The following is a 142,019-nucleotide window of genomic DNA, read 5'->3' on the forward strand; positions in this document are numbered from 1 at the left end:
GACTGTAATGCCCGTTTATAACAATGTGTAATTAAAGACAGCTGATTCACGGTGACAGGAGGACAGAAACATCTTTCCAGACCTGCATGAGTCACTAGTATCACTACACCAGTATAAAGTCAACTTGAAGTAGTTTCCTAACTGCTCAACCTTTAATAATAATGACATCTGGCTGCATATTTCTAGAAGAGATTTTGTCTCTGTGCCAGTCCAACTACTAATGTCATGTCAGGATATGTGATGTTAGCATGAAGCTACATAGCAGTGCTAGTTCTATGCTCGCACTAGATTAGTTTTGAGATAATGTGGGGAAAGCACATTTATTTAGTTTTCAGTGATGAGTGTATTTAGGAAGTACACAATAATTCCAGTTAATCAAGATTTTTACACTGAAGGTAGAAATAAACTATAAAGATGCTTGATGAGAACCTCAGTATCACGTCAACTGAGCACAAGCTGCTGACTAAGCCAGAAAAACCCCCGACTAAATGTGTAAGTTTCACTTATATAGCTTTCAAACAAAGAACATTCCTCAGTCCTGACACAAGTTTACAGGATGTGTGTGTGTGAGTGCAGTCTCTAGGACAGAGAACCTTATATGGTAAAACGTGGGTGTGTCTCATAAAAATGCTGTTTAGATACTCCTAGAAGCCTGTAAGCCTGTCCGTCCATGGATTCTAAGGCAAAGAGCCATCTGCTTACAGCTGCAATGAAGTACAGTCCTAATCTATGTATTTTTAAGTAAGTCTAATTGTCAAATGTTGAGAATAAGATACGTCATGTTAACTGTATCTGCTCAATGGCCGAGGTCGAATCTAAGCTATGCATGCAGGATGCATGAAGTTGTTGTGTGTAGAGAAAGAAAAAAGCATTTATTCTTGCATGTGTACACATGTTTTTTTTTTGTTTTCTCTTTTTCTCTCTTTTTTAGGTGAATGGAAAACAGTGAAGTTTGTTCTTCTAATTATGAGAGAAGGTGTGTTTCAGTGAAACACCAGCTCACCTTTCATGATTTGTTCAAGTTATTATAAATCCATTCAAGTGAGTGTTTTTTCACTGATTAATACTTTTTAGTTTTATGGGTACAGATAAGACCTGATGCTGTAAGAAAGGGAGTGCCACCCAGCTGGAAAACACAGTTCAAAGTACAAAGAGACACAAAAGAATGTTTTATCTGTATCTGGACGATTTACACATGAACATGGACCTAAATCCTGTCTTATTTCAGGCATTGTAGCAGCAGTTAATACAGACCGTATTTACAGTATTAGTACTTTTGAAGTGCATGAAAGTGGCCTTTAATCACATCCTGAGCTCGCAGCATCCTCAAGGATTCCTCCCACCCTGCCCACAAAAGTTTGCCCTTTTCCCCTCCGGCAGGACTTTTTAGGAGCCTCCGGACAAGGACCACCAGTCTGAGGAACAGCTTTTCCCCCAGAGCTGTTTCCTTTCTGAACTCTGCCCCCTCCCCTGCTGACCCCCCTTGTCCCTACACGTCTCTAAACACGTCACCTCACCACCCAGCGACCCTCTAGTAAACTACATGTTTCTCACCTATCTGTATGTCCAAAGCTTTAAATCCTGTTAGGATGTTCTTGGTCACCTCCCTGACTCGGGCCCTTCTCCTCCGATTGCTCAGCTTTGGCAGCCGGCCAGCTCTGGTGGTTCCGAACTTCTTCCATTTACAGATGATGAAGGCCACTGTGCTCATTGGGACCTTCAAGGCAGCAGATATTTTTCTGTACCCTTCCCCAGATTTGTGCCTCGAGACAATCCTGTCTCGGAGGTCTACAGACAATTCCTTTGACTTCATGCCTGGTTTGTGCTCTACCATGCCCTGTCAAGTGTGGGACCTTTTATATAGACAGGTGTGTGCCTTTCCAAATCATGTCCAATCAACTGAATTTACCACAGGTGGAGTCCAATTAAGCTGTAGGAACATCTCAAAGATGATCAGTTGAAACAGGATTCACCTGAGCTCACTTTTGAGCTTCATGGCAAAGGATGTGAAGACTTATGTACATGGGATTTCTTACTGTTTCATTTTTAATACATTTACAAATGTCTGAAAAATCTTTTCACGTTGTCATTATGGGGTGTTGTGTGTAGAATTTTGAGGACAAAATTGAATTTATTCCATTTTGGAAGAAGGCTGTAACATGACAAAACGTGTAAAAAGTGAATCACTGTGAACACTTTCCGGATGCACTGTAGTATAATCTGCACCTGATGCATATCTGTGTTTTCTCACATTTCTACATACACTGTACATAATGTAGATTTGCATCCACTTATTGCACTGGTTAGATGCTAAACTGCATTGTGTTACTCTGTACCTGAACATGTGTAATCACAATAAAGTCTAAAAATAAATTAATCTAATCTAATACAATCTAATCTTAACTGTCTTTTCCACAAGTAAAAATCTAGCTTTAGATTTCTAATTTAATGCAAAATTGGGAAGTTTTATAAGATTTCATGCAGCTTTCAGTCTTTATGGAATGGTTTATACTTCCACTGCACATTGCATACACATCTTTTTACCTTTTCTTCTTCTTCTTCTTCTTTCGGTTCTAATCTCGGAGGGCTTTTAAGTAAACAAAGCCAGGAAAAAACTGGGAGCTACCGACATTTTAAAGAGGGCCGTTTAGTTTGGGCTCAAAGCTCAATCAGAAGATCAGTAACCAAGAATAAACAAGGAAGGAAGAACCACTGAATGAGCCTTCACATGTGCAATAACCTGACATTATGAAGCTATTTCTCACTTTTATATCACTTCACACATGGATTATGTGAAAGCTCTTTGTTTTCTAGTCACTGTAACCATCTGCACTTCATGGGATAATAATGCTTTTTTAAAATGTTTTTTTTTTATTATGAATTGTCCTTCAAGGAGCCTGAAGAATTGTAAAATCTCTGTTTTTACATTATAGTTACATTTACATTTGCACATATTCTAATAAATTTCCTGTTTTCCTGCTAATTTAAGTGAGGGGTGGCCGAGGAGTACGCCACAGTACGGTGAGCGGAAAGAGCCGGAGCGTTTCTGGAGCTGCAGCTTCAGTCCAGGGGAGCTCATTCCTCACAAACCATAAAAACAGGATCTGCTATTATCCAAACGCGTGCAATGGGAAAAAGCCCAGGAAGCAACAGGAAGCAACATCAGGAAACCCCTGCTTTCAGCTAAAAGTCATTCACTAATTAACCTCGTCCACTTCCTGACTCCGGAAATCTGTCTGTTGCAGTGTGGAGGAGGGAACTATGCTAAAAAAGGATTAAAATCGAGCCCTGTCTGCTTTATAACTGCTGGACAAATACAGTGATGGAGTGAAAACAGACAGAAAATCTGGTTTTAATGCAGAAGCCACATAATTAAAAAATGCTGCTCACTAAATTATTTATCTGTCTTCTACACACACAAATATACTGGTAACCAGTTATGCATCGTTTTATGTATATTATGTAACAGTAGTGTAACTGCTTATGTGTGATCAGCTTTAATGATCTTTTGTAAAGCACTTATGTGTTTTTGCTTGCAGACAGAACACCAGAAAAAACGGGATATTTTTTTTCAGAGGGGTATAAAATGTTTTAAATGAAAATGTATTCTTTAAAAATTTGCTTTGTGAATGATTTGCTATGTAAACACTTAGTTCGGACTAACACTAATAAATTTTAACAGGATATTACAGGTGAATTTGGCAGATTTTGGGTTTAGATGTGTTGATCATTCCACAGAGACACGATCCTGAGTTAGACCTGGTTTCCAAAGGTCCTACCATGAACAAAGCAACACCAGCTGGTATTATTAGAGGAATAATCCACTAACAGAAATTTCCTGACTTTTTAAGGCGATGTGTTGCACAGAGAAAGTATGGTTGTTGAACAGAAAACAGTCACAATGAGAAAAGAAAGTGTTAAGTTTTGCTACGAGGAATGGACAAGGCTGTAGCTTGGAAGTGGTTTCAGATGTTGAACCTCCTCTGCTCGTATAAAGTGGTAACAGCTTTTGTTTTGTTCAATTACATTTCTTGGCGCAGTTTTACTATTTTGGCGCTTCGGTGACTTAATTTAGCTTTTTAAAGTTTTTAATTAGTATTTTATTATATTTTATGCTTTGTTAAATTTCACATTAATTTTGTCTGCTGCATTTTATTATTCTTCGTTTTATTTTCCTGTTTTAGTCTGTTTATTATGTCCTTTTGTCTTTTTTATCTCATCTCTGGTGTTTTTCGTGCTTCCTTGGTTCAGTTTTATACTGTGGTATTTAAATCAGATGATATCTGTGTGTAAATGAAATGGTACATGGTCAGTACTTATATAGCACTTTTATCCAAAGTGCTTTACATGTACGTCACATTCACACACTGATGGCGGAAGCTGCCATGCAAGGCGTTCACCACGACCCATCAGGTGCAGTTAGGGGTTCGGTGTCTTGCTCAGGGACACTTCGACATAAGCTCTCCAGGCCGGGACCGGCAACCCTTGGGCGACAGGGCGACCACTGATCCATGCCGCCCCAGTGTGTGAGGATGTGATTATGTGTGTGTGAAAGATAGTTATTTCTGTGAAGACTCAGGAAAAGAAATTGGACTCTTCCTGAAAGAAAGGAGGCCTCGCGATGAAACCCAGCTCTCCTCAGCTGAATCTCAGTCTTTATGGCGGCTCATAAATCTGCTGCAGTTCAAACAGCTGCTTCACTTCTCATTTTATCATTTACAGTCATTTCATTTTAAATTCTCACCAGTCTACATGGAAAATGCATTCTGCAGAGGTTTCAATATAAATTCTGCTTTAGACATGCAGAACTTTTAATTTCTGAGCAAAGCTAGAACCTGTGATCACATCCAGAGTCAGACCAACGTATGCAAACTGCTGCTCTGCATGAGCTCGTTCTTTACAAGCAGATATTTACATAAAGTCGAAGCTGCAGGATGAACACGAAAAGATGGACGTGAAAGTCATGGAAAACAACCTGCAGTGGACATTAAAAACACACCCTGCTACTGGAGGCTGGTGTGTTTTAATCAGACAGAGCTGGCGTCAGAACAAAGGCTGAGATCAGGTTTCTGTTTGAGGACAAAAGTCAGTTCTGAGCTTTGCATGAAGGATGTTTAGGACACACCGGTATTTACATAAAGAAACACACACATAAAGCACTTCCCCTGTAAACACTAATGTACACATGTAGTTTTCTTCCTCAACTTTTTCATCAGTAGTTTGATTTATTGTCTTTCTTTGGAGCGGAACATGAAATATTCCTGTTTTATTTATATACACTCTACATACTTTAGTCTTTTATTTTTTCCCAATTCCTGAATTAAAAAGTAAAAAAAAAACAAAGTTGCTATCAGCTATAAAACTGCTGGACAAATACAATAATAGTTTACCTTTATGTTAGAATTCTGTATTTTTATTATTCTGGATGTCATTAAATTAAAAACTAATTTAAATTAATAACAAAAAAAGAAACAATCATCAGGGGCCTTAATTATAAAGCTGGCGTACGTACAAAAACCGGCGTACGCCAAATATATTCAACATTTTGGATTTATAAAAACCAATCTCTACTTCCACGGCAGGCATACGCACAAAATCTAGAGAAACGGGAAACAGCGACACCAACAGTACAAAATAAAATCAAGGATCAAGGAAATGATGTGAAATGTGAGACATTTCTGCACAATCCACTATTAACTTTCACACCACGTGTTAGATATTAAAGCTGTTTGCAGAAATTAATAAAGATGCACGTTCAATATTAATTTTCCTAAGAGCCACTCTGAGGGGAAAAAACACAGGATTTCCAGGAAAAAGGGAGATGATATTAATAAGAACCTCAACCAGTAAAATATGTTCTGTCATTGTGAAACAAAACTTCATGTTATAAAATCCATCCAGATAAATAAGGAGCCAGTCTGCTGCCAGCATGTAGCCGTCAGTGTGGAAAGTAGCTTTGGTCCTTCATTCCAGCAGAGCGGGACCAGACTGGAGGCTGGAGGTCTAGAAGTGATGCTACGCTAACGAAACACACAAGAGGAGGATTTCCTTTATTTATTCTTACACAATGTTTTTTATTGTCCTAATTTCTGTCCAGATGGTCTTAATTTCCTGCAACTCCTTGTCCACCTGGTTAATAGCAGTGATGGTGTCCCTCTGCACCGCCCACCCAGCTGGAGCACCGCCCACCCAGCTGGAGCTCCCAACAACTATAAAGAAATATTATTTAACACTAAATAAAGTGCAACCAATCTCAGATGTATCTGTACATGTTTATTTTATACATTAAAACAAATGACTAAATTACCGATACCCTTGCTGTCATTTGGTAGATGCACTTTCCAAAGCAATTCACCTTGCGGGGAATCGAACTTCTGTCTCCAGCATGTCAGACGGATGCTCTACCGACTGAGATATCCAACAGCAACATCTGATGCCTCTGGCATGTCTTCCCTTCTGACACTGCGATAACAGCATCTGCCCCCTGCTACCACTATTCTGCCTTTCTGACACAAGTAACACCCACGCCGTGCCCCCCAATTAAACATTTTTACGTTTGTCAACGTGGTCCATCAGGATCTGTCTTACACCACTAAAATTACACTTCTTAACTCCTTTTCCCTCCCGAGCTATCGTGCAAATGATGTGATGTATTACAGGCGTCCACCTGACCATTTATAGCCACCATGTGGGCGTAGGAAGGCGTTCACTCACGTTTAGAGTTGATTCTGATTTATGAACAGAAACAGGTCGCGCGTGCACAGCCTTTGATAAATCTAAAGTAGAACTGCGCAGCAGAAGCCACCTATAGTTCCCTTTGCTACGCACGGTTTAGTAAGGCCCTTGGTCCTTACTAAGTTTTAAAATGAGATGAATCCAACTTCAGATGAACAACGTGACATATCACATTTACTAAACAAAAGTGAAGCCACAGTATTGGAATCAATGTTAGAAAAACTTCAGTCTAATTCAGCTTTATTTGTACTGCACCAGTTTACAACGACATCATCTCATGAAGCTTTACAATCAGTTCATCGTCATTCAGTCTGTATTTATACAAGTTAATTCATAATAACAACCTAGTGAAGGAAAACCTACAGATTCCACCCTGAGCTGCATTAGTGGAAAAAATTTCCTCAAGTCCAGGATCTAGCAGCTTCTAGAAGCTCCTCAGGCAGCAGGAAGGGGCAGTAATGTTTCCTGGATGATGTTATCAGTCTGCGTCGTGGTTGTGGAGGAACACTGGTCCCCTCTTCTTTCCAACGTTGCTTCAGTGTTTCTGCAGCTCTCTGAAGGTCCCCCACAGAGTCCCAGTCAGGTTAAGGTCTGAGTGAATCTTGAGACTATTGTCCTCCGGCGGTCTCTTTGGCTGTGAAACACCAAAAACATGAATATTTGTTAGAATTCTCTGATCCTACATCTTAGAGATTATTCTTACTGAAGAGGTCAGAAAAAGCTGAATAGATGATCCAACTAATCACAGGCCTGTTAGATATTTGTAAGAAGTTCGGATAGTTTGCTGATAAGCTTATTAAAAGTAGGGCTCCGTTCACACTGCTGGTCTCAATGCAACCACTCGCTCCTAGGGAGTGAACAGTTAATCTAACATGCATGTGTTCGGACTGTAGGAGAAAGACAAGAAGCACCCATAGAAAACCTATGCATACACCATGAGAACATGCAAATGCCACACAAAAATGCTGCTGTTCAAACCCCGCACCTCTTCAGCGGCTTGAACCAGTGACCTTTCTTTTGTGAGGTCGTGCTGCTGACCACCACACCACAGTGCAGCCAAAATCAGATCACCTTGTGGTAAAACATGGTTCAAAAACATGTAGTACAATCTGATAATTGCCTTCTGCCCCCTGGTGGACAGACTGTGCACTACAATTATCGTCACAAATGACAAATATTTGCAAAATTCTTTTGTTTGTTTACATTTTGTTAAAGAGTCACATTAAGACTTTGGATTTTTAAATTTTCTGCCAATAAATATTTGGCTTTAAATGGTTAAAGTCTTCATTTATTAGGATTCATTTTATATTTCAACATATTGATTTTATATGAATATTTGATAAAACTGTCATAACACATTAGTTTGGATTTTGAAGAAAACATCAGTAGCCTATCTCACATCCTGTGTCAGAATGGGTAAGAGAAAAATCTCGTCTAATCTGACCTTTAGACCAACTCAGCAAACCTCAGATGCCAAAGTGCAAGTGAACCCAGCACGAAATGTACTTCCTCTTTTTTTTAACTCAGTTTTAATTTGTCCCTTGCTTTGCCTGCATGCTAGTTTTTATGCCCCCTGTTATGCTCTTAATTCTGTTCCAACTTGTTTTTCTCTACATAAGTTTATGTTTTAAGCACTTTGAAGTACTATTACCTAAAAAGTGTTATATAAGTAAAGGTCGATTTGATTTTGTTGCTAGGTACACAGTAGAGGAAAGTGTAAATGGAAAGTGTATTTTCAGTATGAGAATGAAAATAAAAGAATAAAATTAAGTTTAAATTGAGTGTGTGACGTTTATGATATGGAATATTAGGATTTCTAAGTAGCTCTATAAAATGTGACATTGCTGGAGGACTTAAAATCAGGAAGAAAAAGTGAGAAGCTGCTTGCAGCTGCATTTCTGGCTGCATGTGAACGCATCCTGTCAGTGTCACCATGCAGTCACAAAGAATTTCATCTTTATTTCTAGAGAAAGGGTGGCACATGTAAGTGAGACCTTTATTATAACTGAAGTGGTCACCTCGTGTAAAAAGTAAAGCAAAATTTGTAAAGGTGAACAATTTTTTTTCTTTTTTATTTCAAAATTTGTCAACTTAAGATCTTGTTTGCTTAAATGAAGAAAAACAACAAAATATGTCATAATTATGCAGATGACACACAAATCTACATAACCATCTCACCAGGAGACTATAGTCTGACCCAAACACTCATCATTAACTGTAAAAACTCAAACTTTTATTTCTTGCATTTTATTTCACGTACCATTTAAGTTTGTTTTATTCCTTCCTTTCGTTTTTCTGTTTGTTTTTAATGTACTTTTTCATGCTGCTTCTGCTCCGCTGTAATACTTGAATTGTCTTGTACATGGAAAGTGTTGTATACAAATGAACTTGCCTTGGCTAAGATGTGTATGTCCTTAATCACTGCTGTCCAGTTAACAACATGAAGACTTATTTTGAGAAAAACTTTGAGCCAAATCAGTTTTTATCAGTGTTTCTTCGGCATTATTGGCTGTAACTTCAGTTGTTTGTAACGTTTACATCCTTTTTATTTGTGTAAACAGTTTGGACAGTTGGTGAGATGATGCATTATGAATGTTGCATAATAAACAGGAACCTGGTGATGCGGAAGAAGTCAAGAGGAACAAGTACTCATGCTGCATTCACGTGCATTTGGACAGCTGAGGTTCATCCAGGTTAAGATCAGTTTACATTGAATATTTGTTAGAATTTGTCTATTTTTTTCTTAGTGGCTGGTCAAGACTTTAGTGGAGGCCATCTGGCCCTATTCTTTTACTTATTTTATAAAGGCTAAAAAATTAAATTTTTAAACAATTAACATAATAAATTTCACTTATAAATACATTTTTGTCATGATAAAACAAACAAAGGATAAAATTACCACAACTTTTTCATAAAAAACTGCCGCAAAATCCTGGAAGGCTTAATAAATGAGTCTGTGTTTACGAACGGATCAACTGGTGTGTTGTGGAAATTCTGGCCCAGCTGGCTTACCGTAGTTTTTTTTTTTTTTTTAATTAAAAACAAAAACCCCTCTCTCAGCGGTCCGTGGGCTGAGTGGGGTCATATTTTACCGAGTGCCTCCGCCTGCTGGTTGCAGTTAATCTCTGTCAGTGTCTCCACCGCCACCTTCACGGCTCCCGCCTCCGTAAAAGTGGACACCAACACGTCCACGACGTCCAGGCGGCATTTCCCCTCCACCCTGCTGCGTCTCACGCGCGGCGTCTCTGCGCGGTTCACAAGCTCGTGACAAAACAACTCAAAGCTCTCCTTCGGCAGGTCTTCCAGGGTGTTCAAAAGAGCCTCCTTTATTTTCAGGGAGGACATTTTTCTTCATCTATCAGCAGCTGAGAACAAAGTTTGAATTCGCACCCTCACTCTGATTCCCAACTCCTCAATAACAAAGGTCGCTATTGGCTGTCCCAAAGTCTCTAAATGACGTCATCATCAATTTGCGTAATAACCTGAAAGAGGAATAATGTGTTGCAAAAAGTAAAGAAAAGACACCCTGAAGTATCTTATTCTCAACATTTTATAATTAGAATGACTTAAAAATGCACAGATTAGGACTAAACTTCATTGTAGCTGTAAGCAGACGGCTGTTTACTTTAGAATCCATGTATTAACAGGGTTCTAGGGGTATAGCATTGTGTAAGACACACAGTAGATTGTTTCCTGACAAGGGTCTGTCTTAAAGGACTGTCACTCTGCAACTTAGAGAAGTTCCAGAGACGATCAGCTTTGCACCATAACCCCAATGTTTCAGAACAACGAGGGTTTTCTTTAATGGTAGCCATCTTCTTGAAAATTAGAGGATTTGGGAAAGTGTCTTCTAACTGGTTGAATTCCTGGAAGATTGCAGAGGAGGGCATGATGGAGACTTGTGACTGTGCACAGGAAGCTACATGAATAAAAACAAAAACCTTTGGAATGTTTTTTGTTTATTCCGTCACCTAAAAATCCATCTGTACAGTCAAACCAGTTTATTTATCTGCTGATGCTGGAAGTTAGCTAAATTTGAAATTCAATATCTCAAACATTTTAATGATTGCATCATTGTCAGCTGATAAATTGTTTATTGATCCTTTAGATTTTTATATAAACAAATCAATTAATTAATCATAATAATAAAAGAAACGCTCAACTGATGTTTAAATACAGTTTATTTACACAACATGGTCATCATAAATCAATAAAGGCTTTTCTGGGAGGGCCATAAAGCTATTAGTTTGTCATTCTCAGAAGCAATGGAGGTAGACCTGAGTTTTGTATAAAAACAATAATATAAATGCACAAAACTCTACAAATGGTTCATATTAACACTATTTACATCCATCAAGTTAAAACTGGCTCATGCTGTAAAAAGAATCCAACTGTAGTGCTTAAAACGTCTCTGGCTGCTTTTTGTGCTGCACTCGTAGCCCTGAGCAAAGACATGATCACCTGTCATCTATTATTTAGGGAACATGTAACCTGTCTGTAAAGACCGACCACAGGCTCTGAGGTTGTGTAGTCCATTCAGGGTCTGCAGCTCGCTCCCCACCCAGCCTACCGGCAGCTGTTCCCTACTGTGGCGGCCATGTTTCGCTGCCATGTTCTGATGCCGGCACGCCGGGGCACCTCCACGACTCTGTGTTTATGGGCAAGACGTTCAGACTGCTCAGGACCTCCTGCGCCGTCTTTCCCAGCATGCCCTGCATGTCGCAGACGAAGCGGTAGACGTAGCGTTTGCCTGCCGTCTTGTGGATGATGTTCTTGTGGTAGTAGTAGCGCAGGCCACGACTCAGCTTCTCATAATTCATCTTTGGCTTGTTTTTGCACTGACCCCAACGCTTGGCCACCTGCGAGACGAGCAAAAAAGAAATAAACATACTGCAAAGCATTTAGTTATTTAAGACATGATGAGGTTAGGCTGAAGTGTTCAGAGAGGGTTGGTTGAATTTGACCAAATATGTTTTTTTCTTAGTCTCTCTTAGATCTACAGTGTTGCAGCTCTTTATTCGCCTTTATATAGTAGTATACCCCAGGGGCGTTGCTAGGCATAAAGCTCTATTGGGGCACTGGCTCCCTACTACATATACCCCATCTCCCATTCACATACACACACACACACACACACACACACACACACACACACACACACACACACACACATACACACACACACATACACACACACACACATACACACACACACACACATACACACACACACATACACACACACACACACACACACACACACACACACACACACACACACACACATACACACACACACATACATACACACACACTACCCTGTGCCACGGCCACATTCCTACCAAAAGTACTAATTGTGATATTAGAGAGTGTAAGAACATATTTAACAAACATGAACACTTTCAACATGGCAGCAAAAGCATAAATACCATAACAAACGATGGCACGTCTGAACTCTCTTCATACACATTCCACAGTTACGGTTATTACCAGCTTTTCAGGGTGATAGTTCAACTCATTCTGAACAGTTTGTTTAATTTTCGAGCATTAAAGTGTAGGCTACTGCCTATTTTTCAGTGACTTGGTTTAGAAGATATTTTTTTCTTAAGAAATTGTTAAATTCTCAATTAAAATTTGAAGCAATCCAAAAGATTTGACACCCTGCATGAGAGCATAAAAATATGTGTCATTTGTCTCTGTTTACATCAGAAGTCTGTTTTTTTTTAGTATGAAAAAATGTTTTATGTCCTTTAAGCGAATTTCTGTTTCATTTGTCATTTGTTGATGGTCCCTAAACGAGACGCCGGTAGCTCCAGCAAATATCTGTTGAATATCCAACCTAAAACTGATTCATCGCGGTCTTAACTCCCTCTTTCTCATCCACTTTGGTTTCATTAATATGTATATATATATATATATATAAATAATTGAAATCTAAATCTTCAAATCTAAATGTTACAAGATGATGAGATGGAGGCAGATGGAGGTCAAATCTCCATCAACCCATGTTGGATATGGTGTTAAATTATTAATCTTAACATAAAACATTCAACCAGCAGCATTTTCAGGAAGTTAAGCAGGAATTGTGATAATTGGATTGTTTTGGTGCGATATGGTCTGTGTTCTATATCCTACTGGAGCAGAAACCAGAGGTCCGTTTTTACACCATCATGGGAGGATTGAAGAAACAATTAAGACATTAAAAAAAAAATCTTTGCCTTTTTGTGGCAAACTGATTTTATCCTTGACAAATGTCTCCATGCAGGCTGGTTTAGTTTTACCTACCATGTGCTTGTAAAACACAACAGTAATATCTCCAGGTGACCCCTGAAGACCTAAACTCAGACGAAGACCCCGACAAAGGCGGGTTTTTATACTTATACTACGGTTTGGTTCCGTACCTCTGTGGGGTCGGACATCTTAAACTCCCAGCCGTCTCCAGTCCAGGAGATGAAGGTGCTGCAGGCAGAGTCAAGAAGAAGTTCCAGTAAAAACTGCCACAACTGGATCGGACCAGAACCTGAATAAAATAAAATATACTGATTAGTTGAGCTACAGAAGTTTTAATGATGTAATATAATGGGTGATGGTTAAAATATTCAGAAGTTGATTTTTCATTATTAATATTATTTTTTTCCATGTCCTATAATAAAATCAGAGAGCTCTGACCTGGATAAGTGGACATCCCTGTCATCTGGCCTTCCCGTTCCGGTCTCTGGGTGTGTGTGTTTTTCCGTTTGGCCACACGGGGGCAGTACTGCTCTGAGGACTGAGGGTTGTGGGTTGAGGGGCAGGAGGCTGGAGGTGGTGGTGGGGCAGTGAAGCTGGGAGAGGAGTATTCCGACCAGAAGGATGAGGACTGTCTCTGTCCGTCTGACTTGTAGAAGCTCTGATCCGCTTCACCTGCGACACAAACAGCGATGCCCACCTGAGCTGCAGAGACAGGGAGCAGGAAGGAGTCTGATCTGAATCTCAACTTACTTTGCAATGTGTTGGGTGCTTTTCCAGTTAGGAAGGGGCTGTGGCTGCCCTCCAGGGCTGGACTGAACTGCCCGTTCTGGGGAACCAGGTTCTGATACGTCTGTGAAGTCTCCAAGTATCCAGTTTGTGACTGGTCTGCCAGTCCATCTGTTAGAGAAAAGGTAGGAAGAAAATGAGACACAAGATAAGACCACTTAACCCTTAAAGCCCAACTAGGCCCTATAAGAACCACCTGCTATTAAAAAACAATAAACCAGGACTATCTATCTATCTATCTATCTATCTATCTATCTATCTATCTATCTATCTATCTATCTATCTATCTATCTATCTATCTATCTATCTATCTATCTATCTATCTATCTATCTATCTATCTATCTATCTATGCTGATGTCACTTAAAACAAAAGACTTAAAAAGTAATTTAACTACATAAAATAACATAATGTACGTTTGATCTCTATTTTTCTTTGTTTTAAAATGCATTAAAATAAGTAAAAAGTTCTAAATTGTTTATCATATTGTGTCACAGTTACAGATTACACACCTGATTGGACCTAAGAAAAGTTTTATTTTCAGCTGTTCCTCAAAGTTTAGACCTTAATTTTTGAGAAACCCGACTCAAAGTGTGCTTTAGTGTAAATATTAATGTTTAGAAATCATGCTTATGCTGATTAATGACATCTGTGTTCATGAATCCTTAGCAGCAGGGTCTTTTCCTCTGTCAGAAAGAGGACAGAAAGCTCACATTTATCCTTTGTTTTATCACAGTTTACTCACTTTGAAATCCTAGATGTCATCAAGAACATGAACATAAAACTAATTATGGAGGAGCAATCTTTCATTTACTTCAGGTATGTCTTTTTAAGTGTTATTTTCTGAAAATATGACCAAGGGTGACAAGGTTGTAGCTACTGCACAGTGCCTGAGGCTCACCATGAGGATATGAAGCCCACCAGTTAAACTCCTGGTAGGAGTCGAGGTTGAAGAGAGCTGCATCGTTACTGCCCACTGAGGAGAAACCAGCAAGAACTGTGAGATGGGTCATAGCAGACAGCAGATGTCTCTCATTAGGATCCAATAAATACCATAAATATACCTTTAGTGTCATAAGGATGAGAAGCTTTTAGTGACTCAGGGTAGCTGCTTTCTGTCGTATACTGCTGCTGTCCAGGTGCTTTGCTGTCTAACAGAAAAGACAGGTCTTCACCAGGGTAGTCTGGAGGTTAAACATAACGTAGACAGATGGGGTCAGTCAAGGAAGGTGAAGGGAGAAGCGGCTCATGCTTGTTATGGGCCAAACCAATGGTTTACCATAGTTCCATCCATAAACCAACACATTTTGTTTCAGTGTGTTGCAGCAAAGTAAGAAAACACGCCCTGTTTAAAGGGACAAAAAGGCTCATTTCTGATGCATCGTTGTTATAGGAAAACTGTGAATGATTCTTCAAACATGCTGAATACTACAGATATCTGACAGCTTAGTTGTAAAACTTTAACAGGAAGCATTGAAAGTTCAGACTAATTAAGATGAAGTCTTAACAAACGAGGTAATGAATGCAAAATCATTGGCTTGGAAGTTAGTAAAAGCTCAGCACAGAGACATGATGATGGGAACATGAAAAACGCGCTGATTGCAGCCCAATCCCAGATTTCTTCCCCCTCCACATGAATGGATGGAGCTATGAGGAAACAGGGCAGGGAGGAGGAGGAAGAGCAGGAGGAAACGCCAGCGGAGGGAGTGTGACAGAGCAGTGATGGAGGGATGGGGAGGGGAACTCTAAATCTGTTGGAGGAGGAAGTCTGGAGGAAAGGATTAGGGAAGACAGAGAGGGGAGTGCAGCATGGAGTGTGTCTTTAACCCGACCACCCAGCTTCTCCCCGGCCTCAGCTGCCGACCTCAGCCTTTTCAGACCTTATCACGCGCAGCAGCACCCCGTCATCCTGACGCAGCCCGCTGGGTTGGAGTGTCAAGGTCTCATTTGAGTAAGCGATGATTCTGCCTGCCAAAATATTTCCTCTGTCCTTCAGCTGCTCGAGTCCAGAGGAAACAGATCGCACAAACATGCAAAGGCGGTGTCCGCCCCCCTCCCCGGTCTGTCCGAGCGGCTGAGACCTCTGTGGTCAGGACAGAGTCGCGACGGAGCCCAGTCATCCTATAAACTCACCATAAGATGCAAAGTCGAAGCCCGCGGGCACTTCCTGTGTCCTGAAGTCTTCAGTGTAGTATCCATTGTGGCAAATCTCCATCTGAGTTCACACAGTCACGTTATTCCAACTTTTCATGAGGACAGAAACTACAAAACTCACTCAACTCATCTTTATTATCACAAACTATTAACTATCAATTAATAACTATCAGGCTTACAGAGCAGAATGCTCATGTTTGTTAATATGAACCAAACTACGTCAATAAATATGATTTTATGAATGAAATTCGTCATTTTTTTCGTTTAAAAACTATTTGAAAAAAAAAAAAGAAAAGAAAAAAAAGCCCACCTTCATGTGTGAATCTTTGCTGTTCGTCTTTCTGGCTCCAGGAACAAGTAGCTCCTCCTCAGACGTTCTTATCAGGACTTTTCAGACCGGGTCGCCGTTCAGAGCTCGGATCCCCGGCCTGTCCGGTCCCGTTATAAGTGCAGGGGAGCGGTGGGCGGGGCGCGTGCGTCGTGACCCGCTGCACCGTGACGTCACACCCCCTCCTCCCCGACCAAACATTCATTCATGAAAGACCCCCCCCAAGAGAAGGTCCGAGTCCAGATTTTAAATTGAAGGTGATGAGCTTCAGAGTTATTTATTTATTTTTTATTTAGCCTTTAGTACCCAAGTTAGTCCCTCTGAGATCAAAGATCTCCTCCTCTTCTTCTTCTTCTTCTTCTTCTTCTTCTTCTTCTTCTTCTTCTTCTTCTTATTATTATTATTATTATTATTATTATTATTATTATATCATTTAAAAGAAGAACAGATAAAAACAAGCTATTTGATTACTTCATTTATTTAAAATCAATCAAAAAACCTTCAGGTTGTGAAAAGTGAAAGAACAAGAACAAGAGTGGGAGGTTTTAGAAATTCTGGTTAAAAACGATGAACTGAGTCTGTTTACTCATCTGAAATGAAGGTGAATTGTGGGTATTCACAAAATTTTAGTTATGTTAACTGATAAGTGAGACTTCTGTTGTCATAAAAGGAAGAAAAATACAAGTAGGTTAAATATTTGGAGGTTAGTTCACAAAGCTGAAGAGTCACATTTTAACATTATTAATAAATAATTTTACAGTCTAATTTCAAATAGTCAATATTTGACCCTCAGAAACAGATTTGAGGTAGCAGTGCAGGGTGTTGTCATTTTATTTAATCGTTCATTTTTAATCATTAGATATTAAAAGACTGGAATGTATGAGATGTGGAATTACTGAGGGGAGGTTTTATTCATTACGTTTTCAGATATTAATCTTATTAAAGTGGGATGCTGCTTGTTGTAAATGGCCAAACCTGGTATAATAATGTGCAAATAAAAATAAACGTTGAAACATAAAATTGTTCAAACTTATGTTAAAGTGGAAATGAAGAACTAAACTGTAAAAAGGACCGCGTGTGAGAAGGTGGAGGAAATGGACTTTTTCTTCTGATTAGAAGTAAAATAATAAAAATTTGTTTTTTTTTAATTACAAATTAAATAAAAAACTTGTTCCTTGATTAAACGTTATTATTTTCTCGCCTTTGTTCCATTTTGTAGGAAAACATCAGATTTTAAAACCTCTGGAAACATAAAGCCCTGATTTATTTCTCTTTTCCTTTCAGCTGCTGCTGCCTCACATCTTTCACTTTCTCTGATCAGCTCATCGCTAGCTGACGCACACACGCACGCACACACACACACACACACACACACACACACACACACACACACACACACACACACACACACACACACACACACACACACAGAGAGAGAGAGAGAAACAACATGAAACAAAAACCCCCAAAACAGAAATAAAAACATTTAAACTGAATGATAAGATTATGTTTTCGTAAGGTCGCGTTTTGGGGCGTTAAAGAGTTTTTATGAGAAAAGAATAAACTAAAAGCAGTTTTCTAATTATCTTTTATTAATTGATGAGCACAAAAATCTGAAGTTTCACATCAGCCGATCAGTGCTGATAAACAATGAATATAAATAATATATATAACCCCAGTAATCAGATCTTTTAGCTTCTTTAAACAACATAAAAACCGAAGCTGGAAACTTGTAATAATGTTAATAATAAACGTGATTTGAAGCAGCGGAATCTTCTCGTGTTGACAGGCGGGACCACATGAGCCAGTTTGGGTGGAGATGAAGTGCAGCCTTTTGAAATCAGAGCGTTTTACTAGTCGGCTTTTAATGAGGTGGGAGGCAGAAAAGGAAAAAGAAAAAAATCTGTGTATCTTTAGAAACCATTCGACAAAACAATGGCCCGTAAAAAACACACAAGTGGTCGCTGAAGAAAGTCTGAAATCACAGCGTGAGTGGCTGCAGGAGATAAGGCAGAGCCCAGAGCCTTCTATAAACAAACATCACACACACACACACACACACACACACACACACACACACACACACACACACACACACACACACACACACACACACACACAAAGAGGCCGACTCCATCTGGAAAAGTGCAGCCGGGTGAAATCGTGCGCGCAGACGGGAGTCGTGATTGGGAGCCCCACCTCGAGACAAGGACACAACCGGGATGAAGTTACACAACACAGTGATTAACAACCACGAAGTGTCAGCTCTGGGGCCAGCTGCTTTCCACGGCTGAGTCACGGAGCAGGAGAAGAACACCTGAAGTCACAGTAGGAAAAATCTCTCCTTTAAAATTCTTATTTTCGGGAAGACAGTTTTATAAGTGGGCTCTAAAGCCAGAGACGACGGGAGTATAAATCACGCGCTGCAGATCATCTTCAGACCAGGTCTGATTAACCACCTGCGACCCGATCATCAGGTTTTTGTCCTGCAGGGAAACTTTGGATCAGACAATGTGCGGGATTCCCCAGAAGCCCCCAGTCCAGCCCCCCCGAGTTCCCGTGTGCATTCCCCGACTTTGTGAAGAAGAAAACCACGTAGTACATGAATCTGTGCACGTTGACGTTTTATAGATGACATAAAACACACTGACGCTCCGTTATTGTTCTTTTAAACAAAGTTTTCTACATGGAGAAAAAAAAATGAAAACAGTTTCCAGTTATTTTCACAACAATCCTAAAAAATGAAACCAGATTTTCACACTGAAACTGGGTTTTTATTCATCTGCAGCACAAACATTCACTTTTAAACTCAAGCTTTTCTTTAAAGTCTGTGATTTTAGGATTTTATTCCCTCCGAAACCATCTATTTATATTTTATTTAAGCAGCATCAACTTTTTAATAATTCTGCTTTGGTGACATCAACAGAAACAACTACAAACCGAGAGGGAAATAGTTTAAACTGTCATGAAATAAATATCCTGATTCTCCATCAAATAATCTAAAAACATTGGTGGATCGAATCTGGACCTCAAACACAAACATTAGGCCCCAAAAGGCCCTGACGTCTGAGGCTGTCAACAACAATACAAATACTGGTGATAAACTAAACCTTTCACATGTAATAAATGAATAAATAAACTCAAGCAGTTTAATGGGGAAACTGATTAGTGAGCATCTGCACTTCAGAGCAGTTTGAGCAACATTTCCTCACATTAACACGGTTGTTATAAAAACTCTGATTTCAGGTTGTTCCTCTCTGCTGCTTCTAAAAACGCCCATTCTAACAATTAATCATCTTTTTCTCATCCAGCACCGAACCAGACCAAACATTTCTCCGGTTTAACTGAAACTAAATAAAAATAATTAGCAATAAGAATAAACAACAGAACTGTAACCCTAGTTCTCCAAACATCCACAAAAATAATCACATTTCTAAAAAGAGTTGGGAAATTTTCTAAAATGCAACAAAAACTTTAATCAGTCATTTTTTTCTAAGCTTTAATTTTTTTGTGAACAAAGAAAAAGACCTGATTTTTAGCATCTTCACTGTTTTTAGAAATCAGAAACAAATAGAATCTGCTGCTTCAACTCAGGAAAGATGGATAGTTTTCAGGTTCCATCAGCTTCTTTTTTAATGAACAGAGGATCTGAATCCAAGATTTCAACCCGTCTGATTCTCCTCCTCATGATGCTCCAGCATTTTCAGGAGACTGGTGGACAGCAGGGAGGACAGTCAAACACTCTGTGCGTGTTAAGCCTCTGCTGGAGGTCCTGCAGAAGGAGGTCTGACTTCGTTCAGCTGAAATAACCACAAACCTCCTTGAAGGTGGCCTGTGTCTCTAAATTTCCAGCCTCCACCTCTGGAACAACAGATGAAGTCTTCCATGCCCCGGACACATGCTCCCTGGTACCATCACAGCTTTCTGATAACAGACATCATCCTTTTTGTCTGTCTGAGCCGCTTTGAGACATCTGCACGGTTTCTGTGAGATTCGGCTTTTTGAGGGGCTTCAGAATGAAGCTAAAATGCATCAAAACCTTCACAGGTGAATTCAATTTGACTTGTCCTAAACTTCTAAATCAGGGGTTCTGGGACTTATTTTTAAAGATCCATATCTACTTTCCAGGCCAGAGGTCCCGAATAATGTGCAAATAGACATTTATTGATCAAACTTTTTCACTGTATTTTCTTTCATGTATAAACAGCATACAAAACTTTGACAATAAAAATAACGACAATATTTTTGTTGTTATATTGTTCCTCTAAACTCCCTGTTTTCTTGATAGTCTTTGACAGGACGGACATCCTTTCTCATCCAAACTGACGCGTCTATCAGAAGCTTTCGAGTTCTGGTTTAGAGTTTTTTCTAGCGGAGTTGTTACAAATCCCGCCCCACTCTGCTTCTGATTGGCTCTAACGTCACAAATCCCCGTGCACTGATAGGCTACTGGTTCCTGTCATTTATAGCAGCCTCTGCTCATGTCCTGCCTGTTTCCCAGAGGGCAGGTTGGTTGTCATCATACGGTCTAGGTGTCGCAGACGGTCGAGACACACCGATTTATGGACGAGACGGCAAAACCTGGTGAACATAAAGAGATCCCCCCACTAGATCCCCTTTAATAATATTCAGGGACACTTTATTTAGTATTATAAAGTTATTTATATATGGAAAATTAATTTAGAAAAAGACTTAGGATAATAGAGTTTGTAACTCAAAACATAAGTTGGGCTGGGGCCGGACCGGAGCCGGACTTTGAGGATCCCTGCTGTAAATGCATGTTAATCATCTTGTGAGAGAAAAGCATATTCACAGATATTTAGACATTATGTCTAAATATCTATGAATATGCTATTCTCTCAATTAACCACAAGAAATCCCCCCAAAGCATCTAAACCATGAACAGAATGTTTTGGTTCATCAGCAGCTTGTGTCTCCTGCATCATGCAGTTCACATGTAGACATGGTCATACCAAGATCACACATAACACAGGACAAGCTGACACACTGACATTTTATGTTCTTGTTTAATTCCTTATCAAGCGGGGTCATTTTGGCAAAAAGGCCTGTAATATGACCTCCAAATTAGAATTACTGCTGTTATTGAACCCTCTGAATTATAAGTACAGGCTTGGGTTCTTTGTAAAGGTAACACTCTGTAGTTTCACCCACAGCAATCAGAATCACTGTAAGTAGTACTAATAAAAAGTTATACACTTTAGAACACAGAAAAAAATATTTTTTTGTCCTCGCCTAACCTGTACGGACAGAATAAGACCAATCTTGATGGGAAATATTGATGTTTGACCTATAGAGAGCCCTCAGAGGTAAGGAAAGTCAACATTTAAACTTTCTGCTTTTCTGTAAAAAGGCTTTAGTGTTTGTGCTGTGGTTGCTGCGTGTCAAAATGGTTTATATAATCGGAAAGACGAGACTTTGAGCTTTCATTTGATGTGTATATTGTGGGCATTCATGACGGAGGGGCTTGCACACATGGCTGCAATGTTGTTGATTAGTAGTCATGTACCGGGACCGGTACGTCTGCATCGTAAGAGGCTAACTTTTTATATTTTTTTGAGGATTCCACCTGAAAGCTGGAACCACAGAAATCCCCGATGCTCTATATAGTGCATGTCTTCCTCCCTGTGTGATCCAGTTTCTGGTTCCATGTCTGGATGCAGATGTGGACTGTGTTAAATAAAGAGTGTCTTCCAAAAATCTTCTTGAGTCCTGAGTTTTTTTATTATTATGTTTGCAGTTCTGCCAGAGGGCTTGAAGGTACCAGTCATCCATCAGTGGTTTCCATTCTTGGCTTCTCCACCCTGAGATTTCTCCAGACTCTCAAAGTTCTTCACAATCTGTCATTGAGAATTTTTTGTTGAACTTATTGATGATTCTCTGATGGAGTTTGGACCACAGTGCTGAGCCAAGACCCATCCTGATGGGAAGGACTAAACCCTTGGTGGATGCTGCTTTTATACCCAGGCCTGACACCCTCACCTGTTACCAAGCTAATCTGCTGGTTGAATAATCTTCCAGAACCAAGTTACTGATATTCCAGAAACTTCTCTTTTATTTTGTATTTACCTGAAAATAGTTTATATTTAATAAATAAAATGAAGTTTGTTAGTGAGAAGCATTTCCCCTGACTTAAAATTAGATAAAATGTGGGAATTATGATTTTGTAAGAAAAAAACTAAAGAGAAGATGTAATAAAAAAAAGCAAACGGGATGGAAAACATCACTGAAGCTTGAGAAACAAGATTTATATGAATGATACAACCTGTAAATACTGAGTAATTGTCTGAGTATACAACATTTTAACCTTTGGCTGCTCCAAATCATCTAAAAATGAACACGTGAGCAGTCTGATGTCCACCTCACTCCCACACAGTGTGCGTAATGTCTCCAAAATGTCTCACAAGATTTACATTGTTATTCAGAGAGCACTTCTACTAAAACCACCACAACAAATCAAATTAAATGTAAAACAACAAAACAGCGAAGTGTTTGGTTGTGACCTGCTGTGAATGAAAAGTAGCGTTTTGTTGGCGTGCAGGAGGTGTTGGTTTCATGAGAAATGGCTTCGAAGTGACTTCACTTCCCAATTTACAGGGCGAGAGAGAGAGAGAGAGTGAGAGAGAGAGAGAGAGTGCGAGAGCGAGGAGGGGGGTAAGAAAAAAAACTTGTCATCCGGTTATGGTCTGTGAGCAAAAATTGTAACTGCAATGGTTTGCGCCATCGAGCCAATGCGCGTCTGCATGAATTGAAGAGCTTAGAGGCCTAAATTAACAGCCACTTTTACAAATCGACTAAATGACAAAGAGCGCGAGGCTGCTGCAATGGACTGTTCGATAAAGGTAGGAGTTTGGTATGCTTTTTACGCGGCTGTGGAGATGACAGGCGGCCACCCACACCAGCCTCTGTGTCTGCTCAGTGAGAGAGTCGAGGCGGTGATGCGAGCTCCCCACTCTTTCCTTCTTGTACAAAATTTCCTCTTCCTTCCCGTTCGTGGTTGTATGTCGGCTCTATAATAACACAACTAACCACTACATCTTTACACTCAGATAAAAACACTTATTGGTGGCCTCGCTACACGCGTAAAAGAGGAATTTCCAAACGTTTCGGTTTTTTTTCTTCTAATTGCTGCGTTTAATCGAGCTCGTCGCGGGCAACCACGGAGCCACTATTAAAACTTGGAGGGTGAAATTACTCAACATTCATCGGGGCTGATAAACAGTTTTGATTTCTGTAGCGGAGAATGAGTTAATGAGAAGGATGCAGGACTTTGCAGGTGTCCCTCAAGGCGTCATGGATCAAACTGGAGCAGGAGGATCGAATTTCCAGCAGATGACTGGTATTTGACATTTCATACTGTTCCACCTGTTCTTCAGCTACAAAACCAGAACAACGCAGATGTTTCACCTGCGCAGAAAACGGAGAAATTAAATGTATTTAGCACTAAAATCAAACTGCACAACAATCCAAGATTTTTTTTATACATATTTATTTTTAACAAATGTTTTAAAACAAATCATAGAATTATATGCAACGCTGGTTTCTGACTTTCATTTTCTTCAAGATTATTTATTAATGTATTTATTTTATGAGTTGCTAGTTACCTAATTTCGGGCTGGAACTTGTACCAGTTACCTGATGGGCCTTTTGAAAAGCTGAATTCTTGTATTAAAGTCAGATTTTTGTAAAATTTTGTAAAATGCTGCGGATTAATACACTTTGATTTGTTTAACCTTTTAAAGAATGTGTTTTGATCCATTCTGTGACCTGAGTAAAGTTGTTTTCGTTTTTTTTTTTTTATGAAAAAGAGAGAATAGGCTCATTTAAGGGCCCGTGCATGAAACATGGATTAAACATTTAACCCCTTTTATCACATTTAGGTTACGTGCTGATGTGGATGTGAGTTATTATTTATCCAGATGCTTGTTCATTGGAGTTTGCGCTGCAGATTGCGTTTGAGGTTATTTTAAGAATAATTTATTGCTGCAAACGGGAGCACTTGTCAGGTGTCGTTATCTGAACTCAGCAGGCTTCCTGTCTCAAACCTCAGACTTTCCGCGCACATTTCCGCTCTCTGGACCCGACTGAAAAAATGTGAAACGCCAACAAAGCCTCGCCAGAGAGAAACGCTGTGGACAGATGGTCGGGGACTTGCATTGTTTCACGTCCACGCTGCGCGCGCTCTCTCAAGCTGGAGGCCCCGGCTCTGCTGCAGCGCGCGGCCTGGAGGGGCCCTGCTGTTGCCGGGCTCCGAGCTGTGAAAACCGCACCGTTGTTTATGCAGCAGAAAACGCAGCTGCTAGGGCCTTTGCAAAATCAGCTCAACTTAACTTTTACTTCTCTTTTCTTGGCTCAAAGACGGCGAGCACGCGCGCTTCGCCTTTTTAAAAATGCTTTGCACAACTCCACCCGAGGCCTGGAGGCTGCAGCTGAGCGTGTCTGCGTGAGAGTCTCGATCCAGTTTAATATCCTCAATCAGGAGCTGAGACCAGAACGTCTATTGAGCTAGAAAAAATACAAAACGAACAACCTACTAAAAAAAAAACAAAAAAACGAAAACTGAATTTAAACAGGGGCTCAGAGAAAAACACTTTCAGTTTCTAGAAATACAGATTGGTGAGCGCACCAGGAAACCCACAAATAATCAAAAAAGTTACTCGTTAAAAATCCTCATTTAAGAACCATAAGTAAAAATACTTAAAGTCGAACATGTAAACAACCCAAAACACTATAATTTACTTTATTTTACTGAAATCAACAGAATCATCATTTAAAAAGCAGATTTTATAGGTGAAGTGAAGACGTGATGATTTTCTGCCAAACAACTGAGAAAACTGATGGTGAGCCTAACTGTGGTTCAGTTTCATCCCACTCCTTTCCCGTTTTGGGAAGTTTGTTTCTGACCTTTAAGAAATGCAATAATTTCAGTTGTATTTACTCTGTTTCACCAAAAATAGTTTTTATACCTTGGCTTTATTTCAGACACAGAAATCCATGAAAATATCCAATAATTTAGAATAAAAGAGCAAAAACTGGCATAGAAGTATATGGAAATATGAGAAGAAAGAAGATAAATATTCTTGTTTTCGTCACCATTCCTAAAATTTAAATACAGTTCAATCAATTTCCTAAATAAAAAAGGGAAACATTACAAAAACCCCAAAGCTGAGTGCTCCTTTTTGTGTCCTGTGTTGCATCATGTGGCTTTTAGTGCCCATTTTTCTAGTTTTACAAAATAAAGATCAAATATTTAGTAGATCAACAAAATGGAAAACAAAGAGAAGTGAAAATAAATGGCTGCAGACGTTGTTCAAAAAGCAAAATAAAGACAGATAACATGTAGTAATTATGTTTTAGGTCATAAGTCTTGTTTTGTTTATTAAAACTATCAATTCAAACATTTATCTGACCACAAATTTGCTGTGAAATGTGTGTTTTTATGATTCTGGAGAAATAATTTATTTTTTATCATTTTAGGCAGGCATCGTGTGACTACTTATTATCTGATTCGGGGACGTGTTGTAATATCCTTTCTGGTAAAAAAGATAAAAAAAAGACAAAAAAAAAGACTTTTGGTTAAAGTGAGTTAAAGCCTTAAATGATTCCAAGTCCAAAGCAAACCTGGTTAGATGTGGTTAAACTGCTAGTCAACAAGGCTGAACATCTGTGATGTAAACAGCCTGACATCCCGCTCTGAGCTGCCGGCTTGGGCAAGACTGCATGATGCAACCCGCAAAGCTGCTGACAGAGAACCATGTCAAAAGTTTCCATGCAGGACTTGGTGTTTATACTCTTGCAGCAGGTGAAATAAAAGTGTCCGCCATCACGGCGAGGGCGAGGGGACACTGGGGCAGTGCTGGCTTTCAAGAAGGTCATGTTTTTAAAAGCTGTTTTGTGTCACTGAGCAACAGGCTGAAACACACTGAACAGGAAGTCAGTTGTGGCATCAGCGGTCAGGCCACATTTTGGTATATTTGTATCAGTGTGCAGAGACGACACAAAGACGGAGAGCGAGCAAGAAGATAAAGACAGAGCGGGAGAGTGTGTTCATGAGCTTGTCACTCAATTTATTGTCCTAAACAGTAAAAAGAAAAAAAAGGAGCAACTGCAAGTCAGATCGTATCAGTGCTGGGAGCCAAAAAATATGAGAAAAAAACACTTTATCAAGGGCTTACTGGAACACGTTTTAGTAAGAATATGCTGTCAGCAGCCTGTTATCCCGCCTTCAGGCCTCTGTTTCACTTCTGCACAGAGTTAGGAGCTCTGCAGTGTGACAACACAAGTTAAACGGTGAAATCAGCTGAGGAAGAAAGCATTCAGTGCAACACATTTCACATAAAAAAGGCTTTTCTGCTTTTATACGAGGAATGGTTTCTTTAATCAGTGCTGATAACATCAGGGTGAAGTCAGTAACTAACCATAAAAAATGCTTTAACCTCTCAAACGTTTAACACAGCTTGACTTCATGTTTAGCTTAAAGTTAAACGTGTTGCAGGGAAACTCCCGTGATTTTAAACATCACTGTGCAGAGGATTGCAAAGTGTGGGTTTCTGGCTGCATGAGGGTTGATAAGTTGTTTCACACAAAGCTGACAACTAGCAGAAAATCTCAGGTTATGAGGTAAAATAAATCAGTTACAGCTCAGGGCTACTTAAGCTTCTATGGATTTCTTTAGTGGCATAAAAAAGTGTTGATGGAAAGATGTTCGTGGCTTCGTTCCATCAGCCCTGATTTGCTTTTAACTGGTTCAGATATTTGCACAGAATTCCAGAATTTTAAAGTTAAAAAGTTTTAGTAAACAATATTGTGCAAAAGTCCAGATTTCCTTAGATTTTTCTTCTCTGGTTGTGATCAATAGTTCTCCAGCTTTCTGAAGGTCTTATTTTCTGCTTTTTGTTTTTGCATATTTTCAATCTAGTCTTTCTACTTGACAAATTTTACCATTTATGCATAAAAAAGGCCCCTATGAAGGGATGAAGCAGAGTTAAACACTAGTATAGCAAAGAAGTTGTTTTTAACTGCTTGTTTAGGCTCTTTGTTTCCAGCAGCCTGTCACAAAGAGACAAACCCAACCAACCAACCAACCAACCAACCAACCAACCAACCAACCAAACAAACAAACAAACAAACAAACAAACAAAAAAGAAAAAAAAACCAAACAGATCAGACAGTTTGACAGAAAACAGGATTTTAGCAGCTGATTTTCAAAGAGCTGGAAACGTGGCTTAACACAGCATGGAGGCAGAAACTAGACCCATGGAGGACAAAAGAAGAAGAGTAAGGACTAAACAACTATTTACAGCCGATGAACAGGATCTGAAATTCAGAAAAGACCTGAACCAGGACCTGAAAGGTGCATTTGGACCTTCATTTGATCCATCAGGAAGAAAAGGCTGAGGTAGGTCACATGACACAAGAAGTGGACTGAAGATCAGTGGAAACAGGTCTGATGGTGGGATGGATCCTCCCCAGAACCCGGACCTCAACAGGTCTGATGGAGGGATGGATCCTCCCCAGAACCCGGACCTCAACAGGTCTGATGGAGGGATGGATCCTCCCCAGAACCCGGACCTCAACAGGTCTGGTGGATCCTCCCCAGAACCCGGACCTCAACAGGTCTGATGGATCCTCCCCAGAACCCGGACCTCAACAGGTCTGATGGAGGGATGGATCCTCCCCAGAACCCGGTCCTCAACAGGTGTGATGGATCCTCCCCAGAACCCGGACCTCAACAGGTCTGATGGAGGGATGGGTCCTCCCCAGAACCCGGACCTCAACAGGTCTGATGGATCCTCCCCAGAACCCGGACCTCAACAGGTCTGATGGAGGGATGGATCCTCCCCAGAACCCGGACCTCAACAGGTCTGATGGAGGGATGGATCCTCCCCAGAACCCGGACCTCAACAGGTGTGGTGGATCCTCCCCAGAACCCGGACCTCAACAGGTGTGATGGAGGGATGGATCCTCCCCAGAACCCGGACCTCAACAGGTCTGATGGAGGGATGGATCCTCCCCAGAACCCGGACCTCAACAGGTCTGGTGGATCCTCCCCAGAACCCGGACCTCAACAGGTCTGATGGATCCTCCCCAGAACCCGGACCTCAACAGGTCTGATGGAGGGATGGATCCTCCCCAGAACCCGGACCTCAACAGGTCTGATGGAGGGATGGATCCTCCCCAGAACCCGGACCTCAACAGGTCTGGTGGATCCTCCCCAGAACCCGGACCTCAACAGGTCTGATGGATCCTCCCCAGAACCCGGACCTCAACAGGTCTGATGGAGGGATGGATCCTCCCCAGAACCCGGTCCTCAACAGGTGTGATGGATCCTCCCCAGAACCCGGACCTCAACAGGTCTGATGGAGGGATGGGTCCTCCCCAGAACCCGGACCTCAACAGGTCTGATGGATCCTCCCCAGAACCCGGACCTCAACAGGTCTGATGGAGGGATGGATCCTCCCCAGAACCCGGACCTCAACAGGTCTGATGGAGGGATGGATCCTCCCCAGAACCCGGACCTCAACAGGTGTGGTGGATCCTCCCCAGAACCCGGACCTCAACAGGTGTGATGGAGGGATGGATCCTCCCCAGAACCCGGACCTCAACAGGTCTGATGGAGGGATGGATCCTCCCCAGAACCTGGTCCTCAACAGGTGTGATGGATCCTCCCCAGAACCCGGACCTCAACAGGTCTGATGGATCCTCCCCAGAACCTGGACCTCAACAGGTCTGATGGAGGGATGGATCCTCCCCTGAACCCAGACCTCAACAGGTCTGATGGAGGGATGGATCCTCCCCAGAACCCGGACCTCAACAGGTCTGATGGAGGGATGGATCCTCCCCAGAACCCAGACCTCAACAGGTCTGATGGAGGGATGGATCCTCCCCAGAACCCTTTCCTCAACAGGTCTGATGGAGGGATGGATCCTCCCCAGAACCCGGTCCTCAACAGGTCTGATGGAGGGATGGATCCTCCCCAGAACCCGGACCTCAACGTTATTAAAGCAGTGTGGAATCAGCTGCAGAGAAAAGATAATGAAATAAAAGGCAGAAACATCCAAAGAAAAGCTTTGGAAAGTCCTTTAAGACGTTTTGAGACCTATTCCTGAAGACCACTTAAAGACATGACAGGAAGCTTCTAGAGGGTTCAGACTGATGAAGGAAAAAGCTGCTCAGACCAAATATTCACTTTGAATCTCATTAGAATTTGGCAAACTCAGTTTTATTAATCTTTACACATTTCAAGACACGATTGCACAAGTTTGCTCAGTAATACGAGCAGCAATGAGGGTTTTAGACGCCATCATCTGTGTATTTAAATGAAGTGTGAAGCAGGTTAGACGGAAATTTAGCTTTTTAAAACAAACAAACAAACAAAACCATTTAGTTGTGCACGTTTCTAAAAATGAACCTCTTACACTTCAGCAAACGCTTGATGCAGCAGCAGGCTGCTAAAATCCCACGCAGTGTTGACTGTCAGCTCGTCTGCAGCGTTGAGGAAATGCCAAACTGTGTGCCATGCATTAAGATGTGGTTCACAATGCACGAGCAGCCACTAAGCTAAAAAAACAACACAAAGAAAGAACAATGTGATGGCGGCACTTCAATCAAGTCTGCACTCTGTCCAGTAAACCAGACCCCCTCAATGCAGCTCTATAGGGTTGTTTTCCAGCATTAAAGTGACCCACATTTGAACAGTGTACCCCCCCACTCCCCCACCATTTCCTCTCCCTTGGCCTGTGCCAAAAGGTTCCTGTGCACATGGCGGCCTGGTTTCCTGTAGGCCACTGAAAAAGCACAGTACTGACGTACGAGGCCCAAAGACAATGCTCAGCTCCTCTAAACAAACATGCATTGCACCCGCTTGGACCGCGGTGGGCGCTTTGCACATGCACACACTTCATTTAACCAGCAGACAGTACAACAGGTCCATGTTGGCCCTCCTCAGTGCGTGGGATGATTGTGCCATCTTAGGGTGTTTTTGGGCATCAGTGCAGAACACAGGAAGCTGGAGTTAAATCTCAATTAGACTCCACCTTCAGCTGACAACCCTCCCAACTGCAACCCCGAGCCTAACGACAGCATAAAAGTGTGGTTAAGGTTACTGATGTTGTTTGTGATTACACAGCCTCCTGGCTGCCTTCACACCATTTGTGAGCGGTTGATTTTTCACTTCGCTCCTCAGTGTTTTTCATAGTGGTTTCATATCCTGCGACTCTCGTTTGCCTTCAGCATGCATTAAGGTTTGAATCACTCAAAGGATTCATGTTGAGTTCAAAGCATTTACAAACAATTATTTTTAGAAAGTTAAAAACGATTTACAGTTTAAATCTAGAAAGAAGTGAAACTGAGATAAAGGTACCTTTAATTAATTAATTTGAATAAAAACAAAGGGTCATATCCATCTTGCAGTCATACATTTATTCATGATTCAGCTCATATGCTATGAAAATGTACACAGCTCCAAGTTTATTTTATGTCACGGAGTGGAAGAGAAATATGTTCCTTATAATTCCTGTTTTCTTCTGCGTTTATTGCTGCAAACAATTTTACTGATGAATAACCAAAATTCATAAAAGAGTTTATAAAAACGGTTATAAATCCGACTTCACATGACAAAAATCTTCATTAAACTTCAAACATGCTCAGATATGCCCCATATCAGCATTTCTGACCCAACATGTGACAGTTTCTTCAAAAACAGACAAAAGTCTGTCCTGGGGTCAGATCAGTTCCCAGATTTAACACCCAACCACCGCCTTCAGGTTTTATTTCCGTTCACTGCTTAGGTTTAGTTTTTCAAACAGATTGGTGAGGTTTAGGAAAGGATAATTATTTATGCTAAAATGCTAGAAGACAAACAGTCTAATCTAAAATGAGAGTAATGGAAACTAAATCAGATTGAAGTACATGCCGATAATATCAGAGATTTAATCAACTGATTTAAACATCAGTTTTATGTGGAACATAGAAGTTTCTAGGACATGGCCCAATCCCTCTTCCTCATTTTAACCCTAATCCCACATGTTAGAGAAGATAATGAACAACTAGCCATCAAAATGTTCCCCAAATGAAAGAATCATCTTTTTCCCTACAGAGGGTGGAGGAACGGGACCTAGACGAGGAATTGTGACTGAGCCGTATAAACCTGTTTGTACTGTTGTGATAATCTGGCACAAATATGTAACAAAGAAAACAAATCCAGAGCCCTGTGGTCTTTGTTGAGATCTAGGTTTATATATCTATGTCTGGTAAAGTAAAATATGTATGTGGTTAATGTTTTAAGATTGAAGCCGTTTACATATCAAAATCAGATATGAGGGAGTAATCAGATTACTGTAATAACCCGATCTGACTCATCTACATGCACTTCTGACATACGGTTTTTATAACACCCGTGTCTACGTTTTCCAGTCTTTTATTGGATTTCTTTGGGAATGAGTTCACAGTAAAAACGTGCCATTTTCAAAACATCCAGTCTCAGTGGTTCCCACGGTGGTGGCTGCTGATGGGAGTGGTACCTAGTGGTTACAGAGTTGGGCCTGGGTCTGGAGGACCCGGGTTGAAGTTGCCAACAGAGGTGCCAACAGAGGTGAACAAGGCCCTTAACCCCCCAACTGCTCCCGATATGTGGCAGCCCACTGTATCTGTATCTACTACAGATGGATAAAATGCATTAACCTTAATTCTCAATTAAAAAGACTGTGGGAGCTAATAAGCAGCAAAATGAACCAAATATGTTTATACTTCGAAGTCCCGCTGCTGCACGCCGTCGTCTTTGCCCCTGCGGTGACTTTTTAATGGAAGACAGCACAAACACAGAAGCAACGCCGTGTTTGCACATGTGTAGATGGAAAAAATACACAGATAAAGTATTTAGAGAAGCGGTGTTAATCTGATTTCTCATAACTGGATCATGGTAGTTATCTAATGAAGGAAATCAGATTATCCTGTTTACATGATCATTTGAATTATCTGAAAACTCCAGAAATCAGGTAATGATCGGATTTTTGGTGTCCGCATAAACAGGATAAACCAACACACTGCAGACAATCTTCTTCTTTGTTTTCCCTTTTTTCAATGATTAGATTTAATTTTTTTTTCTAGGGGAACAAAAAGTGCTTTGGTCAATAAAACTTTGTCCACATGAACACATAATTTTAACATATTTATTTATGATTGTTAGAAACAAGAAGTTTTAATTTAATACAGCTCAGCTTTACTCACAACAAATATATGAGTCAATTAATTGAGATCCAAATAAAAGAAATCCACATTTGTCCAGTTTATGATAACTGCATTCATACAAGCATACAATTAATTAAAAAAGCTTAGCTAAGGAAAACCGGTGGATTACATTGAATCTTCAACAAAGTCCCCCATCCTGAGCATGGATAGGGCAGTGGAAAGGAACAACAGGTTTACAGTGCATCTTTATATTTAAACATGAGTAAACTTGCAGGAACAAATTCTTTCCCATCACAAAAAATAAGATCTTTTACTGAATGTTGTGAGAGGTTGAGAACCAAACCCACAAACCTCCAACCAGACAAGCCCAAAAGCCCAACTTTATCCATCGGCCCCACACAGTGAGACTGAGACTGAGCTTCCAGTTCCCTCACAGGTCTCGTTTTCCCATCAGAGCCCATCAGGGTCAGAGCTGATAAATGCTCATGTCTGCAGGGCTGTTTGATAGTTAAACACCTAAAATCCAGATGTTGCTGCTGCTGCTTTGTTTTGGACCAGTCTCAAAGCGGGCTTTAAATCTACATTGTTTGCCGCTTTGCTGGTCCTCATTTTCGTCGTCAGTAGAAGCAACATGTTTTTAAATGCAGGTCTCATAATAACTGTCTGGTTATTTATTTATTTACTTTTTTAGTTTAGTCTCCCCCAACGTATTTTTCCTCTCCACCGCAGAGCTCTATTGTTGTCTAAAAGCATTAAAAACATAAACAGAGCCACATTCCTGAACTGGTCCTGTATTTCCATACACACTGTAATCTATTTAGACTGAACCCCACATTCATCTTCCTGTTACTGTAACTGCACACTTTTATTCATCCACAGATGTAAACAGACCCAAACAAATGCACAATTTTCTATGACAATATTTATTAAAAGAAAAAAAAAGTTTAATAATTTAAAGAAAACAAAAGAAAACAAAAAATCCTATTTTCCATCTTCGGTAGAGACAAAAATATGTCCCGACATTTTGTCCATTTTTCTTCTTCACTCAGACTTTTAGAAAAAAATGGAAATCTGTTTCTGAGGAATTATGCTGCCAGGTTTGATTTCAGATCTTGAATAAAAAGTTTGATTTTGCAGACTTGTCATTCCTAGCTGCTCATGTGCAGGACTTTCCAGGGTTGCAGCTCATTAATGGCCCCCAGTGACGGCTGTCTCTTTGTTGGACAGGAAGCCTTGTCTGTGGTGAGTGAGGATCAGCCCATTTTCGAGCCGTCCTACACCGCAGCCCCGGCCATGCACATGAAGACAGAGATGACGTCACCTGGCGGGTTCAGCCAGACCTCCAAACAGAGTCCCGAGCCCACAGAGCCGGAGTGGGTGGGGTCAGTGGCCCAAAACCATGGGAAGAGAGGCGAACACGTCAATGGGACCAGGTGAGTCATGACCAGAGACAAGGACAAAGAGAGAAACAAAGAGGGGGGTAGAAGGATTCCTGGACGATGTAACTTCCATGGTCTGTGTCGACACTCTGGGTTTTTCCCAAAACTGTTTACTTATTGTCCATTGTTGTGTTTTGCTCATTTAATCTTTTTAAATCCCCACGTATTATCCTGATGGTTTAGTTCTTTTCTAACCTTGGAAAACCTGAGGTCCCCCAAATGGAGGACGCTGAGAGGAGATGGCCAAACTGTGCCAAAATAGCCATTTTGGAAACCTCGTCTTTAAAGGAAAACTAGAATCCATTAGATTCTCTAAGTTTGTCCTGCTTCACTTCATCAGTTTGTCTTTACAGAAATAATAATTACATATTGTTCTAGGACCTGACAGGCGACCTTTGAGCAGAGGTCTTAAATAGGTACACATGCCTGCACAAACTAGAAAACATTCAGCTCATGTGCACCTGCTACATGCACACTAATGCATTTAGAATTAAACCACATTTTTACATCACAATGACTATTTTGATTCTTTTAGACTTTCCAATGCACATTTGTAGCAAATGTTCATGTAATACCTGCCAAAAATGTAATGACTTTGGCCATTTTAAACGTACTAAAGTAAAAAATGTATGTATTGTAGTGTTAGCTGAATATTATTTAGCTTTATTTAGAAAATGTAATAACAGCAGTTGATAATATAATAATAAATAGGACTTTGTTTCTTGGACATAAAATATTTTGTGCAAGTTGCTCATGAAAAAAGAAAAAGAAGGAACGGCAGAGCATGCCACTCAGCTTTCTCCCTTTGATTATCGTTTTGATAAATCCTGAACTACTGGCTGTACATAATGTTTTTGCTTAGATATAAATTCATAATGCCATGTCCATGTGTCTGTTGGATGAAATAAATTTACCACATTTTTTAAGTTTCTCAAGTTTATTGCTAAAACGATTCAGACCTCATTTAAAATGGTAACTAACTGGAGTTGCTTTTTAAATTTAGAAATATTTAAAGAAAAAGAAAAAAGAAATGGCAAGTTGTATTTTCTACACATTTACTCAGATTGTATTTTAACCCTGCAAGGTGAACATGTTTCCTTTTCTATGCATGGTGTAACAGTATTTGTTGTGGTGCAAACTATTTTAATTTAGTGCAGCATGAAGTTAAACTTGCAGTTCTTCACAAAAACTACTTTCATGTACTTTTGCAACTGTTTTCCACTAAAAATCTTCAATTTATCTCCTGCTTAAAGAAAACACTGCAAAACTAACTTTGCAGGTAAAACTGAATCTGTCAGAAAACAGAGCCTACAGTAAAGTCTTAACTTTAAATGGCAACTCCTTCCAGTCGCCTAAAACTGAATAATGAAATGTTTAGAAAACATCTAAAAGGGTCAAATTATTTCTCAAAAGCACTTTGACCAAACCCTCTTTGTTCCAGCCGGGAGTCCCCAGTAGACTGCAGCGTCACCAAACGCTCCAGACACATGAGCAACGACGGGGCCTCGATGCCATACCAGGCCTCGTACGCGGAGCCTCGGGTTAGCCCCCAGACCGCCACCCCACCCAGCAACACCACGGAGGAGAAGAGGGTCATCGTTCCAGCAGGTAAGCTGAATCCTGACACCAGACCGTCCTGACCAGGGGACGCTTTCCTAGCAGCTGGTGCACACTGGGCTTGTGTATCATCTGTTCCTGAATCAGAAGACGACATGCGTTTTCTACATGCCATAACACTTCGTTCTACATCCAGCATGCTGCCGTGGCCACCACGCCAAAACAAAACAAGCTCTCTGGTTGCCTGCTTCAGCATGACATCAGGGTTTAAAACGAGCCCTGATGAAAAAAGTGTGAAATCTAAAGTGTAAATTTAGTAGTCAGAACTGTGATGTTAGAAAGAACAAAGAGGAACAGATGTATGGTTAGCAGGCGTGGACATTCTCATTTTTAACCTTCCTACTTCTCTTTTCACTCAGAAGGAGAAAAGACAAATAAAAATAAACCATTTCTGAAATGATCCTGATGTTTCTGGTTCTGATCAGTTAATTAAGCTAAAAGAAAGAAAAACCCGGGATAAGGATGCTGTCCTCTCCTCCCCAACCGGTCCAGGCAGGTGGCCTCCTTCCCTGAGCCGGGTTCTGCCCGTGGTTTTTCCTTCCTGTTAAAAGGGAGTTTTTCCTTCCCACTGTCACCCCTTACATGATCAGGATGGGGGATTGGATGGAAGATAAGCTTCTATACAATCTGTTGGTTTTCCTCAACTAGGCTGTTATTTATTATGAACCGGTTTGAACTGATTTGTCTGTCCTGAGATGACATTGTTGTGAAGTGGTGCTATACAAATAAAGCTGAACTGAAATGAATATGTTTTTGATATTGCCAGCAAATCTAATACCAAGACCACCCTAAAAGAAGTGGGAACTTCACAGTTAAGTCCTTTTATATTTGACTAAATTTTCCCATCAAGCTGTTATAAATCCATGCCAATGTGTATAAATCCAGAGATGAATAGATTCCCTGGAAAGAAATTAACATTTATCTGGTAAAACCATCTTTTTATATGAATTTAATAAAGGTGTATAAAATAAGCTGTATTGTTAAAAATACCCGAGTACAACTTGTTAAAATTAGTTAAAAATAGCTTAAGTTCAGGCATCATCTTCCTGACTGGAAGCACAAAGTAAAGTTGATTTCCCGTTTCTCTGCAGCGGAAAATCACTGATACAAGAGTTGGATTTTACTACTTCACTTCTAGTATCTAACGTAGCCTCTAAACATAGCACATCCTCCTGTCGTCTCCACTTCACAGCTTACACACTGACGCAGGTTATCGTCTCATCGACGAGTTACAATTCACGTAAATTCCAACCAGATTAATCAGTCAGTCACCAGTGGGTTTATTCTGCTGTATAATACCCGGATGCTGCATCAGAGCAACATGTGTTGAACAAGAACAATTGGGCGCTGAGGGTGTGGTGACCACCGTCCAGGGCTGAAGCTGAAGTTAACATCACACACACTCATTGTTCGCTCCTGGAAACCAGCCCCCTGAATCAGAGTTAATGCGTTTCTGTGGATCAGCTCCAACTTAATGATTAAAAACTTACCGTAAAAGAATTTGACTGCATAGTACCGACAGTGTTACTGCCAGTATTTAACGGTTATTTACTGTAATTCATTACAACATTAGTGGAACGTAATCAGAGAACATGACTGAAGACTTTACACAATTTAACTCTTATACAGATGCTGTTATTACCAAATTACTTTTTATATTCTTACAATAAAACAAACCTGAAATATTATATGTTCTCTCATCAGCTTCAGGTATTTCTGTTGGTATACTGTATGTCTATTTTTCCAAATAAGCTGGGAGACTAAAACTTTTACCACTCGTAGTGATGCCATTCCTTCTAACAGCAATTAAAACTGAAGAAGAGTTTGTGGTGTCATTTTCCCTCTTTTATTTCTTGCAAATACACCTTGAAGTTTGGGGCTGTGGTTGTTTCTAAACATCCTCTAACATCCTCTACTGGGGACAGGTCAGGGCTGCAGGCAGTACCCTCCTCTTCCTCAGCCACGCTGCTGTAATGTAGCAGAATGTGCTTCTTCATTGTTACGTTGACAACTACCTGGAAAAGATGTGGTTTTGAAGGCAGCATATGTTGCTGTGAAATCTCTGAGCTTTTCTGTTAGGAATCCTCCTTTTGAAATATGTTTTTTTTAATTCTAAGTTGCTTTTTGTTGGCTTTGTTGCAGATTTTAAATGAAAGATTGGGCTGAAATCAAATCAAAGGAACACAACATGAAGTAACTTGGGTTAACACTGTTAGCATTTTCCCTAATGCCCTGTCTTTTTCCAATTTAAGGGTGTAAAGTCTCAAAAATACATCTAATGTGGTGAAAAACCCATCAGTAACTGAGTGTGTGTCTGCTTTATGCTAATAAAGTGGTGTACTGTTACAAGGTTAGTCAGGTCAGAAGTTAAACTACAATAATAAGATGCTAACTTTTACTAAAGGATTAAAGAAGAACGTTTTAGGAGTGAATAATGGGTAAGGACAGATTTAGGTCAGCTTCACACTGGAAATGCGGCGTGTGTTTTATGCTAAATTGATGTGCCGCAGCTTCATGTCCATAATCAGGTCAACAACTTGTTTTCGGCTGTAGATTCAAAGTTTTGTCTGGTTTGTGGTTGATAAGACCCACAAAGTGAAGAAGCGAAACATAAACAGCTTTAACTTCAGAACAGTCACATTTAGATGCTTAGGTTGACTGAAAATCATTGATTACCACCATTACAGGCAATTATTTTATTTATAACGTCCATCCAGTTTCAGGTTCAGGAAGTAAACCCAGACATTCCTCATCATCACTCTGCAGCTCTTCTTGGAACATCCCAAGGCATTCCCTGACCAGAAGGGATCTATAAACCCTCCACCGTGTTCTGGGTCTGCCATAGGGTATCCTCTTGGGTGGAGATACCTGAAAGACCTCCATAATGCTGCTTATATGAACTCAAACCAAGTTTTGATGCTATATTTGCTAAGAATTGCTTCCCAAAGCAGTAAAAATAGGTCCCTATGTGGCTCAAGACGGGCGTCTCCCACTCTGTTAACAGGGGATGTTGGGGTCTACATAGATGGCCACTTCAGTTTCTTCACCAGAAGAAATTGGAATAGGGTCAAACAGATTTTCCTAGCCTAGAGGACTAATTCTTTCATAAGGACAGTCTACAGCAGGGACGTATAATTTCAGTCCTCTATGCAGGTTTCAGATTTTTAACCTGCACCATCACACCTGATTGAAATGAATGGATCATAGCACTATGTAACTTTCCGACCTTAAGAAATGTGTGCCTGGCTCATTTTGTTGGCACACTGACATTCATTGTGCACAGTTCCTTAGCCGTTGTTGCCCTGCAGTGTCCCAAGGCTGAAAAATCATACTTTACAACTTTGAGTTCCAGCCTGGAGGATCACATTACAGCTGAGTTTAGCTTTGCACACCATGTCACACGCTAGCAACCGGAAATCAACTCACTGGCTGTTTTAAACTCACTGTAGATGATTTGTCGAAGAGACGCAAGACATTTTCAGAGGACAAGGGGAGAAGAAATAAAGGGACAGAGCAAGTAATAAGACAATAGTCAACATTGGACTGACTTTTACTGACTGGAGAGATCTCAGGGAAGAGACAGGATGTAGATGGATGCTGAGTTAGCTGTTGTTAGGGGATGCCTCACTGGGAAAAAAGTTCAGGAGTGTTTATTTAACAAGATTGTGCAAAACTTGACAAACTGTTGAAGAGATCAATTTTATTTGAATTTGGGGCATTGGAACAAGGAAACATTTAAAACCTGCAGTTCAGTGGTCTTTTAGACATCCCTCCTTTACAGTATCAGAAAAAGCTGACTTTCCCCTTTACACAGGATGACCTGTGAATACACAGCAGGCTCTGTGGATATCAGAGGGTAGGAGGGTGCAAGCCAGGTCAATAAATCTGGTCTGTTTTGGAGCATTCAAGGTCTTCAAGAAAACCAGCAAAATTTTAGAGTCAGTTTTAACTCTGTGCAGGAAGTTGAGCAGAGGTTTGATGTATTTTCGTCCCACAGTGAGTTTAGCTGCAGTATGTTAACATGTGTGAGGCATGCAAACTTAACTTGGATAAAAATGTGTAAATCTTGATATTTTGCAAAAGCTGTTTCTTTGCAACAGGAACCTTCTTATTAAACTGAATAACACAATACCTGACCTCACAAAGCCACATGCAGCAGCATGCACCCCCACTCTGCATGTGTAGATAACAAGGCTTTCCTGGAAACGTATTACAATCATAGCTGGCTACTAACAAGAAAGCTTCATAACCAACAGCTGGAAGTTGCTATACCATGAAAAAATTAATACTTCTGTTTTAAATTAGCAGGTTAAGTTAGTATTTGGAGTAATTTTAAATCATGCAGTTAGACATAACATAGATGATACAGTGTCAGAGTTGAACTAAAAATTATTCTTTTAGACTTTAGATAAAAATCTAAAATTGAGACCTTGTAATATTTTGCATACAGCTGCATGTGTCAAACACAATGACACATTTTTTACCTGTGACCAACTTTTCCATTTTTATGATGTGGTTCCACCCATCCGACCACCTACTTCACAATCTAGATCAGAAAAAATGCACATCGAATTCAGGTTTTATTCAGCACTTTCAAGTCACTCAAGCAAATCAGCTGCAGCTCAGTGTCCCTGTATGACGCTCCTCCGATCCACCATCAACCGTTGCCATGTCATTGCTTCATCCAAGAAAGTCAAACATCAAGCATCAAATTAGTCAACATTCCTAAAAGAAACTTTAAAGTTTAACAAAGTTTAAATGCCACACGAGGGACAAAAAAGAATCAATAAAGGTTTCTCGGTCTTCATATTCTGGAGGTTTCCAGTTCCCCCTTTCCCCCACCATCTTCAAACATAATGTGGAATAACTCATCTGAAAGTGTTTTTATTGTTAAACTCTGAATGTTTCAGTTTCTTGAAATGTTTGCACAGGAAATCGATTCTGCTGCTGATCAGCTCAACCGCAGTAATTAGAATAAAACTTCAACTTCCTGTGACTTCTCTTTAAAAAGCATGAAAAGCAGAGCGGCAACAAAGTGTTTGTGCAAGTCAGAAAAACATGCAAATCCAAAAAAGTGTGGTAGTCTGCACTAAGCACATCTGCCTCTCTTTGCTCTCTGATGCCAGATCCCGAGGTCTGGACCCAGGACCATGTGCGGCAGTGGCTGGACTGGGCCATCAAGGAGTACGTCCTGGAGGAGGTAGACGTCATGCTCTTCCAAGCGATGGACGGCAAGGCCCTGTGCAAGATGACCAAAGACGACATGATGCGGCTCACGTCGGCCTACAACGCAGACATCCTGCTCTCGCACCTCAATTACCTCCGGCAGAGTAAGAATCAGCACTTCTGAGATGCCCCTCTGCAGCTCACAACATTGTTTGGCTGCTGGCTCTCATTGTTCTGAGAAAAAGCTACGACCTTCAGTCTCTTTAATTATGCAGACTTCAGTTTTAGTTGCTTCTTTATTTCTTTTTGACAGAAGTAAAATTACACTACGACAGCTCTAAAACATTTCCTGAGAACAATTTCTTTTCTTTCTACCCGAACTAAATGACTGAATTATCAACATTAATGTGAGATAATAAAATGAGACCATCTCAGTGTGAAAGTCGGAGGACATCAGTGTTTTGTTTTGTTTTTAATTTCAAAGACCATGTCGTCATATGAAGCTAAACACTGTTGTGAACCAAATTTCTGGTTTTGAAACTACTGCTCCTTTGCTCAATCATGCTTCCTGTTTGACATAAAACATGCATGTCATTGTGATTATGAGTCTTTGCTGCATCATTGTGTCTTTGAATGAAGACACAGCAGTTTGGCGTCTGGAAATCACTGCTGTCATCTTCTAGTTGGTTTTTAAAGGTTGCGTCACATCATCTCTGCAATTATGTGCCAGTGTTTGGAGGTGTCTACCAGTATTATTGTGATTATGGGATCTCTCTGTATATAAAATATCACAATATCACAATACACAGCTTTAGTCTCTACAGCACAATAACATAACATTTGAACTTAGATTATATGAGTTTAATATATTGTTAGCTTCAGAGCATAAGGCTTAAGCCATATAAGATTAGAGGAGTAATATTAGGAGAGTAGTTAGACAAATATCACAGTTTAGCCAGACTTAGGAAATTATGCTACGATGCCAATAATTAATTAAATCATCAAGACAAAAGGAAAAATTTCCCATGAAATGTTCAGACTGCAGGTCCCTTGAGATTTTAGTAGCATCTCATTTACCTGGATCAACTTAAGGTCTTATTCTTTAACCTTTTCTTCCCCATTTGTTTCAGGTAGCCCCACATTCTCCTACTCCACAACTCCCACCAACAACACACCACCACCACCTCCACAGCCCAGACTACAGGTGAAAGCAGGTAAGACTGTGTCATCAGCTTCTTGTAAACACCAAAAATTTGAACATTTTAATGAGCTTCAGAACTTCTCAGCAAAATGTTTTCTTTGCTCACTTTGTCTCCATGTTACGAAAGCAGCCGAGTTCCTTCAGTGTTCTTGTGTTTTATACTTCTGGTTGCTTCACCTGTGCCTGTGGTCACAGCAGCCTACAGATACGCTGCCATCCCACAATTCTTAACCCTCAACTGTGACACTGTTGGAAATGTACACAAATGTAAAAACTACTAGTTTTCTTGTGAGACTGAGCTGCTTTTCGTCTCGTTATTTGGATATTAAAAAGGTTTGATGTGATAAAGTCAGACAGTACTAGAAGTTGTGAAAATATTGGGTTTGAGACTCTAAATAGCATGAAGGTTTACACCATATCCTGCTTCAATGTCTACAAATACAAATTTATTTTTCAGTTTTCTCTCACATGTGAAAACTTTAAAGCTCCAGAATGTGGTCCAGTCTGTTTTGTTAAAGAAAAACAAAAAACAGATTGTTCTCCACGTCGGAATCAGATTAAACTTTGTCAAAATATGTCAGCAGTGTAAATATATATATATATATATATATATATATATATATATATATATATATATATATATATATATATATATAAAACATTTAGACAATCACCTTCACCCCCTAAACCTAATTTTTATTAGAGTGCAGTTCCACACAGTTGTAACTGCAATCACACACACACACACACACACACACACACACACACACACACACACACACACACACACACACACACACACACACACACACACACACACACACACACACACAGAAAACCTATCCAGTAATGTTTCACATGAAGGCATTTTAAAATGCTTCAAAGTTTAAAGAGATAAAAATCATCCAAATTTCACCCACAAAAACAAAATCTAGAGATTGGAGAAAAGTAAAAAAAAAAAAAAAACAGCTGATGTGTACAAGAAAAACAAAATCTGCAAATAATCTGAAACAACCACAGGATCCATTTTCTGCAGCATTAGTAGTTATTCTAACATTTTCCGCACTTTGTATATCTTTATGTGATCAGTTGAGACTCATTAAAACGCACATAAAGAAAACTATTAAAGAAAAACACGTTTAACTGCCACCGTTTCCTCCGAGTCAGACACTCAGTTCAAGGTCACTAAAGCAAAGTGAGGAGCTGCTTGAATGATTTATTAATGTAAAAGAGATAACGTATTACAGTTTCAGGATCACGTTACATAGTTTCTAAAGTCTAAAAGCTTCCTGAGCACAACATGAACCTCTGTTGACAAAAACTGTGATGAGTCCAAAACTCAACAGCCAGTTTCAGACAGGAAACAGCTGCACCGACAAAGGAAATGGGGGGTATGGGTCCTGCTCCTGGGACACAATTCGCAATCTTGTGGCAACAGTGGTGGCCCAAACAAAAGAATGCTCACCCAAGAAACGGCGGGTCATCTTCAGACCTTCAAACTCTTATCATGTTGGTTCCTTCCTACAATGGCCGACCTGTGTCATTGTCCACTTCAAAGACTCATTGTGGTCATCACCGTCTGGTCTGATTCTTCTTCTGTGCAGAAAGCGGTTTTGATGAGATCAGCCGCAGGAACAGCTGGACAGCAAACACCATGACTGCTGCAGTACCTAAAGGTACGACGGCAACACCAACGTAGATATGAAACTGATAATCATGATAGGCTTTTCATGCATGAACTCCAACTAGTTTTGCATAGAGATGAACTCTGTTTGCACAACTATGTCACAGCTGAAGATCAAACAATCTCAGTAAACTGGTTCTTCCTTTCCAGGTTCTTCCATCGAGCACCAGCACAGCACAAGAGTTACGGAGCCGGCACCGAGAATTGTGCAAGGTATGAAGAACACTGGTGCAAAAGATATGAACTGATGTTCCGCTCAGGTTACAAATTCATAGTGTTGGTAACACTGGAGGGGTAGTACGGTACGCTGGTAGTAACTCTAAAGATTCAGATTGTACTAATGATGGCATTCTTCTATGGGTATTTATTTTACTGTAATAAACTTTACACTCAAGACGAGATGTAAAATGACTACAGAAGATGGAAAATTAAAATTATGTGTACACGTAATCTTTAAGATGAAGGGACTTAGTGCCAAGTGAGGTTGGCTGGAAAAAACAAAGAAAAATTCTAGCTGGAAATAAAACCATCTAACATTTTATCCATTTTTTTTTTTACTATATTTGTTATCATCATAAATAATAATTATATAATTAATAAACCCTTTCATGCATAGTGTCCACTGGAATGGGAAACTATTTACAAGCTGTTGTATGTCCATGAGCATATTTGGAAATTGGTCATCAGTGAATCATTTAATACACCACCACCCAGTAGAAACAATAAATGACCAAGGCTGGCTCAGTGATAAACAGGAAATTTTATAGTATATCTATTGTAAAAATAAACATTAATTTATTCTCTGAACCGCTTAGTCCATTAAGGGTCGCAGGTAAGCTGGAGCCTATCCCAGCATTAACAGGTGAGAGGCAGGTACACCCTGGGAAAAAAAAAACAAAACATTTTTTGTAGAATAGATTAAAATAAATAAGTAAAATATGTATGAGAATAATAGTATCACTTTGTCTGTAGAAGAAAAACTATTAAATGTGATATACAATGTAAAAATCCATTTATGAAAGGGTTCAATTAAAAAATCCTTTTAAATTAAATATTATTGTGAATTTGTTACATGTTTAAACTCTGCAAAGCTTCAAATTTTCTAAAGTTACCAGAAAATTGTTTAATTTCAGCAGATATTTTCAAAATCTGAAGCTATGAAAAGTTTCAAACAGTGTGCTGCAGGAAAGGACACAAATCTACATGTTCTGACCAGCAATGAGAAGATTTGAGCTTTTTTCTTGTCAGATTCAACACTGACTGCATGTTTTTGTTGATTTTGTCAACTGGTAAAATTTAGACATTAACCACCGTTTGGTTAAATTTAGAGCAACATGACTCACCTCAAAAGCAGATCCTTACATCTACTAGAAATGGCCTTTCTCTGGCTTAACAGGTGACAGGTGCCACGCCTTCTGCAAGAGATACAAATAGAAACTTCCACTGAAAAGCAACACTTTAAAAATCATGATGGGTATCCTAGGAAGTAGAATAACTTGTGATCTTCAGCATCAGATGGTCTACTTCATGTTTTAGGGTGGTGACCACAGACACATTAGCCTGACTCATCTTGAATGTCCTGAGATCAAAGTAGTGCAAACAGCTCTAAATAAGAGGTGTGGATGACCAAATTAATAGGTGTGCATGACCACATGCTACTAGCTGATGTACATGTTTATTTGGGTGGGGAAGGGAGTGTGAGATCTGATCAGACGTGAAGCTAAACATAGGTCAGAAGTTTGCACAGTGGGGACATCGTCTATGACCCAAAAGAAGTGTGCTTAAAGTTTTTTTTCTCTTTTTTAATACAAGTAAAAATAAGCAGATTAAATCCTTTCCTAGCCTGTTTACCCTAAATGCTTTGTGGGCTCCTTCAAGCCTGTGAGCTCTAACAGCATGAAGGAATGGCATTCATCATCATGTTGCTTGTTGCAGTGGATCCCAGTTTCAGAAATAATTAGGCTGGTTTATTATTTCTGACTACATCATGGACATCAGCCCATAAAAGTGGCACAATCCATATTATCTGCCAGCTAATTTGCCATCAAGTAGGAAACTTCTGTCAGTGAGTTGTCAGTTTCAGAGCCACCATATAAAACAACACAACTCTAAAACATGTTTTCTTAGTGCATGCACCCAGATGTTGTGTTCCCATCAATGCAGATTAGAGCCAGAGATGATAAATGCACAAAGGGAGACAATTTGATCCATCTTCATGTATAGCTTATGGGTTGAACAGGATTATACAGCAGTTTAATGCAATATTACTGTTGATGTCACCACTTGGGAATCAGCCTTAATCCCCCCCTTTTTTTTTTACCTACCTACATGTTTGTAGTTCATGTAGTTCATGTTTGTGACAAAACCAACTGTTTCACCTTCATTTCAAACTTTCCTTTACATACAAATGAATCATGTGCTTAAAAGATATCCTTTTTCTCCTTTACAGATCCATATCAGACATTGGGGCCCATTAGCAGCCGACTGGCCAATCCAGGTAAGAATCTAAGCCAAAAGATAAGAGACATGAACAACACAAATGAGGCCTTTACACTGTCTGCTTTGGCACCATGAGAGAAAAGCAAGGAAGGGCTGGCGCACACACTCTTTCCAAAATGGCGTAAACATAAAGCAACACTTGTTGTGTCAGCAGAATTGCATCATGCTTATGCTGAGACAAAATCGGGCTTCCGTCTCACCAAAATGACTGTTTGCCCTGCTGTTTCCTCACAGAAGGCCAAGCCCTCAGCTCATCCAAGAACCGAACAGGCAAACAAAGTCCATACAAGCTCCCTGACCCCAGCGCTCACAGGCCTGTGGGTAGGTTTCTGCCCCAATGTCTGTCTCCTCCTCCAAGCCACACAGTGAAAAGGTCACATTTGGTGGGAAAAAAAAACTGACCTGGTTAATGTTTGGTCCTGTAAATGTTAGAAATGTAATGCAGCCACAACCAAACTGAGAACTTTTTCCAGGATCCTGATTAGCTCCAAGAATCACAGTTTGACATTTAAAATGCTCTGCTTTTGGCTTGAGGTTTACACAGAGATTATGTCCTCTAAGTGTTTTACTTCAAAGAGGTTTATGGACAAACTGTCCCTGGTAACTGTAAATTTATTCAATGCTTTAATTCTTCATTTTCTTCCTAGGCTCGGGGCAGATCCAGCTGTGGCAGTTCCTGCTGGAGCTCCTGTCTGACAGCAACAATGCCGGCATCATCACCTGGGAAGGCACCAACGGCGAGTTCAAGATGACCGACCCGGATGAGGTGGCCAAGCGCTGGGGAGAACGCAAGAGCAAGCCCAACATGAACTACGACAAGCTCAGTCGTGCTCTGCGCTACTATTATGACAAGAACATCATGACAAAGGTGCATGGCAAGCGCTATGCCTACAAATTTGACTTCCAGGGAATCTCGCAGGCACATCAGAACCATGCCGCAGAGGGCGGGATCGTTAAGTACCAGACTGAGATGTCTTATGTCCAGCCCTACCACAGTCACCAGCCCAAAATGAACTTCATGGGTGGCCATCCAGCACCTATGCCCGTCTCCCCTGGAAACTTTTTCGGCCCTCCGACGACATACTGGAACTCACCAAACAGCCCCATCTATCCTGGGTCAGCCATGACCAGACACCCCACTCACTCCCACCTGAGCTCGTACTACTGAGGACGTCAGACTCATCTGAACGGGACAACACAGGAGAGGAATCCAAGTGTGCTCCATCCTGGCGGCACCTGAGCTGAACCCCGTCTGAAAGGCGATATGACGCTAAGGTCCATTTTGTAAAAGGCATTATGACTTTGTCTTTAATACATTCCTTCCCAAAGAAACAAATGGGCAAAAAGACACGAGGGTTGCACTTGTCAAACAGTTTATCAGTACACATTGAGCACGCCATTGGGTTCGCTTTGTATACTCTGTTATTCAGCGAAGATTTTTTAACTTGTTTGTAAGTAATTTGTTTAATAGCACCTGCTATAAATACAAAAGCCATAGCTGTGTGAGTAGCATAACCTTTCCTTTCACTTTAAAGGTCACAACTAAAGGTAATACATTTGACCTGATATGATTTTTTTTTTTTTGTAAAACAAAAAATTGTACAGAATGGTTTTCATGTAACAATAAACATTTACACATCATTTAAAGCTAAACATTATGCTTCTGCCTTTTTGTTTTACCTCACAGTAATTTAAGAAGTTCAAACTTAAAAGTTTAGAAAATTCAGGGACAATTTAAGATGAAGATGATCAGTGTTTCAGTGTCGTTATGATTTGACCTCACACAATGTGCCACCATTATTCCTAATTTTATGTTTGACTACCAGCTGGTACACAGACATAAAATCTACTACTCAAAAAACAAACTACTCAATTTAGTCAAGTTACTTTAAAAAAAAACTGTTGCTGAACAACACATTAAACAAGAAAAAGGAAATGTTATTAGGGCAAAAAAAAAAAAAAAAAAAAAAATCTAAAAGTGAAAAACAGGAGCTTTATCATTGAAATACATTCAATTCAAAAAAGAAATAAAAATAAAAACCTGAATTCTTACAATGGATATGAAGTTGAGATAAAACTAGGAATCAATGAGAGGGAAGCCTGGCTAACACCACCATTAGTTGTGTGTGTTATGAAAAAGTCTTTCAAGACAATTTATTAAAAATGTGTTAACGTTGGATAAAAACCAGTTAAAATATCTAACCACCAATTTTTTTGTTTCATGAATTTAGAACAAATATCAAACCAGACTCGTTTTTTTATGCTTTCGCATGTTTAAAGCTGCTCAGACTGACATCAAAGCTCAGCAGGAAATCACCAGTGAGTCCAAAGATTATTTTAGTTTTGTCTCCATTATAAAACCCAAAAATTAAAAGGCCATCCAAACTTTTATGTCTTGTGTTAGTGAAAAAAAAATATGTTGTGCTTCAAAATGTAGGTAAATCTGAGTGTTATCAGCATAACAATGATATGAAATAATATGTTAAGGGAGGAACATGCAGAATGAAAATGGCCCCAGTATAGAACCCTGGGGGACTCCACAAAAGGTCACCCAGGCTAAAACAAAAAGTTTCTGTCAGACGAAGAAGAGCTAAAACACTAAAGTGCAGAGGCTTCAACGCCAACACGATATATATAAAAAAAAACTAGCTAACGAACTCCTGACTATAGTTTGTTTTGAGCAGATTAATATAAAAAAAGTTTTACTTCTCAGTAAAAAAGAAGAAAAAAAAACTGTATTTCCCTAAATATTTTATTTGACTGATACAGACTCAAAGCTGCAGTTGTTTTCATTTGAAACAGGTAATAATGCAGAAATGTGTAAAACCTGTCCTGTAATGAAACCTCCTGCAGTTACGTTACTGTCCACAAACTTTATTCATCAAAACCAAAGACATCTTCAAATATTCTGTGCAGCTCTTTGACCTTCAGCTCCTCCTCTGCCTCCACGGCAGCAGAGCCCTTCATCTGCTTCTCCTCACCTTCCTGCTCACTCCACATCACTCCTCCACCTGTGAATGGCCACTCCAGCTCCGTCACCGTCTTCTCCACCTTACCCATAAGAACCTCTGCTGTCTCTTCAGGCCACGACCTCCACTTCCACTTGCTCAGCTCTGGTTGAGGTGCTTCCCTTATCGTGGTGGTTGTTGTGGTGGAGGCTGTCTTCCTCTGCAGGGTGGGTATGCGGGGTTTCACTTTAGGCTTTATTAACCAAGGTCCACTGCTGAATATCTGAGCCACTGACAAAAATACAAAAAAGTCTTGATATACATTGATATATTACATACAGATGTTGCTGTAAATGGAATAAAAATCTTTAGTTACAAAGTGAATTCCTGTCTAAGAGGAATTCCTAATTTGTAATTCTCACTCTCCCTCTTACATCTTAATCCCTCCCACCCGCAGAGGAAGAGATGAGTCTAGGCAACACAACAAGAAAGTAGTATCCAAAATACAAAACTACAAATACTGAACAGAATGAAGTGTGAGGATAAACATGCTGTATTAAACTTTGGTTACACTGATAAGACTGATCACTGCTGTTTTAAATCTTTTCATTAGTCTTGCTCTTCTTCTGAATAATCAGTCATGTTAAAAACTTACCGTTATGGGAGATGAAAAAGGTGAGAACTCACCTGTGGCTGCAGCAGAGCTACAACTGGAATCACAGCAGTCACACACAGAGTTTAATCCTAACATCTCCACCCATCTGAGAAAAAAGATGCATGAACCTTAAATATTTCATATTTTTACACATCAACTCCAAATAATTTATCAATATGCAGCAACTACTGCAATTCAGGGTGCAAAAATAAATAAAAAGTTCTAAGTAATATGTTTACACTTTGCAATGTTTGATTCCCTCTCCCAACATTTCAAAGTCGTTCTGACATGAAGGATACCAAGTAGGACCAGACGATATGACATAACACTGATATCCCCAAATCATTTGGCTTTATCCCGAAACACAGTATGTATCCCGATGTTTTACAATTTCCTCAAAAGAACTGTAAATATTAAATTCAACATCACCATGCATTAAAAGGCACCAGCAGGATTTAAGTAAGCTCAGCTAAATTTGTGATTTTCCCCTTTCAACAAACTTATTTTGAACCAGAAACCTGCTTCCCCCTCCCAACAGCAACCCCCACCACCCTCAATTAATATTTTAGACATTTTTTCCATCCAATTATTTTATATTAAAATATCTTATTTTATTATTTAGCTTATTTTCATTTTGCACCAGATCACAACAGAAGCCATGTAAGGTCTCCTTTCCTCTAGAGCAGGTTTATATTTTGTCCTTTTATTATAAAAACTAAACGGTCTGATTTTCCTTATCTTATTCTCATGTAGACATGTAGTTACGTCGCGTCATGTCTGTACATTACTGTGGCCGGGAAACACTTTTACAAGTTTACCGAAACACAATTACAAAGATAGGTGTTTCACCAAAATCTGTGATCCATCAGAATTTGTGACCACGGGGGCGGGAGTGTTCATTTCTGCACGTCTTAGAAGACGAGCAAAGTCTTGAACACTTGTATTGAAAATACATTTCTGATAGCTATCAGAATGTGTTACTTTAATGTACCTGCATTATAATGAACTCAGACGTCAATAAAAGTGTTTTCAAGACTTTGCTTGTCTTCTAAGACTTAGAGCAGAGGGCTCCCTGCTGAACCACATGGACCAGGATCAGCTGGAGATGAACGATGGTTCTGGATGCAGCTCCGTCTGAAGGATCAGAGATCACGGTGTCCAAACTTAGACTTGCTCCCTTCTCCTTCATACACTAAAATTCCCTCAGATTTCCTGAACGGTTTGAAGATGTTTTGCACTGTAGAGGAAGAATGTGGAAATCCCTTCCAATCCTTCTTTGAGGAACATTGGTTTTCAATGATTTTGGGACAAACTGGAGATTCTCTGAACATATTTCACGCTTTCATTGACACATTTGTCCCAAATATAATTCTAAATAGCTGGTAACATTTTCATCTTCCCCTCCTCATTTCTACCCCTGACTTACACTAAACGGTCACAGTTTGCTCTAGAATGTAAAACAGGCCTTAAATGCAGGAACAGCTGCTTATGTTTTAGTTTTATTGCCTGAAAATGTCCACCAGTGGGAAAATCTCACCTTTTGGATATTGTATCATAGTTGCAGGACTTGGCTGTCGGTGTGGGCAGCAAACTTCCAGCAGACATGGTGCAGTGCATGTAGAGCTGCTAACGGTGGCAAAAGTAGGGTTTTAATTCTAGTCTTTAAACTATCTATTCACAAGAAAGGAAAGCTAAAACTCACCTGGCCGGTCATCCCTGTGAATAGCAAGGAATCCACAGAGAATCTCACCACGTTGTTTTTGTATGGGATGAATTTAGAGACGCTGTCCTCTGTTTTAACCACACATCTATCATCATTAGGAGAGAAAAAGTGACCATGACACACACCAGTTTAAGAATCTTTGCTTAGGTAAATAAATATCAGTTGCTGATTACCCAAAATTTTTCATGACTGAAACTTGAGGCTTGGAGGTGCGAGACTTCTCTGGAGTCACAAAACACGTGTGGACGTACAGTCTCTGATTGTACGACAAAGCTGGGGCCTCAGCTTCGAAGTAAATGGGCTCCCCGAGCATATAGTGACCGGATGGAGGAAGCTTTTCCCACCGAGCTGAATGACAGAAGGAAGCAGTCAGGCTACAGCAAACAGCAAACAGCACTTTAAAAGATTAAAAGATGATTTCAGCTGGCACATGATTTGGTTTTTAAAGGTAATATTTTGACACTGTTCAGTTAAGTTAGATTAAAACCAGATTTTACAGATTTACTTTACAAACATTTACTATCTAATAAATCATTTCAACAGTAGTGATGGAAAACAGTCATCTATCATTTCCATCTGAATCTGTGCACCGTTGGGTTGTTTTTACCCAGAATAATGTTCTGTAATAACAAAAAAAAACTAAAACAATTTAGCTGCAGATATTTAGAGAACTTAACATACAGCATAAGCATGAACTCATGGCTTCACTAAAGGAAAATTATAATCTGGAAATAATAATAATAATAATAATAATAATAATAATAATAATAATAATAAAAGTAATAATTTAAATGGAATGAATAAACTCTTCATATTTCATATTTTCATATGACATCATTTGACTTCATCTTCAAATGTTTGTGTTGCATAAAATGATTCAACTTTTTACAGAAAAAGAAAAATTTCAAACATTTAGAACAATGGAGATGACAGGGTGTTAAACATTTATGCAGGCTTACCATTTCGTGGAGTCAGGATGAATTTGTCTGCTTCCATCGTTTCTTTGAAGATCTTTTGCATCTGCACCTTTGGTATGTGGCCAACTGTGTACGAGTAAAGGTACCTAAACAGTAAAACACATTTTTCATAAGAATTACAAACAAAATTTCAACATCATAAAAGAAGTTTGTGCAGAATGATCACTGGTCTGGATCCAGTCTCACCTGTTAAAATAACATCCAACAGGCAGGCTGAAGGGTGCAACTCGCCTGATTGGTCCTCGGGATGCTGGTGAGTCATAATGCAGTAAGTTAAAGTAGACCATCCGGTTAGAGATCATCTGTAAATAAGCAATTAGCAGTTTTTCTGTCAGTTTACAGACTGTGTAGTGGCACATTAAATTAAACGATAACAGCTTAAATATCAGTGTTGACAAGTTGGCAGGTTTGTTAACCTAATATCAGTTAATTCCATCTGCAGGTAAACTAGTGCATCACGGAACATACATGCAGCAGAGCAGCTGTGTTATTGGAGAGGCTGAGCAGTGAGAATGGAGAAAGTTGTTGTTTGGAGATACTTTGCAAGGTTGGACATGAAGCAAACTACTATTATCTGAAAATACTGTTGAAATAAAGTTTCTGCCAGAAGCAGCAACATGAATAGTTTTCTGCATCACTTCCGCAACAAACATGCTTTGGGGGACCAAGAAGGCCTTAAACTGGAATCAGCACCTTCCACATCCTGAGGTAAAACTGAAAATACCAGAAGACACTTGAGTCAGATGTCAGCCGTTTGCTAGAAATACTGGCTACGACAGACAGTAAGAGTTAGACAAAGATAACAAACACCATCACGATCAAATCACCTAAGAATTGGTTCTGCCTTCAGTCGCTCTGCTCCCCGGCTCTGGAACTCACTCCCATCCGAGACATCAATTCTCTTCCATCACTCACATCTGCACTCAGAACCCACCTGTTTAAACTGGCTATAAATCATGTAACTGACTGTTTTATGTAATTTTTATCTCAGTCTTTTAATCTGTTTTTAGCTCTTATGTAATTTATTTTTATTTATTTATTTATTTTCCTTTTGTGTACGGTGACCCTGGGTGTAGAAAGGCGCCAAGAAATTAAATAAAATTTATTACAGAATCAGGGTGAAGATTAAGACACTTTGGACAGTGTCTGCCCTGTGGCAGGGCCAGAGGGGTGGCACAGGACATCCCTAAAGTTTGGCTCCCCCTCAAGTGCCACCCAAATAAAAGACAATCAAGTTCTAACAAAAATTTTGTGTAAACTGACCTTTACCTGGGTAAACTTCAGATGGCCAAGAGCAAGTGAATGCAGTATGTAATACTTTTATATGTGTTGATATTCAACATCAGCATGTTCTGGATCATAATGCAGTAGTCACAGCATCATCTCACCAACCGTCTACATGGAAAAAATATGTGTCTCCAGATTGTTAAGACCGTATGAAGAGGATGTAAAGGACATAAGCCCCCCAGTCAATAATGTAGAAGAAACACTGATAAAATGACTGAAAGCTCAAAACAAATCTTTCTCCTTATCAATAAGTGTTTGCGCAGCAGTGATTAAAGTCTTTCAAAGCAGCATCAACAATTCAGATACTGTATTGGATTTTTATCTTTGCAAAGTTCGCTTTACTCTTTACATTAAATGACTACTTTAGTTGTAATAATAACTTCATATTTCCTTAATTTTAGACCCATTATTAAATTAAAAAAGGTCTCATTTACTTTTCCCAGTCTGCTCCCCTGTCTGGCCCCCTGGTCAGAAGTTTTCTAGACTCGCCCCTGGATGATGGTGAAGTGTTGGATATGCGGGACTCACCGTGCGTTTGGTTCCACACATGCTGAGCTCATATTCAAAATAAAGATAATCTTCCGTAGAGTTGCTGACTTGGCACGTCCCCAGTTTTAGATGAGAGTCAGGTTCCCCGGCGCCAAAAATCCTCCTTCCCACCTGCACCTGCATCATGTTGCGCTCACAGGAAGTCTTCACGGTGGCACCAGAGACGCTGCGCGGACTGCTGTTGGCCCGAACCGGGAGCAGCAGCTGTTGGACGGGCTTGAGTAAAGGCTCCTGCCCGGTGCTTCTAGCCGGAGAGAAATATCCATCCTCCTCCAGAGACAGATCCGAGTCCACAAACATGGGGAGTCTGAGATAGTTCAGCCGCAGCACAGTCGGTGTTTGCTTTCGGTAAACTTTCCTCATCAACACCTGGGCTGTTTGATTTAAAGCCTCGGGGGGCAGAGCGCCTCCATCAGGGGGGGCCACCAGGAGAAAGAAGATCAGGTAAACCATGTCCAGAGCTCACATAAAACACGCTGCTGTTAGAAAACTCAGACAAACATTTATTGTATTTACACTGATGATGTTCTCAGTTGGGGTCAAATCAAGCGCACCTGGCGCTGATGCAGACAGACGCAAATTAGCGCCACTTATTGGTGGTTGTGTGAACGACAGACAGCTGGTCCAACACCTGTAATCCTGAAGATTCTTTAAGGGATGAGAGAAAGTTTCTAAGCGGGTTCAGACTGTGTTGAAGCTTCTTAAAACTGGACAAATGGCTCTGTTTTAGATGTTTTATTTCCAGTTATGTTTTACACTAGTTTAATTTTTTTATTTTTGCTGGCAGCATATAAAAATGAGGGATGGCTTTGAACTTTTATCCAGCTCTGTATATAAAATATACAGCATGCTCCATTTGAACCATTATTTTCATTAAAAGGAAAGGTCAGGAAAAGAAATGCGTATATTTCTGTAATGTATTATAACACATTCAACTGACACTCAGATTGTTTACCTGAAATAATTTATGCTAAAACATTTTTATTGAATTTAAAAAATAAAGATTAAAAGCAGAGGAATCTTCTTTTTGGACCCAGCTCTATAAATCCATAAAATCTCATCAAAGTCTACACAAAACAAACCACATGTTTAATTTTACATATTGTGATTTATTGGATCATTTAAAGACTTAGGTAGTGTTGTTAGTTTTCATCTTTCACAGGACAATACAAAGATAAAAGGCTAATTTCACATCATAGAGTTAAAGATTAAACCCAAACAAGATTATTTAAACAACAGCTGAGCATTGTTCCAGCAACTGAGATTGAGCATAAATGAGCCAAATAAAAACGACAAACCTGTGGCATCACTGAACGGCTTAGAAAGTATTGATGGATAGATGCAGTTATTACTTAATGACAGTTCAATTAAATTCCTGATGTTTGGGTCAGTTTGATTCCATTTGTGGCTCATTTGAAACTTGATTTATACAAATGTAGTACAGAAAGGAAGGAAATTTGTGATTATTTCTCTCATCTAATTATAAGTATTGCTGTTGTATTGTACATACATCCTGATGGTTTATAATGCCTAAAATGTAAACATGGCTGATGTGCGTTGTTTTTGTCTTCTTACTGTGGGAGAGTGCAGTCATCCAGTCCACCAAGAAACTCAGAACAAGAGTGAACACCAACAGGAGAATATCAGAGGATTTTTGCACATTTTTTCTGGAAACTAACTCACACATTTAGTTGTGTTGATCATTCAACAGAAACAGAATCCTCACAAGTTATACTGCGTCATAAGGAGAATAATCAGCTTTCCAACGATGTATAACCCCAACCGGTATTATTAAAGGGAAGAAATAATCACATTTCTTTACTTTTTGTGCTAAGTCTAAATCTTCTTTCATAATGACGTATATGTTATAAAGTGTTGAAAATTTGAGGAAATTCATCAAAGAAAGATAAAACCAATAATTAAATGTTAAAAAACCTTTTGAACGTTTGTACTAAGAAAGCAAGAGAAAATGTTTCCTTGCATTTTTTCTGTTTGTTTGGACAATAATAAGAAGAACAAATATTTTAAAGATTTAAATCAGATATGGGATAAAAAGATTTGATTTGGTTACTACATACCCAAAGCAAGTAGATGACTTAGGCAGGTTTACTGCCACAAAATAATAAATTAACAATGAAAATTTTCCACTACCATTAAAGGATTTGATATTTGTATCTGATTAATGTAAAGTTATATATAAAGTCTGAAAACACCTATAAAGGTGCAACATGGAAATTAACCTTTAACGTACACATCAGACCTGTTGGACTTTCTCCTCTGAGTCTGGTGATCTGTTAATTCTAAAATGCCCTGAAAACAATGCGAACAGAATGAGTTAAACTCTCATTGTAGTAGTAAAGTCTTCCACTGAGAATCCCACAGGTTGCTTTCAGATTAGTGTGCTTTTAGGAAGTTCGTGTTTCTGTGTTCACCAAGCTGACCCGACAGCCAGAAGGGTCAGTACTGTAGCCGTCCAGTACGGGGAAGCAGGCGTGGCAGCTCTGTTGCACAGGTGTGTGTTGCAGCACTCATTAGTGAAGGTGAAGTTGAGTCCCATGGTGTATTTTTCCCCCGTGACCCCACACAGGGCGGGCAGGACGCAGCTTTTCTCATACAACACCACGCGGAAGTCTCCTGAAATTTCATCAGAAACATCAGTTGCAGAACAGACACCAAACACACACCGACACACCCCTCTGTGAGCCCGGCACCAGCCTCTCTCACTTCTGTTTCTCAGTTTTGAGTCATTTCTGGCGAGTGGATGCACGCTCACCTCTCTGGCCCACGGCTCGGCTGGACAGGCAGAGCTGCCCGGGGGGGCACTTGAGAGGGAATCTGATGCAGTCCAAAGGTGAGATGGCAGGAAACACACAGGTGTAACAAAAGAGAGAAACTGGAGGGACAGAAAAGGAGGTTTAAAGCCACAAAATGCTTTACAAGAGAAGCTGGAGGAAGTGTCAGGATAATTCACATCATTTTAACCCCTGGAAAGAAATGTTATGTGTTTTCTTTAATTCATATTTATTTATTTTTATACTTTATTAATCCCGAGCTGAAAAATTCTTTCTCTGCATCTAACCCATCCTAGTTGCTAGCGGGTTGCTAGATTCCAGCACCCAGGGAGCAGTTAGGGGTTGAGGGCCTTGCTCAGGGGCCCACAGTGATTTTACCTTAGTTGCCAGCCCAGGGGCTTGAACCCAGGTTCTCCAGACCCAAGCCCATCTCTGTAACCCCTGCCCACCACTAGGCTTCCACTCCCCTGTGGACAGTTACAATAAACTTCTAAAAACTATGTAAGTCAGGTTTTTCCAGGGAGACACTGGATTCCAGGAAATATTGGAGGATATTACATGACTTTTAAATCTTTTTAAACTTTATACATTATTCTAAAATTAAAGTTATACAGCAGTAAGTGGGCATTAGGAACAGTTTTTCATATTTTTATGCTGAATAGACCAATCTCATTAAAGTAGCTGGGATGTAGCCAGATCTTTGAGGATTGGTGTGGGAAACTCATTGTGGTTCTATGATTTCATGGACTAGTATGCAGAGGCATTTTGTGTGACCAATGAAGTGTAATGCCACCACCCACCCCTTCTACCTCCTCAGGGGTAGCACGTAAAATAGTTGTGCAGTATCACATCTGTAACCATTTCACGGAAGACTAAACATGAATTTGCTGCAGATTGTATGCATGCAGTGATTTTGTAGCCTGGCAGTGTTGCAGTTTCATGATGTTTCAACCATCTATGGGGAAACTGTCACTATTACATCTTGATGCAGCAATTTGCACATTATGGCCACATTTGCACACCTTTTTAACCTCATATGTGTATTACTAGTTTCTTTGGTGAATCTCACTGTATGAATTTATTTGTATGGTTATGAAATTCTGCCTGGCAACAATAAAACATCTGAACCTGGTGTTCATTATGTGCTGTGGTGTAGCTAAAGAATTTTAGCATTTTCTGACATTTATTAGGACTCATCCCCCCCCCCCCCCCAAAAAAAAAAACTTCACAAAAATAATTTACTATTTAATGTTTTGTCCACTTACCTGCAGCTGGAAGTAAACACAGCAGAAGCAGAGGGTGAAGAAGCTTCTCCATCATTGCCAGTTGTCTCACTGGTGTTTTCTAAAATGAGTCAGATATTTTCATCTTGAGAGCATGAAACCAGCAGCAGTCTTCGTCTTTGCAACTCAGAATAAACTGTAAATAATCAGCGTCATGCAGGCATCCTCCATCAGCCCGGCTGCAGAGATCTGAAGGGAAATCTCTTCTGCTCTTTCCAAATATCTCCAAGAATCTCCACACCCCTGTGCTTATGATTCAATTATGCTGTTAGTGAGCTGGTTTTAACTGTGAGTTTGCAGAACTGCCAGCATTGACTTTCCTGCAGAGAATAGCTCCATTCAGATGAAGGATAACCAACGAGGCTTTGTTTGAATATTATACCCACTTTAGGTTAAACTCTATATACATAAGCTCTTGTTTGGGTATTTCTCTTTGGAAAAAAATTAATGAAAAGTTGCATATACTGATACAGCCTAAAAATGGGGCAGGTTTATTAAATCATGCCTTATTTCTTAATGAAAGACGTTGAGTGAGGTGGGAGGGCTGTCAAGTGATCTGCAGTCCCATGACTCCAGGAGCAGGAGCCAAGAACAGCGACACTGTTGATGGAAAACATGCAAATTCACTGATTTTTTTTTCTAAAGCTCTTCACAAATAGGCATCCTGTGGATTCACGTTTTAACACAAACACGAATAATTAAGTTTTATGAGTGAATAAATAGATTTTTAATGAGAAATTGTATAATCTGGTTTGGTAAGATACATTACTCAGTCTCAGCCACCTCTTTTTTTCAGTTTCTGTATTTCATGTATTTCTGTTATTATTGAACTTAAAGTGGAAAGAAAAACTTAATTAGATCCCAATGAGATGGTTGAGGTAAAGGCTACTCAATAGTTCAGGGGTTAGAGCTGGACTTGTAACCACAAAAAAAGACCTTTAAAGGGCATTCAAACCATAGAATGAGTGTAAAAAATGGATCTAACCACCTCCTTCAGATAAGAAGTCAATGCAGAAGTGCTTTAAAGTGTGAAATCTCCACCTGTATATACATCAACGTGCCAAAAGCAGGCCAGAGATAAGTGCCAGGACCAAGAACACCTCCAGTGTTCCTTCTGGTGCTTGATCAGGGCCCACTTGGGACTACAAACCTGGGCTTTTAGCCCAATAACTACTCAACAGATAGGGGCTATTCTAATATGAGCTGTCATTATAAAAGATGAGGTTTACCTGTTGGTGGAAACAGAGAGACCATGTGTTTTAGCATTTAGCACCTCACCAACATTAAGTTTCTTTCTAACATGTCATTGAAGAAAAATGCAGTGGACAGGTTGAGCTGAGGAAAGGACACATTCAGATTCACTTAGTGGCTCATTTACAGTTCAGAACAAAGGTCTTCTTTAGATTTTCCTTCCAAAGGAAAGATTTAGACTAATGTGGAAGGTTTAATCAGTTGCTTTCCATCCGTTTTCTATGCCCACTTTATTCTAAATCAGGGTCACATGGGCTGGAGTCTATCCCAGCTGTCACCAGGTTAGAGGAAGGGTATCCATTAACAGGGATAACAGAGTTGCTCATGTTCACACCTAGAAACACCAGTTAACATAACATGCATGTTTCGAATCATTGGAAGGAAGCCAGACAACCCAAAAAGAACCCAAATAACATTCAAACCCCACACAGAAAGGCCCCGGCTGAGGTTTGAACCAGACGTCTTCATGCTGTGGGGTCTGCCGCTGTCCCCATCCTCTCATTCCCCGTTAGGGGTGTGGGAGGGTGGGAACTTTCTGGGGTGGGTGGCGGCTCACTGGCTGCGGTCCCTGAATGGCCCGGTCGTGGGGGGCGGCCTCTCCTGGCCTGTCTTGCCCTGGGGGGCCTCCTGGGGAGCAGGGGTGCCTAATGCCACTAAAGGCTCATCATCCAGAGGGAAGTTTGCTTCCCTCTGGACGTACATCCCCGGACCCCTCTTACTTCCCGCTCTCTCTGTCTCACACACACACACACGTAGGGAGTTGGGAGGCGTGGGGCCATGAGGGGTGGAACGGAGGAGACCATTCAGTGGTCTCCTTGGATGCACCCCGTGGCTGCTCGCCTCTCAGTTTTAATTGCACCAAGACACCAAAACACAAGAAACACAACACACAAACAACACCTGGGGGGCATGGCATGTGGTGCATGGCGGGCGGGGCCACTTAGGTGGCCCGGCTCGCGGCTCATTGCAGTCACTGCCCCTCAATTTTAATTGCACACAACACACACTACATAAACAGTCAGGAGCGGGGAGGGAGAGGGTATTGGGGACCTCTTACGCCCCTGCTCCTCCTGTGTGTGGCTGGGGGCGGGGGGGGGGGGGGGGGGGGGGGGTTGCCCCGGGGCCGGGTCCCGGGATGGCTGCGCTGGTGGGCTGCTGGCTCTATGGGGGTTGGGACCCGCTGTCCGCTGGTCCGCCTGGGGTGTCCCCCACGGGGCATGGTGGGAGGGTTGTGTGTGGCGTGATTGTGTGGTGGTGAGCGATTGTGGGTGCGGCATGGGGGAGGGTGTGAGTGTGGGGTTATATGGGGTGCAGGTTGAAGTAGATGGGGAGTGGGGGGAGGGGGCCGATAGCACCCTGGTTCCCGGGGTGTGCGGCTGGAACATCGGGGTGTGTGCTGGCCTGCGCCAGGTGGCTGTCTGGGGGGGCCTGGTCCTCCTAGGCATGTTGCGGGCCCTCTGCCTTTGGGGGGTGGGGCGGCCGCCTCTGGGCTCCCGGGGTCCTGGGCCCTTCGCTTGGGCTGCCCTGGGTGGGCCGGTCCCTGGCACGGCCGGATGCTGCTGATCTTGGCCCACTGGGGCCTGTGCCCCGGGACCGTGGGGGGCTCTTGCTGGGGCTCTCCTCTGCTGCCCTTCGGGTGGGGCTGGAGTTGTCTTTGTGGTGGGGTGGCATGGGTTGGTGCTCCGGGTCTGCTGCTGAGGGCCCGGCCCAGGCCCTGGTCTGCCTCTGGCCTCCGTGGAGGCGAGGTCGCATTTGCATGATCTCACTCACCACTCTTCATCACTGATCACTCCTTGTTTCTCATGCTCTGCATGCTGACACAGTCACTGAGTTGTCTAGTGGGTTTTTAATATTAAGCGATAATCATTAAAAAAGGAAAAAGAGGAGAAAAAAAAAAAAAATTTTGTATTTTTCCTGTGAGTTAGTATCTGGTTGCTGTTATGTCTTTTTAATTTGATTTGGTTATTATTTAAAAACTCTTAATGACTGGCAGCCCTGTTTTTTTTTTTGTTTTTTTTTTTTGTTTTTTGTTTCGTTGTTTGTTTTTTTTCTGTGTGTGTGTTTCTGCTTTTGTAAAAGTTGTAGGAAATTTTCTGGTGTGTTCATGTACAGGTGTAACAGTTTGTCTGGTGATGGTGTGGATTGTAGGGTCGTTTTCCTTCTGTCTGTGATCTTTTTGTCTCCTTTCTTCTTTCCCTTTTGCTCGTTTTTTGCTATTTTCCATCTTTTTCTGTCCCCTCCGGTCAGGTCCAGCAAGATTACATAGATTCCGTGATTCAAAGTAAATAAATAAATGAATTAATCACATTATCAAGAGGAGCCTTACCCATAGGCCTCCCCTTGGCAGAGCAAATTTGTTCAGCACGATACAGCAACCAGATTATCATTTTGCTTGCTATGATGCTGGACAGGACAAGTTAAAAAAAAAAAACAAAAAAAAAAAACAAACAAAACAAATCTAAAATTTAAGCATGTTGTAGAGGAATATCTAATTATTTCTTAATTATAAAGGTTGCATTGCATGTGGGAACTTTGTGAGCTGTCTTCAATGGTGAGTTCAGGCATGGTCTCTAAGCAAGTCTCTTGGGAAGAGCAGAATGTGTGAGATTATCATGTTTTGAGACTGTACATCCTTTTTTTCTTACTTAGTTACTAAATCTTAAAATTGGGTTAGGGTTACATGCATATCAAGTTAAATAATTTCACTGAGACTGTATGAGATCATACTTTATCTTTCACATGTAAACCTTGTTTCCAGATCTCCCCATTCCAACTTACACAGTGCAAAAAGAACCGTTTTAATTTGAGGTAAAAACATTTCCTGAAATAAGAAAAAAAATATCTAAAGTAGTAAAACACAAATTTCAAGCCCTTTATTAAGTTGAAACAAATGCTTCTTGTCAGCGTTTCTTTCACATTTTGAGAGAAAAGAACATAAAACAAGACAAACTAAACAAGAATTAAAGAACTGGTAGTTCGGTCATTCTGGCCTTTGGTAAAAAACACTTCACCCACTTCCATTCAGTAATGTGTGTCTGGAGAGGTTGTTTGGGTTGTCGGGGTCCTCCCCAGCAACAGGGACTTAAAAAAAATTGTATAGCATTTCTTGAATTAAGAATTTGTTTGGTGTCTCTTGTTTTAAAATCTTTTGTCTCAAAGTGAGAAAGAATAGCCTGAAAAAAGCATTAACAGGTGTTTTTTTTTTTACTTACGTGTTTCACAAATTGTTTTAAGATGTTTCTCACTTGTCTCAAGTCTAGATATTTTTTATTATTTTGGGAAATCTTACCAAGTATAATTATCTTACTGCACTGGCAGATCATTTCACTGACTTTCATCACAGAATCTTCTCAGTTTACGTGTTTTAAAAAAAAAAAAAACTCATTAAGATAGCTCCAGTTCTTCCTGAAGATCTTGGATTAACCTTGAAGTCAGGACTATACAAGTAGTTCAAGTTTTTAGACAGGAGGTTTTATTTTCTATATTGAGGGTAAGATGGGGGATAAACTAAAAGGTATAACACAAACCAGCTCAAAGCAAAACTACACAGCAGTAAATAGAGCCATGTTGGCCTGCAAGTACTACTTTTACCTCATTTTCTTCATCTTTATGTAGCAGTTCTTACACTGGTCTGTTGCCTGTTTCTCACCACAAATTAAACTAATTCCACATCTCTGTGCACATGCTGCAAGTATGGAGAGTTGGCTTCAGTGCGCCCCCTGCTGCAGGAAAGAGGGCACAGCGCGCTTGTCGGCCTGGTGGCGCCTCATGCAGACGACTGCTGCATCCACCTGAGCTGCCGCCCTCTTGCCACGCAGGTTGTCCTGCAGCTGCTGACATGCATGCTGCAGCTTTGCCAGCTCCCCCTCAGAGGACTTCAAACAGCTCTGCAGCACTGCGCTGCCCTGAGACACACACAGGAAACACATTTCAACCTGTGCCGGTTTGTGTGAGATACTAAAACTGCAACAAAATGAGGGGCGAGTGTTAAACCACTGAGGACTTTTTTTAAAAGTGCGAACATCTGCAACTATATGAAAATCAGTAGAGACCAGTGCATGTGTCGCTTACACACGCATCACACAGGCAGCATCCTTTAGAAAATCATAAGTTTGAAATGATACAATCCCATTTCTAAAAAAAGTTGTAATGCTGAGTAAAATATAATTAACCAGAATCATTTATAAATCTCATCAAACTCACCAGTTTTTATGGAACTGACATACCTGAAGGATCAACTGATGCTGCAAACTGTTTATTACGTGATTTTCTGTTTTCTCATGTTTACAGACCTTTTATTTGTGAGGTGGAATAAAGAGTTACAGCTTTTCTTTGGTTTAGTTTTATAATGGTTGAATGCTAAATATTCTCCAAAACAAGGCGATGCTTCATTCTTACTGTGTGCACCTATGTTCCAATCAGCCTGAAAGACAACATGAAGATGTAGTGTTCATGCCATGTTGAAGTAAACATAACTGCTTATGTGCCATGTTGACTATGTAATAACACTTAGGATATTGTTTTTGTGCAAATCCTGCAAGAGGCTCTAAAATCAATGTTGCTATTCTACAAACTTTTTGTCTAATGTAAGTTCCAAGATCTAAGCACAGATGATTACTACAACTTACAACAAGCAGTGACTAAATCTGTAGAAGGAACAGACTGCTGGATGTATCTGGAGAGCCTGTTATTGCTTTATTTTATACATTATGTTAAAAACCAGGGATTAGATTTCGGAACAACATGTGTTTTAAAAACTGATTTGTTTGTTTTAAAATCAGCATTTGGAAGCATGAGTCACCTGGATGAGATGAGCGGCTTCAGGTAATTGTGTCCCCGGGTGTCTCTGATAAACCTGCACCAGAGGCCTGTCGAGCTTCTCTCTGGACAGTACATCACTGCTGCACTCTGGACCCTGGTAACAGATGAACACAAATATATCAACACATTATACTGCAATGGAATAGTTTAGGCTTTATTTGTCGAAAGCTTTGGTATTAGGTTGGGTGTCTCTGCGTCTCCCCCAAGGTTCTATACTGGGGACAGTATAAATTTTTCCTCAGCAACCTCCCCCTTTGGTTCTAGGCTCAAAAAAATATGGTACCTCATTTCATAGTTATGCCGATGACGCTCGGTCTGACCTGTGCTCTGTCATGGCTGTAACGAATGAAGTTAACTTCCCGCTGTTTGTGAAACATGGCTTGCTTGGCAGCTGCAGACATCATCGTCAGGGTTTGCTATAAAAGAATTAAATTAAATTTACATTTCAAACTCACATCAGAAGTTTTTGGTTGCATGTAAAGTTTTTTTTAACCACACTGTTAGTTACCTGCAAATTGACCGTCTCTGCTATCTTCTTGATGAGCCCATCATTGACGGTGCGATGAGCAGTATTCTGCCTGGCAATGGCGCTGGTCAGCATCTGTCTGATGTTTTCCCTCAACAGCTGGGACTGGTTGACTGTTAAAGAGGAAGAATCTAAAACCTGTTTACAGTCTGCAAGAACACAAGAGAACAGAGTTTTCAGAGGGAAACAAAAATTTACAAACCCAGAATCCTGGCTTTTTATTCTAAGAATAGACAGCAGGTCCCTCTAACCCAGGTCAGATGTTTTTATGAGTGAAAGCAGGCGTAAGGACTTGTGTGATTTTAACCCTTTAATGCTGTATGTATCATATTTGATACAAACCGGTTCTGAGATCTTTTGCATCACCTTAAACTTTGCTTAAAACCCTGTTTAACACAGTCCAATACTTGTTTTCTGCCCCTAGTGGATACATTTTGCACTACAATAATTTTGACTTCACAAAGTGATAAATGGTAAATATACAAAAAAAATCTTTTTTTCCCCACAGTCTGTTAAAAGGGCCAAATAAAGACTTCAGATTTAAAAAAATATATATATTTTTTCACAATTTTTTTCTTGGGTTGGGCTTTAAAGGGTTAAACACCTGGAATGAATTTCACTGACATAACATCAAAGCTTCATATTAGCACCATCAGCAGGTACATGTCCTAGTTGTTGCAGTGCTTTGTTACCAAATACTCTTCCTGGTCCAATAAACAGATTTTACTAAGATAAAGTGGAAAAGCCTCCCACTGGATAAGTACAGGAATGATTCATGCTGTAGTTGTCTAACGAGGATGCAGACAGCAGCTTCTTTCCTTAAATCTTGCTGGTCTCTTTTAGTAGAGTTGAATGGCTGGCCTGTATCAAAGTGAAAAAAATAATTATCCTGCATTTTATTCCAATTCTGTGTAAAAGAAAGAAGAAGACATCAGGAGACTTCAACAGAGACCCTTGAATATGACTTCAGGTTGAGACAGAACAGACACTTAATTGTCATCAGTTCATGTCCAACAGTCCACGTCAAAATCCTGCAGACTTTAAGCGTCCCTGTGACTCCCTACAAGCTCACAGTCTAAATGTACCTTATCTAGCTGTTGCTGATCTGAGCATCTTGATCCAAACTTGGAATCCAAAGAGGAATTTAACATACAATCTGAAGAGAACTCACAGTACTGGGACTGAACAGCTGTGGAGCCCTCAGAAAAACGTTCATCAAAGAGGCTGACGTTGAAAAGGTTTTGCTTTGTTGGAAGTATAAAGATTGGACTGATGGGTTGAATCATGCCTTTATTTCTACTGTACAAGCCTTCAAAGGCAGTAGTAATGATCTAGGGTTGCGTTAGCTGGTCAGCATTTTGTATGCAAAATATCCACAACTTTTACATCCTGAACGTTAAATACTGAAGAACCAAAATCATTTCAGCAACAGACATGTGACCTCACAAAGACCTTACTGGAATCTTCTGTGTTCATTAGATGTGAGTAATTTTATGCTCTTTTCTTTAGCTGCTCTTCATCCTGAATGTACCTGGTGTAAAGGGGCTGATGGGGTCGGTTTTGTTGGAGGTCTGAGCTGGGGACTGGTCCCCTCCTGCAGAACTGCTGTGAGGCAGCAGCTCCAGCACAAGAGCCCTCTCACCGGCACAGTCCAGCAGCTGCCTGCTGCTCTCAGCCAGAGCCTGGAGGACACAGAAAGACACTTCTTTAGTTTTTAAAGAACATTTTACATCTCGTCTCTCAAGCTGGTGTGAACTTCCATGTAAGTTCAACAGTTCAGGCATCATTCACACCTTTGAGGGTCGTTGAGGCCACATGTGTGTCACTGGCCTGCGACTTTCCAGTGGCCGGTTTAGGTCGTTGTCATCCCCCCCCCCATCATGGTAAATGGTTAATAGTCCAGACTTTTACGGCACCTTTATCTTTCTCCATGGTGCTTTACGATGTCTTTCTCACACACTCAGACAGCTCTTTATTTATTTAAATCTAAATTCTTCTCCTCACATATAAACCTCTTAGTGGCCGAGCTGCATTGGGTCTTACACGTCTCATTGTTTTACGTTTCCCAACAGAGCACTTGGATCTCAGACTGTGGGTTTACTTGTGGTTCCTAGAGGTTCTAAAAGTCAAATGGGACACAACACCTTCAGTTATCAGAACCTGCTCCTAGTTTGGCTTAAGGAGACCCCCTCTCTACCTTCAGATCATCTTCAAACTTTCCTTCCGGATGAATCTTATAGCAGGTCTGGCTTGGTGACCCTTATCCATCCCTTTAGTTCTACTGCTATAGGCCGAGGCTGCTGGGGGAGGCAGCGGGAATCCCTGGATTAGAGTTCTGCTGCTTGTTGACCCCCTTTTCCCATCTCCACCCCCAACCGGTCCATGCAGATGGCAGTCCCTCCTGGTTTTGCTTCTTGTCCACTCATGCAGCTCAGAACTTACATGAACACAGTTATGATGAACCAGAGTAATGTGGATCATATCTGTTATGATGGATTTATTATTACAATTTTTAATTTTAATTAAGCAGCACATTTCATCTCTGATTCATTCACAAACCGTATGGCAGATGATAATACAGTGTTCATCTTTTGGTAACCACTGAAAACAAAGAACAGAGATTCTGTTGCTTTGTTGACATGAAGCCCACAATCCATTTTTCTTTTTACGTGGTCTAACATAAGGATCATTAGCCTCTACAAGTTGATACACCACTTTACACTCACTTAAATTATTTGCTTCTATTCTAAAGTTTTACAAGTTGTTCCTGTTGTTCAACAGAAAACAGGTTAATGATGCTTGAAGATTGATTCTTCTCTTCACTCTCCCATCCCTTTCAGTCAGCCAGTGAAAACAGAAGAGTAATGCTGTAAATCACCTGCAGCTGGGTCAGCGTGCTCCTCATCGCTGCCTCCAGATCCCGTTTCAACTGGAGAAGCTCTCTTCTCTCCCACAGCAACAAGAAATCCGCACCATCTTTTTCCTGTAGCAGGCAGCACATATTCATATCCTTATTCTGGAAGCGCAGAGATCTTTAAGAACCACGCATGCTTCTACAGATGTTGTAAACTCACCGTCTCGGTGGTGGCTGGTCTCTTTCTCCGCCCCTCTGAGCTCCTCCGGTTCACGGTCAGGTTGCTCGTGATGCTGCGCAGCGTCCTCTCCAGGTGGCTCCGCTCCCGCTCCAGCTTGGTGGCCTCCTCGGTCACCCTGGCGGCCTGTCTCCGGAGCTGGCCCTCCACCTCCCGCACCCTCCGCATGTACTCACGAGCCACGGTGACGCTGGCTGCAGCGCACTGCTCGCGCAAGCTGGTAGGCGGGAATGGGGCCACTGACCCCCGATGGGAGCCAGAAGGGAACTTAAAAACATTAAAATGACGTGTTTAGGTTCCTACTTTATATTCTGAAAAGGTTAACAGCCTAAATTTTTTTTCTGAAATTGTTCCACAATTTTCAGTATTTGTCTCAGCTTGGTGAACCTCGGTCCATCTTTCAATCTGAGACTCTGCTTCTGAAATGCTCCTTTTACTGACCTGTTAGGCTACTAATTAACCTGATTAGTTGTTTTCTTTTAATTGTACCAGTTACTTTACCAGATTTGTTGCTCCTGTTCCAACGTTTAACAGACGTGTTGCTGCATCAGATTCAGCTCATATTTTCTATGAAATGATAAATTGTCTGTTTTAACATCTGATGTTCTTTATGTTCTACTGTGAATAAAACGTGGTTTATGAGATTTGGAAGTCATTGCATTCTGGTTTTATTTACATTTTACACTGCGTCCCAACTTTTTGGGAATTGTGCAGAAACCTGACTTCCTGTCATCTGAAAGTTAAAAAAAACTGGGCTAAATTAATCGTTTTATTTGTTTAGGCCTATATTACGTTAGGAATTCATGTCCAGGTGTTTGATCATCCTGACTACCCAGCTGATGTCTCGGTTTCATCTCACCATGGCTCCTGTCGTCTTGGGCCTCGTGGTTTTGTTTCTGAAGACGGAACTATGTCTTTCCTCTGCTGAGATCTTTTCTCCGTCTGTCTTCGGCGAGCTGTTTATGCGCTTTGGGCTGAAACTGACGGTCCGGGGCCAACTGCAAGCCGCGGACCACCCGGCCCGAGTCTGCCGGATCAGGCGCTCGGTCCGCTGGATGGACCGGACTGTTCCATCCCGCCAGGACTGCGGCCCAATGGTGACAGAGCCGAGAGGAACCAGCTGGACCTGCATTACTTTACACACAATATACTGACTGACAACAAATTAACTGGCTGTGTTTTGAGACCACCGAGAGGTGTCCAGGTGATGGTTTGGTTTAAAGTGTCATCTCCATAGCAACACGTGTAGTAACCAGAAACTCAAAGCTGATTGGACAGGGAGAACAGGGTCATTGTTGCTCAGCACAAGTTTCATTTTCTGGTTTAACGGGATCATTTAACAACAACAAAAAAAAGCAAAAGAAAAAAAGTGTTTTACATACACACACACATTATATATATAGGTATACACACACACACACACACACACACACACACACACACACTTACAGCTTTATTACTGAAAGCCGTCGAACAGTTTCTATAAAAATGGAACTTACTGGTTTAACTGAGAAGTGTTGGACAATGTTGGATTCAAACATAAAAACCTTACCCCACCCATGAAACACGGTGGTGGTAGTGTCATGGTTTGCATCATAGATTGAATAGCAATGGACTGCTGAGCAGCTGAAATCTTCATTTCATTAAGGTAGATAAACACAGGTTCCTCTGAAAAACTAGAACAATCAGTATCCTAAGTTCATTAAAAGGAAGTTGGTGGAACATGATATAAACAACTCCAACTTTTACCGAGTCTGATGCAGCAGATTTTCAGTTTTTATTTTTTCACTATAATGAAGCTGGTCAGTATACTAAAAAAAATTACTTGTTCCTGTTGAACAAGCTTTTGGTTGCACTCATAACAGTTTGTACGTGGTGTGCACAGTTGCAAACTGCCTGTCCTGACGTCTGAAAAAAGAGCCTGAAGGCTGAAGAGTTTTGGGTCAGAGGTTTTTAATTTTCTTGGGCTAAAAATGAGAGAAAATATTTCCAGTAAGAATTCCCAGAAGAACATAAGATATGTTTTTGCTGAAAATAAAGCAAAAACTCTCCATACTAAAATAAACGAGACACATAAAAAGCCGAAAACTGAAGCAGTTAAAAAAGAAAAAATACAAACTTTGGTCGTCAGTTGAATCTTAAACATGTGCTGACACTTTCAAGAGAAAGAAAAATACACCTGCGGAGTCCCCAACAGCTTGTAATAAGAAAACATTTAGCTCTAAAGCAACATCGTACCCGCTCCTGTCCTACAGGACAATCATTATTCACCACCTCCCAATCAGTTAGAAATATTCCCACTGAATGAAATGATTTCACACAAATGAATACAGTAATTTGCAGATCAAGTATTAAACATCCAGCAGAGAGAAATTTGACTTAACATCTCTTCCATATTGAAACAACAAAGTCTTCCAGCTCTCCAAGTCTGAAATTCCTGATTCAATCTGGAGAGTTCAGTAGTAACCATGGAAACGTTCCTTCAGCCCGACACGGCCGGTCTGCAAATACAAGCCTCCTGAATGTGGGAGGTAAATATAGACTCAACAAACACCACAATAAAATATGTTCAGGAGGCTAAATGGTGGTGCAGAAAGTGCAAAGTTCTCCCTCCTCAGCATCTTTGTGCAGAGTGTTCCTGTACGCACAGCGTGTCAGCCCAACTCTTCATCAGAGTGTGTGTTTGATGGCCATCACAGCTTCGGGCTTGTTCTGAAGCTTCTGCTGCAGCTCCTGGAGCAGGTGGTCCCGCTCCTCAGCATCCAGCAGAATTTGCTGCAATGATGAAAAAAACAAAACACTTAAGTTAAGGTTATAAAAAGTTAATCTTCTTTACAGTTTTTTTTCTGTTTTTCTTTCTTTTTTACAATTTAGACCCACTCTTAGTACATCTTCACAGTTATATAGTAGTTAGATAGGCATTTTACAAACATTTTAAATGATTTATTTGGTTTTAAATGCAGTGTATTAACCAAAGAAAATGAAGGTGGAAAACTTGTGACGATGTTGTAGTACCAACTTGTGCCACCAGAGGGAGCCCCTGATACATGAATGAGATGGAATTAGAGGCATGTTTGTCAACCATCATTAAAAGGTGCACAAATCTGGTTCATAGAAAAGGGGAATATCTCTGCAGAGGCCTGGTTGATGAACCATTCAGGATAAAGCTGCTGAGCTTTCAGAGGCTCATACGCAGCTCTTCCACCAGTACTGACGAGCGAGACCTGAGAATCAGGCAGCAGAGAGTCTCACTTACTCAGCAGAATGTATTTATTCCTTTAAACTGATAAATCAACTACTGCTTGTTCATGTTGAAGACTTATATGTGTATCAACATTTCCACAATGCAGTCACTCATTCAAACCTTTAAGTCACAAAATGCTTTAGAAAAATACTATAAAAATTGTGTTTTTATTTTTTATTCATTCCTACATTAAAACAACTACAAGACTTTACAAGACTACTACCCCCCCCCCCCCCCCCCCCCCCCCGCCCCGCCCCATATCTGCGCTACAACAGAGATGGATAAAGCCACTTGGGGAACTGAGATTAAGACCTGGTGTTCATCTGTGATAGCTCTAATTTGTCTGACTTGGATGAAAGCTCTGCACGCATTTCTGATATTACTCCTCTGTTTTCCACCCCTCCTGGAACTTTGAGGGCCATTAATGAGACAGCAGGCAGCAGTTTACCTCTATGAGTTTGTCTCTCCTCTCCAGGCTGTCCCTTAGCTTCCTCTCCTCCCGTTCTCTGTCGTCTCGGGTGTTCTGCCAGGCTCTTTCAGCCTCCTTCTTCTCCTTCTCCTTCTCCCTCAGCTGCTGCCGAGTGTCTCTGAGCTGAGCCGACAGAGAGGACACCGTTTGACTGTGACTCTCCTCCTGAACCTGGAGAAAAAAAAAGTCAGAGACTACTCCTGTAGTTTGGGCAGAAACTACAGAAAACCATCTAAGATGTCATCACTGGGAACTGGGCTGGACAGATTTTGAAGATCCCACCATCTACGGCGTATAATATCAAAAGATTCAGACTATCAGGAGGAATCTCTGTGTGCATGGGACAAGGCAGGATGCTGGTGATCTTCTGCGGTAAAAGCAGACATGATTCTCTACTGGAAACCACTGCATTGAGTCAGGAAAACTTCCAGAAACCACTGTCTATAAACACAGTTCACCCTGGAACCCACACATACAGGTTAAAGCTCCATCATGCAAAGAAGAAGCCAGATGTGAACAGGATCCAGAAACAGCTTCTTCCGTCTTCTCTGGACCAAAGCTCATTTAAAACGGTCTGAGGCAAAGTGGAAACCTGGACGAAGATGTGAACTAGTTTGTGGAAAGCGTGGACGGTGTGTCCTGCAGACTAAAGAGGAGAGGGAGCATCCAGCTTGTTATCAGTGGACAGGTGAAAAGCTGCATCTCTGATGGGATGGGGCTGCATTAGTGCCTATGGCGTGGGCAGCTTCCACATCTGTGAAGCTCCATCAATGCTGAAAAGTACACGGAGGTTTTAGAGCAGGGGTAGCCATCGTCGGTCCTCGAGGGCACCAATCTGGCAGGTTTTCCAGATTTCCGTGCTCCAACACACCTGACTTAAACTAACAAGTCATTGTGGAGATCCTTATAGGCTGTTGGATCCATTTAATTTGAGTCAAGTGTGCTGGAGCAGGGAAATCTGGAAAACCTGCTAGATTGGTGCCCTCGAGAACCGACGTTGGCTACCCCTGGTTTAGAGCAACATCTGCCTCCATTCAGACAACGTCTCTTTCAGGGAAGGCCTTGCAGATTTCAGCAAGACGATGCTGAACCACATGGAAGCAGAAATCCAGCAACCAAGGTCCAGGACTGTAGACCAGAATGGGACAACATTCCTCTCCTAAAACTCCAGCAACTTCACATTTTATCCCAAGCTTTTGGGAATTTGGGTTTAACAAGTTAGTAAGAAAATTTTGCAGTTATTCTTTTATTTTCCCCTTAATTTATTTTTTATTATTTCAATAAATTATTAGTTAACTAAAGATTATTTTAGTATCAAGTTTGATCTAATTTTATAATCATTGTAATTATAGTAATTTTTAAAATAGTTTTATTAGTTTATATGTGCCTTTTATAGTCTAAAATATTATTGGGTGTTTTTTTTTTTTATTCAATCTTGTTTGCACAGCATAATTTTCTTATATGGATGAGGTTAAATATTAACTCAAATATTTACTGTATATAAATTGTCACATTATTTCTAGTTCCTTTTCATTTTCTCATCAGCTTGTAAGACATTTGGCTTTTTTATAATTAATTTATCATCATAAATAAAATGCCAATAAAATGTCTGAAGTTACATCAGAAATGATCGATCAAAATGTGTCTTTAAGTGAAAACCAAAGTGAAACTTTTTTATTTAGTTATTTTCTGTCATGTCTCACCTGGACCATGTCCTGGTACTCCTGCAGGACTGAGGTGAGTTTGGCGACTTCTCGACACAAGGTGGCGCTGTTTTCTTCTTTTTCCTTCAATGACGCTACCAGTTCAGCCCCGCCCCCCGATGAATGCTGGCCAATGACATGGCTGGAGACAGCCTGGAGGAAAATGACACGTCTCTGGTTTTTAAAGTCAATATTTACTGACAAAGCTGAGCTGCAGGTGGACAGAGGAGGCCAGCAGGACTCCGGCTGCAACACAGAGACAGAGAAACCGCTGAAACCTCATTGTAATAGAGCTGAAATGAGCCCGTTTACACTCCAGAAACAACAATTTAAAGATTTAAACTTAATCTGTATGATGGTCATGTTTTAAGCACAAACATGAATTCTTTGCTTTCTTGTTATTTCACAGTGAATCAGTGAGCTAATGGGTCGTATTCACATCATAAAGTAGAACAGTTGGCCTCTTTAGAGAATGAGAATATTTCACTTTAAGACACTTATGTTAATTTTCTTTAAATTACACAAATTGATGCGATGAATTCACCTGTAGGAGAAAAAAAAAAATCAATCATAGCATCAGCTCTCAGAGGCTAACCTGCTCATACATGACTAAATATAGATGCTGCTGGCTTCTCAGCTGAGGATCAGGATACAAATACTGAGGAAAAACAGCCATTTTCTCTCTTTATTTGATGAGATTAGGCCCCACTTGTATGTCTCTTCTACAGGCACGTCCAGTGTTGGTCCTGCAGCGAAGAACCTCCTTACCTCCTGATGGTAATAATTCAACTTTGTTAGATAATTCAGTTTAGGGGATCTTATATATTATTTTTTATATAATGTTTTCTGTTATTTAGCTGAAGTATTTATTTTTTGGTTTAGGTATGAGCCATTTGGGGGTCTCAATGTGTCAGGTATAGGACCAGCATGCACGGGGTAGGAGTATGGTTTTTTACCAGCGAATCAGAAGCAGCAGTGAGGGGAAATGGTTGAATATGAAAGCGAAATAAACCGTCAAACTACTGGATGGCTTTTGTTTGGAAAATGGATTTGTTTTGCATGTGTAAGGAACTTGTCCATGGTGCAATCTTTTTTTGTATTAAAGTTTTTATTGAAGTGCGGCCACATCATGCAGGTTTTAGAGGTTTCTCTGCTCCAGCACACCTCATTCAAATTAAATGGATCTCCTCAACAGCTTGTTGTCAAGTTCTGCACATTAATATGTTTCAGGTGTTTTGAAGCAGGAAACATCTAAAACCTGCAGCACAGCGGCCCTTGAAGACCAGAACTAGACATTCGTGCTCTTGTAGAAACATGCAAGTGAACTGGATTTATTGCATGTTTGATTTACTTTTTTTTTTTTTTGGTCTGTTGAAGAAAAGGCTTTAAGTATTACATTCACACAGCAGCTGCTCAGATATCTGCATTTGCAAAAACATCAGTAAAAGCTACTATTGCCTCTCTTGTAGTCATTTAGATCAGTGGTTCCCAACCTGGGGTCCCTGAGGCTTTGGACATTAGAGCCATTGTGATTAATGTCCACAAATTGTCCCTATTTTAAATGGTAAGGAAAAAAGTAGGGATGTGTGTTATTCATTTAACAGGACTCAACCAGAATATATTATTTATGGAGAGAATCTCACTTTTGAAAGCCTAAAACCAGCATGGTTTCCGCACAGGATGGAGAAGGCGGTCTATGGCATTTTAGCATGAAGGGGGTCCCTGAGGAAAAAAGGTTGGGAATTCTGGCAGCTGGACAGAAGAAGACGAAGTTTATCACCTCTTTGTTTGTCTGATAAACCTCCAGCTGCTGTTTGAAGCTCTGGATCAGAACCTCCTTCTCCTGCAGGACAGCAGTGAGTGCCTCGTCCCTTTGTCTCCACAGTTCTCGCTCCTTCTCCACCTCCTTTAGCAGGCGCTCCTTCTCCCCCACAGCCAATCTCAGGTCCTGGGTGCAAGAGCAAAATGCTTGAAGTCCGCTCAATTTAAAACCCTCATGCGTCAATGCTGCTTCTCCTACTGCCGTTTTTTAAACCTACAACATGATTTTTAACATGCTCTTACACTGATTACATCCTGGTTGCACTGCAGCACCATGTTGAGCATGTCCAGGTCTCTCTCTCGGTCTCGTCCAGCCTTCCTCAATGCCCCGATCTCCTTTTCCATAATCTTCTCTTTCTCAGTCTGTTCAGACCTCAGAGTCTCCAGAGCAGCCTACAGAGCAGAATGACGTTATCACAGTTATAGAGCTGAAAGAATCAGTCTTCAGTGATGTGCTATACACAGAAGAAAGTGCAGCTAGCTAAAGGAGAGAACAAAAAAAGAAAAATATAAACAGCCATTGCAAGACCTCTGGCCTTTAGGGACAAGACTTTTTAATTTGCTGAGTGTCAGCAAAAGTCTGTCTGCTCATGCTGATAACTGCTGTGCTTCAGAAAGCAGCTAACACGTCACCATGAGGCAGTCAAGCTTTGCTGCAAACTCAATAACCAGGATGCAAACAAACGGTTAGCTCTAACCTTGCTGTCAGAGAGGATTTCTTTCAGATTCTCAGCCAGCTTGTTGGCCAACTCGGCCCCAGCTCCCTCCTCAGCACACAGCCTTCTTATCAGACCCACACACTCCTGGAAGACAGAAAATATCTGTCTGCAAACACACTTCAAGGACAGACACTTTATCTAACAGATGACTGGATTTTTATTAGAAGCTTCATCATTTATTTAGAAAATAAAGCAAAACTCTGTACAGAGGTTTTAATAATCAGAGGCAGTGATTTGATATGTAAAACTGTGGTTGTGAGACAGCTGAAGACTATAAAACAGTCCAGAATATGAACCACATGAGTTCAGAAAGGTTTAAGGTGTTCATCATTGGAAAACTAAAGGCAGAGATGCCAATTTACCTGTTTTTCCATCTCAAAATTACCATCCTAAATCCACTGAAAGCAGAAATTTGGAGGGTAGCTCCCACTCAGTTACAAATCAGCTTTTAGTGCAACAGAAAATGAATGTTTGGCATCAGAGATTTATCTGCATTTCAGACTCAAAATGTCAGAGTTCGTTAAAAAAAGTGAAGTTCTGGTAATCATATGAGGTCATCCCTACAAAAAATTACATATATTTCTTTTCTTTAAAAATACACAAATAACATGCATTATTTGTTTTCTGGTTGCATGTTAGCAGCTAAATCTTTGATCTAGGCTCTACCCATAACAGTCTTTATGCCAAACTAAACATAGTTTACTGGTGCAGTGATGCTGGAACTTAGCTTAGCAAACTCACAAGATGTTCCAATACATGAGCTGGTTTAAAACCGGTCACTGTACCAACATGACGTACTGATTTGGTCAAGCTGTAGTACAAAGTATGTAAAAAAAAAAAATCTGCAGTATGTGGAAAAATTTCCCAGCATGAATCCAACCAGTCTACGTTACACACTGAATCTCATTTGTCGTAGGGGTTTGAAACTGAAACATTTTTATACAAGCATGAAGCTAAACACAGCTATGCCATTATTTAGTTCTGCCTTTCTAAACTGGAAACTATCTAAAATGCCAGAACATGCTAAAAAATAATAACCACTTATAAGCTAGCATATGTGCTAGTGACAAATCTAGCACACAGTATTTACTGCATACTATCTACAACCTCGTGTGTGTAAAATGTAGTAAGTGATGATGAAAACAGCCATGTTTAAGAACATTATGGACCACACTGCTTAGTCACTTATTAATAATCACAATACTAACAGATCCACCTAATCCTCCTTTAGCTCTGGTCCTTCAGATAGGATAATCCTGCTTGTTTTACACTGTTTGGACACAATAAGTCACATAATGTCTGCTGCGAATCATTAATATATCTAAAACGCAGGCGGTCACGCTTCAAGCTCACATTCAGCTACTGGTGGACAAACAGGGCGAGCACACCTTAGGTGCTGCCACTTTTAAGGCTGGGCAGTGACTTCAAAGGCAAACAACATTCCTGTGAGCTTTGAGCTTGAGCCTGTGCAGCAGCAGACGATTCGCTGCTGAGAGGCCAGGCTCACCCACTACCTCACCCACCTGGATCAGACGCTCCCGGCTGTGCAGGGAGTGACCGAGACTCTGCAGCAGCGAGCTGCCACCCTCCTCATGAGCCAGCTGGAGGAAAGACAAGAACAATTTTACTTTAATGTAATGTTTGAAAATGTTTCAGCCTGTATATCAACCAGCACTGCTGTAGCACTACCATAGATACAAAGATTTTTATTTTTACTAACCCTGATTTGGGTCTTTCATGCTACTACAGCTCAAACCACCACCAATGATGTAAGAGGGTTTGAGTATGTGACAGCATTAAACTAAATTCAGTGCCTGTTTAAACCTGCTGCTGCTCCCACATATTTCACATCACTTCCTGATAATTTTCATCTCTGCTCATCATGTGAACTCAGCAGTGCTTGTTCTAACAAATCAGGTCATCTGTCACCAACAAAACAGCTGAGAGGCCTGTTAATGATTTCTATCAGAAAAAACTACTGAGCCTGGGGCAAACTCCACCGGTCGGGGCAGATTCCAGAGAAAGGCTGTATGTGTTTGTGTGTGCGTATCTTTATCTGCACCTGTATATTAGAAAATGTAGGCACACCCTCGCAGACTCAAACATGGTCCACCTACACTCCCTCCATTTCATAATACTATATTTGTGCTCAGTCAATACACACTGAGCGCTTTATGGAGCTGTTTGGACATGTGACAACTGGATAATAAGCCAGTTTTTCTTCTAAATTAGCTCTCGTGATGCAAATGAGTGGAAAGTCTCTCACATTAAAACTTCATATCCTAAGCCCCTTTATTAAACCTTTCATTATCTGAGGCAGATTTCGGGATTATCATCAAATCTGTACATTTATTTTTTGACAGGTTGCTGAGTGTGGGGGTCCTTGGGTTTCAAACATGTGACTTTTACATGCTCACTTACTTCCTGTAAATGAGGTGGTGGTCAAACAAACCAAAATGGCTACTGTGTGACGTCAGAGCATTTTTACAGTTTTGATGTGAGTTTTTGTACTAAATACAATAAAAATGTTGAATTATGTGATGTCATAGATCTGTATGTGTTATTGAAGAAAGATTTAATCTTTGAAATACCTGTCAGCTCGGTTCTGCAGTATTTTGAACCATCTATGCTAGGCTAAGCGCAGCCTGGCTTATGCTAGGCTAAGCTAAGCCTAGCTTATGCTAGGCTGTTTGGTGTAAGGAAACTTCGAAAAGCTGTTTCACTCCATATTGGCCTAAATTGTTCATAGCAGTCCAGTCTGTTGTCTTTATCATTAAGACCGCAAACACATTCTTATAAATGAACCTAAAACACTAGCTTAATTCACTGTTGACAATTAGCAACAATAACCTTGTCAAGTAAACCAAGAAAGCAGAAACGTCTTATCAACACAAGCTTTAATTTAGCCACAACATATCACTAGCCAACAGAGAAGGACCTTAACCGACTAAGTAAACTCTGATATGATTTGACTCAATTCCTCTTCATCCCAATTAAAGGTTCACAAGCTACTTTATCCCACATCTTGCCATTAAACCTTTCACCTATTGTCCCTTTGTTTCTGGCTTCACAAAAAACCCTAAATTAACCTCACACAGTTTTATGATTTGAACAACTGGGACATCCAAGAACAAAGCTAATGTAAGACATTCTCAAGCAATCAAGGACACACCACCACCACGACTTCATGTTATGCATAACTTATGAGATGAATGTGAAAGCCAGTCATTAGAAGTGTTTGTGCTGGCGTCCATCTGTCAATCTTTAATTGAACTTCCTTGCTCTGGCATTTACTGCAGCTCAGTCAGCAGAGACATTAACAAATCTATACAGGGCGTGTACAAGGACTGTGTGAGGGAATCTTTAATTCACTGAAGAAAGTTCCTGCAGCAAAAGTAATGTTTCCCCCTCCTTTTCAATCAAAAGCACCCAGTAGATAGAAAAGTGCTACAGAAAGGGAACAGGGTGAAACAGAAACTGAGAAACAGAAACCTGACACTCAGTCGTGGAGAACATTACGTCTTGTTTAAGATAAGAACAAAATACAAAGATATAGAACTCATATTTTCTGGTTCTTTAGCTGTGGAAGGACAGCAGAACTAAATTTTCCACTAAAAAGGCTCATAAGTTTAATACCATCTTTTTATTACTAACTTTAACAATTAGAGTAAAAAAAAAATAACTAAGATACAGCTATTAAGATTTCCAATTTAGTTTTACTGTCTCTAGTTTAGAAATTTATTGATATTCTATTATACAGAATGAAGGATACTTAAACCTGTTCCAGTAAGGATTTACATCGTTCATACGCCTCACTTATTATGCGCTTTAAATTTTTACGGAGGATTTTGTTTACCCAGGTAAGAAAATTCCTCCTGCTTCCAAACATTATGCTATGCTAAGCTAACTGTCTAAAGAGTTAAAAAGCTAAAATATTACACCACTTATATAATAGCGTGCATGGTGGAACAAACTGGAAGCTTACAGAAGACCAGTCCTCTGATCCGTTGGTTTCAGCTGGTTTGCTCCCCCCGTGTTTCAGTTCGGCTTCCAGGGTCCTGATGCGGGAAGCAGCTTGGTCCAGCTGGGCTCGTAGGTGCTTGATTGCATTATGAACCCTGCCAGTGGAGCTCTGAAATCACAAATGTTTTTATAGTAGGACTGAAAGTATATCAGACAAATGCAGTTCAAACCTTGCTGGACTGCTAGACTGTAATGAGACAGATGCTGCCAGATGTTAGCGACTGCAGCACAATTCTAATATTTACAATCAACTACAGTTGGTACCTGGGTATGCTAGGAAGAGAAACACTCACCTCTCGATAAAGTGGCATGTACTCGTCCCTGAGCTCTGTTAGGACATCTCCATCCTCTCCATCCATTTCATCCCTTCCATTCTCTACCTCCCCAAAGTTCAGCACCCGGCTAACTGTGGGTGTTGCCACTTCGCTGCCTTTTCCCGAGTACCTCCCATCCTTCCTTCCAAGAACTGGGATCCTACTTCCTGAGGGTGAACTGACTGGTTTCCCTTCGATATTTCTCAGCTCCTTCAGCATTAAGTTGAACGACTGGTCACCTGGTGAGTAGAACAGGTCGTTGCCATCCAGTGAGTCCAGAGACTGAATGGACTCGGTGCGGGAAGTTGCTCGTAAGGACAGACTGGACCCCGCCAGTGAAGCTGGGCTGGAGCTGATAGATGGTGCCTTCCGCCAGTGGAGGGGCATGCTTTGGGATTTGTCCCGCGACAGCCCCAATGGGGAGAAGGGCTGGAAAGGCAAGCGACGAGGAAGCCCACAAACAGACTCGTAATCTGAGTCCGATACCCGTAAGGAATCACACCCTTCACATCCTTTGCCTTTCCTGCATCTTTTACCAGATTTTATAAAATATGGACAAGTGTCCCACCTCTCGGACCAGCACTCATACTCCGAGAGTGCCATATTCTCTCTGAGCATCTCCTTGTAGCCCTCCTTCTCTGCATTGGCATCTTCCTCGCTGGTGCTACCCCTGCTCTGGAAGTCCTGTGGGTGTCTCTGGCGGTAGTTTTGGCGAACCCACTGCCTGATCTTGTCCCTCTCCTGCGACAGCTTCTGAAGCCGCTCAGTCGACAGCACCCTCACCCTGGCAATCACAGAATCAAACTTAAACACCCGCTCGAGGACAGACACGCATTTACCGCAGACAAACTCCTGCTGCCTGCTGCCCCGTGGAACAGGCTGCCCCAGAATGTGGGTCAACACAGCCAACAGGTCCACAGTTTTGGACGGGGAGCTCAAAGATAACTCGGACTTGGAGAGCGACACAGAGGAGCCCAGAGACAATGTGCTGCCTGTGAATGAAAACAAGGTTTATTTCTAACTCTGTAACATGAACATAGTATGCATGGCATTTCCTTACTCTCCACACTCACCCCAGGGGCTGCTCTGTGAAGATCTGGACAGGCTTCCCCCTCTCAGGGACTCTGTTGGGGTTTGAGGTTGACCAGTGTGCTTGTTTTGGCCTCCAAACAGCCATCGCCGTTGGTTACCTTGGAGATCCCCACCACAAATCCGGCACATGTCATTTTTACCTTTGGAGGACATCGTGGACAAAGTGTGGACACTTTGTCTGTTGATGTCCAAAAAGATGTGGGGGATTCTCTGGAAATAAAATCAGAAATCACTACACTGGTCAGAAACCATCAGGGAATCTTTGACATTGAGGAAGGCAAGAATATTTGTTCTGACTTCTGTTAAATCTCAAGAACTTTAAGGTGAATTCTTGACAAATAACAGGCTAAACAGAACCAGATACATTCAATTAACACGCAGGCTGCCTTTTTCTTTTCTGTTGTTCTTATTTTCATAATACATTTGGATGAGTGTGGTAAAAAAAAAATAAAAAGATGAATGAGCTTATTAATCACATTCAGGAGGTTGTCGTCTGGACTGGTCTCCAGTTAACAGGTAAGACCTGAGAAAAATAAACTGGTGGATTTTTTCTTCACTTCTTAATGGGATCAATCAGTGATGCCGTGTTGAGGTATGTACACTCATGGGCACCGTAGCAGGTACATCAATTGTTAACGTTAATATCTTAATCAGCCAATCACGTGGCAGCATGTAGACATGGTGAAAATGATTTCAAATGAGAATCAGAATGAGGAAGAAGGGGGAATTGAGTGACTTTGTTGGTCTTTGTTGGTCTGAGCATTTACATGGATCCATCCTGCCTTGGATCAAAGCTTCAGGCTGCTGCTGCTGGTGGTGGAGGGTTAAGCAAGTTCAGTCCTAGAACTGCAGAGAGCTGCAGTCCTGCAGGTTTTTGATGCTTCCATGTTTTACACTTGATTTGAATGAATCAGTCACTGAGAAGAATTTGATGTTGGATCCATTTAATTTGAATCGGGTGTGTTGGAGCAGGGTAACATCTAAAATTTGCAGGACTGTGGCTCTCTAGGACTGAACTTGCCAACCCCTGGTGTGTGGAATATTTTCTTGGCCCACTTTGGGCCCCTTAGTACCAACGTGGCCTGGTTTAACCAGCACAGCCTACCTGAGTATTGTTGCTGACCATGTCCATCCCTTTATGACCACAGTGGAGCATCTTCTGATGCTACTTCCAGCAGGATAATGCACCATGTCACAAAGCTCAGATCATCTCCACCTGCTTTCTACAACATGACGATGAGTTCACTGGACTCCAACGGCCTCCACAGCCACCAGATCTCAGTCCAGTAGAGCAGCTTTGGGATGTGGTGGAACGGGAGATTCTCATCATGGATGTGTGATGCTGGCATGTCAATATGGAGAAAACCTCCGAGGAAGGTTTCCAACACTGTGTTCCCATCTATCACACCAAGAATTAAGGAATTTCTGGAGGAAAATGTAGATCCAACCAGGTACTAGAAGGTGGACCTGATAAGGTGGCTGGTGAGTATATTAAGGAATTAGGGGTTGCTAAAAACATTTACACTGAATGCCTTACAAATCACTTTGGAGTGACAGTAAATTGAAGTCACAGCTCTAATTTCTTTATAAACAACATTAACTCATATGTGATGTCGTGTTTATTCCAGGACAAACAGAGAAGCTTGCAGCACTGCAGCTGGGAATGACTTAAAATACCAGCTCTGACTTGATGCTGGAAGCTGAAACCGTTTCCAGTCTTCCACACTCACTCAGGGAAGTTTGTGACATTTAATCTAAGAGGTCTGACTTATTTACATCCTCTGGATACTTTAACTCACAATGCCGCGACCCTGTGTGGATGTTTTAGTGCTGTTGAGCTGCTGGATGTTTACCAAAGCTCCCACAGGGCGGGACACGTCGACCTTGGAGCCACGCTGTCAGCGATTTCACCGTCGCTGAATGAACCCTGCTTTCCAACATCCATTCCCTCCCTGCACGGGACGTCCAGTTACTGAAGCACGAGCCCACCCTATCCGTCGTTTCTACCCGGCTAAATCAACACATACGTGCCACATGCTTCCTCATCCAGTGGAAAACAGTTGAACTCTCGGCTGTTTGTTTCTATTTTCAGCAGCTGATGTGCAGCATGAAAGTGGCGTCAGCCTGCGCGAGCGGAGCTGCGCTGTTTGTGAGCGCAGAAAAACCGGCCTCAGATCAGCAGAAGTCCGGCTCGGACGCTTCAGCCTTGCTCAAACACGATTCTAGTTTTCTGATTAAAGTCTGAACTTACGTTTGAAGTCCTCCGAACTTCACGCGCTCAGCGGGATGAAAAGTTTCTAAGTCCGTCAGACGAGCTTGAAATCTTCATCCTCACATGGATAAAATAAGGAATAAGAGGAAAATCTCCACCGGGAACTGAGCTGGAGCCGCGTTGCAACACACCGGACCTGAGCACGAGAGGAGGTGTCACCTGACGTAATCAGTCATACCTGCCTGAAGCCGCGGTAGAAACGTGGGTTGTCCCAGCTGGGATTGTTTTCTGAGCATGCGCTGTTTGCTTTGTCATCTAAATATCAATTGCATTTTTATTTATGTAATAAAGCCCACGTTCAGCCATCAGAACTTGAACAATATTAGTTTGTGGGGAAGAAATTATCATGGTTTCTTTTCAACTAGTTTTTGCCTCAGAATCAATAAGATAACTCCGATGAGCCAGTTGGTCCAAGAAAAATCAGTTGTTTCCCCTGATTGATCCTCACTGTGCTGTTTTAATCCAATCACGTGTAAAGGACAAGAGTCTGTATGATTAGGCTGAAGAAAGTTAGTAAAAGAGATTGTCATGTCTAAATGTGTTATTTATTTATTTTTACTTGTTTTACTTTATTTTTCTTTTATTGTTGCGGTTGTCCATCATAAGATTGTAGCCTGTAGCGTTTGCAGTAATTTAAAGTTTGATCAGCGTTTACAGTGTATGTTGTAAATATATACAACTGTTATATTTTATTGGTATTTCGTGTCATGTGTCTTTTGGGAAACCTGGCTTTTTAAAGATGAAAATAGAGATGTAAGTTATCTTTAAAAAAAGAAAAAAAAGAACAGGTTTCTTTTGCATTTCATTTTGCAGGAACATTACATATAAAACATTTCTTCCTTGTTTGGTTCGGAGGTAATTTACCTTAAACACCATAATCCTCCACCAGGGGGCAGCATTTGACTGATTTGACCATCATGAGGATTTAAGACAAACCAAATCAGAGAACAATAAAAATCCACAAGCACATGATGTTTTCTTAGAATTTCTCCTAAAAGTAAAGCGTAGATCCCAGTAAAGCTAAAACCTATTCCTAAAGAATCTTAGCTCTTAAGCGAGCTTCTAAGGTGAGATCTGTTAAGAGCAGTGAAGAGGAGTTTTAGCATGCTTAGGAGCTCTCTAAGCAGAGGAAAAAATGGCAGACAGAAGAGGCAGGAGAGATATTCTGCAAACACTGGATGACAGTGACTTAATTAAATGTTACAGATTGGATTGTGCAGGAATTACATTTGCAGTTTTTTGTGAAATCTACCTCACAAAACACTTCTATGCTCATTGACCAATTGATCAATTGGTTTGTGGTGGATCTGAATGCCAACCAAAACTGTTTCTTATAGGCCGGTCACCATCGCAGACATCGATGGAAGCTGAGCCATTTTACCTTCATTAATACAAATGGGGTTGAATTGTTCAAAGTTGAAATTGCAACAATTGCCAGCATGGTAAATAAACGTAAGCAAATAAATAAAACTAGCAGCATGTGTATACTGAACAAGTGGGTCTGAGTTTCTACATTTTCTGTAGGATCATTTTAAAGTACAGCTTACCATTTATATAACAGATTTTCTTTTTATGTAAAATATTATTTATAATTACACAGTTTTCATAACTTAGATTCTATTATTAGGTTTATTGATTTGATGGTCCATACTATGCCCATCTTCACCGAAGGTGTGTCTAGCTTTTAGGCTCAGTTTTTAGGCTAAGTTAAGAGCTCTTTGAGAGGATACTCAGAATCTTTAGGAATACGGGCCCCTGGTTTGGATGAGTTGGTTGCAGTCTTCAAAATCACCACTAGGTGGGGGGTCACGTGATGCAGCTGAGCTAGAAAGACGCACATCTGTGGGCTCTCCAAGATTCATCTTTAAACACTCTCTTAAGTCTTTGTCATGCCAACATTTATTATATATTCTTATTTATAAGATGCACAATGGACTTAAGATCCAAAAACAAGCAAGCTAATTCAACATATGTGCATTTCTCGTCGTGCGAAGAGGAAAAACAGCAAGAGGCTAACATTAGCAAGATGGCGCAGGGTCAGGGGCAACCTATCGGGGAAAACGCTCTCATACTTCAAGAGATACGTAGCGGAAATCAAGCCCTCTCCACTAAGCTAGACACCAAAACTGCAGAGATTAACGAGTCCATACTGGAATTAAAAACTATACTTGACAGCCTGACATCCCGCGTCACTGAAGCGGAGGAGCGTATTGGGACGGCGGAGGACCAGCTCACCGTACTGGACTCGCGGGTGGAAAAGTTAACGAAAGACAATGAGCTTTTGATGGAGAAAGTTGAGTCACTCGAGAATTACAGCAGACGCAATAATATCCGTGTCCTTAATGTACGTGAGGGCTGTGAGGGGAATGACCCGGTTACGTTTTTTTGCCAACTGGTTGCCGACTGTTTTGGGACAAGAACATTTTCCCGAACCGCTTATAATAGAGCGAGCGCACCGGACGTTCGGACCAAGACCACCCGCGGAGGAGAGGCCGAGAGCCGTGTTGATACGCCTGCTGAAATACCAGGACCGGGAGAGGATACTCCGCACGGCCGCAAAGCTATCCAGGGAAAACAACGGCTCCATAATGTACGAGAATACGCCGGTGATGTTCTTCCCTGATCTGAGCGCTAACCTGGTGAAGCGTCGAAAGGAATACGACCGCGTGAAGAAAGAGCTGAGATCCAGGGATGTCCAGTTTGCCTTACTCTATCCTGCTACTCTGCGAATAACACTTCCAGACGGAAAAAGAAAAGTCTTTAAAACACCAAAAGAAGCAGCAACGTTTGTGAAAGACTACGTATGGGAGAACTAAAGAGAGGTGTTGACAAGTTACGTGACATATTTTTTCACTCATGGTGCAACATGTAAGTTACCTCTGTTATATTTTGTCCGCTTGACTGATTTTCTTAGAGAAATTGTAATGGCAGTCATTATTATTTAACATTTAATTTGAGAGTGTTTATACTATATTTTATATTATTTACTAGAGGCCCCACAGGGGACAAGAGACTTTGGACTTGACTTAGTTTTGTTGTTCACGAATACAAGACCATTCCAGATGAAGGGAGATGTGCCACATGTTCTGGGGTTGGCGCTGTGGGATTGTGTTTCTGTTTTTGGGGTATTTTACTTTTTGTTTTTTGTTTGGGTGCTCCATTTATATTTTACACAGTGTAGTTCAGGTACTTACTGTAATAATATGAGAGGTCAGGGTATGTTACCTAAAACGGAATTATTATGGATAGTGTGTTGAAATTTACCAGTTTTAATGTTAATGGGTTGAATGGGCCAATTAAAAGAAAAAGAGTCTTGACATATCTTAAAAAGTTACAAGTAGATATTGCTTTTCTACAAGAGACTCACCTCACTTCGCAAGAACATAAAAAATTAAAAAGAGAATGGGTAGGACAGGTAGTGTCGTCATCCTTTAATTCAAAGGCTAGAGGAGTGGCCATTTTGATAAATAAAAATACACCTCTGGAAATACTTGATACTGTCGTTGATCCCTCAGGACGTTATGTTTTTGTCAATTGTAGAATATTCTCAGAACAATGGTCACTCCTGAATTTATATGCACCAAACTATGATGATGATTTGTTCATGCAAGATATATTTTTAAAAGTTGCAGGGGGGCAACAAAATATACTTATAGGAGGTGATTTTAATTTTTGTTTAGATCCTACTCTGGACAAGTCGACTATGACCATTTCTAAGTCTAAAGCAGCTAAGACCACTCAAACATATATGAAGGACCTAAATTTGATAGACATTTGGAGGCAGATGCACCCTCAGACTCGGGATTATTCCTTTTATTCGAGCCCTCATAAGTCCCACACTAGAATTGATTTATTTTTATTGTCTACCCAGCTCTTTCACAGAGCATTAGATGCTGAATATTTATCTAGAACTTTGTCTGATCACTCACCATTAACCTTGTCCATTTTGTTACCAGATAAGCCCAAAACACCCTATAGGTGGCGTCTTAACCCCACTCTTCTTCAGAGAGCTGACTTCTGTGCATTCATAAGGGATCAGATAAAGTTGTTTTGTGAAACAAATTGTGCCTCCTCTCCCAATAGTTTTATTTTATGGGATACGTTAAAGGCCTATTTGAGGGGACAGATTATTTCTTATACTAAGGGTTTAAAAAAACAATACACAGAGGATATTGATAAGTTGGGAAAAGAAATTTTACTACTGGAAAAAGATTATCAAAGAAATGGTTCCTCAGACATATATCAATCTTTAGTTCAGAAAAAACTTCAATACAATACATTGAATACCTACCAAATAGAAAGAGCCATTTTAAGAACTAAACAGAAATTTTATGAATTGGGAGAGAAGGCACATAAAATTTTGTCTTGGCAACTGAAGGCAGAGGAAAGCTCTAGGACTATCAATGCCATCCGAACTGGAGCAGGCCCTATCTCATATAACCCAACAGAAATAAATGATACATTTAGACACTTCTATTCAAATTTGTACAAATCAGAATTACCCAGTGATTTAACACATATTGATAACTTTCTGTCTACAATCAAATTACAAAATGTTAGTGAAGAGGACCGGGGAAATCTTGACCTTCCCTTTACTCAGGCAGAAATTATAAAAGCTCTAAGCTCGCTTCATTCCAATAAATCCCCGGGAGAGGATGGGTTTCCCCCTGAATTTTATAAAGAGTTTAAAGATTTACTTACCCCAATGCTTATGGATGTAATTAACCTCGCGTCGAAGACACATACGCTTCCTGAATCTTTCTCAAGTGCCATAATCACAGTTATATTTAAAAAAGGTAAAGATCCGTTAAAATGTGCATCTTATAGGCCCATCTCATTATTGAATTCAGACTATAAATTGATTTCTAAAGTATTAGCTAATAGACTTAGTCTAATTTTACCCAAAATAATTAACCCGGATCAGACTGGCTTTATTCAGAAACGTTTATCTGCCAATAATTTAAGTAGATTCTTTAATATTATCCATTTAGCAAAATCGAGACCTGATCACTCGGTGGCTGTGGCCTTAGACGCAGAGAAAGCCTTCGATAGGCTGGAATGGCCCTACTTATTTAAAGTGTTAGCTAAATTTGGTTTTGGACAAGTATTTATTAACTGGGTGAAAACCCTATACCATAATCCAAGAGCAAGGATTACTACTAATGGGCAAATTTCGTCACCATTTTCCCTAGATAGATCAAGTAGACAAGGATGTCCATTGTCCCCAAGTCTGTTTGCCTTAGCCATTGAGCCTCTGGCGGAGGCAATCAGGAGGGACCCTGACATAAAGGGCTTTAAGGTTGGTCAGACAATACATAAAATAAATTTATTGGCCGATGATGTTCTCTTATATTTAACGGACCCTTCCCACTCTCTATCTCGACTCCAGGAGTTATTGGACATATATGGCACTGTTTCGGGATATAGAGTAAACTATGACAAAAGTGAAATAATTCCATTAACAACATTTAACTATTCTGTGTATCAAAATGCATCTGTGTTCAAATGGGCCCCAACTGGAATAAAATACCTTGGTATAGTTGTGGACAATGACTTAAAAAATCTTTATACATTGAATTATATTCCGCTGCTTAAAAAAATTGAGGATGATCTACACAAATGGATTAGCCTTCCTCTTACTTTAATTGGTAGGATTAACTGCATTAAAATGAACATCTTACCGAGGTTGCAGTACCTCTTTCAATCAATACCTATTTCATTACCCCAAACCTTTTTTAAAACCCTTAATAAAAATGTTAGACAGTTCATTTGGAATAATAAGGTACCAAGAGTATCTCTGGAGAAGTTGACTTGGGACTATAAGTCAGGAGGACTTCAACTACCCAACTTTAGAAAATATTATCTTGCAGCCCAAATGCGATTTCTTTTGTCTTTGTTTGAGGAGGATATGACTCCATCTTGGGTTTATATTGCATTTCATTCTTTGAAAGACAGTTTTTTCAGTGATTTTGTTTACAAATATAACTACCGAATTTTAAAAAAAAAGACTGATAATCCAATTTTATTACATCTCATTAAGCTTTGGTATGACGCACATAAAAACATTGGTAAGGAGATGGGACTGTCACCAAAATCACCTTTAAAGCAAAATGGACTTATCCCCCTGACTGTAAACAACAAGATCCTGGAATCATGGCATCATAATGGAATTCGTAAATTGGAGAACTGTTATCAGAATGGACTTTTCATGACGTTTGAACAATTAAGAACAAAATACAATTTGTCGAACAATACTTTCTTTTGTTATCTTCAACTGCGGTCATTTCTGAGAAGCAACTTGAATAGTATGGCTTTACCTAAACTCACTAAACTGGAAGAGTTGATATATGATAATGGACCATATAAATTTATTTCTAAAGTCTACTCTTTGTTAATATCTGAATGTTCTAAACCGACTTTGTATAGGTCTAAGGAAAGGTGGGAGTCAGACTTAAATATCACAATTGAAAACCAACTTTGGTCAGAGCTGTGTCAAGACAGCTTATCTGCTACTATTAATGCACGGTACAGGCTTGTCCACTATAATTTCCTTCATCAGCTCTACTTGACTCCAGAGAAAATTCATAAGTCTAAACCCGATTTATCCGATACATGTTTTCGATGTGCTACAGATGTGGGTTCTTTCCTACACTGTACTTGGTCATGTGCTAAGGTGAGAAATTTCTGGATTGACTTTTGTGATGTCTTGACTAAAATTGTTCAAATTTCATTACCTGTTGATCCAGAATTTTGCTTACTGGGGAGCTTTATGAACATTGATAAACCACTTCACAAATTTCAAATCAAATTTTTGGACATAGCCCTGGCAGTGGCCAGAAAGTGTATTGCTGTCACATGGAAATCTGACTCCCCTTTGTCCATAACTAAATGGTATTTAGAAATGAATAACTGTGTGCCTTTAGAAAAGATAACATACAGTCTCAGAAAGGGATACAACACCTTTATTCAAATCTGGCAGCCCTATCTTGATTACATGGATACTGTGATATTGGAATGTGACTGACCTCAAAGTATTGTACTGTATTGTAAAACTACTTAAGATATTGGAGCATCCTTTTGGGAATGTGGGTGGGGGGTTCTTTGTTTGTCTGTTTGATCTTGTTTTTGTAAAATTAAAAATGAAAATAAAGTATTCCAAAAAAAAAATCACCACTAGGTGTCACTAAACAGTGTCTAATTGTATTTTCCCATCACTAGTTTGGAGTTATAGAGCAACTCATAGTTGCCTTCATGTGAGCCACTCCTCCATGCAGCTCATGAACACTGTGAAGTTGGAGTGCCAGTTGATGTGCTTCACTCCAGAGCGAATACACACCGAGATGTCGCCACGTTCATCCAGCGTCCTCAACCCAAACGTGTCGTCCTGGTAGAACTTTCAGAAATGAAGAAGAAGAGGAAGACACTTTTTAGACTGAAAATGAAAACTGGAGGGCAGAAAGTGATGAGTCTGATGCATCAGCCGAAAGATAAATGCACCAAAGAAAGCTGCAATAAAACAGACTTATTTCATATGTTGTGGAGCTGTTGAGCTGAACTGCATTACTGACTGATTTTAATGTTATTCACCCTTCATATCAAAGACAGAAGTCTCATCAACAGAAAAGCTCTCTGTGGAACACAGACAGAAAACTTCAGCTTCCAAAATGGCCTTAAAGCTAAATCAACACATCTCTAACACACAGAATTTAGATTGCATCTCTTATCTGGAGACAACTGGTTTCGGTGAGCATGTAAAAAGATTATTAGTTTGCCTTTTACCTCCTGGTTCTTCATTTCAACAATATGTTTGTTGCTGTCGTAGAATCCAAAGTAACTGTGCAGAAAAGAGAAGAGGAAGCAGTTCAGTGAAAAAAGTTTGACCACCCCTGGAACATATTTAGACCTGAAGCTATATATGGTACGCAGGATCAATAGAATTCTGATCAATAGAATTCTTTTTCCAGCCCTGATTATTTCTTTTCTTGGTATTTCATTTCCTAACAGCCAGACTTCGTTGTAATCCTTTAAACTCATCTTGGTTAATAGTTGAACAGTTCAATAAAAATGGCTTTTCATGCGCTTCAGGATTGATTTTCAGGTTCTTTTAGTAGTTTGTAAGTGTCTTAACTTAGTTTTGGGCATTCTAATTTATCTGACTTTTTAAATTATTAGCCCTCTTGGACTCCACGGTCCTCCTTATGGGCCTATTTGTTGTTTTCAAAGTCACAAGCTAAACTTATGGCAACCTTCAAGCATATACTAAAAAGCCATGGACCCCCCTGCCCCACCCAATGCTGAAATCATGCTTGGTTTTATTTTTTCAAAAGTGAAATTCTCCCCATAAATAATGTTTTCTGAGTCCTGTCCTTTCATAAAGCCAAAGGACAATGTCCTTCTATCCATCTTCTGCCGCTTATCCAGTGCAGTTGCCTAAGCAGGGAAACCCAGACTTCCCTCTCCCCGGCCACATTCACCAGCTCATCTGGAGGGATCCCGAGGCGTTCCCAAGCCAGCCGAGAGATGTAGTCCATTCAGCGTGTCCTGGGTCTTCCCCGGGGCCTCTTTCCGGTGGGATGTGCCCAGAACACCTCACCAGGGAGACGTCCAGGAGGCATCCTGACCAGATGCCCGAGCCACCTCATCTGGCTCCTCTCGATGTGGAGGAGCAGCCCCTCCCGGATCACCGAGCTTCTCACCCTATCTCTAAGGGAGAGCCCGGTCACTCTGTGGAGAAAATTAATTTCGGCCGCTTGTATTCACGATCTTGTTCTTTCGGTAACTAGGCACAGCTCGTGACCATAGGTGAGGGTAGGAACGTAGATCGACAGGTAACTCGAGAGCTTTACCTTTTGGCTCAGCTCCTTCTTCACCACAACAGACCGATGCAGAGTCCACATCACTGCAGACGCTGCACCGATCCGCCTGTCCATTTCCCGCTCCATCCTTCCTTCACTCGTAAACAAGACCCCGAGATACGTGAACTCCTCCACTTGGGGCAGGACCCTATCTCAGACCCGGAGAGAACACTCCACCCTTTTCCGACTGAGGACCATGTGTGGATATTAATTATGATGGTTCTGGATGTTCAAAGCCTTAGGAACCCCTATGCTCTATGGGAGAGCCCCTTGGGGGGTCCCAGACCACAGTTTGGGAATCAGTGTCCTAAGGCATTAGCAAAGATACAGAGGTGTTATATACGATGGATCAGTGGTTCCAAACGTTTTGAGCCACTACCCCGATTGTTTCTAGTTGTGTTTGCGTTTTCAGTCTGTATAGAGGTAGTTTTCACTCTGCTGTTGTGCAAATGCACCTTTTTTAAAAAACTCAGAGGGAAAAATTTGGGGCTATGCATGGAAACTGGTCCTAAAGCCTTCGATTGTGGAACAGCCTGCTAAAGAACCTCAGGACTGCGGAGACTATTAATGTTTATAAAAAGAGGCTTGAGACTAACCTTTTAGCTAAGTTTACAACATAATTTTTATTTGATTTTGTTTTAGTCTATTTTATTCTATTTTATTTATTGTCATTGTTTTATAAATTTATATTTTTTACTTATTTATTTCTATACTTATCTGGTGATTTCAAATGTCACCTATTTATGTGCTCTCTGTTGTTATTGTTTCACCCAAGTTAACTGTTTTTATGAACTTGTTGATTTATACTTTATATTATTTGGTGCAGAACGTTGACGTATACGTTATAGCCAGTATATATCTTCCAGCCCCAAATGTCTAACATCATCCCAGCAAGGATCCTCCGTACCGGACCTTTGCTGGCTCGAATTGCAGGGTAGTTGTTATGGGGATCCCCCTTCTCTGGGTGACGTAAGGGTCCTGCACTGCAGCTTTATGGCTGTGGTGTTGACCCTTGAAAACCTGCAGGACCGTGGTTCTCGTGGGACTGGATTGATTAGCCCTGGTCCAGCGAGTCTACACGGACTTAACAGAGGTTAAGACTTAACAGAGGTTCCATGAGGCTGGACAGAAGAAGCTAACAGATCTAGATGCTGTTTTATTTGAGGAACGACACTGTCAGAGGCAACAATTGAGGATTCTGTTTGGTTTGAGTTCAGTTTTAAGCAGTTGTTTCTTTACCAGTGCTTGATGCCGGATGAGTTCCTATTAATATATATATATAAAAAATGACAGGATCAAGATGGATGGATGGGTCAAGAATGAGGTTTTTCTTTTAGCATTAGCTTATTATTCACATCTAAATGAGAGAAAATTCTGAAAAGCAAACCTGGACTGCCATGGAATGATAATGTTGTCATCGGGTCCTCCAATCAGCACCAGCTTCTTGATGCGCAGGAAGTTTTCCTTCCATGCTGACAAAATGAAGAAGAGGGTTTTTTTCCCACCTTTTCTCTAATTTGACTGTTTTTATTTATTCCATTTAGTTTTATTTTCTATCACTTGTGATCAGAGTTATTCATTTCACTACCTCTCATTTTGCTGTGAGATTTTTCACCGTTAAGCACTGGGAGAAAGTTGTTACCCCTCAGGTAGCGCTCTCTATGGTGAGGGTCTGCAGGGAAAAAACAAAGCTGTGGAGTGTTTTTGGGTTGGATGTGATGCAATAAACAGGCTTTTTTTCTGTTTTTCTTCTGTTCTTACCGTTCCAGTAGTTGCATAAAGACACTTGCTGTCCTAATTTGTTGTAGCAAAAACGATGCACGGTGTCCTTCATATCAGGAAACATTGGTTTGGGGTTGTTTGTTTCTGTGGAGTGAGATCATATTTATCAGTTGTGCTTAGGTCAGATAAAAACATCCTGCTCTGTTCTTACCTTTCCAGTAGTTGCAGATAGACATATGCTGTCCTATGTTTTTGTGGCAAATATGATGCATCATCCTGTTTACAGAGTCAGGAAATGCTTGTGTCACATCATTTGGTTCTGTGAAGTAAGACCATAAGTTTCACTTCAGCTTTTTACACATCCTCCATTATGAATAAGAAATATTCCAACACGTGAAGCTTCCTGACCTCCACACTGTCCGGCCAGAGGTGAAGACAACGCAATGAAACTGTGCACGTTGTGATCTGGCATGATGGAGAGAGCTCCTCGACAAATTAACCCACCTGAGAAAAAGATTTAGACAAGAAGTTCTGTGTGAGCTACGTCCTCTGTTTTTAAAGAATGTCACTCCTGAGTTTGCACATGGTGCTGGAACCTGGACCAGGCTCGAACAGATCACGGACTGTGTTGTTTTAGGATCTTAGTTATTCTAGATGGCAAAATATTTGCTGCTTTCATGTTTCTAGTAGCTTTTAGCTCAGCTCATCTGTCAATATTCGTTTCATATTTTCCAACCTGAGAGCTCTCTGGCTGCTTTCTACTGTAAGAGCACTACTCTGTGTTTCATACAGCCTCACCTGGGAAAAAAAAACTATTGCTTTCAGCATCTGGTAAAAATGAAGCATTAAAAACTGTGAGCTAACAGTAAAATCTAAATGTCGGTGTAGAGTGATAAAGTCGGAGGCGTAGACATAATGTTCCTGAACTTTAATGTGTCTGTGCTCTAAGAAAGTTTGTCTTGTGCTTGATATTTTCCTAACACTGTGTGACTGTGTAAGCATGTTACGTCTTTGCATGTGAACGTCTGAACACATCTGTTTGTTTTCTGCTGCTCATTCGTGGGGGATTAAATGATCAAATCTAGAAACTTTGTTAAAAAGCAGATATGATACTGGTGTCAGCTTTCCTGTTTCATGTCCTCTAATGTGTTCTCAGATAGTTTTCAGCCCTTGTGGTGCTACTGTCTGTGTATAGTAGACATGTAGAAATCCTAAGGATAATGTTTATATAATGCCTCGTTTCTCAGATACGGAATATACAGTCACTGTTTTATTAAATTTAAGGTGCTGTTTTAACCGATTATTTGGTTGTATTGTATTACAAAACACATTTTTCATGCATCCCCTGTATAATTGATATAACTACAAAGAACTGAGTAATACTCAATACTTTGTTCAAATGTGCCCAATTCTTTATTGGAATCAGGTCATCGTGGTCATTGGCATCCAAACTGCCCCCACATATCTTTTGAAGGTCTCCATTGTCAGATGACCACTGTGACTTGGCCCCACTTTACTTATACTTGATGGTTTTGTCCCAGACTCAGGTGCTGTACTGGGACAGGGTTTAACAAATTAAAACCATTAGATATTGAGTGTTTGATGACCTTGTGAAAAGCAGAGAAGATGGACGCCATCAGGGTACAAACGCATGATGTCGCTGAGGACCTTAGTGAAGCCTCTGACCTGCTTCCACATCGGTTCCAGGCTGGCCGCATTATTATAAATATTGATCATCATCACCTGAGTCCCTGGATGCACCTGGGTACAAACAAAACAGGGAATCCAAGAAATGATAATTATAGTTTAAATTATAAAGTAAATCAGCTGTTTGGGAACTGGCATTTTAAAACTCAACATTTTAAGTAGTTTTCTTTTTCTCAATGCAGTTGGTTTATATTAAATCATTTTTACATTTCAGATCTGCAGCACTTTCCAGTAAAATTTAGTAGAATAAAGCATTTACTACTCTGGGTTTTCATTCATTCATTAGAAGAAGTATCCTTCCATTAAAATGAAAATGCAACTAGAAATACGTCTTCATTAAATGAGCTTTAAATTCTAAAAAAAGACTTTATAACACAGTGAATTCCTCTTGTTAGTGGGTAAATATGTCCCCACAACCAAAAACATAAACTTTCATATTTAAAGTTACCCTTCCCACATATCGTACATGTTTTTATCCTGAATGTATAAACTGACAGGTCCTACCTTGGTAATAAAGTCACACAGGTTTACTAACCCACTGGGGTCAGACAAAATGCCGTGCATGATGATGACAGGTTTGTAGGCGTCCGTGCAGCCAGCAGCCAGCAGCAGTAGCAGCAGAGTCTTCATCTCCACCCGACCACAGGTTGATCTGAACCGAGGACCAGGTCTGTATCACTGCTGATGGGTGAGACCAGCTATCTGGAGTGGGTGTGGTTTGGGAAGGCATGCTGGCCTCCTCATCTCACTGTGATAAAGACTTTTTTTCCTTTTTCCCAAGAACTACTCATCAGTTATAATAACACTTATCCAAAATACAAGAAACAAGAAAATAAACTGGTTAATACTGATGCCAGTAATTATCATTGTTTTTTATGAAGTATTATCAGGAAACAGAAAATAGAGAAAATTATTAAAACATGCAATCTGAGTCTGAACCCTCTTGGAGAAACTTTCCTTTATAAGTAATCTACAGAAATAGTTCTTCAGGGTCCTTGAAGGACTTCCCAAAGCTCTTCTTTTTTCTACTTTCCAGCCAGGCTTCCCGGTCCATGACTTATTAGGTCATGTTCACTGTCACTTTTCTCCTCTCTGTTCACAGCAATCAGCCACTTTTTAAACAAATCCGTTTCACCTGTTTCTCCATTAGCAGGGGTGTCAACCCGAGTCCCTTGCAGGCTGCAGACTGGTCTACAGAAAGCGGCTTTCCAGACCTCTGAATCTTGTACCTGAATGTTTATGATCTGACCTGATCCTGGTCTCTGTCTCTGGCCCCACTAGTAGGGGGAGTTTTTTTTAATACCTAACCCTTGAAAGTTCTCAACCTAGGATTTCTGGATTTGTAGATTCTGACTTCTTGTCATTATTTTCATGTTGTGTGTGGACTTGGCTGTGACCCCGGACTTTCTCCCATATCCTAAGCTGTGAGGGAGCTGCAGACACCCCCTCGCTAAGCAGGTGCTCAGTATGTGGTTACACACACACATACACACACTACATGCACCTTGTTGCCACTTGTGTGTTTTTCTGTTTTTGTTAATGTATTGAGCCACTAAAGATGGATCCTATTTGGTTGGTTAATACATTAATTTGGTTTATTTTCAGTATATGGGTTGGTTTGTCTCTAAGATCAGCACTACCATAAGTGTTGCTAACAAGGGCCTGGTGTCCTTAATTAGCTTGGATGGCACTAACCAAGTGGCCGGAGATGAGGGGGGATATTGGGGAAAATGTAGTTGGTTTTGTTTTTTGCTTTATTTAAGTTGTTGATGGTTTCAGTAATTGGTTAAAGAGGTATATTGCCATGTTCTTCAGGAAATTAAATTAAAATGAAACAAAATTAAACTATAGTGTAGTTTTCACCAGTACTAATTATGTTAAAAAGCACCTTGAATAAACATTTATTTATCTGCACAAATTGTCTTCATGTGAGCCACTCCTCCATGCAGCTCTTGAACACTGTGAAGTTGGAGTGCCACTCAGTGTGTTTCACTCCAGAGCGAATACACACCACGTTCATCCAGCTTCTTCAACCCAAACGAGTCGTCCTGGTAGAACTTCAGAGGAAGAGAAGACACTTTTTAGAGTGAGAAGGAAAACTGGAGGGCAGAGAGTAAAGATGGACATGGGTCAGCAGCTGGAAGAGACATACAACAAAGAAACTTGCAATAAAACAGTTATAAGAATGGAGCTATCACTTTATCAGTTTGTTCAGGGTGTGAGAGGTGGAGCGACGAAGAGATGCAGCGGGTGTATTTGTGTAGAAGTGTGTGTTCGTTGTGTTCTAAGGAGTGTTGTTGTCACAAGTGGTTTGAGAGAAACTGTACAGTTTTGGACCAGATCTGAGCAATAAATGCCACAACTCCTCCAGGCACCAGTGAGTCCTGTGTCTGTTTTCCACTGTTTGAAGTTGAGGGGGTTTAACTCCGCAGCTGGCTCACCACGGTCTGGAGGCCGAGCAGGAATAGGTAAGTCATGTAGTATTTTGTGGATCTGTTGTACATTTTTAGTGACTGATTTCTATTTTATTTTTTATTCAAATGAACAAACGTAGGTTCATCAGCAACAACTCTGACAAACTTCAGCTTCCAGGATGTTCTCAACATGTCTCTAACACATCAAATTAAGACTGCAGCCCTCATTAGGAGATATTTTACTGTGGCACCAGCCCTCGATAGCAGACTAGCTAAGAAGTGTATGTGATTTTAGTGTATAAAAATATCATTTTTACCTTCTGGTTCTTCATTTCCAAAATATGGTTGCTGTTGCTGTCAAAGAATCCAAAGAGGCTGTGTAGGAAAGAAGAGGAAAAATTTTCATTAGACTTCTCTTCCAAGCCGCCTTCCTTGCTGATTCATGACTCACTTTTTGGCCACATGTTAAGACCCTTAACATGTAGGATTTTATTTTCAAAATGTGTTGTTTTTCCTTTAATGCATGAAGCGGCTACTTGTTGTGGCTTCTCTGACTGTGTTGGATCATTGAGATCAGCTCTATGCTTCTGCTCAATGTCCTTGAGGCATAGATACTGGTGCCACTCTCCCTGAGGTTTATTATAAACTCAGAGATGTGGATGCACCACTGGGATTTATACTGTTGGGTGGGATCGCCTGCTCCAGCCACCTGAAGGAGAAGTCATTGGTATATTTTCCATATATAAGGCATTACTCTGCTTACTGCTTACTGCGGTTCCTTTGTTGCTCAGAAAAGTGCTGATTCAGAATTTTTCTGTGCGCAAGACCTTCTGTTGCCATCTGTCTGTACAGACTTGGGTAAAGAAGCTTTTGTCTGTTTTGTACCTTCTGCGTGGAATTTGTTGCAGATAAAACACACATGGGCTGATTTCACTGAGCAAATCTAAACTCAGAGTTCATGATGTGCAGAAACAAGCACACAAAAGAAGATTCAGGACTAAACTTTCTTAACAGTATCTGAAGCTACTCAGTGCAAATATTTTTCATTTTCTTCATTTCACAGTCTGTTTGCTCGTTTCAAAGAACTGCTGCACTTCAAGCATGCCTGGTAATATATATTAAAATGAAAAGATTATTCTGTCCTGAAGAGAATTTAACTTTGAACATTTAACCTTTGCACAAACTTTTTTAATTTGGAAAGCTTTATCATAATTCCTTTTTTTAAATGACATAACATAAAAGCCAGACAAACCCTTCGCTCCTGATTTAAATGAATCAAATTTAATCAAAGTCAATTTAAAACCACAAATTAAGAAACAAATGTTATCCTTTAATTCCATTTTTTTATCATAGTATCATTAAACTAATGTAATGAACATATAAGGAGGTTTTTATTTTCATCAGCTTATTATTCACATTTAAATGAAATAAAACTATGAAAATGAAACCTGGACTGCCATGGAGTGATGACATCATCATCCGGTCCTCCAATCAGCACCAGCTTCTTGATACGCAGGAAGTTTTCCTTCCAGACTAGTAAAATAAAGTGGAAACTTTTCACTATTTCTCAATAATAATAATAATAATAATAATAATAATGAATTACCATTCATCTTGCTGTGAGGTTTCTCACCATTAAGCAGTGGGAGGAAGTTGTTGCTCAGCAGGTAGCTGCCTCTATGGAAAGGATCTGCAGAGAAAACAAAGCTGTGGAGTCTCTTCAGGCTGGATGTGGTGCAGGGACCAGGCACAGATAAAGACTCACTCGTTTGTTCTTACCCTTCCAGTAGTTGCATATAGACACTTTCTGTCCTAATCCACTGTAGCAAATAAGATGTGCCGTCTTCGTTACAGATCCGGGAAATACCCGCCTCAAGACGTTTGGTTCTGTGGAGTAACGGCATGTTTGAAGTATTCTCCATTATGTGGGGGAAATATTATCTAAATCTCTTGAAACATTATATGAAGCTTTCTGACCTCCGTACTCTCCAACCAGTGGTCCAGACAGCGCAATGAAAGTGTGGACATTGTGATCTGGAAGGGTGGAGAGAACTCCTCGACAGATTAATGTACCTGTTGTTTTAAAACAGGAGAAAAGAAATTAGACAATAATTAGATGTAGTGAACAGTTAACCTTTTGTAAGGGTCCACTCTTTGCTTTAATGTTATTTTTAATTGAGTAGGGTTGTAACAAACACTTTTGAGTGGCAGACAGCTGTCAGAACAAGCTAGTTTAGAAAATCAGATCAGATTCCTGATGAGCGAGCTAAAGCTAAAAGCCACTCTGTATGCGTCCGTGACAGGATCCATTTCTCACCATCCTAAACAACTCAAACAGACTCTGGAATCTTCCAGTCAGTTTGCTCTAATACTGCACCTTAACTGAACCTTTTTAAAAACAAGACTTGTTCAAACAAGACTTGAGCAAACTAGGACTTGATTCAGGACTGGTGTGGATATCAGTGCTGGAACCAGGACTGTAGTGTTTTTAATAACACATTATATGTTTGTGTTTTTAAAATCATGTTTACAGCTGAAGCAAATATTTATCAGAAAAGGTCTATTGTGTCCCACTCTTTCAGTTCCTTTTAAGAAAACCACTAATCAGTGAGGCTAGCTGAAGAAAAAGACTTCAGTTTGCTAGGGAGCATAAAGACTGGACTCTGGAGCAATGGAAGAAGGTCATGTGGTCTGATGAGTCCATATTTACTCTGTTCCAGAGTGATGGGAGCATCAGGGTAAGAAGAGAGGCTGATGAAGGGATGCAGCCATCATGCCTAGTGCTACTCTACAAGCCCCCAAGGCTTGTAGAGTAGCACTAGGCATGTGGTTGCTGCAGTTTGTCAGGTCTAGGTTCAGGTCTGGGTTCTGGTCTGGGTTTAGCAACGTTATGTGTCCAAAGAGGTCAGCTGACTACTGAATGAGCAGGTTATTCCATCTTCCCTGATGGCACGGCCATATTACAAGATAACACTGCAGGATTCATGGGGCTCAAATTGTGAAAGAGTGGTTCAGGGAACAGGAGACATCATTTTCACACATGGATTGGCCACCACAGAGTCCAGACCTGAACCAATGCTGTGTCTGCTTTTTCAATGATTAAATAATGATCATAGTTCCACCTCAAACCTCCCAAAAAAGTTATGGAATCTGATATGGCTGCCAACCGGTAATGCCACCATACAAAATGAGTTATTTTATTCCCATGAAAAACTCTGCTTCATAGGCAACATTATTTCTCCTTTATAGCATGCCTTTAAAAACCTAAACTCCCATGCTTGAAGGGTTAATTAAGATCAGGAGTTTTTCCCTTTTTTCTTTTTTAATATATTTCCTGATAATGAGGACAGTGATGATGATGTACTTCATGTCAATGTCTGCTTACATCATATGTAACTCACTATGTATTTTCCTGTCTTTTTCTTTTAATAGTGAATAACGCATCATTTTGTCTTATAAACTAAATGTACTCTATAAATAAACATCCAATGCCCAACAAATAACATACTGCTGTCAAGTATTCTTTTATGTACTCTATACTGTGTTCTCCTTCATAAAACGTGGGGTTCTTGTTCGTGTACTGTTGTCCTTGTAGTGAACATGGAGGAATCATTAAGATTATTTTAATCTGAAAGCAAGGATTTATCTCATTACTCAGCAGATTGATGCCTCTTTGGTCAGTCACTGAATGTGCATTCAGTGCTTAATTTAGGGATGTTTTTGACATTTTGTTTGGTTGTGTTACATTACAATAACACACAGTTTTTGTCCATCTTCTTTTTATGGATTAGATAAGGTGATGTAATCCTGACCCCACTATGAAGAACTGAGTAATACTCACCACTGTTTCCTCATAGGGATCAAGTCTTGGTGACATAGAGGCATCCAAATTGTCCCCAATTCTTTGTTGAAGGTCTCTGTTCCTAGATGACCTCTATAACTTGACCCCATCTTTGCTTTTGGGATGATTTCATACCTGGGATGTGTTGATTTGACTCACATAAAACTATCTGATGGCTGCTGCTGGACTACCTTGTGAAAAGCAGATAAGATGGACGCCATCAGGGTACATCTGCATCAGGTTGTTGATGATCTTCCCAAAGTCTTTGACCTGCTTCCACATTGGTGTCAGACTGGCTTCTTTGTTGAAATTATCTACTGCCACCACCTGAGTCCCAGGATGTACCTTAATTCAAATGAAACCAGGGGGATGTGATGAAAAAAATATTTTTTTAAACAAACTACATGTATCTGCTTTAATAGATCAATACATTATTATAAAAGTCCATCTATAAACATTCATTCATTAAATGACCTTTTAAATGCTAAAGATTTGTCACAGTGTTGATTGATAAAACAAGAATCGGCGTCCTCACAGAACCAGAAACCGTTTAAAATTCTTATTTAAAAAGTTCTTCAGATAGAGTTTTAATGTTTGTATTCCCCTGTGTAAGAATTAGTCTTACTTTGCTAATGAATTCAGACAGATTTATCAAACTAGTGGATCCATAAAAAATGCCGTGCACGATGAGGATGGGTTTGTATGCGTCCATGCTGCCTGCAGCAACGTGGAGCCCTGCAGAGCCTTCATCTCACAGGCTGATCTGAACCGGAGGGAGAACCAAGGAGACCAGGTGTGTTTCACCACTGATGGCTGAGACAAACTGTCTGCTGTGTGTGTTCTGCTTGCTTCCTCATCTCACTGTGATAGTGGACTTTTTTTTCTTTTCTTATCTAATCTTTGCAGGGACACATTCTCACGATCACATTCATCACTATTTGTTTCTGATATTTTGCCCCACATTCACTAACTGGCTGATTCAGTCACTGTGTTGTCCTGTGGGTTTAATCACCAAAAACTAGGACGTTTTTTTTCTTTGTTTTGCTGATTTTGTTTACTTTTGTTGCCTGTCTTTTTTTTTTTTTTTTTTTTTTTGGTGCTCCCAATGTTTGTCAGCTTTGTTTTCCTGGCAGATGTAGTAGGTTATATTGTGTTTTCTTTGTTTACTGGTGTACAGCTGGTTGTCTGGGTTTTCTGTTTTGTTTGAACAGTTGATGCGGTCCAGCCTTAATATGTAAATTCAGCTTTAGACAAATTTAAAGAGTTGAAATCCAAAAAATATGTGTCTTCAACAGATTGTTGTCAAGTTCTGCACAAGACTCTTAATGACCTGTTGATTTGAGTCAGGTGTACTGCAGCAGGGAAACATCTAAAACCTGCAGGACTGTGGCCCAAGAGGTCCAGTGATCTCTGTTCTAGAGGAACAATGTTTATACATCACATACTTTTCCAAATTTCACACAGACATCTGTTCATCGGGGAACGACCTGAACAGATAAAGGTGTGGGCTTCTTACCTTGGATGAAAACAAAGGTCCTTTTTCAGTCCTTTTTAGGGCTGAAGAAAGAGGGAGCTAGCATGCAAATTGTGAGGTAAAGTTAAACTACATGGTTATGTTAGCTAACAGAGCTGCAACATTCAGATGTGACACATCTTACTGAAAGTTCCTTTCTAGATATGCTAGCGTACTGGCGATGTCTTGAGTTTCCTCCAGGCTTGATCTCTCAGGCTTCTTTTCCATTTAGTCATTATTTTCTTTACAGGCAGCGACAGATCAGGTTATTTCCAGTTTTTTTTTTTTTTTTTTTTAACCCTTTCATATCATTCTCCATCATGGGCATGTATTTAAGAATGTTTTCTACTATATGCATGAGTGGGGCTGGTATATTTGCAAATTAGACATCAGTCATACACTGCTGCTCATTAAAAAAATACATGAACATATCATTTAATATACGTTAGCTATATTGCCAAATTTGCCATTGTGATAATCATGAAAAGTAAATTATATAGACATATTTTGTCACAGTTGATGCAGTATATTATACAAATATTGTAAATTATTTTATTAATATTTTATACGATAGACAAATGTATGTGGTATATATGTATGTATAATATATATATATATATAAATATACATGCATACATACATACATATATATATATATATATATATATATATATATATATATATATATACATATACATACATACATACACACATATATATATATATATATATATATATATATATATATATATATATGTATATATATATATATATATATATATATATATATATATATATATATATATGTATATATGGTATATATATATATATATATATATATATATATGGTAACTGACCCACATGGCCCCACTGTCCCATATTCACACTAGTTTAGCTCTGCTTGCTTCTGTGTTGAAGCTAGCTGCCTTTCATTGGATGCACATGTGACATACGACAATCAGCCGAATCTATCTTTTGAATTTTTATGTATAACTTTTAACTGCTGGGTTTGGTGAATTAACATACAGGAAACATTAATCTATCTTAGAGTCTACTTTCTACACTTCATAGTTAAAAAAAGAGATTAAACTTCTCTGATTTTGTTTAATCTAAGATTCTCGGGTTAGAACAGAACTGAGGTCCATTCCTTCTTTGGATGGCAAATTCTATGACAGCCAGGCTTTAACCAGCAGGCATGACACATGAGAGGTAAATAATGACTGGAGGGAATATTTACAGAATTTTTTAATTTTGTTTTGTTTGAATCTATCACAGGACTAGAAATCCATCCACAAACAAATACTTTAATCACATCATTAGTTCCCAAAGTACAAAACGTGAATATCATTGTATTGAGTTCTCATACAGTGTGACGACTATCTGGTCCTCTTTAGTCGCTCTGGGTGCGGGGGATCCTGGTGATAACGCGCTTCATTAAACCAGTGTCCAGACTGAAAGGTAAGTTCCGGTGTGTTCCCATTTATTGAATGAATGAAAACCGGCGACAGGATGGATAGAGGTTATGAAAGGGATGGAGGTATAGCAAAAGGCGGTGGAAAAACTGTAAGAAGCGTCTAGACATTAAGGCGTTTAGAAGCGGTTAAAACCGTGCGACCTGCCGTTATCCATGCACCTCGTGCACTGTCACCTCCATGCCTATATGCACTTCCCCTCCACACCACCACCAATAGTGGAGGGGAATGTAGGTCACCTGTGCCATTCCAAACGTAAACAAACACCACCACCACCTCAATAAACCTGGACCAAACAAAGAGAAATAATGGCTCCTACATACAGTATTGTTATCATACTGTATTGTACAATTCTTCAATGAACTCATTCTATAATTTTGAATGATGCTGGGAAATTTGTTTGGAGCACATATTTGTCCAGTGAGTCCTGGCTCTCACAGGTCCTGTCCTGTAACTGGTTTTAGCGTCAGTCACAGCTCTGAAGAACTTTTTCTGGCTGTACAACATTATTATTCACCAGAAACAAACATTTGACTTGATGAGCACTACCATTAATTCATCCTGGTAAAAATGTGAATTTTACAATTTCAATTCATGGCAGTTCAACCACTGATATCAGCACAAACTTAACATTTCTCTGCTCACTAAAAGGGAAAGAAAACATAGATATTCCTATATGAAACATGTAACTAACATTTATTGACAGAAATACAATAAAATAAATTAAACTGCTTTGAGAGAGTTGGTTGCCATTTTCAAAATCACCACTAGATGTCATAAAATTCTTCACACTGTAAATGGTGTCCAACCGTGTATTTTACCAGAACTTATTGGCAGTTAAAAGCATCTTGTCTCAACACATTTCATCGGAATGAGCTGTCTTCATGTGAGCCACTCCTCCATGCAGCTCTTGAACACTGTGAAGTTGGAGTGCCACTCAGTGTGTTTCACTCCAGAGCGAATACACACCGAGATGTCGCCTCGAACGTCCAGCGTCTTCAACCCAAACGCGTCGTCCTGGTAGAACTTTTAAAGGAATAGAAAGAGAGGAAGACACTTTAGATTAAAAATGAAAACTGTGGAGAACAGAAGGTAAAACTGGACATGGGTGCTGAAAGAGAAATTAAAAAAGTAACTTCTCTGTTCACATCAAACAGGTTAGGATAATCGACAGAAACAGCTGTCAGTGTACACAAACAACCTCAAACTTCAGCTTCCAACATGAAGACAAAGATAAACCAGAATGTCTTTTACATAGAATAGAGGGTTGTTTTGAACTTAGTTTATTCTAGTTTAGAATTAAATGTGAGCTCAGTGTAAAAACATAATAAATTTCTTTTACCTTCTGGTTTCTCATTTCTACAACATCTTCGGTGCTGTTATAGAATCCAAAATGGCTGCACAGAAAAGAGAAGACAAAGCATTGAGTTTAATAAAGAGGTACACACTGGGAAAGCTCTGTTAGAGATTGTTCTCCGGGCTTTGTGAAGGCCTTTTGAAGTTTTTCTTTGGACAGTCCCTGTACCTGACTGTTTTCAGAGAAATGAATCTTTTTCTTTGTTAAACCACTTTAAGTCTGACCTATGAATCCTTCAAGAACAAAAAAGGTTCCTAACTCGAAGGATGAACCAGTGGATCTTTAGGTTCTTTTTAACTAGGAGCTTGCCAGAAAGAAACCTCATTTGTTTCCAGTTCTTTAGTTGCATACAGAAGATGGATTTTAGCAGCAACCTGGTGATTCCCAAAGAGCTGAAAACTGGGCTTGTCTCAGCATGGAGGCAGAAGCTGGACAAAGCGGACGACAACAGACTAAAAGATTATTTACAGCAGATTAAAAGGATTTGAAGGTGATGTCCTAAAAAAAAAAAATAGGAACAAATCCAGCAAAGACCTGAACCAAGACCTGAGAGATGCATCTGCACCTTCAGCTGATCCATATATTGCTGGCTGAAGCCTCATCAGAAATGACAGAAAGAAGCCATTCTTAGGGAAGAAAAACAGGGAGAAAAGGCCGAGGTAGGTCACATGACACAAGAACTGGACTGAAGATCAGTGGCAACAGGTCTGATGGAGGGATGGATCCTCCCCAGAACCCAGACCTCAACTGGTCTGATGGAGGGATGGATCCTCCCCAGAACCCGGACCTAAACTGGTCTGATGGTGAACATCATGATTTTTGGAAACTGCTCCCAAAAGGCAATGAGAAACTTTTTATTTATTTATTTATTAATAAATGCAGTTTTAATTTATGCAAGACAGCAGAGGTAAGACATGTTGTCTGACTTTAACAAACGTGAAGCATAAATCAGGTCTTCTTCTGCCTCTGGTTCGGTGAATCTTGGTGGTAGCGAGATGAAACTTCCAGCTGTGGAATCTGTGAGATGTGAGCTTTCAGTAGAGGAGTCGTTTGTTCGTGTTCATGGGGAAACATCATCTGTGTTTACATGTGTGTTTGGACTTTATGTAGCTGGTCTTTTAACTGTTGTTGTCTTAACTGTGTTTGTTGGTGATAGAAATGGTTTTACTGAGCTGGTAGCTGAGATTCTGGACTTTCTGTGGATACCACACATGTTTACAGTTACATCTACAGACCTGATGCTACACCCGGAACGAGATGTTAACCCCTTAACTCCCGGTAGCGGAGGCTGCAGGTGCAACTGAACAGTCAAGCTAAGAATGAAAGGTTAGAGAATTTATAGGCCAGAAATCTGGATAATGAAGCACTAAAGGTGCATGGATGGAAGTTATTGTGCATATTGTGAATATTTCTCTCTCCTCACCATCTAGAAGCTGTGAGATTCTCATCCTGCTTTCTGTCTGTTCACCTGATGCTGATGTTCATCACATATTGTTCCTTCTGTGTTTAGAAGGAAGCAGCTTCACAGCTTTAAATTCATCCTGCTGACTTTTTACCTTTTAGTTAGTAAATCCTGAACATTTCCTCCTTTTCTTGTCATAAATATTTGATTTTATAAATATATATGAAGAAATATTTTAACTGTTTCTGTTTAAAGAGAAAACTTCTGCTAAACCTGTTTATGTGTTTAGTGCAGGGGTCTGCAGCCTTTCCAATCCAAGGAGCCATTTTTCCCTCAGCCAGCTAAATAAAACTCCTTTAGAGACGCAAATGTTACCAGACTTTTCAAAAAGGAAACTTAATATATATTTTTAATGAAGAGCCACCATAGGATGTTTGTTAATTTTGAAGAACCACATTTTTAATTCCATTTTTAGGTTTTAAAATAAAGAGAAACATAAACCTTTATAAAAAGAGGATAAACAGGCTTTCTTCTAAGGAATGTGGATATTTGTGGAAAATTATGTAAAAGAAAAAAAAAGTCCCTGGTTTCCAACCTAACGACAAGAAAGATTTAAAAAAATATTTTAGCCACGTATTTAGAGGCATTGTGGAAGGTCCAGAGTCGCAGGCCGGAGACCCCTGATGTCGCGTTTGTAAACCAAAACTTACTGCATTTTCTTTTAAAGCCGTAGGCCTTCGTTTAAAGGAAAGAGACATTTTGCGTCTAAAAATGCGATTAATCACGATTAAAAATATTAATCGTTGCTCAGCACTAATTACAATCTAATGTCCTGAAAGAAATATCAGACAACCAAACCTGGACTGCCATGGAGTGATGACGCCATCGTTTGGTCCTCCAATCAGCACCAGCTTCTTGATGCGCAGGAAGTTATTCCTCCATGCTGGGAAAATAAGGTGGAGATTATTTTATTATTTGAATAATATGTATGCCCATATAAAACACAAAGGTGGCATCCGTGCATTCAATTTTACTACCTTTCATGTTGCTGTGAGGTGTCTCACCATTAAGCAATGGGAGGAAGTTGTTGCTCCTCAGATAATTTAATCTATGGTGAGGGTCTGCAGAAAAAGATAAAGCTGTGGGGTCTCTTCATGCTGGATGCAATGAACAGATTTCCTCTTCTGTTCTTACCGTTCCAGTAGTCACATATAGACACTTTTTGTCCTAATCTGTTGTAGCAAATAAGATGCACTGTCTTCTTTACACGGTGAGGAAATACATGTTTCAGGTAGCTCGTTTCTGTGGAGTGAGACCATATTTTTCTGTTTCAGTTTAACTATTCTCCAATATGTAAGAGAAATGTTATTTAATATGACGCTTCCAGACCTCCGTACTGTCCAGCCAGGGGGGAAGACAGCGCAATAAAAGTGTGCACGTTGTGATGTGGGATGGTGGAGAGGACTGCTCGACAAATTAACCCACCTGTATTAAAAGGGAGAAAATAAATTTGTTCATCATCAGATAATCAGACATTGATCCTCGAAAATGAACATTTTACATTTAACCCTCAAGGTACCGTTGAGGACTAAACATTTACTTTCTGCTTAGTTTGTGTTTCTGATTCTCAATATCTGCTTCAGTTTAAAGGCTAATTAAAACTTTACCAAATTTTTCTTTTCAGAATCAGAATCAGAATTATTATCGTATTATTGACAATAAAATCTGAGCAGCTGCTCCTTCAAAAAAAATATATATATATTTTTACAACTTATTAAATAAATATTGTAAAAACTAAAAATGTGAGTGCAGAAAGTATAAAAAATACAATGAAACAGTGCAAAAACCAGAATGTAAACAGTAAATGGTGCAGATGGAGGGAATCTGCACTATTTCAGCTTCCTTGTTTTGAGCAGTTCTTATTGGAGGGACTTTGAATTGTTTCATGTGTTCTCATGATGTGTGTTTTTAGTTTAGATTTTTTTATTCTCCTGTCATGTTTAGTTCTGTTTTGCTTTCTGCTTCCTGTCATTAGTGCAGCTGGTTTCATTTGGCTAACTCACTTCATCTGATTCCAGTTAGTTCTCCCATATACCCACTGGTGTCATTTATTTGTTGCCAGTCCACTGTAGTGTCCATCTTTAGTCCTTGTAGTCTTCATGCCATGTTTTGTCCATATAGTCTAGTTTAGTTTTTTTGTTATTAAAACCTATTTTCCTGCATCTGTTTGCCTCCTGCCTCGTGAGCCTGCATTTGGGTCTACACCTTTCATCTGCGCCTCAGTCCTGACTGACCCCCACAGACCCAGCAGGCTATGCCTTCATCACCTCTGCAGAACTGGTGAGCTGGCTGCAGGGGCGTGACCCAGAGATGGACCATGCTCTTGCGTGGTCGACATTCTGGGGTTTCAGACTGGCGGTCTGGATGCCTCCTGGTAGACCCGTGTCGTGGACAGCTGCGATAGCCAGAAGGAGACTATGCTCCAACACACCGTCTCTCACACTGTTGCCTCCAGCTCCACAGCCTACATCGTCCAGTGTCGCCACCAGCGCTTCAGCGTCTCACGGCGGCGCCCAGGTCCAGCTCTGCAGAGGTACTCACCGCTGTCACCACCCCTGGTTCCTGTTTCCACGGGGATCCCAGGGCGCTCCATCTCCTGTGGTTCAGGAGGTTCCTGGTCAGGATGCTCCTCCTCTGTCTTCCCTGATTCCAGTCTCCTGTCGTCGCTGCCTTCTGACTGCCCTCCAGAGCCCAGTCTCCTGTTGTTCCTCAACTTTAACATGGCTTTGCTTTAAGATACTCTGTCTTGTGTTTGGATGAGATATTATCATTGTATCGTGTGGCTGGATAAGTGTGTTCAGTCTTTGAGAGTCAACATTAAACCACATTCATTTATATTCTGCTGATTTATTTGTGGTTAAATGACCAAAGTGAGAAGATTTGTCCAAAGCAAATTAAGGTACTTCTGTCAAATTCCCTTCACTTCACTTCCTTGATTTGTCCCTCTAAAAGGCAATTTGGTTTGCAGCAAACACATTCAGCAGTCATTGCAAAATACATAGGACATAAAGAACTTAAAACGTATTAAATATATGATGGGAGCAACAAATTACAATAAATACACCAAGTTCTCGTCTAAAATCGTCTAAAAATAAACTGCATAGTAAAGTAAATAAAATAAACAAGTTTAGGTGCAAAGCAGCACCAGCACAGTGTAATTACATCTTCCTCTCTGTAGTGTTTAAAGCCTGGATGGAGAGAGGCACAAAGGAAAACCTCTGTTTCATGCATTTAGTTTATTTCCCCATGAAAATTCTTTTAAAAACTACCTTCATGTTCTTTACGTCATACTGCCCTTTCAGTGAATGTGTAGAGAAACATTATATTTATCAAATACATCTAAAACATGCCCTGCATGTTTTAGTTCTTTCCAACTCCAGCACATCTGATGCAGATTAAATAAACTGCTAATGAGCTAATGAGCCATTAATTTGAGTCAGGTGTGTTAAAGATGGGAACCTCTAAAACATGCAGGGCAGTAGTCCCTGAGGACCAGGATGGAGAAACACTGATCTTATAGTACAGATTTATCTTGCTGTATGGCTGATGCCTCTTTTATCCCTGTCTCTGTTGTAATTTATCCCCTTTATTTTCATTAGATGAGGTTGTGTAACCCTGACCTGACAGCTGAGCTCTCCTTTGGACCTGTTTCTCCGTTTTCTTGTTGGGATTGAGTCATGGTCATCTAGCTTTTCATCAGAGGCATCAATGACCTCTATGACTTGATCCCAACTCGGCTTATACTTGATCATTTTGGTCCAGATTCAGGTGAAGTATTTAAACAAAATTTGACTGGTGTGATGACCTTGTGAAAAGCAGAGAAGATGGACACCATCTGGGTACTTGTGCATGATGCAGTCGATGGTCTTCCTGAAGTCGTTGACCTGCTTCCACATCGGCTTCAGACTGGCCATGTTGTCATACAGACTGATCGTCATCACTTCGGTCCCTGGATGGACCTGGATGACAAATTAAAATAGATGTAAGGATTAAAACCTTTGATCATAGGAATTGACCAAGTGGAAATCAGGAATTAAAGATGAAACCAGCTGGTTGCAAACTGGCAGCCTGTTGTAGTCAGGTGTTTACGGCCACTCTTCTAAAATTAAAGTAATTTTGAGGAACTGAAAATGATGGGGGGGGAACAGAAATAAGTCAGTTTCCACTTCATTTAAAATCTGGTTTCTCAGTCATGTTAAACAAGCAAAGTCAGAGCAAGTAGGTACAGAAAGAAAAATACTTAAAGTAATAATAGGACGTGTGTGTGCTCGCTTTTATAAATCTGAAAGTTGAAGTGCACAGCGTTTCCTTTTTGCGCCGCAGATGCCGCCTGTAATTTTCTTTGCTATGAGCAGTTTTAAAAATGAGGCCCCAGGTCTTTTAGAAAGACCGAAAGGACCAGCATTACAGTAATCTATTCTGCAGGTGATCAAAGCCTGGTTCAGTATTAGCCTGAGAGAGGAGGAGTCGTACTTTGGACATATTTTGAAGATCGAAAGAACCCCGTCTTCATTATATTTTTAATGTGAAGACAAGAACTGACAGGTTTTATTCTGTCCAGGTTGGTTCTAATGTCATTTACGACTTTAACCAGTGCTGTCTCCGTACTGTGTTTCGCTCTGAACCCAGACTGGTAGTCCTCAAAGATGCCATTTTCTTTCATAAAATCATTCAATTGATCAAAAACTAGCTTTTGTAAAACTTTACTTAAAAGTGATAAATTGGATACAGGTCTGTAACTGTTTAGATCAGAGGCGTCTACCCTCTGCAGAACGGGCCTAACCAGCAGTTTTACTGGCAGCTGGGAAGACACCAGTCCAAAGAGCAATTCACAATGTTTAAAATATCAGCATCCAAAAAGGTGAAAACTGATTTAAAAAGAGGTGTGAAGATGGGAAATTATTACCCATCTCTGCATTAACCAGGACAAAACTGTCCAATGGTTTCCCCAATACAGATACTGGTATGATGGTAAAATCCACAGAATGAGGATTATTAAAACCAGATATAATAGATTTAGATCTGGTTTTAATCTGGTTCCTCACATTCAGCATCTGTTACAGTCACACCCGCGTCTTTAAAAAGGCTAATTAAAAGGTGGAAGACTTTAAAAAGGTCCTTTGGATCATTTTCTGTAATAATTTTGGAAAAATATTTAGTTTTGCGTGTTTTATTGCATTATTGTATTTGGCTAATTGGTCTTTAAATTTTAATTGTGAATGGTTAATTTATTCTTTCAACATCTTCTTTCTGCTCCTCTGCAGTTTCTTTTTAATCTCTTTATTCCTTCATTTTTTTCATGGTGGGTTTTGTTTTGTGTTAATATGGTTAATGGAGGGTGGACCTGAGTGAACTGTTCTGTATTAGGTGAGTAAAATGTGCAGTAGCTTCAGGGTTAAGACGGCGCTTCTGAGTAATCTTTTTATAAGTATTTGTTGGGATAGAATCATTTAATGTAAAAAATATGCATGAATGATCTGATAAACCTGGATCAACAACAGATGAGACACAGATATCAAGGCCCAGGGTGATTAAAAGGTCCAACATGTGGCTTAAGTTGTGTGTTGGGTCTGTCATACACTGCTTAAAATTCATATAACTAAGGATATTTAAAAATTCTCCAGCATATGGGTCTGACTGTAACAATATGTAAATTAAAATCTACCTAAATAATAATTCTATTAAAACATGTGTCGATGGTTGAAGGAATATCTGAGAGGTCAGACCAAAAAAGGAAGAGTATTTGTGTGGTCTGTAAACAGCCATACACAAGATAAATAAGGGAATGAGGAACATGGAGGATTCTTTACAGACGCAAACATCCGGGTACATCAGTGAGCTTTGTCACATTCAGGTCTTTTGCCATTGAAAACAAAAGGTTGCAAAAGCGTAACACCATTGCATTATTTATCGTAGCTCAGTAAAGATTTTTATTTGATTTATGTAGAGTTACCTTTAAATAAAAGTTGCTGAAAAGTTGGGATTTGGTTGCTGCTTTAAACATTGTTATTCCACAGACAACAACAGATTGTTCTTCCAACAGCTATAAAGACACAAAAGCCCAGAAAGACGGAATAACTGGCTAGCGGCTATCGAGCGGGTGAATGCTGACGACGTTCGAGTCCGTCGAAATATTCAATAAGTACTCAAACCATTTCAGGTCATTTTGTGGCTGTTTTTTGTATAGATGCCAAAAATACCACGAAATGTCTGGTTACAGGAACAATAACAAACATCTGTTGGTGGTTTCTGTGAAGTTCTCAATGTTTCTAGTTAGCAGCTCCTTCACAATGTGACGGCAGCTAGCATAAAGACATGCGTTCAATCCTACGGCCGTTAGCTTCACCTCCTGTCTTTTTCTAGCCTTCACACTGAGGAACTCAATGTCGGTTTTTTTGAGCAAAAACCGATGGAGAAAACTCTGAGAATAATAATAATGGATTTATATAATGATTTTCAAGGCAGCCAAATCCATTTTTCATTCATACTGGGTGATGGTAGCTGGCCCTGGGCCAGACCCTCCTCTTCCTCAGATATGCTGCTGTAATGTGGCAGAATGTGGTTTTGTATCATCTTGGTGTAAAATATGCCTATAAATATTTCTGTTAAAGATTTAAACAAACTACAGATTAAAACTATATAAGTATTTGTTGCATTTAAAAAAAATCCTAACTTGTCAGGACTTGGTTTATGGTTTGCAGTTTTCTTGTTGTGAACAGCTCGATTTTCATTAATGGTACAGTCGCAGTTGGTCCCTGGTATCAACCTGTCCAGGTACTGTAGCTTTTTCAAGCTAACTCACTTTACCAGTGGGAATGGCTGCTTGTGATCAGGGATAGACCCTAGCACCGCAACCGACCTGAACTGGAATAAACAGGTGAAGATGATGGATGGACACGTGTCTCGTTCTCTACAGAAAAGTTTGTACATCCTGATCACGGCTGTGTTGCCTCGTTTCTTCTTTCAAGTCAGAACCAGACATGGAGAAGCTGCATTCAGCTTCTATGCTCCACAAGTCTGGAACAAAGTCCCAGAACATCCTTGACTTAATCTGAATGTATGACACAAACAAAGCTTGTTTTCGTCTTCAAACTAAAATATCAGAGCTCTTCATTCATTATCATTAAAAGAGACCTCAAACAAAACAACCTTGTTCCTTAAGATGATCTTCCAAGTTGTGTTAACTTATATGACAAAAAGCTGAATTATTTAATAGACAAAATTAATTTATGATGTTTAAGAAGAAATGTTACAGCTCATGAGCTTGTTCACAAGTGAAGTAAAAGCTAAATGAATTTTTTCTTCCCAGTAAACCTTGTTAAACAGTGTTTAATGATGCAAACAGAAACCTTTTTAGTGAACATATTAAAAGTTTTAATTTACAGTTTTAATGTTTTTTTCCATTAGTATATACTATTAAACAGCTGATTGAGAATTTTTACCTTGGTAATGAACCCAGACAGCTTTCTGAACTCTTTGGGTCCGTCAAAAAGGCCGTGCACGATGATGATAGGTTTGTACGCGTCCATGTAGCCTGCAGCCAGCAACAACAGCAGCATGGAGCCCTGCAGAGTTTTCATTTCCACCAGGTCCGGTTCGAATCGGAGGAGAACCGAAGAGACCTGGTCCGTGTTACTGCTGATGTCTGCATGAGTCAAGTGATCTGGAGTCGGTGTGTTTTTGCGAGGCACGCACGCTTCCTCATCTGCCTGTGATATACAGCTATCACAATATTTTTTTCTTTTGTTTCCAAGAACTTCTCATCAGTTATAGTAAAACACATAAAAAAAAAAAAGATAACTGATTAATTCTGATGCTTGTGTGTTCATATCAGCCACGCGTGTGCAAGCTTCCTCATTTCAATGTGATAATAGGCGTTTTTTTCTGGGTGGTGTCTTTTATACTACATCTGAAATATCTTCAACCCATGTTATTCTCAATAGTACTTCAAGAACTACTCATCACACACACATACATACATAAATGCCTTTGTTGTAGGATTCTGTGGGTGTGTTACAGTTGGTATTGTGGGCTGTTTGGCCCCTATATGCCCTAAGCAGGATCTATGTCTACATTCCCTGCATAAAGTTAAACATGGACTCAAGGCCAACACATAAGACAGGGGAGCATCTTGTCACCAGTCCTGTTTGAGGCCTTCCTCAAGGTGAAGGTGGGGAGAGGAGGGTGTCTGGTTTGATAATGTTGCATCACTGCTTTTCGGAGATGATGTGGTTGGTTGAAGACTAAAACAAGAACTGAGACATCACAGCACTGCTAACAAACACACAGACGGTGGTGCTAAATGATGCGTAATGAAAACACAACTGATGAGTTATGTACATGTTCTGTTTGAAACTGATGAGTATTAAAAAATCAATCTGTCATCAGTTAATGCTAAAACAACAACAGGCAGGGCAACTTTATTTGTACATCACATTTCATGTACAACTCAATTCAAAGTGCCTTTCATAAAACATTAAAAGCATTACAGCATGGTGCAGAAGAAGCATAAAAAATACATAAAAGAAAAAAAAGAGAATCAAAATCATATTAAGACATAATTTAGAGTGTGCAAAAATCAGAATAAAATCATGTAATGGAAATAATTTAAATCCTTTAAAGCAAACAACAATGTAGATAAGTTTAGAGTTATCGTGCAGATTTCATGCATTGATGCATAAGCAAGGAAATGTTTTTAACCTGGATTTAAAAGTGTCTACATTTGGTGAAAGTTTAATCTCCACTGGCAGTTTGTTCCATTTGTTTGCAGCAGAACAGCTAAATGCTGCTTCTCCATGTTTAGTCCGGACTCTGGTCTGGACTCTGGTCTGGACTCTGGTCTGGACGTGGGTCTTCCAATCTAAGAATCCTGCTAGATTTATCATTTCTGAACATATAACAGTCGGATTCTGGGATTTTTAATCTATCAACGGGCTTTTAAAGTCTATTCTGTAACTGACTGGAAACCAGTATAAAGACAACATGGATGAGTTTCTCCTGGTCTTTTTAGGATACAAAACTTTTAATTGTGTTGATGTTTCTGAGTTGATAAAAAGCTGTCTTAGTGACAGCTTTGATGTGGCTGCTGAAAGTCAGGTATCAACATTCCAAGGTTATCAACTTGGTCGGTGATTTTAAGAGCCCGGATCTCCAGGTATTTACCAAGGCTGACCCTCTTCTCTTTGCTACCAGACAGAATAATCTCATTTTGTCTTTATTTAATTGTAGAAAATTCATCCAAGTGTTTATTTGCTCCAGACGCAGACACTGTAAGTCTGTTGTGCTGCAGCCGTTGACATAAAGTTTTGTATCGTCTACATAAGTGTGATAATTAATGTTAAAGTTCTATAATATTTGACCCAAAGGGAGCATATGTAGTGTCTGATTCTCAGAATTTCATAGTTGTAATTATTTTTGGTTGCAGCTCTAAGCAGACTGTTATTTGCTAAAAGTCAGTGAATTTTAGATTCCATGTAGACAGGCTGATACGTTCCTAGTAGTATCTCAGCATAGCATTATGTAAGACACATTTAGAATTGTCACCATATGAGACTGTGGCTTACGGGCTCTGTCCTGGGGCCCCTCCTTTTCATTATCTACATTATTCCGCTTGGTTACATCCTTCGCAGACACAATATTAATTTTCATTGCTACGCGGACGACACCCAGCTCTACCTCTCTACCAAACCATCCTCTTCACTTCCACCAACCTCCCTCACCACCTGTCTACAAGAAATTCATTCTTGGTTTTCCTCCAACTTCCTCAAACTCAACAGCTCTATAACAGAAGTCCTCCTGGTAGGCACGCCCCACACTCTCTCAACTCCAACAGTTTTCCCATTTCCATAAACAACTCACCTGCCCTCCCTCCCCTCAGGTAAAGAGTCTGGGTGTTGTCCTCGACAGCACTCTTTCTTTTCACTCCTACAATAACAGTATCACCCGGTCTGCATATTTTCACTTGAGAAACATTTCTCGTCTCCGCCCCTCTCTCACCCTCCACACCACTGCCATCTTCGTCCACAGCCTCGTTACCTCCCAGATTGACTACTGCAACTCACTTCCTTTTGGTCTCCCCAATTAATCCCTCCAGAAACTGCAGCTCCTCCAAAACTCTGCAGCACGCATCATTACACAGACCCCTGCTACTCACCACATCACCCTCATCTTACAACTTCTCTGGCTCCCCGTAAAACAAAGAATTAACTTCAAAATTCTCCTTATTACAGTCAAAGCACTCCACAATCTGGCCGCACCATATATATCTGATCTCCTGCACAATGCCAATCCTGTCCGCTCACTTCGCTCCTCCTCCTCTCTCCAGCTTCTTGTCCCCCTGCCTGTCTCATCACTATGGGGAGCCGAGCATTCAGCCGCTCTGCTCCCCATCTCTGGAACTCTCGTACCATAGACTGTAACGTGATATGTTATCATTTGCGGAGTCTCAGGACCTCTGAGGACTGTTTCCAGGTGTGTTCAGGAATGTTCTTTGTTTGAGATTGCATCTATAAGCACTTGACACAAATATTCAGTGAGTTTTCTAATTCGGCTTCAGAGACCTCACAGATTCTCCAGATATGTTTAAGGTGTCACTTTTGTAATAAAATCATCTTTTTTATTATACATCAAACTGGTGTCTGGAGCAGGTTTTTCCTCAAAGTATTTTGTCACATCACCTGCTTAAAGTAATTCACTACAAAACAGCAGCATGATCCAGAGAAGAAAGTCACCACATTGCAGAACAACAATACGACACCAAGAAAACTAAAAGAAGGAAATGACAGGACGGCACAGAGAAGAGGAAAAGTAGTCCACCATACGACAGCTTCACAAAAACTACAGAATATCGTCAAGAACAAATAAACAACACATATACACGTTGAACAGAAGAGGTCTAAGGACTGACTCTGGGGAACTCCACATCTCAAACTAAACATTTAAGTAATTGTAATTTTCTCTGGGTTAAAGGAGGAATAAAAACTCGGTCTTTTGTCATTAGTGATTTAAAACTTTTATGTTCACCTTACCAAAGATTTAATGTTTTTCAGACCAATACCTCATCCTACCGTGAAATTGTAGAATGAACTTTTATGATTTCACAAATTCTGAATTAGTTGAATTTAGTAAATCCAGTTTCCATTGCTTTTTTGTACAGCACATTGAGCTGCTTTAAGTATAAAAACTGTTATAAAAATACAGATTGATTTCTTTATATTGGAATTCATCCTATTAGAAACATGGCTAGCTATTTATATTAAAGTAAATCAGATTATTAGAAGTTAGTTATTAGAAAAGCTCTACAAGTGAAACTATCAGGGTTATCTTCGGTGGATCATTAACATCTGCATAAAAAGAAGGACGTCCATTAAAATTCCTCTGTAAAAGATTAAGACACATTTGTTCATAAAATACTAAATAATTGTGGGTGTAGTCTTTAAAATCATCACTAGATGTCATTGAAATCTTTACAGTGGATCTTTAAACGGTGTCTAAATGTTTATTTTACTAGTATAAATTTCCAGTCAAGAGCTCCTTGTATCAATATGTTTTATCTGCACGAGTCGTCTTCATGTGAGCCACTCCTCCATGCAACTCCTGAACACTGTGAAGTTGGAGTGCCACTCAGTGTGTTTCACTCCGGAGTGAATACACACCGAGATGTTGCCACGGGAATCCAGCGTCTTCAACCCAAACAAGTCGTCCTTGTAGAACTTTCAGAGGAACAGAAGAAGGAACAGAAGAAGAGGAAAACAACTTTTAGACTGACAATGAAAACCGTGGAGGGCAGAAAGTAAGAGAAAGAAAAAAAAAATTCCTGTCATTCTTCATTTATATAAAAGAGATGAAGCCAATGATCCTCAATCCCGGTCCTTGAGGGCAGGTGTGTCTTTCAGGTTTTAGATATTTTCCTGCTGCAACACGCCTGACTCTGATCAGTGGTTAATAAAGAGACTTGTGCAGAGCTTGACATAAAGCTGTGTGTTGTAGCAGGGAGACATCTAAAACCTGTAAGACACCGACCCTTGAGGATCAAGACTGAGGAATCCTGGGTTACAGCTGATCAGAAACAGCTTTCTGTAAAACAGAGACAAGAAGCATCTCCAGCCTCAGTTTCCAAAATGGCCTTTAAGAAAAAAAAAAGCCTGTAAACTGTGTATGGACAAGTTATTAGTTTTTTTACCTTCTGGTTCCTCATTTCTACAACATCTTCAGTGCTGTTGTAGAATCCAAAATGGCTATGCAGAAAAGAGAAGAGGAAGCAGTCAGTTAAATGATGGGGGTTTGCACCTATGAAACTGTAAACACACTTTGAGAGCTCTGCGGTGTCATTCAAGCTGGATGACAATCTCCTTTTTTAGAGCTGGAAAGAAGCTGAAACAAAGGCAGTATGTTCTCAACAGCAACAGACTGGGTGCAGGTTGAGTAGATTACATCAACCTCCTTGAGGCCAGATGTGATTCTAACATTTGCCCCTTCTAGACAAGTCCGCTTAGTGGAGGTAGCAGTCCCATGGGAGGACTCCATGGAAGAGGCCAAAGAGTGTAAATGGTTCAAGTACAGTGGCGGCTCCTGAGAAATTTCTCAGGGGAGAAATTAGGACAAAGGTTATCTGTTCAACTCACAGTAAGATTTTACCTTCACCTCTGTCAACTAAATACCATGAGCTAGAGCCAGGCTATGGTGTTGTTATGAAGAAAACTGTTCTGTCTTCTCAGTGAATGATAAATAAAATGGATTATCATCGGGAGAAACATGCTCAATTTCCTTCAAACGAGAGATAAATGCTTTACCGTAAATAAAGAATAAAGAAGGGAATTGCATATAATTCTAAAACACAATTTATTTACAGTATTTACAGTATAAAGGATTTAAGACATTCATAAAGTGCAAGATCAACTGTGTACATGATGCAGTAATAAACAGTATCTAAACTCATTTATTTAATTCCTCAAGACTGCACAAAAATGTGTATTTGCAGGTCATTTGTACAGATTGGCTAATGAGCAGTTGAAACTACTTTAGGCGTAAATGAAAAGTTAAAGGACACTCATTTAACAATGAACTATGAAGAATCAAGACTAACAGCAAAATGACAGAAAACAGCTAAAAAAAACTTCAACCTTCACATTTTACTGTTTGCTTAATGCTCAAGAGGAAACTTCACTGTAACAGAAGCAGAATTAATGTTTGTCACATGAAGACTAACCTGATTTAAATCCAGGTGAAATGCAAAAGAATGAACACATGAAGACATGAAACAGATTTTCACCAAATGAATTTCTGAAGCTTTTTTATATGATGTTAAACTTTTTGGAGACTACTGTAAAAGTGGACAACATAATTTCTATGAATTACTAATCATTTGAATGAAAGCAAAGCAAAGCACTGGCTACCTCACAGCCCGCTAGCCAGTTTTTCTGTTCATACCTCCACTGCAAAAATCTTCAATTATAAGATTTCCCACATTTTATGGAAACATGCTTCATGTTCAGATTTAGTCTTTGGTCTTTTTTTCTTTCTTTTTTTTTTTTTTTTTGCCAATTTATCTTTGTTAGTTTGTCTTTTTTTGTCTTTTTTTTCATGCATTCTGATTTCATCATCCATCAGTAACATCTCCATCAAGCAGAGAGTGAACACGGTGATCTCTTCGTTCTCCATATCAGCTTGGTTGTGTTGCTTTGTGACGAAGCACGCAAGCCCTCCCAGAACACACAGACATTGCATTATAGTGCCTACGATTTGAAAAAAAAACCCAAAGCTAAACAAAACTTTACATGACAGATGAGAGCAGTCGGGGCGATTTTTAACCTCACTGAAATCTTCCCAAAAAGGGGCAGTACTCAGGTAGCATGGCCTTATGCTGATTGGTCAATGACATACAGCCAGCCCAACGTATTCAGAAAGCTTACAATGGCTATTTTCCTTTTTTCTTCTACTCCTTTGGTGCATTGCCCTATTTCCCTTATGGAAAAACTGCCCATGTTCAAGTACCAGGTACTGGTAGAGGAATGCTGGAGGAAAGGCTGGAAAGCCCACTGCAAACCCTGGTAGGATGCAAAGGATTTGTTGCCCAATCCCTCTTCAGGATCCACCATAGTCATCAAGTTCTTTAGGCTCTTTGTTACAAGCAGCCTGTAATATAGACACAGAATTTTCGTCCTGTTTCTAAAAATCACAGCAAAGATCAGACCATTTGACAAACAGAAAACGGGATTTTAGCAGCTAACAGGTGATTTCCAAAGAGCTGAAAACTTATCTCAGCATGGAGGCAGAAACTGGACAAGTGGAGGACAAAAGAAGAAGAATCAGGACTAAACAACTATCTACAACAGATGAACAGGATCTAAAATTAAGCAAAGACCTGAACCAGGACCTGATAAATGCATCTGGACCTTCATTTGATCCATCTGTCATTGGCTGAAGCCTCGTCAGAAATAGTCTTCATAGAAACATGGCTGTCAAGAAGCCATTCCCATGGGAGGGAAACAGGGAGAAAAGGCTGAGGTATGTCACATGACACAAGAACTGGACTTAAGATCAGTAGAAACTGGTCTGATGGAGGAATGAATCCTCCCCAAAACCCAGACCTCAACATTATTGAAGCAGTGTGAGATCATCTGCAGAGAACAGAAAATAGAACAAAAGGCAGAAACATCCAAAAAAGTGCTTTTGAAAGTCTTTCAAAGATTCTGGAAGACTATTCCTGAAGAACACCCAGTGAAATGACAGAAAGCTTCTCTAAAAGCTGCTCAGACCACATATTCACGTTCAAGCTGCTCTATTTTACGATCTCAGTTTGACTGTTTCAGAGAATTGCTGCTTTTAGAATTCCTGGTCATGTATGATGAAAACACAGGTCTGTTGAGATTTTTGCATGGAACACAGATCATTGTATATTTTAGAGTTATTTAACATGGATTAAGAATCAAGAATACAATTCTTAAGTCTGGAAAAGGTTTTTGTATCTATCTATTAATTTAATACATCAGGTCATAATTAATAACTAATTTTACTGTGTTGTCTTTAGAACTACATATAAATATAAAAACAGAAAAATACACATTTGCATTAATCAAATTCAATCTAAGAATCAAAGAAAGTGAATTGAGACCTCCATGTAAGAATAAAAAATATGATGTTATCATTTGCATCAGTGATAAAGACTTTTTTTTTTCAAATTTAACTGAAAAAAAACAAAAAAAATCAAACCTGGACTGCCATGGAGTGATGACACCATCATCTGGTCCTCCAATCAGCACCAGCTTCTTGATACGCAAGAAGTTCTCTCTCCATGCTGGGAAAGTAAGGTGGAGATTGTCCATTGTTTTCAGAAATATTGTTTGTTAATGTTAAGCACAAAGGTAACATTTATGTTCTAGTGCAACTAATTTTATTACCGCTCATTTTACTGGGAGGGTTTTCACCATTAAGCACTGGCAGAAAGTTGTTTTTCCTCAGGTAGCTGGATCTGTAGTGAGGGTCTACAGTAAAAACATAAAGTGGTCTCTTCAGGCTGGATGTGATGCAATAAATGGGCTCTAGACAGACAAAGAGATCCTACTCAGTTCTTACCATTCCAGTAGTTGCATATAGACATTATCTGTCCTACTTTGTTGTAACAAATCACATGAACTTCCTTCTTCACACTATCAGGAAATATACGCTTCAGGTAGCTTGTTTCTGTGAAGGAGACCATACTTTGTCAGATTTAGTGTTCAACTATTCTGTTTTGTGGGAAAAATATTGTTCAAACAATTCATATAAAGCTTTCTAACCTCCGTACTGTCCAGCCAAGGGTGAAGACAGCGCAATGAAAGTGTGCACGTTGTGATGTGGCATGGTGGAGAGAACTCCTCGACAAATTAATCCACCTTTATAAAAAATAGAAGAGAAATTTGGTGAGAAATTCATCAGATGTATTGGTCTCACTGTTATAAACAGAAGTTCATGTTTGATCTACATGATTGATTTATACAAATTTTCACTGTCTTTCCCCCATGATGCAACCTGGACTATGTTGGAACAGCACGGACCATGTTTGAACAGACCTGGACCATGTTTTAACATACCTGGACCATGTATGAACAGACCTGGACTATTTTGGACCAGAACTGGACCATATTGGAACAGACCTCAATTACACTGGAACAGACCCTGGACCATGTTTTAACACACCTGGACCATGTTTTAACATACCTGGACTATGTTGGAACAGACTCTGGACTATGTATGAACAGACCTGGACTATGTTGGAACAGACTCTGGACCATGTATGAACAGACCTGGACTATGTATGAACAGACCTGGACTATGTTGAACAGACTCTGGACTATGTATGAACAGACCTGCACTATGTTGGAACAGACTCTGGACTATGTATGAACAGACCTGGACTATGTATGAACAGACCTGGACTATGTTGGAACAGACTCTGGACTATGTATGAACAGACCTGGACTATGTATGAACAGACCTGGACTATGTTGGAACAGACTCTGGACTATGTATGAACAGACCTGGACTATGTATGAACAGACCTGGACTATGTATGAACAGACCTGGACTATGTTGAACAGACTCTGGACTATGTTGAACAGACTCTGGACTATGTATGAACAGACCTGGACTATGTATGAACAGACTCTGGACTATGTTGGAACAGACCTGGACTATGTTGGAACAGACCTGGACTATGTATGAACAGACCTGGACTATGTTGAACAGACTCTGGACTATGTATGAACAGACCTGGACTATGCTGAACAGACTCTGGACTATGTATGAACAGACATGGACTATGTTGGAACAGACTCTGGACTATGTATGAACAGACCTGGACTATGTTGAACAGACTCTGGACTGTATTAAATGATTTAAACTGTTACGACACCTGTTTTTACAGGTGTTGGTTGATTTTGGTGATGACTCATGGGGAATCATACAAACTGAAGTGAGATCTTTGATGCAATCATTTTTAACATCTAACAACTCAAATCTTTCCACATACAATATTTGACTTATTCAGACCTGTACAGCGATACGTTCTCTTTATTTTCAATCTTATTTTTATCTATTACATAAAATGTTTATAAAAAGTATTTATTTAAATATCTATTCTATCAAAATGATCATTTTCTTTTTCTCTTAATCACTGAGGTAGATTGGTAATTACAATGCATTTTTATATATTTAAGGATATATTCATTTATTCTTCAATGATTGTCAGTGTATTGCTCACTAATGCTCACTGAAGTTGCTCATTTGCAAATATATCATCATGACCAACGAATATACTGGAAAACAGCTTATAAAGAGGTGTGCAGTGATTAAGTAAGAAAACTATAACACGTTAACTAACTGCCTTGTAAAAGTTTTATTTTTAAGCATAACAAAATGCAACCTCTAACGGACAAATTAGAAATGGGTACTTGTACTTGTTTAAAAGACTGTAGTTAACGTCTTCTGTCTTCATTTTCATAGTTACCAAATTCCTCCCACAGAGCAGCCTGGGGCATGTTTACCTCTCCTGTTCAGCGTTTTTTCTAGTTTGTCCTTTACAGTGTGCCAAATGTACATCAGCCATGTCGGTTAAAAACGTTAATGAGTCATTTCTCCCTCAGGCTTGTCTACCAATATTGCTTTCAGATGAAGGATTTAGCAAATTCTGATATTGTGAGTTTTACCTGCTCTAGTTGGTGACGCTGACCAATCAGATTTAGCAGAAACCAAAGAGGGGGCAGCCTTTGTGGTGTCTGTTTTTACTGGATATCTTTACATTTGCAGAGGAGAAAAACAATCATGGGAAATACACTACCTGACCAGAAAAACGTACGAGTCCTCTATTGGATAATTACTGCATAAACGATTATCTTTCAGCTGCAACAAGTTATTTAACCCCAACTAATGCACTGAGTAGTTTCTAAAATAACCATGTGTAAAGACATATCACTTGGTTGTGAAAAACATGCTGTTTACAAAAGGTCAAATCATTGGCATCAAGCAGAGAAAACATTTAGGGAGATTGTTGACAGGTTAACAAACCCTCCTCTGTCACTAGCACCTGAACTTTATTCCACCAAGGCCTGCAATGAATTTGCCAAATCTTTCACGGAAAAAGTCCAAAATATCAGACAAGTAGCTGGTTTATCAACAGCAGGTTCAACAGACATACTGTGTCCATTGAAAACCAGTTTAAGCACCATGACACAGTTTAATCCCATTAACAGCAACGATCTGGGCGACATCTTATGTCGGCTGAACTTCTCCTCTTGCTGCTTGGACATCCTGTCCACAGGTTTCTTTAAAAAGGTCTCAAAGACTTTGGAGCCAGATCTGTTACAGATTGTGAACTTGTTTTTAATTTTGGGTGTCTTCCCAGAATTTCTAAAAACAGCAGTAATCCAGCCTCTGCTAAAAAAGAACAATCTAGACAAGACACAAATAAGCAACTACAGGCCGATCTCAAATCTTCCTTTTCTAAGTAAGAAAATCAAAAAAGTCATTTTTCATCAACTAAATGACTTTTTAACACAAACAACTGCTACGATGTCTTCCAGTCAGGTTTTAGACAGCACCACAGCACTGAGATGCTCTGACCAAAGTCATTAATCACATATGTTTAAATACAGATGATGGAAAAATGTCAGTCTTAGTCTTAGTCAGTGCTGCATTTGATACAGTCGACCACAATATATTGCTTAAACAACGGGAGAACTGGGTGGGCCTCTCTGGCACTGCACTACTCTGGTTTAAATCTTATTTAGAGAATAGAAAGTACTTTGTGTCAATAGGTAACTTTACATCTGAGCAGACAAAAATTACATGTGGAGTTCCCCAAGGTTCCATCCTGGGGCCTCTTCTGTTTAACATCTACATGCTCCTACTGGCACAGGTTAAAAAGAAAAACAAAATTAGTTACCATAGCTACGCAGATGACACACAGATATATATTACAATGTCACCAGGAGACCGAGGCCCCATACAAGCTCTTGGTAAATGCATTAAGGAGATTAATGACTGGATGTGTCTGAACTTTCTTCAGTTAAACAAAAACAAAACTGAGGTGATTGTATTTGGAGCCAAAGAGAAACAATTAAAGGTCACCACAGAGCTTCAGTCTATACACCTAAAAACCACCAACCAGGCCAGAAATCTGGGTGTACTGATGGACTCAGACCTTAACTTTGGAAAACATATTAAGGGAACCACAAAGTCAGCCTATTATCACCTTAAAAATATATCAAGGGTAAAAGATCTGATGTCTCAGCAGGACCTGGAAAAACTAGTCCAGCTTCCATCTTTAGTCGGCTTGATTATTGTAACAGTGTTTTTACAGGTTCTACCTAAAAAATCAATCAGACACCTGCAGCTGATCCAGAACTCTGCTGCTCGAGTCCTCACTAAGACCAAGAAAGTGAACCACATCAGTCCAGCTCTGAGGTCTTTACACTGGCTGCCTGTTCGTCAGAGGATAGACTTTAAAGTTCTGCTGCTGGTCTATAAAGCTCTGAATGGTTTAGGACCAACATACATCAGTGACCTCTTGACCCAGTATGAACCTTCCAGAACCTTCAGGTCATCTGGTTCCAGTTTCTTTCCAGTTCCCAGAGTCAGAACCAGACATGGAGAAGCTGCATTCAGCTTCTATGCTCCACATGTCTGGAACAAACTCCCAGAAAGCCTCAGATCAGCTGAAACACTCAGTTTATTTAGATCCAGGTTGAAGACCCATCTGTTCTCTGCTGCATTTCAATAGTTTTTATTTAGAAGTCAAAATCTACATCTGGTTAATTTAAGCTGGAATTATGTTTTAATATTGTCTTTTCCCACACTGGAAATTTATTTCTTGCATTTCATCTATTTTATTTTAAGATATTCTTTCAGTTTTTATTTCATTCATTGCATTTCTTTTAATCTTTGTTGTTTTTTTATGCATCTGTTTTGCTTTCTGTAATGTTTTATGTAAAGCACTTTGAATTGTCTTGTACATGAAATGTGCTATACCAATAAACTTGCCTGGCCTTGCCTACTGTACAAGCCTGCCTACCATGACTACATGACCCCAGTTTCTGTGTTAATGTGCTTATGCAATTTTCATTTTTATTGACAATAAATGTTTACACCACCACGTGGTGACTAGCGATTTAATTTGAAATTGCTAAAAAGGACTTTTGAACATCTCTGTCTATGATTTTCAAAGTTTTAAGCCAAACACTGGCAGTAAAGCTGGAGGGTTGTTGCATGTGCATGAGTTTTCAGCATCTATAAGTCAAACCAAAAAACCGCAAGCGTGCAGGAACAGTGAAGTGAAAGAAAAAAACATGCAACAGTTTCCTCTGAAGTGGAACTTAAAGTACCGTTCCTCCACTTTCATGTGGCTCTGCTTGAAGACAGTTTGTTTTGTGTTTGTGTGAGATTTCCTGAATTATCTGGTTGTGTAAGTGGGTTCAGTCTTTGCTAGTGAACGTTTAACGCTTTTTTATTCTTTGTATGTGACTGAATAAGCGAAGGGAGGGATTTTGAAAAAAACTGCTGCCAAGTTCCTTGTTTTATGCATTCATAGTATGTTTTTTAAACTTGGATTTTCTCATTGAAAATGCTCCTTGATGATAATTTTCTTGCAATGAGCATGTACAGATAATTATATAAATATTTATATCTTCATTCATCCCATTAATATGAGTTATATGAGGCAGTGCAACCCAGAGGTAACCACTGAAAGCTGAGCTCCCCTTGGCCCTCCTCTTTGTTTTTCCAGAATAAGATGCCCTTTTTTGAGGGTATTGACTCATAGTGGCCATCTAACTTTTCATCAGAGGTATTGATGACCACTATGTCTTTATCCCAACTCAGCTTATATGATTTTGCTCCAGATTCAGGTGATGTATTTAAACAGGAAATGACTCAATGAAAACTATTTGACAACCTTGTGAAAAGCACAGAAGATGGACACCGTCAGGGTACTTGAGCATGATTTTCTCAATATCGTTCCTGAAGGCTTTGACCTGCTGCCACATGGTCGTCACACTGGCCTTGTAATCATACTGACTGATGGTCATCACTTCGGTCTCTGGATGCACCTGGATGTAAAGTAAAACAGAAGGAAGTCAGGTGTTGGTGTTGGTGTGCTGTCAGGTGTTTACAACCACTGATTCTGAGGAAATGAAAATTGCGGAGGAACAGAAATCAGTACCTTGTCAGTTTCTAATTTACTGAAAATCTGCAGTTTCTTGGTAATGTTTTGCAACCAAAAGTCAGAACAAGTTGGGACAGTAAGAAAAACACAAATCTTTCACTTTTTATTGTGTTTTTAGAGCTTGTCCAGCATCTTAGCAAGAAAGATGGACTGGCTATCCTGTTGTGCTGAACAGAGTTCCTTAGCAAAGGGGAGCTTTGTGGATTTACTCCTCTTGAGGCTTAAGTATTGCTCTTTATTTCTGTTATTGCTATGTTACATGTTTATGCTGGACCTGACAAGGAGAAACAGGTAAAGGGAGTGAGGGCAGGAGAGGAGAGGAGAGAGTGAAGAGAAGAAAAAGGAGTCAAAGATAAAACAGATAGAAAACAACAGCAACAGCCAGCTGCTACACCTGTAAAAAAACAACCTCTGTAAGACACAAAGCAGACAATCATTGGGAGCATCTATAAACAGACAAACCGAGAAACAAATGGATAATAACAACACCAACAAGAAGTGTATGAAAACATGGCTGTGGTGGGTAAACCTACAGAACAACACAACTGTACTAGAATGCACATGAGTCAGATATAAGGAATGAATCGTGTTCAGCAATGATTGAGATCATGCAAACGAAATGAAATGAAAAATACTTTATTTATCCCAGAGGGAAATTTCAAAATGTAATTGCAAAAAATAACAAAAACTGAAAATAATGCAACCATGTCACCTCCAAGGATCAGAAGCAGACAAACAGGGCCAGGCAGCCCACCACAGGGACCACCCAGAGCAGAGAGCAGTGTGGAAGCAAGATGTTTCATGTTTTTACACCAGCTTTTACATTTCAGCCTGTTTCAGCCAACATATTGACAAAGATTTGGGGCAGTAAAGTTTTAAACACTTTGTAAAGTTTCCATTCCTGCACATCACTTCAGGACTGACCGTGTTTCCTTTTACATGTTTAATGATTTACGACTGTAAGTACAAAAAGAGTTTATTTAATCATTTAAATTTGAGGCCTTATCTGTAAATAAAAAATGAGTAAAATAATGCCTTAAAATGTCATTCCGATGTTGATAGGTGTCATCTGTTAAGCCTGTTAAATCCTCTTGAAGCCATAAGAACAAGAAAAAAGTTTGTTTTGGTCCATTCAGTTCATACTACTTGAAAACCTCCGTGGTACGGCGGGTGGAATAGACCAAAACAAACTTTTTTCTTGTTTTTGTGGCTTCAAGAACAAGAACAAAGTTCCCGCTTCTCATGAAACCAACTTGAGGTGGGACATTTGAGGGTCTCCGAGGACCTGGAGGCCACTGACCCACCCATCCATCCGTCAGTGACAAACAGTATTTTACAGTAACATGTTGTTGGGGAAGTAAAATACAGTCGAATACTCTGAACTTATATCACCGCCGGTCATATTGTCTCTTAGTTCCTTTAAAACCTGTTCTGAGATTTCCTGAATAAGTGGCAAAGAAAATGGATGGATGGATAATAGACCATCCAGACTGTTATCAGAAAAAGCCAACGTCTGTGAGGGTGTGGCGGAGAAGCACAGCGTGAAGGATTTCATGTGTCTGAAGCATGGATGCTGAGGTAGATGTTGGAGTTTTGGAGACATGTGCTACAATCACGTCTTTTCCCTGGAGGCCCGTATTTATTTCAGCAGGACAATGTCAGAGACAGACAGTGTTTGACTTTCCTGCCTTCAGTCCATGTCACACAAAAACAACTACAGACTACCGAGCAGCTGAAATCTTGGATTCAGTCAGAAAAGAAACACATTTCTTTAAAAACTAAAACAATCAGCATCATTGGTCTTTGTAAGCTGCAGCGGATGGAGACAGTGGAAACATGACTGTCCAACCTCTGCAGCAGATTCCACTTGATTGTTTTTCTACTTGTGTTAGAATATTCAATTTAATGAACAAAATAAAAATGTCAGATTTTTTCTATCGTTGATTTTAAAACTTAAACTATTTCATTTTTCTTATTGTCTTATTTCACTTCCCTAGAGAAAAGTTCTCTAGCTCAGCGGTTCCCAACCTTTTTTCCTCGTGGACCCCCTTCATGCATATACTAAAATGCCATGGACCCTCTGCTACACCCTGTGCTGAAACCATGCTGGTTTTAGGTTTTCAAACATGAGATTCTCGCCATAAATAATGTATTCTGGTTGAGGCCTGTCCTTTGATAACGCCAAAGTTAAATGAATAACATACAGCTTTACTTTCCCACCTTAAAATAGGGACAATTTGTAGACATTAATCGCAATGGCTCTAATGTTCAAAGCCTCAGGGACCACCTGTGCTCTTTGGGGGACCCCTTTGGGGGCCCCGGACCCCAGGTTGGGAACCACTCTTGCTGTAAGGCCTTGTTTCTTTTCTTCTGGCATGATGAAGCAAACTAATTTTGTTTTCTTCTTGTTACTTAAGTATGGAAGTCTCTGAGCTCTTCAGTCATTCAGGAGACTTTAAACCAGAACAACTTGTTTATTAATGTGACATTTTGAGTTAAACAAGAAGCTTAATTATTTAATGAACAAAGATTTGTTAATGTTGTGATATTAACAAGTGTTAAATGGAGCTCATAAAATGTGTCCTTACAAACCTGCAGCTACAAAAGGAGCTTCATGAAATGAGCTTTAGACTTTTTAACACAGTGTTTACTAATGAACCTGTCTCTAGTTAAATCACAGGACATATTTAACCTTTCAGCAACAGAAACTGTTTGTTATTTAAAAGGCGCTAAAGTTGTTTGAATGTTTTTATTCACCAGTAACTGAGAAGTCCTACCTTAGTAATGAACCCAGTCAGGTTAGTGAACTCTTTCGGTCCATCGAAAAGTCCGTGCACAATAATAACGGGTTTGTACGCGTGCACGCAGCCTGCAGCGAGCAGCAGCAGCAGCAGCAGCAGCGTGGAGCCCTGCAGAGTCCTCATCTCCAGGGGGTCACAGGTTGGTCCGAGCCCAGGAGACCAGGTCTGAATCACCGCTGAAGGCTGAGACAACCCATCTGCTGTGTGTGTGTTCTTATAAGGCACGCACGCGCTCGCTTCCTCATCTCACTGTGATGGTGGGCGGTTATTGTTTGTGTGGTGTTTCAGACCAACGATATTCAGCCCACGTTTTTTTTTTTTTTTTCTCAATAATGTTTCCAAGAGTTACTCATCAGTATGAGGGGCCGTTTGAGGCATTATTCAGAATTTCCCTCTCACAGAAACATGAAGTTTGTGTCATTCACACATTATACTGAAATCATTCACACATTATAGTAAAACCTCTTACACACTATACTGACATGCTCTCACATACTATACTGAAATCTCCTCTTATTTACTATACTGAAATACTCTTAAACACTATACTGAAATCATTGTGTGCACTTTCCGATTCGGTGGACCGGGCTAACCTTAGCTTTGCTAAGAAGCTGTCCTTTTAATCAGAATCTTGGCATCGTGTGGGAATTTAATCTGCTTTTTGCTGGGCTGTGGTATAAAATATATTTGTGCTCAGTACTTCCAGTACCTGACCTTAATCAGTGTAAACAAATAGCATAATGTATATAGTCACTGCCAATAGCGGTTTTTATTAATTTTGTGGATACACAGAGTTGTAATTCCTCTTCCATTTGCTTTCTGTATTGGTAAAGGATTAACAGTGTACAACCTGCCAGCTTGTAGTACAAGCTGTTCAGTAATAAGTATTATGTTCTCTTGTCTAGATGCATCTATCAATCATTACTAAAGATAACCATTTGGAGCGAAACGGGTTGCTGTCTGGGTTTGGGTGTCCTCTGCCCTCATTTTATGACTGAGAGAGATGGGGTGATCGAGAGGCGCTTAAGGAACCACACTGCAAATGAAATACATTTCCAGGGTATGTTGATAAGCATTATCTGTTTCTGGTCTTATTTATTTTACATGTAATGGTTATGTTGAATTGGTATATTTGTTATTGCTTGTGTAAGACTGTCATATTTTAACGGTTGTTATTGCTTGTGTAAGACTGTCATATTTTAACGGTTGTTATTGCTTGTGTAAGGTTGTCATATTTTAACGGTTGTTATTGCTTGTGTAAGGCTGTCATATTTTAACAGTTGTTATTGCTTTGAGTTCTAAGCTTGGCGTGCTATTATAATCACCCCAGATTAAAACAAACCAGGTGTCCTCATTTAGTCGTACTTACCTTACTCCAGGGCTCAAGGTCCAGACTAACTCAAACAAATTTAAACTATAGTAATGAAAACTAGTTAAACATTCCACTTTAAATAGTTTTAAGTTCTACGCCCATATTAAGTCCTTTTTGTGCAAGATGCCAGTAATATAAACATTTTTAAGACAAATTACTTTTCTTTTACAGAAAACGTCATCTGCAGGTGCAATTTGTCCTGCCGAGTTGGAGGTCATTTCCATTGGCCTTTTTGTGGAATGACTATAATCCGAAAGGATGACGCAACTTTCCATCTGACCGAATGTTTAAAAAAAAAGGTGATAAAACTGCTGTGGTCCAACCTACAATAGTTGTGTCCCCATCAGAGTCATCCTCACCAAAGACCCAGCCAACAAAGGACTATATGCCATCATTAGTGAGTGTAGACCATCCATACTCGCTTACACCATCAGTGTCTTCACTAACTACAGACCACTCCTACGCTCTAACATCATCACCCAATATCCCCACAATTTATATAGATTTTAATCAGTCAACACCTCGACCACCTCAGACCAACCCACAATTCAAGAGGAAGAAGTAACTGTGCCATTATCCCATGTCATGTGCCCTCACTGCCCACTTATTTTATACAAGAGGAACTTGTTTGTTCATATACAGAGAAAACATGGCCAAAATGAAGACATCACAGCAAAATCCCATTTAAAAAGCATATGTGTTGACCAAAGCAATGGGATCTATGCAGTCAGAAAAACATCTAGAGGTTTCGGTGTGCCAGTACATGTTCAGTGCAAGACATGGGGCGAACAACAAAAAACAAGATGTGAAATGGAGAACTGTCGCCAATGGACTGTCTTTTAGCATGTGCCATCACTTTCGATCTGTAGATTATTGTACAACCACTGCCCCTGAAGAACCACTACGACATGAAGTTCTATACAAAATGATGGAAAACCCTTTTTTTGGGTGGCTCCAAGGTGGAGGTGTGCAAAAAGATACAAATAGAAGCGAAGGAATCCTGTTTCCCATTGTCTCTATTGTTGAATCTCAGTGGGTCTAAAAATCATGTTTGTTTTTCAGTTTATGAACCCGAGTTGTAACATTACAGCACTCTAAGTAGGGTCATAACTACATACAACATAAAAAAACACCTGGCATTGTCCTTGTGCAAAGGCACGCACATCTTGCACTCATAAGTATATTGCCAAGTGGCATCTTTTTCAAAAACACCTTTTCATGACCACACAACTGACCACCACAGCCTCACCACCAACTCACCATGCAAGTCATCTTCCCACTACAGAAATGTAGAGAACTGTGAAGTATGTGTACGAGTACAAAAATATACCCACCACTCTCCCAGAAGAGGTCACAGCTCAAAGAATGATGACAGACTATCGTCAGAGTTTGTTTCCAGATGAGACAACGTGCCAGCTATGTCTAGATACTCGACGAACCCTGCACAGCACTGTGAGGCATATCCTGGAGAATACTTCAAAAGCAGATGACGAGTATGTTGTCCAGTGCCATCTAGGTCTTCCTTTGACAGCACTGCATATCTTAATGGCTGAGTTATGCTAGGTGGCTAGTTAGCGCGTCCTCACTCAGACTTGCTACTGTCAGTTATCCGGTTGCTGTCGTGTTAGACCTAACCCTTCTGATAGTATCTGCTGAGGCCAGTATAGTATTGAAAACACCAGCTGCTTCACTTAGTCATCATAAACTCATTACCACATCAATAGAATTAAACAATCCCACTGCCATTGAACAGAAGCTACACCTGCTATGCTTTCTGCAAACAAGATGACAAGTTGAAAATGTCCGTGTCCCGGCCACAAATTTTAATATAATGTTATAAATACAACAACACAGTTACTATCTTAGTAACATAAGCACGGTGCTTCAACACTGACTTAAACACTGACAAATGAAAACAGTAACATAGGGTTGAGAACTTCCTTTATCAAACACTGAGTCAAGGATGAGACAGGGAGCTGCATTTCAGTATAGTATATGAGAGGCAGTTTCAGTATAGTGTATAAGAGATTTTACTATAATGTGTGAATGATTTCAGTATGATATATAAGAGGTTTCAGTGTGAATGACTTAAATTTCACATGTGTCTGTGAGAGGGTAATTCTGAATAATGCCTCAAAAGGCCCCTCACACATCAGTAATAATCACACAGATGCAGCAGACACAAGAAAAATACAGTAACTGGTCAATAAGCTAATGATAGCTATAGTTTCAGACAGTTAGTATTTTAGCTTAAAATCAGCTCCTCTAACAGAGAAATTAGCTGGCAGGTTAGGAACAAATATTCAGGACCTTTGTGAATGAAAAGTGTGACTAAAGACACGGCACGTTGCTGTATTTTACAATATACTGACTTCACAGGAATAAATGCCAACATCTGTAAAAAAAGAGGTTTGTGCAGCAGCTGGTAGAGGAACTTGGAGTGAGTTTATGGAAGAGAAACAGGAAGGTTCAAAGCTGCAGACTCCTTAAAGGATACACTCCCAGGTAAAAGAAAAGACTCAGCCAGAGTGTGTTGGGCTGTGCCTGGTTTACTAAGTTTAGGATGCCACTGTTTGACAAACAGGTGTGATGCAGGAAAACTTTCCCCCAGCAAACAGGGACACAATATCACTGTAAAATTAGGTTCCCAAATCTATTACAGCACATTCAAAATGACAAACATAACTTTTTAATATTGTTGAATTGGAAACTTTTGTAATGTTTTTTGGTTTTGTTTTATTATGGCTGTTCAGCTGGTTTAGAGTGAATACAATAGGGTGGTCGGCAGGTGGCGGTTTAGGCTGCAGTTCACATGACTGGAGAATGTAGTCACTAAAATAAAACCAGTTCTGGAGGTGACAGAAAACAAGAAAAACAGAAAAACTGCATCTTACAGAGAGAAACATGGAAAGAGGCCCTGAAAAACTCTCTTGTGATCATCCGTGAATGTCAGTGACTGTCGGCCATGTTTATTCTCAGGAAGCATTATTAGAAGTTACTTTATACAAACAGGAATGCCTCTGTCATAATTCATGGTGAGTCGTTATATTTAAATGATCTCTTAAAGGTCATAACAGAGAAACTGGAAATAAAATGTTTAGCATTGTTCTTTGTAAATCATGAACATCTGCATAAAGAGGAGGAGGGAAGTGAAAAATAAAACCTTTATTTATCCTCAAAAGAAAAATTAACAAGGTACTTTTATAGGAAAAATATAATGGTGTGAACAAAAAAAAAAATGCTTGGGTTGGTTACAATCTTAGAAATCACCACTAGGTGTCGTTTCATCCGTATCTAACTGTATTTCACCAGTAACTTCCAGTTAAAAGCAACTCGTATCAACATGTTATCATATACGAGTTGCCTTCATATGAGCCACTTCTGAATGCAGCTCTTGAACACGCTGTAGTTGGAGTGCCACTCAGTGTGCTTCACTCCGGAGCGAATACACACCGAGATGCTGCCACGGAGAGCCAGCGTCTTCAGCCCAAACGAGTCGTCCTTGTAGAACTTTTAGAGGATGAGAAGAAGAAAAACAATAGTTTACATTTTAGATCGAAAATGTAAAATATGGAGGGCAGAAAGTAAAAATGGAGCAGCTCAAAGACACAAAGCATGCAATAAAATATTCACTTAGTATTTTGTGGGGCCATTGAACTGCCCACCAAACACCAGACGTCCATGGATGTTGTTTTTATGGATAAATCAGGTCATTATATATATATATATATATATATATATATATATATATATATATATATATATATATATATATATATATATTGTCCCCTCGCCCTCCGTGGGCCGTCTCTCATCCATCCAAGCTCGGGTCCTCTACCAGAGGCCTGGGAGCTTGAGGGTTCTGCACAGTATCTTGGCTGTTCCTAGGACTGCACTCTTCTGGACCGAGATGTCTGAGGTTTGTCCTGGGATCTGCTGTAGCCACTCTTCCAGTTTGGGGGTTACTGCCCCGAGTGCTCCGATGACCATGGGCACCACTGTTGCCTTCACTTTCCAGGCCTTCTTAAGTTCTTCTTTCAGGCCTTGGTATTTCTCCAGTTTCTCATGTTCCTTTTTCCTGATGTTGCAATCGCTTGGTATTGCGATGTCAACCACAATGGCTTTCCTCTGCTGTTTGTCCATCACCACAATGTCTGGCTGGTTTGTCATTACCATTTTGTCGGTCTGGATCTGGAAGTCCCACAGGATCTTAGCTCGGTTATTCTCTACCACCTTCAGAGATGTTTCCCACCTTGACCTCGGGGCTTCCAGTCTGTACTCCACACAGATGTTCCTGTACACTATACCAGCCACTTGGTTATGACGCTCCTTGTAAGCTTTCCCTGCCAGCATCTTACACCCTGCAGTTATGTGTTGGATTGTCTCAGGGGCCTCTTTGCACAGTCTACACCTGGGGTCTTGTCTTGTATGGTAGATCTGGGCCTCTATTGCTCTGGTGCTCAAGGCCTGCTCCTGTGCAGCTATGATCAGGACCTCTGTGCTGTCTTTCAGTCCAGCCCTTTCTAGTCATTGGTAGGATTTCTCAATATCAGCCACTTCATTTATCGGTCGGTGGTACATCCCATGGAGGGGCTTTTCCTCCCATGATGGTTCCTCCATCACCACATGATCTGTTTTCCACTGCCTGAGACATTATATATATATATATATATATATATATATATATATATATATATTTAGTGCTCATAAACAGAAACAGTTCTCTATATAAGGCTCTCAAGAAGCTCCTCAAACTTTATCCTCATCATTTACCTAAAAGATGAATCGACAAGTGTCTTAATTACAAACCTCATCAGGAGGTGATTCATTACATCACCAGCCTTTTGTCTGGATTTATTTTAGTTAGGAATGAAATGTCAGACTCTGTGTATAAACAGATCATTAGTTTGCTTTTTACCTTCTGATTCTTCATTTCTATAACGTTCTCCTTCCTGTCATAGAATCCAAAATGGCTGCAGAGAAAAGAGAAGACAAAACATCCAGTTTAATGAAAGCAGTCCTTAGTACAGGCTTGGCAGGTAGTTTAACTTCCAAAGTATTTCTGTGGTCATTGGCTGCTGCTTCTTTCATTTTCAGTGAAGTTCTTTTACCTGATTATTTTCAGTATTTGTTTCTTTATTAAGTCACTTAACACCGACCTATGAAAAATTCAAGCCTAAAAAAATGGCTCCTGACTCAAGGTGTGATCCAGTGTTCATAACAGACATCTTAGCAAAGAACCCGTGGTTACTAGCAGCCTCTCACACTTTAGTTTATCTTTGAAAACAAGTATATTTTCCTGAAAGGGTCGTTTGCCAGGGATCCACAGCACGTTGCCCATGTGAGGAAGAGATTTATCAATTTACTACACATGAATGTAAAGACCAGAAAAATCCAAATCTAATTAAATAAATCAAATTCAGTTAAAGAATTCAATTGAGACCACAAATTATTAATTAAAAATGTTATTCTCTCCATCATCATCATCATCATCACCACCACCAAACTGATGTAATGAACATATGATCAGCAGCTGTTTATGAGCATCAGTGGTGGACAAATCATATTTTTATGAATCATATTTTTATATTTAAGTGAGAGAAATATCTGACAAGCACACCTGGACTGCCATGGCGTGATGACGCCATCATCTGGTCCTCCAATCAGCACCAGCTTCTTGATACGTATGAAGCTCCTCCTCCACGCTGGAAAGCAAGGCACAGCTTTATTTTATTATCTCTGCTTATGTTAAGTACAAAGGTGAGAATTGAAGCAACTAATTTGATTACCATTCATGTTGCTGTGACGTCTTTCACCGTTAAGCAGGGGGAGGAAGTTGTTGCCCCACAGGTAGCTGTATCTATGGTGAGGGTCTGCAGAGAAAACACACCCCTGGATGTGACGTAATGAACGGGCTCAGTACCAGTAAATAGTCCCTCTTCACTTCTTACCATTCCAGTAGTTGCAAACTGACAATTGCTGCCCGTATTGGTTGTAGCAAAGCAAAAACACGTCCTTCTTCAGACAGAAAGGAAATGCATACTTCAGATAGCTCGTTTCTGTGGAGGAAGACCAAATTTTTAACCTTTAATGTTTACATATTCTCCATTAATACTTTAAAGCCCAACCCAAGAAAAAATAGGGAGAAAATTCAAATTTATTTATTCTGGAGTCTGGCCCATTAACAAAATGTAAAAGAAAAAAAAAAAAAAAGATTAACAAAAATCATTTTTACATATTTATTGTTTATTATTGTGATGTCAAAACGATTGTAGTGCAGAAGGTGTCCACCAGGGGGCAGAAGACTAGTCTCCAATTGTGCTCAATGGGGTTTTGAACAAAGTTTTTTTTTTTTTTTTACCTTAACGTGATGTTAAAGGTCTCTGAAATTGTATAATGTATGGTACATGCAACATTAAATGGTTAAGTGGGACAACATATCATTCAAACACTTCCGAATATATCATATGAAGAGTTCTGACCTCCGTACTGTCCAGCCAGGGGCGAAGACAGCCCGATGAAAGTGTGCACGTTGTGATTTGGCATGGTGGAGAGAACTCCTCGACAAATTAACCCACCTTTATTAAAAAGGAAAAAAAAGAGAGCGAGAGAAAAGAGATTAGATAAGAAGTTCACAACCACATGTGCTGAGTCTGGTTTTAACCTTTATTTCCGTTTTTTTATTTAAGAGTCTTTTCAGGGCTGTGGCAGATGCATTAGAGTTGTCTGTGTCTTTTGTTGTGTTGAACACTTTGATGAGCAAACTGAAGCTAAAAGCTGCTCGAAACGACCCAGAAGTTACAAACAACCGAAGGGAGTCTGACTGAGGACTGCATGCAGGAGCGATGTATTCCAGCTAAGCAGGAGTATTTACTGACTGACTTATCATGACTCCCCGACTCCAGTCTCTGTGTTAATGTGCTTATACATTTTTCATTTTTATTGACTTCAATGGCTTTCACATGCCATCTTTATCTGAGTAAAAGGAAACACACGCATTCATTACCCTAATGAACGATATAAATGAAGGACGGTACAGTACTGATAGTTGCTGGTTTTGATGTGAAATCTGGTGTTTCTATATTGACTGTATGAGTTTTAAAGTTTTCAAACAAACACTGGTAAGTAGTTGTTGATGCCTTTTAATCTGCAACCTTCTGATGTCAGTGTGTGCTGTTGTCCATGTCATATGTTCTGTTCCTGTATCATGTTATCATGTTGTCTGCGTATTATGTCTTTTTATTGTGTTTTAGTAAAACCATATTGTATTTTACTGTTTTAAGTCAATTTCCCTGCTGTGTGACAACAGATTTAAATTAGTTATTGGCTATATTCTTGCAAATAAATAGTCCAAATAGTCCCTTTTTTTAAATTAATAGGGTGAAATGTGCAGTTTTCAGCATTTAGTGATAAATTAAAACAGTAAACTGCAAATGTGTAGGAACAGAAAGATGAAGAACAAACAATAGTATGCTCTGAAGCGGAACCTAAAGGCAGAGGAATAGAAATACTGTTAATGTGGCCGTGCTTTACCGTGGTCTGACCGTGCTTGGGGGAGATATTTGCATGACATTATGTGGCTGTTTAACTCTTCAACTTCCTGTTCTGTTGTCTGGTAGAAAAGTTTTCAGTGACTATAAAGAATCTTATTAAAAACATGTGTTCATTAACTTATTTTACTATTTTTACTGTAGTATTACCTGTTATCTTAACAACTTCTTTAAAATTAAAATCAACAGATTTTTGTGTTTCTTGTCCTAATAATGGAAATATGCTGGGAGACATTTTTTTTTTATTTATTGCTTTTCTCTTAGTGTGAAAAGTAAAGTTCAGACTTTGTGAGTGGACGTCCAACAACATCTATTTATATTCTACTGCTGAATGTGTGATTAAAAAACCAAAGTGAGAAAATTTCCGGTGACAACAAGTTCCTGTTTCATGCAGTCTGTGAACTGAATGGACCCTCATGTGATGGTAACGCTGTCCTTGCAGTGGGCATGTAGAGACAATATTTATCTGAATAAACTGTTTATCTTGTTAGTTTCTCAGTCACTAGATTTATTCATCAGAGTGGGCTGGTTCTCTGTGGCCCTGATCTGACTGAGAGCTGAGCTCGCCTTGGGTCTGCCTCTGCTCTGCCAGGATAAAATGCCCTTCCTCATGTGGGGAATGGCTCGTAGTGGTCATCCAACCTTTCATCGGAGGCATGATGACCTCTATGACTTGACCCTAACTTTGCTGTATACACAGGATTGTACTCATTTGATGACCTTGTGAAAAGCACAGAAGATGGACGCCACGGGGGTGGTCTTTCATGATCCCCATGATGGTCTTCCTGAAGCTTTCGACCTGCTGCCACATGGATGTCAGACTCTCCCCGTAATCATACAGACTGATCGCAATCACCTCGGTCCCTGGATGCGCCTGGATACAAATAAAAACAAGGACATGAGGAATAAAACTTTCCATCATGAGAAGAGATTCAGTGGAAATCTGGATTTAAAGATTCAATCATTCGGTTGCAAACTGGAGCCTGTTGGCTCCCAGTGTTTGTTATGATCCATCAGCTGTTCATTTCAATCCATTTCAGCCATCATATTGTCAGATTTGGGTAAAGCTGTTTCTGGTTAATCATGTTTCCATTCCTGCTCGCTAGAATGGAAAAAAAATGTTCTAACACTGAAAAGACCAGCTGCTATTT

At 40.0% G+C, this 142,019-nt stretch overlaps 9 protein-coding genes and 1 pseudogene across 16 annotated transcripts in view; 1 reads left to right on the forward strand and 9 right to left on the reverse strand.

Annotated features, from left to right (window-relative positions):
* Positions 1-10,791: 10,791 nt before the first annotated feature.
* On the reverse strand, positions 10,792-16,315 carry LOC121641674 (ETS1-related protein). 2 transcript variants are annotated; one of them, XM_041987958.1, is made up of 8 exons: positions 16,216-16,315; positions 15,885-15,966; positions 14,816-14,902; positions 14,653-14,727; positions 13,717-13,863; positions 13,405-13,638; positions 13,137-13,255; positions 10,792-11,594 (listed from the first exon to the last, which is right to left on the reverse strand). In XM_041987958.1, exons 1-8 carry the CDS (start codon positions 16,219-16,221, stop codon positions 11,319-11,321), a joined length of 1,026 nt encoding a protein of 341 aa, XP_041843892.1. In that variant the 5' UTR covers positions 16,222-16,315; the 3' UTR covers positions 10,792-11,318. The 2 variants fall into 2 exon arrangements, with proteins under 2 accessions (XP_041843892.1, XP_041843891.1); XM_041987957.1 differs by having other exon boundaries at positions 14,816-14,935.
* A 6,624-nt stretch (positions 16,316-22,939) lies between these two features.
* fli1rs (Fli-1 proto-oncogene, ETS transcription factor-related sequence) lies at positions 22,940-48,024 on the forward strand. 3 transcript variants are annotated; one of them, XM_041987932.1, is made up of 10 exons: positions 22,940-23,093; positions 33,667-33,872; positions 35,320-35,486; positions 40,622-40,825; positions 41,792-41,875; positions 43,467-43,538; positions 43,697-43,759; positions 45,996-46,043; positions 46,280-46,366; positions 46,693-48,024. In XM_041987932.1, exons 1-10 carry the CDS (start codon positions 23,076-23,078, stop codon positions 47,211-47,213), a joined length of 1,470 nt encoding a protein of 489 aa, XP_041843866.1. In that variant the 5' UTR covers positions 22,940-23,075; the 3' UTR covers positions 47,214-48,024. The 3 variants fall into 3 exon arrangements, with proteins under 3 accessions (XP_041843866.1, XP_041843868.1, XP_041843867.1); XM_041987933.1 differs by lacking the exon at positions 22,940-23,093 and adding an exon at positions 23,123-23,590; XM_041987934.1 differs by lacking the exon at positions 46,280-46,366.
* Positions 48,025-48,790: 766 nt separating this feature from the next.
* Positions 48,791-54,770, reverse strand: zp3d.2 (zona pellucida glycoprotein 3d tandem duplicate 2). 2 transcript variants are annotated; one of them, XM_041987930.1, is made up of 8 exons: positions 54,164-54,770; positions 52,535-52,650; positions 52,331-52,434; positions 51,545-51,719; positions 51,351-51,456; positions 51,186-51,271; positions 49,681-49,754; positions 48,791-49,284 (listed from the first exon to the last, which is right to left on the reverse strand). In XM_041987930.1, the coding sequence occupies exons 1-8, from the start codon at positions 54,635-54,637 to the stop codon at positions 48,920-48,922; spliced, it is 1,500 nt and encodes a 499-aa protein (XP_041843864.1). In that variant the 5' UTR covers positions 54,638-54,770; the 3' UTR covers positions 48,791-48,919. The 2 variants fall into 2 exon arrangements, with proteins under 2 accessions (XP_041843864.1, XP_041843863.1); XM_041987929.1 differs by having other exon boundaries at positions 51,186-51,274; positions 54,164-54,769.
* Positions 54,771-56,568: 1,798 nt separating this feature from the next.
* Positions 56,569-58,400, reverse strand: LOC121641701 (lymphocyte antigen 6L-like). The gene is made up of 3 exons (XM_041987990.1): positions 58,242-58,400; positions 56,958-57,077; positions 56,569-56,818 (listed from the first exon to the last, which is right to left on the reverse strand). Exons 1-3 carry the CDS (start codon positions 58,294-58,296, stop codon positions 56,613-56,615), a joined length of 381 nt encoding a protein of 126 aa, XP_041843924.1. The 5' UTR covers positions 58,297-58,400; the 3' UTR covers positions 56,569-56,612.
* Positions 58,401-62,967: 4,567 nt separating this feature from the next.
* Positions 62,968-69,164, reverse strand: ccdc105 (coiled-coil domain containing 105). The gene is made up of 8 exons (XM_041987939.1): positions 68,809-69,164; positions 67,932-68,216; positions 67,736-67,840; positions 66,389-66,539; positions 64,840-65,006; positions 64,652-64,747; positions 64,312-64,425; positions 62,968-63,415 (listed from the first exon to the last, which is right to left on the reverse strand). The coding sequence occupies exons 1-8, from the start codon at positions 69,079-69,081 to the stop codon at positions 63,218-63,220; spliced, it is 1,389 nt and encodes a 462-aa protein (XP_041843873.1). The 5' UTR covers positions 69,082-69,164; the 3' UTR covers positions 62,968-63,217.
* A 701-nt stretch (positions 69,165-69,865) lies between these two features.
* On the reverse strand, positions 69,866-83,796 carry si:ch73-95l15.5. 2 transcript variants are annotated; one of them, XM_041987926.1, is made up of 11 exons: positions 83,586-83,796; positions 81,316-81,544; positions 80,222-81,234; positions 79,891-80,037; positions 77,429-77,506; positions 75,885-75,989; positions 75,430-75,579; positions 75,146-75,313; positions 73,366-73,491; positions 71,642-71,833; positions 69,866-70,724 (listed from the first exon to the last, which is right to left on the reverse strand). In XM_041987926.1, the coding sequence occupies exons 2-11, from the start codon at positions 81,485-81,487 to the stop codon at positions 70,620-70,622; spliced, it is 2,256 nt and encodes a 751-aa protein (XP_041843860.1). In that variant the 5' UTR covers positions 81,488-81,544; positions 83,586-83,796; the 3' UTR covers positions 69,866-70,619. The 2 variants fall into 2 exon arrangements, with proteins under 2 accessions (XP_041843860.1, XP_041843859.1); XM_041987925.1 differs by having other exon boundaries at positions 69,867-70,724; positions 73,366-73,518; positions 83,586-83,794.
* Positions 83,797-90,790: 6,994 nt separating this feature from the next.
* LOC121641687 (lysosomal thioesterase PPT2-like) overlaps positions 90,791-142,019 on the reverse strand; it is a 52,749-nt gene continuing 1,520 nt past the window's right edge. The window contains exons 2-8 of one of the 2 annotated variants that reach the window (XM_041987974.1): positions 141,589-141,742; positions 139,801-139,896; positions 139,270-139,377; positions 139,108-139,191; positions 138,939-139,023; positions 138,237-138,291; positions 90,791-90,999 (exon numbers count right to left, since the gene is read on the reverse strand). In XM_041987974.1, coding sequence (XP_041843908.1) covers positions 90,856-90,999; positions 138,237-138,291; positions 138,939-139,023; positions 139,108-139,191; positions 139,270-139,377; positions 139,801-139,896; positions 141,589-141,742 — 726 coding nt within the window. In that variant the 3' untranslated portion in view covers positions 90,791-90,855. Of the gene's footprint in view, positions 91,000-135,862; positions 136,829-138,236; positions 138,292-138,938; positions 139,024-139,107; positions 139,192-139,269; positions 139,378-139,800; positions 139,897-141,588; positions 141,743-142,019 lie in introns of those variants that run through there. The other variant, XM_041987973.1, reaches the window with a different exon arrangement.
* LOC121641690 lies at positions 97,493-102,857 on the reverse strand (annotated as a pseudogene).
* LOC121641686 (lysosomal thioesterase PPT2-A-like) lies at positions 104,988-115,602 on the reverse strand. The gene is made up of 8 exons (XM_041987971.1): positions 115,392-115,602; positions 111,755-111,908; positions 109,279-109,374; positions 109,084-109,191; positions 108,927-109,010; positions 108,748-108,832; positions 106,473-106,527; positions 104,988-106,156 (listed from the first exon to the last, which is right to left on the reverse strand). The coding sequence occupies exons 1-8, from the start codon at positions 115,527-115,529 to the stop codon at positions 106,013-106,015; spliced, it is 864 nt and encodes a 287-aa protein (XP_041843905.1). The 5' UTR covers positions 115,530-115,602; the 3' UTR covers positions 104,988-106,012.
* On the reverse strand, positions 116,344-132,249 carry LOC121641680 (lysosomal thioesterase PPT2-A-like). 2 transcript variants are annotated; one of them, XM_041987967.1, is made up of 8 exons: positions 131,923-132,218; positions 128,876-129,029; positions 123,726-123,821; positions 123,523-123,630; positions 123,348-123,431; positions 123,160-123,244; positions 120,131-120,185; positions 116,344-119,660 (listed from the first exon to the last, which is right to left on the reverse strand). In XM_041987967.1, the coding sequence occupies exons 1-8, from the start codon at positions 132,067-132,069 to the stop codon at positions 119,517-119,519; spliced, it is 873 nt and encodes a 290-aa protein (XP_041843901.1). In that variant the 5' UTR covers positions 132,070-132,218; the 3' UTR covers positions 116,344-119,516. The 2 variants fall into 2 exon arrangements, with proteins under 2 accessions (XP_041843901.1, XP_041843900.1); XM_041987966.1 differs by lacking the exons at positions 116,344-119,660; positions 120,131-120,185 and adding an exon at positions 120,199-122,082 and having other exon boundaries at positions 131,923-132,249.

Source organism: Melanotaenia boesemani, chromosome 6, assembly GCF_017639745.1.
Source record: "Melanotaenia boesemani isolate fMelBoe1 chromosome 6, fMelBoe1.pri, whole genome shotgun sequence".
NCBI lineage: Eukaryota > Metazoa > Chordata > Actinopteri > Atheriniformes > Melanotaeniidae > Melanotaenia > Melanotaenia boesemani.

Bases quoted from the DNA above. Each gene is read 5' to 3' on its own strand.
- LOC121641674 (XM_041987957.1), bottom strand. The intron at 14,936-15,884 runs GTGAGTTTATAG...TTTAACCTCCAG, and splicing joins CTTCGACTTTGCATCTTATG to ACTACCCTGGTGAAGACCTG. The intron at 14,728-14,815 runs GTATATTTATGG...GTTTCTCCTCAG, and splicing joins TCATCCTTATGACACTAAAG to TGGGCAGTAACGATGCAGCT.
- LOC121641680 (XM_041987966.1), bottom strand. From the start codon at position 132,069: ATGAGGACTCTGCAGGGCTCCACGCTGCTGCTGCTGCTGCTGCTGCTC. The intron at 123,631-123,725 runs GTTAGAAAGCTT...TCTCCTTCACAG, and splicing joins CTTGGCTGGACAGTACGGAG to AAACAAGCTACCTGAAGCGT. The intron at 123,432-123,522 runs GTAAGAACTGAG...TTTTTACTGTAG, and splicing joins TATATGCAACTACTGGAATG to ACCCTCACTACAGATCCAGC.
- ccdc105 (XM_041987939.1), bottom strand. From the start codon at position 69,081: ATGCAGGTCCAGCTGGTTCCTCTCGGCTCTGTCACCATTGGGCCGCAG. The intron at 68,217-68,808 runs GTGAGATGAAAC...AATGTTTTTAAG, and splicing joins CCAAGACGACAGGAGCCATG to TTCCCTTCTGGCTCCCATCG. The intron at 67,841-67,931 runs GTGAGTTTACAA...TGCCTGCTACAG, and splicing joins GACCAGCCACCACCGAGACG to GAAAAAGATGGTGCGGATTT.
- si:ch73-95l15.5 (XM_041987925.1), bottom strand. From the start codon at position 81,487: ATGTCCTCCAAAGGTAAAAATGACATGTGCCGGATTTGTGGTGGGGAT. The intron at 77,507-79,890 runs GTAAGCTTCCAG...TCTTTCCTCCAG, and splicing joins GATCAGAGGACTGGTCTTCT to CTGGCTCATGAGGAGGGTGG. The intron at 75,314-75,429 runs GTAAGAGCATGT...TCTTGCACCCAG, and splicing joins GCAACCAGGATGTAATCAGT to GACCTGAGATTGGCTGTGGG.
- LOC121641701 (XM_041987990.1), bottom strand. From the start codon at position 58,296: ATGATGGAGAAGCTTCTTCACCCTCTGCTTCTGCTGTGTTTACTTCCA. The intron at 57,078-58,241 runs GTAAGTGGACAA...CTGTCCCTCCAG, and splicing joins GTGTTTACTTCCAGCTGCAG to TTTCTCTCTTTTGTTACACC. The intron at 56,819-56,957 runs GTGAGCGTGCAT...ATGAAATTTCAG, and splicing joins CCGAGCCGTGGGCCAGAGAG to GAGACTTCCGCGTGGTGTTG.
- zp3d.2 (XM_041987929.1), bottom strand. From the start codon at position 54,637: ATGGTTTACCTGATCTTCTTTCTCCTGGTGGCCCCCCCTGATGGAGGC. The intron at 51,720-52,330 runs GTAAGCCTGCAT...TCTGTCATTCAG, and splicing joins CATCCTGACTCCACGAAATG to CTCGGTGGGAAAAGCTTCCT. The intron at 49,285-49,680 runs GTGAGTTCTCAC...TATTTTTGTCAG, and splicing joins TAGCTCTGCTGCAGCCACAG to TGGCTCAGATATTCAGCAGT.
- fli1rs (XM_041987932.1), top strand. The intron at 41,876-43,466 runs GTAAGACTGTGT...TCTTCTGTGCAG, and splicing joins CAGACTACAGGTGAAAGCAG to AAAGCGGTTTTGATGAGATC. The intron at 46,367-46,692 runs GTAGGTTTCTGC...TTTTCTTCCTAG, and splicing joins CAGCGCTCACAGGCCTGTGG to GCTCGGGGCAGATCCAGCTG.
- LOC121641686 (XM_041987971.1), bottom strand. From the start codon at position 115,529: ATGAAAACTCTGCAGGGCTCCATGCTGCTGTTGTTGCTGGCTGCAGGC. The intron at 109,375-111,754 runs GTCATCACACCA...CTTTTAATACAG, and splicing joins TCTTCTCTGCTTTTCACAAG to GTGGGTTAATTTGTCGAGCA. The intron at 109,192-109,278 runs GTCTGGAAGCGT...CTCACTCCACAG, and splicing joins CCTGGCTGGACAGTACGGAG to AAACGAGCTACCTGAAACAT.